At 46.1% G+C, this 113044-nt stretch overlaps 2 protein-coding genes across 5 annotated transcripts; one reads left to right on the forward strand and one right to left on the reverse strand.

The window, feature by feature from the left end:
• Window positions 1–7438: 7438 nt before the first annotated feature.
• Window positions 7439–111086, reverse strand: CYFIP2 (cytoplasmic FMR1 interacting protein 2). 4 transcript variants are annotated; one of them, XM_029942954.1, is made up of 31 exons: window positions 111009–111082; window positions 109180–109281; window positions 105317–105498; window positions 103451–103547; window positions 101997–102125; window positions 99482–99586; window positions 97280–97371; window positions 96892–96923; window positions 95718–95757; window positions 95363–95480; window positions 92927–93046; window positions 92255–92380; window positions 88335–88501; window positions 87543–87690; window positions 85307–85381; window positions 84249–84402; window positions 83126–83282; window positions 82503–82599; window positions 78871–78947; window positions 74991–75099; window positions 72013–72132; window positions 66051–66250; window positions 64125–64212; window positions 49149–49292; window positions 47597–47687; window positions 45880–46010; window positions 21987–22059; window positions 21431–21525; window positions 14941–15179; window positions 13327–13474; window positions 7439–10331 (listed from the first exon to the last, which is right to left on the reverse strand). In XM_029942954.1, exons 1-31 carry the CDS (start codon window positions 111078–111080, stop codon window positions 10164–10166), a joined length of 3696 nt encoding a protein of 1231 aa, XP_029798814.1. In that variant the 5' UTR covers window positions 111081–111082; the 3' UTR covers window positions 7439–10163. The 4 variants fall into 4 exon arrangements, with proteins under 4 accessions (XP_029798814.1, XP_029798817.1, XP_029798816.1 ...); XM_029942957.1 differs by lacking the exon at window positions 85307–85381; XM_029942956.1 differs by lacking the exons at window positions 95718–95757; window positions 96892–96923.
• FNDC9 (fibronectin type III domain containing 9) lies at window positions 59155–62492 on the forward strand. Its single transcript, XM_029942959.1, has 2 exons — window positions 59155–59403; window positions 61404–62492. The coding sequence occupies exon 2, from the start codon at window positions 61411–61413 to the stop codon at window positions 62122–62124; it is 714 nt and encodes a 237-aa protein (XP_029798819.1). The 5' UTR covers window positions 59155–59403; window positions 61404–61410; the 3' UTR covers window positions 62125–62492.
• Window positions 111087–113044: the final 1958 nt, after the last annotated feature.

A 113044-nucleotide genomic window follows, 5' to 3' on the forward strand; every position in this document is an offset into this window, starting at 1 on the left:
GCTTTAACCCTCCCTGAGGAGTCCTGAGTGGAAACACAGGTTGGAAAGAAGGAAACAGGGCCCTGGTTACAGGGGAAAAAAATGAATGACCCGGCTGGCTGAGCCCTCTTTTCTGAATCAGTGCCAGTTACTGAGCACTGACAATGTGCCAGGTGCTGTGCCAAGGCGATTTGTGCACATAGCGGTCCCCCACTAACTACGAGGGATATTCAAGACTCCCAGTGGACGCCTGAAACCAGCGATAGTACTGAACCCCATATCTATCTATATATATGCACTATGTCCTCTCCTAGTACATACCTACGATAATGTTTAATTTATAAATTAAACAGTAAGACATTAACAATAATTAAATGTAAAATTATAATAATACACTATAGTAAATGTGAATGTAATCTCTCTCTCAAAATTCTTCTTGTATTATATGGATCCTTCTTGTGATGATGTGAGATGATATAATGCCTACGTGATGAAACGGAAATGAAGGGGGTGAATGACATGGTCACTGTGGTGTAGTGTTTGGCTACTATTGACTTTCTGAGGATCATTTGCTTCCAGACACAGTTGACCACAGGTAACTGAAACCATGGAAAACAAAATGGAAGATAAGAGGGAAATACTGTAATATTATTCTATCCTTGCCAACAACCACAGAAGTAGGTATTACCATTGTTACTATTCTTAATCCATAGGGAACCTAATATTCAGAGAAATTGAGAATTTGCTAGTTCCTAGTAGAGCGGGGCTTTCAACAACCAAGTTTCTTTTAAATGTTTGTTTAATTTTTGAGAGAGAGAGAGAGAGAGTGAATGTGGAAGGGGCAGAGAGAGAAAGGGAGACAGAGAATCCCAAGCAGGCTCTGCTCTGTCAGCACAGAGCTTGATACAGGGCTCAAACTCACGAACTGTGAGATCATGACGTGAGCCAAAATCAAAAGTCAGACACTTAACTGATAGAGCCGCGAAGGCACCCCTCAACAACCAAAATTTAACCATTAGTCTCTTTCATCCTCATTCTTGACTGAGAAGGGTCCCAAGAGGGAGCAAGTTACCATCAGCAGTTTCTGCCTGAAGGCTCTCCCCTACATGTCATGCCTTTCCACTTCTCTGGTTCTTTCTTGTGTTGGTCCCAGTCCCTCCTACTTCTAGGCCACCTCCACAGTCCTCACGACAACCCTGTATAGGAACTAGAATGCTTACCGCCCACACCGGACAATTAGTCCTTTATTCTCTTCTGTTTTGCTACAGCTGCTGTCTTAAGGTGGGCTAACTTGTTGACACCAATTACATGACAAGCTTTTTTGAGGAGGCAGAGGAATTGAGTCATTCAGCAGACAACGATGGAACACTTTCGATGTGTCTGTCACCTGCTGTGAAAAGCACAGGCACTGTGACGATGAGCAAGACAGACGCAATCCCCATACTCACGAACCGTATTCATTAAATGGTCACACAGTTCCCATTGAGTCACAATTTTGATAAATGGCAAGAAGGTCAAGCACAGAACGCACAGAGAATATTTAACAGGAAGGGCATTTGAAGCAAGACTTGAAGGATGACAGAAAGCCGTAATCTGTGAAGACAGGGAGGTGGGTGGGGAGGGGGCAGTGTGAGCATCTGGGGGGACAAGGCAGAGCCCGGGTCCAGGAGGACTTGAAAACGGCCAGAGGTGTGGTTGTTTAATTCCTACTGTTTTCCGAATCTAGGTCCTCAGGTATAAAATGGGAATGCTGATTAAATGAGGGTATGTGGTAGCCATGGGTGGGCGCACTCTAGGCTGTCCTGCTGAGAGTCAGCCTCTTGCGCATGGCAGCCACCACGGAGTCCAGTAAGCTTTCTCCAGCTCAGGGCCTGGCTCCTTGCCAGAAAGTGTTTAAGTAAAGCCCCGATGAGGAGGCTCTTTGATTTCCCCTTTTCCTGTTGGTCTGAAACTCCAGAAGGCAGAAAACCCTGGGTTTTATTCTGACTAATGAAGTGGAGCTTACGGCCTGCATATTTTTAGCTCTGATAGCATCTCACAGCATATTTTCCCAGGGAAACCCTCCACTCTCCCCATTCTGCAGGGAGCTCTAGTGAGACAGTGCCGCATCTGGGAACGAGGGGGTGGGCTGACAGGGGAGTGGACCGAGGAAATCGGGGTAAATCAAACCAGATGGGGACGTGGGGACTGGCTTGGGGGGCTGGTTATTCTCCTTGCCTAGAGGGAAGCAAATGGATCTTTGTCCCTTCCCCCTCTGCCTTTATTCACATCAGGGGAACTGAAGGCAGAGTGAGAGCTGACCACCCCCTCCAAACATCTGCAGGGTCTGGGTCAAAAGCACGAAATATCATATGTCTCTAAATAATTAGAAGTTCTAAACCACACTATTGAACTGTTAGAAAATATGGTCTGTTTTCCTGACAATGAAATATACCTTTATAACACAAAAGAAAGTACATGCCAAGTCGTGGGTTTTATACAACTGGAAGCTGGGAAAAATATCAAAGATGACTGAATTAATTATCATTTGCATATTTCTGGGTGTTTTGTTGTTCGGCCAATGATAAGTGAACGGATAAAACAAATATGTAATTCATAAATCAATATGCATTTATGCTAGAAATTTTATCTTTCTTGCCTTCATTTTAGCAATATTATATGTATGATCAAGACCCCCACCTCTGGCTGTATTGAGATATAATTGACCAATAAAAGTTGTATGTATTTAAGGGGTACAATGTGATGTGTGGATACACGTGTACACTGTGAAATAATTATCACAACCAAGTTAATTAACTTCATTCATCACTTCACATATTACCTTCCCATTTTTGGTGTGGTGAGAACACTTTATGATCAAGAGTTTCAAATTAGAGCACCTTTCTTAAGTCACTGTAACTGTTTTTGTTAATTTCAATTTGAAGAAATTCTGCTCTGATAAGGGGTGGCACCTGAAACCATCAATAGGATTTTTTTTAGGGTGCGACTTCCTTTATGTTTTGAGTTTATTTATTTATTTTGAGAGATTGAGACAGAGACTGAGACAGAGAGAGAGAGCACACACACAGGGCAAGGGGCAGAGGGAGAGCAGGAATCCCAAGCAGGCTCCACACAGAGCAGAACCTGATGCAGTACTCAAACCCACAAACCAGGAGATCGTGACCTGAGCCAAGAGAAGTTGGACGCTTAACTGACTGAGCCACCTTGGCGCCCCCATCAATAGGATTTTTAAAGCAATGCTTAGATCAAAAAATGAAGCAGGTATTTTACATATTATACTCAACTACTGTAAATAGGGGTCACATATAATTATTGTGACAGAAAATATTACAAAACATTTTCATTTTATTATATAAACATTCCTTGTAATATTATTTTCACTGTCTCTTAGAGCAACATTTGGAGCAGATAGTATTTCTTGTTATTTCAAGTTTTTCAGTTCTGGGATATTGTAAGGAAACTACCCTAAACGTGGTACTTGGCTCAATCGGTCTGACCTTCCTCAGGACTACACACTGACCTATACGGGCCACAGACAGTTTGCAAACAAGCTAGTTTGGCATTATTTGCATGTGAATCTTCTTAATCATGCAAAATATTTTTTGTTTCATGGTTTTGATTTCTTTATATTTCATTGGAAGGGCATTTTTTGTTGCCATTCTTCATGGTTTGTTGCATGCTTCACATGCATTTTCATTTAGGAAAGCCGATTTCTCTAAAATTTGTAGAAATATTTTTTAGTCCCCTTGAAGCAAATTCAACAAACTTAGATGCCCTTGGTTTTTTGTAATGTTAATAATTGTAAGCAGTAGTTCAGACCAAATAGCTATAGATATGTAAATTCACAATGAATTTTATTTTCCCTTAAGAACACCATTCAAGTTCTTTGAGGAGTTTCCATGCCTTTATTTAAATGTTTAGTGCATTTTTACCTTGTCTAAGCTAAATCCAATTACTTTAACAGCATTTTGTCAGCAGTTCCATTGAGAGTCTGTAAGGAGTTAGAATGTGAAACCTGATATGTGTTTCGTCAAATATTCTACCTTTGAACAACAGCTCCATAAATAATTGTACATCATCTTTTTTGTTTAAAAAAAAAAAAGGTGACATCATTGGAGGCACAGTTGTAACCACGTGTCCAGTAATAAGTTCAAGCTGTGTGTGCCTATAGACGTGGCACAAAAATGCTCCTGGAGTTTAGGTTGAAATTGCCATTCTCACTGGCTTGCTCTCTTTCCTCACCTCGGAGACTCAAGCTTCCCCACTTTCCAACCAGGACTCCTCCCTGGTGACAGTGGCAGCACAACACACAAAGCTTCACTACACTTGCAGGCTTCTGCTCTCAAGAACATGGGCATGCAATGAGGGAAGCATTCTACTGGGGCCTGAAGAGCATTGGTCACAGGGTGGATGTTTAGGGTCATACGCTGAACCAGCATTGAGCGTCAGATTTCCAGTGACACAGATGCATGATACATGATGCTGCCTGATAAATGCATTATTTTGTAGGACCTTGACATTCAGGGCCTGGTCAAGTGTAGAGCTAAGGGCAGGAGCCTGTTTAACCTAATTTAAGTCATTAAGGGTCAGGGCCTTTTCTTGGTCAACGTTTGATGTTTGTAGATTCTTCCTCTTCAATCTCTTGGTGCATCTCCTTGCGTTCAGCTCCTCATTTTTCAAGTTTAGGCAGAAATGGAACCTCTTCCATGAAGTCATCCCTGATATTTCTCTTACGCTTTCCCTTTTCATCTTACCCCAGCTGAAAAAATACTCTCCTTCCTCTGATCTTGAGAAACATTTGGTGTGGCTGTCTCTTAGGATCCCTTAGGTTAGAAGTGCTGCAAAGTATACTGTTATATGCTTAGGGGTTAAGACCTTGAACTTGGATCCAGATTACTGGACTTTGAATTCTAGCTCCATCCCTTACCCTCTTTAAGATCTGTACCTCAGTATCTGTATCTATAAAATGGGGGGGAAATTACAGTGCCTACCTCCTATAAGTTGTTGTGATATTTAAGTGAACAAAAATTTTTTTGTTTTTTAAATGTTTGTGTATGTTGAGGAAGAGAGAGAGAGAGAAAGTTGAGAAGGGGCAGAGAAAGGGGCGGGGGGCGGGGAGAGAGACAGAGACAGAGACAGAGAGAGTCCCAAGCAGGCTCCACACTGCCAGCACAGATCCCAATGGGGACTTGAACCCATGAATCGCAAGATCATGAGCAGAACTAAAATATAGAGTCAGACACTTAACTGACTGAGCCATCCAGGCACCCTTAAGTGAACAAAGAGTTTAAAGCACTTTTTCTGATGCCTAGCATGAGGAAACTCAATAAATAAATAATCTGGTGATTATTAAAATCAACATACTCTCCTTCATGTTCTTGTTCACTATGTGCTTTTTTTTAATCCTTTGTACAATTCCAGGACTTCCTTTAGGTCTGTCGCCATGATCGATTATATAGTCTTGCAAATTGTGAGTATTCAAGATGTGTTTCTCAAAGCAATGGCATCCCAGCTTTCAAACAAGTTCAAGGCCCCCAGAGATAGTGGCTTTTTCAAATACAGCCTTCCTCTTCCCCAGTGTTATAAACCTAATTATGTCCCCCACTCCCAAATCCGTGTGTTAAAAAATCTTAAGACCTCAGAATGGGACTGTATTTGGCAATAGAGAGTTTAACAAGGTAGTTTAGGTAAAATGAGGTCATATGAATGCATCCTAATGTAATATGCCTAGCATCCTGCTAAAAAGAGGAAATCAGGACCCAGACACACTGGAGGAAAGACAAATGGAGAAGACAGCATCTAAAAGCCAAGGACAGAAGCTTGAAGAAACCAACCCTGCTCTGCACCGACGGTGCAGAAGCTGCTTGTGATTCTCTCTCCCTCTCTCTTCCCCTTCCCCCTTTAAAAAATTAAAAAAAAAAAAGAATAAACCAACTCTGATATCATCTTGCTCATGGATTTCTATCTTCCAGAAAGTAAACTTGTTGTTTAAGCCATGTGGTCTGTGGTGTTTTGTTGTGGCAGCCCTAGTGAATGAATACCTATTCCTCTACCCTATTCTCTCCTATTGTGAAAAGAGAATCCCAAGCAAGATCAGCAGCATCAGTGCACAGCCCAGTGCGGGGTTAGAACTCACAAAGTGTGAGATCATGACCTGAGACCAAGAGTCTGTCGCCTAACCCACTGAGTCACCCATGTGTCCCTCCTGTGGGAGTTTTTTGGTTGTTGTTGTTGTTTGCACCTAACAGAGACTTCCATGTTCTTAGCCCAGTATTTTTCAAGACATGTTCCATGAGAAGATCATTTGTGTTGCAGAGAAAGGGGTTTCCAAAGTCATGGTCATGGGTGATTGGGGCCATTCCAGGCTGATTAGGTGCTGCAGGACTCAGAGCATTGTGGATCTTCAAGAAGGGAAACAGCAAGATCCATTCCCCACATCTATGTGGTCACAGGACCCTCTTTCCACTGAGCTTCTCTCAGGACTAATACCAACTATGCCCCAACTACACTAGCTCAAATACACAACCTCTAATGGTGAGAATCCTTGCAAGTGGTGACCCATGGCTGAGAAAGCCTTCAAGAAGTCAGGCCCCTCAACTGGGACATTACCTTAAATCAGGATATTAGAGCTGGAAAGAAGCTCAGATTATTTTGTCCAAAGTGAAGACAAGGAAGCTGAGGCCCTGAGAGATTAGAGGGTTACCCAAGGCCATAGCCAAGGGGGAGCCACTAATGACCTAGACTCGTCTACATGAATGGGCTTTGGGTAAGTTGCTGCTGTGTCAACTGTGAGACTCCACACACTGGTGTCAGTTTCACACACAACCTTGTAGTGTTCTTCTGCTGTCATCCTTTCTGAGGAGCATGAGAAGTACCTTCAGCCTGGGAACTCCCCTGCTGCCATGCTGGGCCTCCTCCTAATCCCAGGCTCTGCTCAATTCCTCCCCCAAAGCCCTGCAAAGTCTAGTAGCCTGAAGTCTAGTTTTGGGCTCTAGACTGGTTGATCAGTTCATTAGCATGACAGCAAAAGTTCAGGCTTGGAAGCTGGGTTCAAATCACAGTGGTCACTTTGCAATGGTGTGAAAGTAAACACACTGCACAACCTGTCTGTCCAAGGTGGGATATAGCACATAAAGTGACTGTGGCTGATTCAAAGGAATGGAGAATAGGACTTAGCATGGTGCCTGCACACATTAGTTCCCACCCTTCCTCTTAAAATAGAGATCCCTCAGTGAGACTGTGGAATGCTGAAGAGCTGCAATGATTGCCAGTATCTTATCTACTGTAAATCAATGTATAAGAGTAATGCTGCCACTGAGAAGGCACATTGAGTCATTAGTTTACGGCACCCTGACCTGCTACACCTTTATCTCCTTCCACTCTCTTTCAGGCTGTTTCCTCAGTCACTGGTGTTCGTGTGGCCTTCCACAGATCAGGACCAGGAATCAAGACCAAGATGCTGGTTTGGAAGCAGTTTTAATGGAGATGTGGAGATGGAAATGTTTATCAACTCAGCACAGGTACCTCAAAATACAAAGCAAAATATCATCTTCAGCTGCATCGCAAATATGATTTAAGAATTTAACATCATGATTTGATCACAAGCGTAAATATAAGTCACCATAAATAATGTAAATTCATTGTACAAAAATCCCCAACAACTCTTAATACAAATATGGTACATTTGACAGTTTCTGAAACAGAATTTTTTTAAACTTTTTAAAACCTAAGATTTTTTTTCCTGGTTCTTAGACACACAAAAATATCAAACCAAAAGGAGGCAGTAATACCAGGGAGGAAAGAATATTAAAGCTGTTTGGTATTCATAAATAAATGCTGCTGGCGAGCCAGGGAAATGAAATGTCTTTCATTAAGGTGAAGACCTCAATTTACCAGGATCAAGTCTCTTGACGATAATAGGATTCTACCCAGGGGGTCAAATTCAGGGTTACTGATGCAGGATAGGAAGGACAGGTTGTTGAAACAGCAATCTCATCAAATGGATGACCCAAATCTCCACAAAGGCAATGATCATGGATTTGGAATAAACTCTAGGTCACCTAAGCTGAAAGAGCCACTGTTCCTGGGCAGGACTGAAGATTCAGAAGGCTCTGCAGCTTAGAGATTTTTTTGTGGGTTTTGAAGGCATGTTCCACCATGTAGCTCTACCACGTGGTGGTGTAGCCTCTCCCTTATGCCTTGGGGACATATCTATGGTCACCAAGAAGAAAAAATTTTAAAAATCAGAATAGGAAGTGGCATCTCCAGACAGGAGAACCTGCCAGTGTCCACCCTGAATCACTTACCTATCATACAAATATTTTTTTGTGGCTCAGAGGGAGCTCGAAGCCCAAGGTTAGTGGTGGAAAGACCCTCTATCACAGTAAAACACGAAGAACCTGTAGATCGTGCAGATTTCCCTACCTTACTCCCAGAGATGCAAACTTAATTGGTTTGAAATAGGGCCCAGGAATATGCATCCAATGGGCTAATTTCAGGAAGTGTAGATATAGACCTTTGGACCACATGCGATGAGCCCTATTTTCCTCCCTGGTGTGCAGAGTGTATCACACAAACCTCTTGCTATGGACTGTTTTGTTCTTTCCATGGGGTTAAAATGGGCCATCTGATTAATGGTAACCATTTCCAGTCTTCCACCCTGAGGGAGCAGATCATTATTGATCTGTTTTTCTCACTTTTCTTTCCCTCCCTGGGTGGAGGGAGAGAGATCAAATGTCTCATATTTTCTTGCAAGCTCAGGGTCCCAGGGCTCGTTTGAAGAGGTCCTCTGTAATGAGACATTCATTCCCAAAGCCTTCCGTCCTCCTAACAAGTCTCCTCATGCTCAGTGGGAGATTCTGCAGACTTTTGGTTGAGTCTGAGAAACGTACGTAGGTATGCCCCTGTGCAACATGGCCCATGCCTCAAAATGTAAGTTAAAGAGAACCAAGGATGTTGAGAGCAAACAATAAAATGTCTCAGGAATCTTTCAGCTTCTAGGACAATGGAAGTCCTGATTCAGTAGAACAGGACTACTTTTCTAAAAGCTCATTGACAAGCGTTATTTATATTCTTCACCTCCCTGACCCCAATATGTTTTGGGCTTCTGTTGAAATAACCCCTTAATATTTTCTTTCTCGTGGGAGTTTTCCTTGATGAGAGAGTCTGTGCAGAGAAGTTGTCCCTAATTTGGTCACTGGATAATGCAGTGCATGCCTGACTTGCTCTATGTTGCATGCACCCCGCCCCCCCCACCCACCTCCCCGGCATCCTTGCCCTGTGAGGCTTGGTGCTCACAGTATTTGCTTAATGGATAAAGGAAACACTTCCTCATGAAGCTGAGATGGTCTAATGGCTTTCTATTTGGGGCTATGGAATTCCTGGCTATGTTAATAAATACTGCTTCTGCACAGGAGGCCCGACCATCTTCCTAGCATAATTCCACTAAGTGAGATACAACTGTGAATGCGTTTCTGAGTTCTCTTTAGGAGCACCCTGAGAGGGGAGTGTGGTGTGGGGAGTCCAGGGCCGGCCAGGGCCACCACCACCTATCGTGGTGTCAGTACCAGGAACCTCGTCTTCTGTTTCCCATGGCTCTCAGTGTCTGTTCCATGACTGCTGTGGGTGCTAGAATCCTTGGCGTCCAGAGCAGGGGCAGATGCCACCTGGGAAAATGGAGGGGGGGAGCCAGAGGAAGTGAGGAAGCCGGAAAGTGAACATGCACCTGTCAGCTCAGGCTGGTAACTTGGGGTATGGCCACCCTCTTTTTTCCATCTCTGAGACTTCACTTCTGAGGTCACATGTGGGCACTGGGTAGGAGGTCACCATTTGGGAAAAGGTCTTGAGAAGCAACCATGGCCATGGGGTGGGGCTGTGAGATGGAGAGGGGGTGGAATTAGGGCCCTTAACACAGCTGAGGGAAAAAAGAAAAGAAAAAGCACATACTGCCCTGTTTCTTTTGATTTTTTTTTTCATTTACGCTATGGAAAAACCACCATGGAGATGTCATGGGAGAGCATGCACAGGCCCAGCCCTTGGGAAGTGTAGATGTGTTTGGGGAGGTTCTTGTTTGCTTCCAGGCTTATCCCATATGCTGTCCAGGTGGACCTTGCTGCAGGCTGGCCATGGCTTTCTCTCTCCTGCTTCTTCTTCACCTCCAGGCCGAGGTATGCAGGACCTTCCGCCTAGCAGGTAGTGGCCAAGGACTGGTGGATGGGTGGCTGGAAGCAACGCACGTGCTCTACGGTGGAGCTGTCCGTCTCCACGGACTTCATGTACTTGTTCAGGATGGCAAAAACCTCATTGTTCAAGATCTGGTACTTCCGGATTCTGTCTGCCATCTTCTTCAGGGGCTGCAGAAGGACAGGGATGTGCAGGTTAGGAGCAGGAGGAGGGGACAGAGGGGGAAAAAAGAAAGGGCCAGAGAAGAGTTCAGTGAGGTTGGGATCCAGGGTCTTGATGTTTCAATGATCATGTTACTCTCTTGCTTAAAGACCCTCTATGGGTTTCCAGAGCTTAGCAATCAAATTTTAACTTGGCCAAAAAACCCTTCATGAGTTTTAAAACTTACTACAAAGCTACAGTAATCAAAATAGCATGGCACTGGCATGAAGACAGACATACAGATCAATGGAATCGACAGTCAAGACATAAACTCCTCTATATATGGTCAAATGATTTTTAACAAGGGTACAAAAAATATTCAATGGAAACAGGATGGTGTTTTCAATAAATGGTGCTGGGAAAACCAGATATTCACATGTAAAAAATGAAGCTGGATCCTTACCTTACACAACAGAAAAACAAAAAACGAAAACAAACTTCAAAATTGTTTAAAGACCTAAACATAGGAGCTAAAACTATAGACCTCTTAGAAGAAGACATGGAGGAAAATCTTCCTGACACTGAGTTTGGCAATGACTTCTTTAAATTTTTTATTTTCTTTAAATTTTATACAGAGAGAGACAAAGCATGAGAGGGGGAGGGGCAGAGAGAGAAGGAGACACAGAACCAGAAACAGGCTCCAGGCTCTAAGCTAGCTGTCAGCACAGAGCCTTACGCGGGGCTCGAACCCACGAATGGGAGACCTGACCTGAGCCGAAGTCAGAGGTTTAACCAACTGAGCCACCCAGGCGCCCCTGGCCATGATTTCTTAAATGTGACACAAAAGCACAAGTAATAAAAGAAAACATAAACTTAACTACATCAAAATTAAAGGACTTGTCTTCATCAAAGGACACTATAAACAGACTGAAAGGGCAACCCATGGAATGGGAGAAAGTATCTGCAAGTCAGGATCTAATAAGGGAATAATATCCAGAATATATAAATATATCCAGAATAATATATATCCAGAATACATAAATATAAATGTATATATATATGCAACAAAAAATAATCCAATTAAAAAGTGAGCAAAGGGGTACCTGGGTGGCTCAGTTCATTGACCATCTGACCCTTGATTTTGGCTCAGGTTGTGATCCCAGGGTCGTGGGACTGAGTCACTGTGTCAGAGTCTATGCTGAGTGTGGAGCCTGCTTAAGAGTCTCTTTCCTTCTTTCTATCTCTCTCTCTCCCCCTCCCCCCTCTCTACCAATCTCTCCCACTTAGATGTGCACTCTCTCTCTAAAAATAAAATAAATCTTTTAAAAAAGTAAGCAAAGGATTTGAACAGACATTTCTCCAAAGAAGATAAAGAGCTGATAAGCACATGAGAAGATGGTCAACATTACTAGTCATTAGTGAAATGGGAATCACAGCCAGAATGAGATACCACTTCGTATCCATTATGATGTCTATTACCAAAAACCCCAGGGAACAACAAGGTTGTGGAAAAACCGGAACTTGTGCATTGCTGGTGGGAATGTAAAACGGGGCAACCACTACTGAAAATGGTATGGGAGTTCCTCCAACATGAAGAACAGACTGGTTGGCTCAGTCGGTCGAGCATCCAACTCTTGATTTTGGCGCAGGTCATGATCTCACACTTTGTGGGACTGAGCCCCACATTGGGCTCTGCGCTGATAGTGTGGAACCTGCTTGGGCTTCTCTCTTTCCCTCTCTCTCTGCCCCCCGCCCCCTACCAATGCTCTTTCTCTCTCAAAAAAAATAAACTTAAAATAAAAACAAATGGAATTAGCATCTGACCCAGAAATCCCACTTCCTAGATAAATACAAAAGAAATGAAGGCAGGGACTTGAACAAATATCTGTGCACTCACGATCACAGCAGCATATTCACAATAGCCAAAAAGTGGAAGCAACTCGAGTGTGCATCAGTGAATAAATGGATAAACAAAATGTGGTCTATGCATACGCTGGAATAGTATTCAGCCTTAAAAAGGAGGAAAATTCTGATACAAGCTTCAATGTGGTGAACCTGGAGCACACGAGGCTAAGTGAAATAACCAGTCACAGAAGGACAAATACTGTATGATTCCTCTTATGTGAGGTCGCTGGAGTCGTCAGATCCTAGACACAGAAGGTGGAAGGCTGGTTACCAGAGGCATGGGGAGGGGAGACTGGGGAGTTAGTGTTTAACGGGCACAGTGCTTCAGTGTGGGAAGCTGAAAAAGTTCTGGAGATGGATGGCGGTGACGGCTGCATGACAGTGTGAATGTACCTAATGCCACCGCACCACACACTTAAAGATGGTAAAGACACTAACTTGTATGTTTTATGTCTATTCGACCACAATGACCAAAACAAAACAAAACACCCTTTATGAGGTAGCTCCTGCTTCCCTCTCCTTTCAGCTGGTCCTAGAGCCCCACTCTGTTCCAGCCACACATCTTCATGTCTCTGTGCCTTTGCTATGGCTGTTCCCTCTGTCTAGAACATCATCCCCATGCTGTACCCACTTTTTCGCCTGGTTAGTGGCTGCTGGTCCTCCTAGACTCAGCCCAAGTGCTACCTCCATGGGACGCCTTCTCTGGCCACCTGTCCTGGCCTGTCCCCTCAGCCCAATTTTGACAGCCCTTGTCAATGCGCCCCAGCGGCCCCGCTTACTCCACTGCTGCGCTGCTCTCATCCCCGTGCCTGCACAACTTCCATGCTCTGTGAGTCTGTGTGGATGAGACACCGGGATCGGCAGTCTGACTGGCACAGGCAAGGGGTAATTCAGGTCTGGAGCCCGGCCCAGCCCTGCGGGGCACCCTGATTCATCCCAGCAGGTTATGAGCCAGTGACTCACGGCTTCCTACAAGAAGGTTCTCAGCCCCTGAACATCTCTGTACCTACCTGTGGTGTGAGGACTTGACCTCCACCGGCCGCTTGCCCTCCTTTTCAGATGAAAGCCTGCCTGTTGGGCCCGGCCCCACCTCCCCGGCCCCAGCCATGAGCTGCTTACCACATTCTTAATGACCTCATCCTTCCCGTCCTGCCTCTGTACTTTCAGCAGGTGGTAACAGAAGTCAAACAGGTCGAAGCGACGCTGCTGGCCCAGCAGGACGATGATGGAGCAGCCAGCCCAGTTCAGACCGTCACCAAAACACTGCCTGGAGTGGGGAGAAGAAGCGGCTAGAGTGAGGGGCAGGGGAGTGGGGCCAGGAGTACAGACAGTGAGCGAGCCCGTCCCTGGGTCAATCCTCTTAATCTGTAAGGTGGGCACAAGGGAAGATGTGAGCATACGTTCATTCGTTCCAGGGACTGTGGTTACATTAGAAGTCCTTCTAACCACAAAGAGGTGTCAGCCTATTAGCCACTGATGGAAAAATCACCTTCGCAGAAAACAAATTTGCAAGGGAAAAAAATTCAACCAGTCCTTGAGATTTATATGGCTGATTAGAATTCAGATGAGAATCTGTCTAGGCCTCTCTGTAAAGGAGCTAGAGGAATGCATGTGAAGCGAAGGACTATCTCAAACCAGGGGCCTGAGTGGCCCACGCAGGCTGGGAGGGCAGGGACAGGGCACGGTGTGTGGACAAGCAGGTGTGTGGGGGGGGGGCGCTGTGGGTCCTCCTGGTCTGATGAGGCTCAGCCTCCTGCATGCAGCAGCACCTTGGTGATTTCGGAAGCCGTGGGGTCGTCTCTCTGCTGTTTTCTTGTCCTCAAGCAGCAGCCGTGGCCCAGTGGGCAGGTTTTCCTGCTTCCCCATCACTGTAGCTAAAATGCAGGCCCAGCACTGGCTCTGAAAACAGCTTTCCAGGCCCAGTCCCAACACCACTGCCTCGGGGAAATTTCTCTGGCCCTCACTTGCTCATTCTCCAGAGCTCTTGGCTCTTTCTTGATGTGTAGCTGGATGAGGGAGGGAAGAACTGGAATTGGCTTCTGTCTTCTCTGGGGACAGGCTTGGGTGACTCTGGAAGGCTTCCTGGTTTTCAGGAGCAGAGACCTCACAAGCCAGGACCACGTGAGCAAGTTAGGGCATGACCTCTGCTGGTGAGGCCTTTCTCTAGGTTCTATGAATCCTGTAATTTTGCGAGGGGTGAGGTGGACACTGGGGTTCTCAGTGCCAAACCCTCAGCAGGGCTCCCTCCTGCCCACACGATAAGGGCAGCTTCAGATCTTGGAGAGACCAAGCCCTGAAGGGTCCTCGACCCCACTGCACTTGCTCACACACAGATTCCTCTGCCTCCGACCATTTGTTGCTTTTCCTGGAAGGTCCTCTCCTCCACTCTAAGGCTTGAATCCCAGGCAATGTTCAAGGCTCAGATCTACTGTGTGATTTACATTCCAAAACCTCACTCCACTCTCTTCTCTAGACCCCTGTCACCCTTCCTGCCCTTTCTGCCAAGCAAACTCATTCAATGTGCCTTATGTCTGTGCATCTTGTCTCTGGAAACCCCATGAGGCCAGGAACCATGTACTTTTGCGCAGTTGGTGTCTGTATTCAGCAAGCAGCTGTTGGACGACCTGCCCCTGCCCACTTTTTTGGGTGAGCCCTGGGGACCGGTGACTCTGGGTCAGGGGAGACACGCAGGTTGGGCGGTGACCCAGCCTTCCCGGGGGGGGGGGCACTCACTCGGCTGTGAACTCGTTGGTCCCCACAGGGATGCAGTAGACGAACTGCATGGCACTCCAGAGCCGGTGGAACTCCACACACTCGTCAACGTGCATGACGCCATTGGTGGGCGGCGGGCCCCGCCAGACCGGGTCCTGCAGGTAGCTCCGGACGCGTGTCAGGATGACCTCAAACATGGACAGGCCGCAGCACAGCCGCTCCTTGGTCAGCAGGTCGCCTTCCCGGGCGATGGCAATTTGCTGGGAATAGAGAAGTGCATGCGTCTTCTATCCTTACCTCAGACCCTGTCTTCCGCCTCGCATGAAGGATTCCCATGCCTGGGAGCTTGCTGCACCTGGGATTCATTCACCCATAGCATGGCACTAACTTTGCACACCTTATTGCAAACGTAGGAGGTCTTGTGGTAAGACTTACATATGGTCAGTAAAATCTAGGAGCCATCAAAGAGGAAGAGCCTAGTTAAAAAATCCAGGCCTACCACATCAGGAAATGCCACATATCCACTGCAAGGACTGAGATGAAACTACTAGCAGTTCACACTCACTGAGTGTGTGTGTAATACATCAGGCCTTGTTCTAAGCTATTTATACCTCACATCAACCCCACGAAAGAGAGAACAATCCCATGAAACACCGCCACTGTTACCCCCATTGTACAGATGAAGAAACTGAGGTTCAGAGAGATTTGAACCCTGGTAGTCTAGATTTATGGCTTAAATTGTTAAGGGAATACAGAGCAAGTTTCAAAAAAGGATGTATACTATTATCCTGTTAAACACATTAACAACATACAATTCCATAGACAAACAAACAAACAAACAACACTGTATGTGGTGTGTGTGTGTGTGTGTGTGTATGTGTGCGTGTGTGTGTGTGTAAAATAGTTTAGATGGAAATGTCAACTGTGGGAGCAGACAGGCTTAGAGAAACATGCAAGGTTCTTACTTTTTATTTTAAATACTTCTGTACAGATGAATGTTCTACAAGAAGCATATGTTACTCTTTAAAAATTTGCCACTGATTTTACAGGATCATCTCCTCCAATTAGAAATCCCCTGACCATTGTAAACTATCTTGATTAATAATTTAAACTGGCTTCACATGTGAGTCCTGGTTATTGCATCTCTAATAATCAGCTGGCTAGACAAGCACATCAAAACACACTACTGTCTGCATTATGAGTAAAAGTGTCTAGGGGTAGATGTCTCAAAACCATCTACAAATGGTAGACAGACATTAACATTTAAGGTCAAAGTAAGGTCTCCAAACCTAGGGACAAGGCTAACGAGGACCGGCCTCTGAGATGGAGAGGTCCACAGGGCACGCATGGGGTCAGCTCTCCAGAAGGAAGTCTTCCCAGAGAGCTCATTTGACAGGATGCCTGGAAGGGGCCTACCTGACTTTCCCCTTTGAGCTATTACCCTGGGGGCCCCAGAAGGAGAGCAATCTCTAAATTAATCCACAGAAGGAAATGAATCAGGAAACACAACGCTGGAGCCCATTAGGAAAATGGGCCACGAGCTTAGCTGTCATGACAACTATAAACTGAAAGAAGTCTAGCACCAAAAAAAATGTGAATTGGGGAAGACAAATTTGCATTTGAAACATGAAGGAGAGGGAACCCTGATTCACGGTGACTCATCCTGATTCCATAGACAGAGAAGAGACCATTCAAGTTGTCACAGTTGGCTAGAAATGTCTTCAAAAGAATATTGAACCTGATGTTTCATTCTGTTCTTACCAGGCAATGCTCTAGGCTGGTATTTGGACCCTGAAAGGGCTCTCCACCCAGCAAGAGAGTGCCTGGCCCTCTTACACTGTTGGTGGGAATGCAAACTGGTGCAGTCGCTCTGGAAAACACTGTGGAGGTTCCTCAAAAAATTAACAATAGAACTCCCCTATGACCCAGCAACAGCACTGAGGAATTTACCGAAGAGATACCGGAGTGTTGATGCACAAGGGCACATGTACCCCAGTGTTCATAGCAGTACTTTCAACAATAGCCAAATCATGGAAAGAGCCTAAATGTCCATAAACTGATGAATGGATCAAGAAGTTGGGGTTTATCTAAACAATGGAATACTACATGGCAATGAGAAAGAATGAAATCTGGCCATTTGTAGCAACGTGGATGGACCTGGAGGGTATTATGCTAAGTGAAATAAGTCAGGCAGAGAAGGACAGATACCATATGTTTTCACTCTTATGTGGAACTTGAGAAACCTAACAAAAGACTATGGGAGAAGGGAAGGGGAAAAAAACAGTTACAGAAAGGGAGGGAGGTGAACCAGAAGAGACTCTTAAATACAGAGAACAAACTGAAGACTGATGGGGGTGGGGGAGAGTGGAAATTGGGTGACAGGCATTGAGGAGGGTGCTTGTTGGGATGAGCACTGGGTGTTGTATAAAAACCAACTTGACAATAAGCTATATTTAAAAAATTAAGTCATAGTAAGAGCTTAAAAAGAAAAAGACAGAGAGTGCCTTGTACAGGGATGGCAGTCAGTAAATAAATAAAGGACCCATATTTGTTTTCAAGCCATGGATATTCTTCTTTATAAATTATTACAGAGATTTCTGGTTTACTAATTAATCTCCTGGGCATCTAGTTAGTCTGAATCAATCGCTAGGGCCTGACAATTGTGTTGGGGAAAAATTAGCAATGGGGTTTATAAATCTGCAGATTGACTTTGAACTCTGGTGACCTCCCCTCTATAGCCATCCAAAGGGCTCGTGACTGAAATGGCTTACGGGCTTTGTCCCTTGGCCTTGGAGAAGCATTTGCCCTTACAGTTTCTCCTGGGAGCTGTAAAAGTAACACACAGTCACTTGGATAAATATGGAAAAACATTTTCAAAAAGTTGTAAGAAAATACAAATCTCCCATGAACCCCATTACCTAGAAATGAGTTTCTTAAAATACGGATATACGATTTGTGTTTGTGTTTGTGAGTATGTGTGTGTCTATATTTAACAGAATTTGTTTATCTTGCTTTTTTTTCTCTTCAGATAGCAACACTCTAAAAAAACATTTCCTTCAATATTTCAGTAACGTAATTTTTAATGGATACATAAAATGGCCATTGATAAGTTATCATTTATCGAGTCATATATTCTTTTTTATTTTTATATATTTTTATGTTTATTTATTTGAGAGAGAGAGAGAGAGAGAGAGTGAGTGAGAGAAAGAGTGTGAACAGGAGAGGGGCAGAGAGAGATGGAGACACAGATTCCGAAGCAGGATCCAGGTTCTGAGCTGTCAACACAAAGCCCGATGCAGAACTCGAACTCATGAATGGTGAGATCATGACCAAGCCAAAGTCGGATGCTTAACTGATTGAGCCATCCAGGCACCCCTCGAGTCTTATACTCTTACTGGTTATTTTAAGGTGCTTACAAATTTTCATATTGCAGATAATTCTTAAGAAATTGTCCTCCTACGTAATACTTTTTAAGCTTATCTCTGATCATTTTCTCGGGACAAAATCCTAGAAGGAGGGGTATGACAATGCAGTTGAAGTGTGTACATATTTTAAAAGGCTTTTGCTACATAGCAGCACACTGGTTTGAAGACCAGCAAGAGCACGCTCTACCCTCTGGGTGAAGTCTGCGCCTTGTACCCTCACTAGCACTGTTATCAGGAAGCAAAGTTCTTTGCCAACTTGAGAGATGAAAAATTGTACCCTATTCTTTTAACTTCCATTTCAGTGATTACTGGAAAGGCTGAACACTTTCACTCTTTGCTGGCATTTATACTTTTTAGGGTGTGAGTTTTCTTTCATATCCCTTTCCCTTTTTGCTTTGAAAAACATGCATTAATGATGGTTTGCAGCAAAGGCCCTCAATTTGTGACTGGTGTTATATACTTATATATGATGTGTGTTCACCTACATTTCGTCCAGTTCTTCCCTAGTCTAACTCAGTGGGGGGATTTTTCTCTCTCTTCCTGCAGTTCTTTTCTGAATTAACAAGGGAACAGAAAAAGCATCTGTTGAAAATAAATGTGGAAATAAATTTCTTCATGGAACACTTTGATTGCATTTAGTGCCCTTTAAAGGAGAATGATATCTCAATAATCCTTGGTATCATCCTTTGTGTTTTTTGAGTCTATTATCTTATTTTTGTTCATCACAACAATCAGGAAAGTGAGCTCAACTATGGCAGCCGAGCACCCATTAGCCCATTTCACAGGTGGGGAAACAAAGAGGGAGATATTCAGTGTCTAGCAGTAGATTATGTATCAGTTCAAGTGTGAAGCTGTGACAAGGACCCCTGGCTAGTGTGCCTTTCATGATAGCACCGGAGATCAAATTAGGCCACCCGAGTATGTCCCAGAAATCAACGCCAGCAGCACGAGACCATCAAAACCTCTTGAGTTTAAATATAAGGCAGAATCTCCCCGTTGCTCACTTAGCTATTGTGTGAGTTCCCTGAATGCCAGCTAGCCTGGAAGGTGGTATTCTGTTAACTTTTCCTTGGTCTATGGGATGACTAAGCTCGGGACTATTCCTTGAGGGCCAGGAGACAGAAAACTGGCACTTCCTCTCCAGCAGAATATCTAGGCTTTTGTTGGTCAAACACGCAGCATTTGACAAATTGAGATTTCTATGAGTCCCAAGGAAATGGTGTTCACCGGAACAGGGAAGGAATTCATAGTGTTCTAAGTGGAAACACATGCCAAACTCTGGATGCGAGAGGCCAGATTCTTGTAGGATGACACCAACAGTGGAACAGACACATTTCTACTCCGCCGGCTTGGGGTATTTCTCCCTAAAAGGAAATCTTTAGAGGACTCCTCTGTTCAGTCTCTGAAGGCCAAAAAAAAAAAAGTATATGCACACCACAGGATCTGAATTCTCCCCGTGGTGACTCAAACGACCCAGATGCCACTGAACACTGAGTCACGGTTTTCAGTAGAAGGTGGGTGGCATGCAGGTGGTCTGGCAACAGTTGCTCAGGACCCTGACGCTGGAGCAGATCGGGTCCTGCGATGTTCTCCAAATACCCTGATTTTTGGGAGAAGAGGCTGCCTTCTGCCCCCTGCTGAGGAGGTGAGTCCTTTGGACTCATCAGCTTTTGTGATAAGAGCAGAGAGGACCTGGAATGCAAGTCCAAGTGCACACTGGAATCCTAAACCTTTTAAACAGTTGGCAAAGGTGAACAAAACAGACCCACCCTGGCTCATCTCACCACGATGCCCCATTTCTCTATCTCTGGAGTTCCTCCCCTGGCCTCCTGAAAATGTGCAGATTACTCAAGTCAACTTGAAAGGAGCAGCACGAGATCCTTGTTGGGTCCCTCCCCTTTTCTCTTCCTGACTCCTGCCTTTGTCTGAGTTCTCTGAGGCAGGGGTCCTGCCCCACTCATCCCCGTGCACAGAGCAACTAGCACTGGTTTGTAAAAATTAAGTTTAATTTCAAAATTTTATTTTCAAATCATCTCTACATCCAACATGGGGCTCGAACTCACAACCCAGAGATCAAGAGTCACATGCTCTATTGACTGAGATAGCCAGGCGCTCCTGTAAAAACTGATTTTAATCACAGAATCAACATATGAGCTTATTCACTTTTGAAAAGATTAGCTCATTGCAGATAAAGCTGAAGTGTCCCACGATCACTGCCCCGTCTCTGTCTCTTTCTCCTCTCTTTGGGGGCGCCACCATTATGAATTATGAGTAGATCACGTTTTAGGAAAAATTTCACCGATAGGGTTTTGTTGTACGCCTTCTTCACCTAACCACGTGCTTACAATCTGTGCACACTGCGGCACCTAGATCTCACTTTACCTTTTCACTATTATATAGAGAGTATTGAGCATTTCGATAATTTTACCACATTTTATTTAGTCAACCTTCTACTGGTTGTTTCTAGTGTTTGCTTTAACAAACAATGCTACAGTAAGCAGCTGTGTTCCTGTGTTTTTCTAGCAAAGATATCCAGAAATAAATTGCTGGTTCTCAGGGTGTGTGGAGGCTTAATTCTGAGAAGTAACTTAGCAGAATTCCTGATACTCATAGAAGCACAACAGGTACTTGTCTGACTTCCTTCTTTCTTGGTAGAACAGCTGATACAGGTGTAGAAGAAAGAATTCAGGCCTGAGATATAGAAAATCTCATTCCAGACCTGACCCTGCCACTAACAGGTTTTGTAGACATTCCTCTTCCTGGGCCTCAGTTTCCCTGCTGTAAAATGAGGGGGTTAGACTGAATGCTCTCCCTCTAAAGTTCCTTTTGGTTCTCAGAGTCCATGATACAAGTATTGTACCTGGAGCACCTGAGTGGCTCAGTTGGTTAAGCTTCTGACTCTTGATTTCAGCCCAGGTCATGATCTCACAGTTTGTGGGTTCGAGGCCTATGTCAGACTCTGCGTGATGGTGTAGAGTCTGCTTGGGATTCTGTATCCCTCTCTCTCTGTTCCTCCCCTGCTTGCTATCTATTTCTCTCAAAATAAATAAAATTAAATCATTAAAAAAAAAGAAGAAGAATTGTACCTGAGGGGTCCCTAGCCGCTCTATCAGAGGGACCAGGTGAAGTGGGGCATACTTGGCTTCCAGGCGTTTCATCCGGACCTCCAGACGTTCCCCTTCTGCAAAAGGAGCAGCAGAGCAGGAAATGAGACTCAGGGCACCCTGGGGGGACCGAGGAACAAAAATCTCTCAGAGGACTCGGGAAGTATCTATGTTCCAAAACCTGGACGGACTGTGTCAAACTTCTTCTTCGTTCTGGAAAGTGTGATCAGGACTCACTACAAGAAAACATTCTGTTACCTTGGTCCAACAGCAGAATGATCTGCCTTGTGGGGTGGTGAGTTTCCCGTCATTTGAGCGATTTAAATGAAGGCTAGACTGGAACACATTGGGGATGATCTAGAAGGACCAAGGACCAAGGCCTGGAGTGTCACTTCTAACTCTGTGATTCTATGAATACTGAATAGCTGCCCAAAGCTTTATTTAACCTTTCTGACTGCAGATCTGAGGTTATTGGGATTAAGTCGGCATGAAGTTCAAATGCAAGTTGGCTATTTAGCGGCTGTTAGTGATTTCTTACCTTTGATGTAGACTCTAGGCAAGATGTTTTGGAAGGGTGCAGCATGGAGCAAATCACAGACTTCCTCCTGAGACTGCAAACAGAGATGGGGGAAAGAAAAGGGAAAACAATGTTCATTTTAAACCATAAAGAATTTTCATTTCTAAAAACCTGAGCACCGCAGACATCCAAGGTTCAAATTCTGCCTCTTCTACTTACTAGCTGTGGCATCTTAGGCAGGTTGCTTAATTTCTTTGAGCCTATCTATTCACCTGTAAAATGAGGATCAGAATAGTACCTATTTAATGAGTTTTTGTAAGGACTGAGTGAGAGAAAACATAACCTTATAGGATAGTTCCTGACACATAATGAGTATGCAATGCATGTTTTATTATAGTCTTACAAGGAATTTGTTGAGGATTTCAAATGAGTGACAGAGGAATCAAACAGAGATGAGGGGCCCCAGAGCCTGTGTCTTTCTGGTTATGAGGCTTGTAAGCTCAAAGCAGGTGGCTTGGCTAATCTGCCCATCTGCTGTTGCACATGATTCTACGCAAAGGCTTGTGTGCGTTTGGTTTTCTCCACACAAACACAAAACAGTGAGAACAGAGAAACTAGAACCTAGGACACATCCGTTTTGATGGTGACTTGCGTATAAAAATGAGCTTTAAAAAGGCTTAAAAAGAGGGGAAAGTCTGAGAAGGACAGGCCTGGAGGGTCGGGTCTAATGGGCTTGCTGTCCTGGGACCAGTTTACACTGGCTGGATTTCAGAACAGAGGGTGAGGTAAGAGGACAGAAGGAAGCCACGCTCCAGGGCTCTTGGTTTCTCTTCTTTATTTTATTATTTTTTTTAAAGTAGTTTATTGTCAAATTAGTTTCCATACAACACCCAGTACTCTTCCCCACTAGTGCCCTCCTCCATCACCTCCACCTCTTTCCCCCCACCCCCTTCAGCCCTCAGTTCGTTTTCAGTATTCAACAGTCTCTCAGGTTTCGCATCCCTCTCTCTCCTCAACTCTCTTTCCCTCTTCCCCTCCCCCTGGTCCTCCATTAGGTTTCTCCTGGTCTCCTGTTAGACCTATGAGTACAAACATATGGTATCTGTCCTTCTCTGCCTGACTTATTTCGCTTAGCATGACACCCTCGAGGTCCATTCACTTTCCTACAAATGGCCAGATTTCATTCTTTCTCATTGCCATGTAGTACTCCATTGTGTATATATAGACCACATCTTCTTGAGCCACTCATCAGGTGATGGACATTTAGGCTCTTTCCATGATTTGGCTATTGTTGACAGTGCTGCTATGAACATTGGGGTGCTCCTATTCATCAGCACTCTTGTATCCCTTGGGTAAATCCCTTGGTTTTTCTTCTTTAAACTGTGGGGATTTGGACTGGGTAAGACCCAGGCTTCATTCAACTCCGGCACTCCTGGATCCTAAGCACCTGAGAAAATCAGGACTAGGAGTGCCCTTGGCTTTCCTTACCCAGGCATGGGTGGAATATGTTGTCCTGGAAATCTGGAAGCCTGGCTGCTCAAGAAGGGAACCCCCAAACTCCTTTTATACTATAAGTCAGTCCTTTAAGCGAGGCTAGCAGAGGAAAGACAAGTGAACCTTTCAAAAGAACCTGCTTGACCAACCCTTTTCCAAAAGGACACTGATCTCAGTGTCTTAGCCAGAGGGGAAAATTTTCCTCTTTCTTAATTAAGCTATTTTCTCCCATAACCAGTAGATCAAATAACCTGGCCTTGATTGCTATTTCTAAACTTAGGTCCTTGGTTTCATCATATCAGTCTAAAACTTGGCTTATTGGTCATTCAGCCAATAATTTATTAATATGGTGATTGATTTTTCAATAATGAACTAGCCTTGCATTCTGGGGATAACCTCACCTGGCGATGATGCATTATGTTTTTTTATGTACCGCTGGATATTATTTGCTAATATTTTATTGTGGATTTTTCCACTTTATTCATGAGGGGCATTGATTTGCTGTTTTCTTTTTTAAATGTCTTTCGTTTTGGTATTAGTATAATGCTGACCTTGTAAGATGATTTGGGAAGAGCTCCCCTCTTTTCTGTATTCTCGAAGCAACTGGGCAGAATTGGTATTATTTCTTCCTGAGATGCTTGGTAGAATTCACAAGTGAAACCATGTGTATGAGGAGTTTTCTTTGTTGAAAGTTTTTTTTAAAAATAGGAAATAACATTTCTTTAATAGACACAGGACTGACTATTCACGTTACCAATGTTTTCCTTGAGTGTGTTTTGGGGGTTTGTGTCAAGGACATGGCAGCTCCTTTCACCTCTCCCAAGCTCCCCCCTTGGATATCCAGCTCCTTCTACATCTCACCACTCAGACATTCCACACCTCAACATTCCTAAAGTGACTGTCCCCTACTTCCCCCGTTTGCTCACTGAATAGCACAATCATCTCCTCCTCTGTCCAAGCCTAAAACCTGGGGCTCATTTTCTTTCTCTTCACTTCCCATGACCATTAAGTCCTCATGGCTCTCTTGCTTTTTTAAAAAGGCTTATTTATTGAGAAAGAGAAAGAGCGAGAGAGCGAGAAAGAGAGCGAGCAAGCACACAAGCAAGAGAGGGGCAGAGAGAAGGAGAGAGAAAATCCTAGGCAGGCTTTGCACTGTCAGCACAGAGCTCAATGTGGGGCTGGATCTCATGAACCATGAGATCATGACTGGAGCCAAAATCAAGATTCAGATGCTTGACCACCTGAGCCATGCAGGGGTCCTGAGTCCTCATGTCTCTTGCTTCTTTCCACATTTCTCCCATTGGCCACAACACTCTGAGCACCTTAAGGGTGGGGGTGCGGCCTCTAGTTCTGCATCTTCTCCCCAGTGCCTAGGACTTAATGGTTTCTCAATAACTATTGATTGACAAAATGACGTTTGTTATCTCATATTTGTCTTAGACAAATAAATATATGTACTTATCTGCATGACTAACCTACAAGCATGAGAATACCATTACATCCATTCAGCCAACAAATATTGGTGGAGCGCCTGGCACAGTTTGAGGCTTTGCAGATATGATGTTGAACAAGTTAGACTAGATGTCTGCCCTCATGGAATTTATATCTTAGTTGATACAGATAAAAACAAACAAATCAGAAAATTTCAGATGGTGATAGAACAAAATAGGGTACCAGGCTAGAGAGTGACTGGGAGTGGAAAAGGGGCTACTTGAGGAAGGGTGGTTAAGGAAAACCTTTTTGAGGGCGAGACACTTGAATAGAAGCCGGAATGAAGTGAGGGAGCCAGTGTACAGATATGAGGTAAGAGCATTCCAGTGCAAAAGCTCTGGGGCAGAAAGTAAGCTGGAGCCTAGTGATGCCAAGCTGAGGCCCTAATAATAGGGAGGGAGGAGATCACGTGGGAGTTCACAGGCATGGTATAAAGTCTGATTTTATCTTAAGTGTGAGAAGGAACTAAGGAAGTATTCTAAGCAGAGGGTTGGTTACAATAGCCCCAATGCCAAGTTTTCCTATCTTTCTGTTTTCTTCCAAAAACTTCAGTTGCTCCTAGAAATGTCTTCTTACCAGAAAAGTTGACCATTGCATGAACCATTAGCTTTCTTCTATGTTATTAAATTTAGGTGGGTAAAATTGACCTGGGTGCCACCTTAGGGGAAAGAGGAAGAGGAAGAAGGTTCTGGGTCCTCTACAACAAAAGCAATGTGCTGCTTGGTCAATTTCATATGCTGAGCTTCCACTTCAGATTTCTCTGGGGGATGAGAGTGTTTCATCGCCCCTCTCTGTATATCCCCCTGTCCTCCAGTTGGGGTTCTCTGAAGCTAGGGGAGCCTCCTGCTGGCATGCTTCCTGCATATTTTCTACCTCCTCATGCAACCTGTTAATAAAGGTGAGGAAAGACAGAAGGATGTGGTTTCCTTACAGAGGTAGGAAAGCATTTGCCTGAAAAGTCCCAGAGGATGAGCTACGTGGCCATTTGCATGATGAGGCGGCCACATACCTTGCAACACCTTTCATAGAAGGCATGTGTTTGGCATTCCACAGCTGAGGCCACTGCAACGGACAAAAATGTCCAGTTTAGAGCCTACAAAGGCTTGTGTCAGGGAGCCAAACAAGCCTCCACTGTGGACGTCTATGCTCATGGTCAACCTCCTTCTTATCTAATCTCTATCTTAAAGGATCCACACTTGGCCTTCCACTCTGCCCAGGAGCCCTCCAGCCCCTGCCACGTGGAGTGCCTTGAGAGCAGGTTTCATCCCCACTTGCCCCCGCTCCTTCTGCTCCAGCCACAACAGTGTTTGCTGTTTGAACGCACCACCTGTGTACTCATCACTGAATTTTTGCCTTCTCTCTGAAACACCCTCTCTTGCCCGAAATCCCTTTGCTTAGTAAACTCTCACTCTTCTTTGGGATCTCATTTCAACCATCACTTATTTCTTCAGGGGAGACATTCTTGACCCCCTGAATGCCTCCCAGCCTCAGGCAGGTTCCTTTGTCATGTGCCCTCAAAGAATCAGTCTTCCTTTCAACATCTGAACTCAACCTGTTTTATGCTTTATACTTGCCTACCTACAACTGATTAATGTTTACCTCCCCCCACTGGAACGTAACTGTCATAAAGGTGGGGACAATGTCCATTTTTAATTGTATTTTATTCCCAAGAGAGCACAGTGTCCGATAGATAACAAATGCTCAGTAAGTATGAGCAAGAAAAGTTGAATGTCTGTGGCATAGAAGGGAATTGAGACTTGAGACAGAATCTCTCCTATTTTGGGTTTTTTTTATATGGGCCTGGATGCTTCCCCTTATTAACAAGGAAAGTATTTTCTCTTCAGTTTTACTGATTATTCTGTAATCAGTATGAAGCATTTTTCAGAAGTGCTCCATGTGAAGAGGTTTTCAGGTGTTTTAAATTTTTTATCCCTCTCTTTCTCCCTATTTTTTCCTACTTGTATGTACTTACTGAATTTTCTATATTGAACATATATTATAGTAAAAATTGATCTGAAACAAAACTCTGAAAGTAACTTTTTAACTTTAAAATAAGGAGTTTTGAGGAATTTGAGCTGGAATTAGAGGGAAGGAAATGAAATTCTAGCATGCCATTTGGTCTAGCAAGGAATAACATCTGTATAGATTTAACAATGTAACTACTATACGATTTTCTTTTGTTTTGCTTAGACTACACTTAAGGACACGTTGCAGATGCAAAAGAAAATAAAAGTGTTGCAAAAATACAGCTTTGACCATATAAAAGCAAAAGCATAGCTAACACAGGGTAGAAGGTAGAAGTGTTAGAAGTGCACGTTGGGGGTGTTAATTTCCTCATCTTTCACAGGAAGGAGCCAAGATATTAAATAATGTTATGAAAAGAAGCAATGGTGGTGTGAGTATATTATCTCTGATTACAAGGGAAGCAATAGAAGCCATAAGTAACATAATCAAATATTAAAGAGGAAGAAAGACGGGAGATGTAAATGAGCTAAAATCTCATCTTTCCAACTAGGGAGTCAGTAAGTGTTGTCTAAAGTTGCCAATTAAGAAACAGAAGCTATCCTCATATTATTAAGCATTAGGGAGATAACAATGAGAACAAGCAGGAATAGAAATGATTAAAACGAGTTGCCTTGGGGAGTGGGGTATAGGTGGGGTGAGGTGCAGCAGAGCCAAGAATGATGTTTTTCATCATAAGCTCGTCTGTATTTATCATGTGCAATTAAGAACAATTTAAATGGCACAAAATGAGGACGTTGGGTTAAATGGTCTCTAAGGGTCTTTCCCTAGAACTGAGAATCTATACCAATATAATGGCTTTGTTCTTCAGGGAAGGAGAGGTAATGAGCATTTACTAAACACTACGTGCCAGGTGCTCCATACCCATCATCTGCCTTGCACTTCAGCATATTCTATGAGGTGGCTCTTATGATCTCCATCCTACATGCCAGGACGCTGGGATTCTCAGGGAGGTGACGGCAATTGGGATAGCAGTAAGGCTGATTGGGTTAAGACCCAGGGCCAACTCACTTGGACACCCATTGTTTCTCCATGGCAGCCCATGTGCCCGAAGCCTGCTGAAGGGTGGAATATCCTCTCCCTCATGATACATAGGATGAAAAAAAATGTAAAATTATCAAACACAGAAACAGGAGAAGATTACTTAAAATCTTACCATGTGAGAAACTTTTTAGCCTCACTCATATCTGATAGGATCACATCATTTGTTGCTTTATTTACTGGGTTTTTAGTCATAGCTACTAACATTCCTTAAACCGAAAGAACTGTGACATATATAGGCAGCTTGCAGAATGAAAAGTCTAGAGCCATCTTCTAGCTGAAGAAACAGGAAATTACTAAAACTTCTCTTCTTCAAACCCCAGAGGTAACCTCTATCCTGGATTTGTGTAAATAATTTCTTTGCAGGTCACTAGCTTTTGAACATCTGCTTCTTTGATACTAAGGTAAATAACTGGACCACTCATTTGGTCAATTCACACCTATAAATTCCTTCTTTCCCCACCCCTCCAAGCCTCCACTCATCCTTATCCATCCCTCAGAGCCCCATTCAAGCTTCACCTCCTAGGAGTCTTCCAAGACTCTCCAGTCTACAGTGGTTCTTATTAAAAACTTATCAGAGTTCTTATTCATTTAGGACCCCCACCAAGCTGTCTGTGGGAGCTGTCTAACCTAGCCCCAGTCCAGGGCCCTAAAGTCTGTGATGGAGAATCAGAGCAGTGTTTCATATCCCATGCAAATGCTGACTGAGAGAGTCTTCATGGAAAGATCCACATTCGATCAGCCATGAGAGGCCAACAAGAATATAGAGAACATGGGTGTACCATTGTCTAGAGATCAAGCAAGGTCTGAACACTTTCATTCTGACTCAGATATAGCCTGAGCAGAAAAGAAGTCATTCATTCAGTCATTCAACAAATAAGAGGCATCTATTATACACAAGTCTCACTGCTAGGCGTTGGAGACACAATAGTAAGCAAGGCAGACCTGATGCATGGCGTTTCTCAAAGTGATGAGGGAAATAAGTAAATGGAAAGTTGTGGGAAGTGCTGCAGTGGGGTGTGCCTGGGGCTATGGTAATACCTAAGAGGGGCAACCAACCCAGACGTTTGGGGAAGATGACAGGAAAGGCTTTCTGGACAAGTGAATGCCAAGCTGAGACCTGAACCAGGGTAAGTGCTGGACGGATAAGGGAGAGCATCTCCTGCAAAGGCCCAAGACCAAGAGGGACCATTGCCAGTAAGGGGCCGACAGCTGACTAAGACTGAAGCTCTCAGTGCTGGGGAAGGATCTTGCAAGCCTTGCTCAGGCATCGGAATGCCACCTTGGTGGTTTCCCTCAGGGAAATCTGCAGTTTCTCTTTGTGGCTGCAAGAGAGAGAAGGACTTGGGGCAGTGGGGGACAAAAGAGGTGCTGGGATCAAGGGAGATTGGGGCCTGGAGACGGAGAGGAGGGAGCAGACATCTGAGACCTGACGACAGATGGGATACAGGAGCAGACAAGGAAATGACCCCCACCACCTGTTCACAGGGTCTGAGGACACAGGGGTTTGCAGGCGGCAGGGAAACTGAGATCAGATCTGGGAGTGGTGGAGCTCTGATGTCTGCAGATGTCCAAGAGACGATGCCTAACAGGCAATTAGAGGTAAGCAATGGTGCCCCAGAATCTGGGGAGTGGATCCGAACTTGGGGATCATCAGCATGAGGATGAAAATGGACTCCAGGAGAGGGAAAAACACCAGGGCAAGGGTAGGCATGGGTGGGAGTTTCTCAAAGTGACCAGACCCTTCCACATACTTCAGTTCCTCTGGCTCTGTGAGACCAAAGAAAGAGAAGGGACACAGTGGACCTGAGGTCAAGGAGGCACTGATAAATTCTGGGCACATCCTTGTCTACCAACACACCCCCTGAACAGAGATGACAGGCCATCTTGCAAAGCAGGTGTGGGGAAGACAGCTACCCTTATGCACTGAGTGCTACCCCTTCTTTCTTTCCTTCCTCCCTCCTTCTCTCCCTTCCTTCCTTCCCTTCACCAAACATCCACTGCCTGCTTGCTCTGTGATCTGACACACAACCTAAGGGCACAGGGTGAAGAGGGGCCTAGAGGCTGCAGAAAACATGGTGACAGGTGAGACCGGAAAAACTAGATTTAAGTGAAGCTTACAATATAGTGAGGAAGGACCGTCCAGGACACTTGCACCTGTGAAGTAAAACAAGAGGCTCTGAAGACAAGGAGGAGGGAGAAACGACACAAAGTTCCTTGCAGAGAACAGGCATTTAATAAGGTGCATGTGGACAGAACTGGGGGGAATGAGGCGGTGATGGCTTCGAGGTGGCTGGGAAGATGGGCCAGGGTTTGAACTGGCGGGAAAAGTGCAACTGCAGATAGAGGGGAGATGAGCTCAAGATTAAGTGTGAAGAGAGCAGGGGTGGGCTGATAGGGCTGGGGGCAGGCTGGGGCCAGGTTCTCAGCTGGGGGACTGAGGCTGAGGCAAAGCCTCTGGGAAGCTCTGGGAAGAGGAGAGAAGGGGCTCATGGTAGCGGAGGGCCTGCTTGTGAAGCTCTGGTGACTTTACAGTCCTCACCTCACTTAATACAAAGTCTGGGAAGTGGGACTAGGTTTCCCCCACTATCCGAACACAGAACATTCCTAATGAAACCTTTCTTAAGGCCAAATGGTATAAAGCAAAGAAACAATTACTGTGAATTTATATGGAAACCATTTTGAACATTCCCAAACCCCCAAAAAACAACCTCCCTTTGGCTTCTTTGACACCTTAGGATGCATCTTTCTAGGGGACGAGTAAAACGAGTTGAGATAAACCACAGATGCAGCAGAATCCACAGCTCTGGCAGCGTGCTGCCGAGATGCTGAGATGCTGAGTGCAGCCCCTGGGAAGGATGTGGCGGGGCCACTCCTGCTGCCTCTGTGGCCACTTGCTGCAAAACAAAGGCTGGATGCTATTTTTGTTGTAGAAAGCAAACTTGCAAAAAGCAAGGGATACTTACCCTCAGCCCCGGGAGGCTTTGGGTGTGGAAACTAAGGCTCAGAGGCTTTGAGTCACTTTCCTGGAGTCTCATAGCTATTAAGTACAAAGGCAAAACTTGAACCCAGGCTCTCTGATATGCCCTCTCCAGGAGAACGCCAGGGAGTAAGCACCGGCCACATCCTGCCTTTGTCCCTCTGCAGAAAGATTTCTGTCTCATTCAAGGCTGTGTAACTCAGCAGTGGAGCAGAATGGAAGAATGGGGCAAGGCTGGTTTAGGAGGGTGGCCCAGGGGCTATGCCCAGGTCAGCAGGAGAATTCTGAGAGGTCTCTGCTCCTTTGCTTACACTCTGTCTATATCCCGAAGGATACACAGCACTTTACAATTAAAGAGGCAGTGCCAGTAAGCGTGGAGACCATTGCACAGAATAAGATTGGAAATGTATCAAGGAGAGAGGAAAAGGCCTCTTGCTTCACAGGAGCGGCAAGTGCCTGTGCCAAGTCTCAAAATGGGAATTCTGGTTTTTAAACTGCAAGCGGCCCGTTAGAACCGACTGGGTGGTAAATGTCCTCACTATCTGAGTTTCCCTTACTCATCATGAGGTCCCGTGGACCCTCCCCCCAGAACACACCTCCTTCCCAACTGCTGGACTGCACACCCCAAACCCTGGGTGTTGGTAGGGCTGGCCTTGTAATGTGGCCAGTGCAACAGCAAAGGCCCTAGGGAAGGATGCTTATTGCAAATCACTAGAATAAGAAGTCAGCAAATTCATGGACTAGAAAAAAAATGGAATTAAGTCTGAATTTTAATTGGAACAAAGACCCACGGTCCTCCTTGAATCATGCTGCCCTGAAGCAGAAGCAGCTGACTGGTGAATGATACCCAGTTAGTGTCCTGTGCTTCGCCATGTTGCCTTGCTGTCCTGGACCATGCATCTGACCAAGGGGAAATGGGCATTTAGTTGCCTCCTAGATACCAAAGTAGGAAGATTCCAGTGCCTAGAGTGTCCAGACAAGAGTTTCCAGGGTCTCTAACCACTTTGCTTTCATTGGGAGATGATGCCATCTTGTCAGGGTTTGTATTTATTTTGGGGTTAATGATTTCCAGCAGAGATGACAAAAACGAATCCCCCAGGACTGCCACGAATGGTTTACGGAGACAGCATATTGTCCAAGAGCATTCATCCAAGGGGTGCCAAGCATACCACAGCATCGGAGATTGATTGTTTATGATCATCCTTTCCTAGCAGATGTATTTTGTTCTCTAAAACCCAACATATTATGATCATAGTTCAAAAGAAAGATGTGAAACATCTTGAGGAAGGCTACCTTTTCACGATTTGCCTGTGGGCCACATATGGGGGCCAGCAATGGCCCTGGGGTCACCGTCCAGGACCGAGGCAGCGGTTGCTTTCGGAGATGAATCTGACAACACATTTCAGCTCAGCAGGACCAACTGTTAATGTCTGCCTTGGGCTAGAAGAGGGGCGATGGCACTTAAGTTACAAATTTGTTATCCTTGATCTCTAAAAACCACCACCACCAACATTTTAGTTACCTTATATGTGCTAACTGACCTGACATTTGCCATTTTCTTCTGGAAATGCACCCAATACTCAATTCAGTTAAGGGCTGTCCTCTGAACAATTATTATTTGGCAGATTTTCCCCTCGGCTTTACTGGGATAGAACTGACCTATAACACTGGGTTGATTAAAGGTGTACAGTGTGAGGATTTGACACACAGCCGATGTGATGATTGTGAAATGATTACCACGATAAGGTTAGTGAACACATCTTTTACCTCACACGATTACCAGTTTTTGTGGTGATGGTGGTGGTAACGGTGCTGAGATCATTTAAGATCTGCTCTCGGTAGCTTTCATGTGGACAGCACAGCACTGTTCATTCCAGACACCATGCTGTGTGTCACATCACAGGAGGCAGGTTTTCACAGTTGCTACTCCAACCCCTTTATTTTTGCTGGCTAAGTATTTATGCTCATTTTTTTAAAAGATAAGAAAATGCAGATGCATTGTTTTTAAAGGGAAGGAATTTATAATCCCACCAGCTGGGGTCATCACAGATAATCTTGTGGGGGTTTATCCTGCCTGGTTCTTCAATACATATAACATTTAAGTATTTATTTTTAAATGATGGGGCATAAAATACCTACTCTTTTGTAATCGATTTGTATCACTTAGCATCCACTATCCTCATCTGACTATGTACAGGACAGAGCTTCTCTTTTCCTGTTTGCCTTTGTCTTTGTTTTGGCCTGGAGGAATCTTTTGGTTTCCCCACATCCTTTCCTGGGTGGCCATCTTATTTCTCAAAATGATTGGATAAATGATTACCTACTAACTACTGGCTCAATCTTTCCTCTAACCCATCTCAGCAGGCTTTGCATTTTACTGGGGCTTTAAATTACTTTGTAACATTCATTTATTTTTGAGAGACAGAGAGAGACAGAGCACAAGTGGGAGAGGGGCAGAGAGAGAAGGAGATACAGAATCTGAAGCAGGCTCCAGGCTCTGAGCTGTCAGTATGGAGCCCAAGATGGGGCGCAAACTCCTGAACCATGAAATCATGACTTGAGATGAAGTTAGACGTAACCAACTGAGCCACCCAGGTGCCCCAGGGACTTTTAAAGAACAGGTAACATTTCAAATGAACAAATTTGACATTCTCTAATAGGAGAATTTCAGACACTGATAGAAAGGGAAGAGATGCTTTTGTTTGGGTCAGGGAGAGCCCTCTTGGGCTTTAGGAGCTCCCTAAACTCTAACACCAAGGAGGTAAATGTCAACAGGTATTTGGGCAGAAGCCCAGGATCGTGGGATTAAGCCATATCCTGACCTTCAAAGTCTGCTGTGTGGCTGGACTGTGAACAGAGAGTGTAATTAGAGATGAATTCAAGTTAGAGGAGTGGACATGGCTGAATTTTTTGCGGCCCCGTGGGTCACAGCCAGGAGCTAGAATGCCAAGTACAATGAGAAGCCACCTGTCAGTTTTAAGCAGAGAAGTAACATGACCTGATTTATAACTGTATGAAGATCCTTTGCTGCTACATAGAAAATCAGCTCTGTCATTTAACCGCCCCCCATGCTTTATCTGCTAGTAAATTTCACCTTTAACAAGAATGGATGGGCGGTGACCCCCCAAAGAAGCTGGGTTTGAGACATTTCTCTTAAACTGCACACAGTGAAAAAGCATGATTGTTTTCTTTCCTCTAAAATACTCTCAAGCACAGGGAAAACCTCCCCACCATGGCCCACAGGAAGAGGGCAGCTGACGGAGGCATTCTGGGAGTTCTCTCAGAGCCCCTGGCAAATCCTGTGTGGTCTCTTTCTAGTCCGGACTGGACAGCTTTCCTGGCTTCATCTGCCTTTCCACGATTCTACACTGACATTTCCTGCTTCGAAATCAAATAGACGGGCAGCATGAGAGTTGTGGCTGTGTTCAGCACTAGCAGATCCCTCTATAAATTTTTAAAAACGAGGTCAGAAGTGACTCCTAAGCATATGTTACCAAAAATAAATCTCACCAAGTAGCAGAAGTAGCTGGAAGAAACAAAAACCCTCATAACTTTTCTTCCTCCCTCCACACTGTGACCTTGTCTGCTTAGTGACCCTTTTTCTTCTTAACTTTCTAGATTCCATAATGAAGTTTCCTTTTCCCTTCTTCAAACTTGTGTTTTGAAAAATACAGAACATATAAAATATTTGAAAGAACAATGCGCATCCTTATACTCCCTACATAGACTCACAATGACCCTTTCTTTTACCATTTCTGTTGTGACTCTATATGTTTTTACTAAGTCACTGAAAGCAAGTTGAAGTCATTGGATTACTCAGCCTTAAATACCTCAGCATGCAACTCCTAAAACCAAGATTATCCTCCTCTGTAACCTCAGTATTGTGAGCACCTATATTAAAAAACATTCTTGGGGCACCTGGGTGGCTCAGTTGCTTAACTGTTTGACTTGGGCTCAGGTCATGGTATCACAGTTTGTTGGTTCGAGCCCTGGGTCAGGCTCTGTGCTGACAGCTGGGAGCCTGGAGCCTGTTTGGATTCTGTGTCTCTCTCTCTCTCTGCCTCTTCCCCACTCATGCTCTGTCTCTGTCTCAAAAATAAAACATTACATAAAAATGAATACAAACAAAAAACGTTCTTTAAAAAATTTTTAAAAATGTTTATTCATTTTTGAGTGAGAGAGAGTCAGAGCATGAGCAGGAGAGGAGCAGAGAGAGAGGGAGACAGAGCATGAGCAGGAGAGGAGCAGAGAGAGAGGGAGCAGGAGAGGAGCAGAGAGAGAGGGAGAACCTGAGCTGTCAGCACAGAGCCGGCCACAAGGCTTGAACTCACGAACCATGAGATCATGACCTGAGCCAAAGTCTGGATGTCCAACCAACTGAGCCACCCAGGTGCCCCCAAAATCATTCTTAATTATCACCTAAGGTGCAGATGATACCAAAATGTCCTCAGTTGTCTCTAAAACATTTCCTTTATTGCCTTTTTTGGGAACCAGGCTTTAACCATAATGTGTTTTCTTTTTATTCTTTTTATTATTTTTCAATGTTTATTTTTGAGAGAGAGAAAGTCAGAGTGCAAGCAGGGGAGGGGCAGAAAGAGAGGGAGACACAGCATCTGAAGCAGGCTCCAGGCTCTGAACTGTCAGCACAGAGGTTAATGCAGGACTTGAACCCATGAACCGTGAAATCATGACCTGAGCCAAAGTCGGACGCTTTACTGACTGAGCCACCCCCCATACTTTTTCTGCAGTACGAAGAAGCAGCAATTGCTCTACCAAAGAGGCTTCAATGCCTCCCTGTTTGGGAACTGCGGAGTGCTCCCGCTTCTGCAGAGGGTTCTCTCTGAGAGGGGCTAGTGACCGTCAAGTGCTGTCACGTCACTTCTGCACTTACCAAGTACCGCGCTGCTGTATATTATTACTGCCGCTTAGGACAACTACTAATACCTTATGGGTATGAAAGCAGTAATCACTAGATGATTACTAAGGACCAAAAGCTACTATCACATTGTTCTTCATCAACAGAGCAAGTAAAAGTGAAGAGGTTTGGGAATCAGGATCCAAAAATATCTTATTATAAGGGACCTGCATAAAAATTCTTCAAGGGATGAGTATTTTAAATTTTGTACTAGTTTCAGTTTAAACATTTTCCTTTTCTATTTTACTTAACTTAAAACTCATGGGCCATGAGGGATTTCTTATTATTTTTTTTGAAATATTTTTAACTACTGATTTAAATTTTATTTTTTTAAATTTTTTTATTTTTTAAGTAAAGATGACATCCAACATGGGGTTCTAATTCACAATCCCGAGATCAAGAGTTGCGTGCTCCACTGACTGAGCTAGCCAGGCACCCCTGACCATGAGCGATTTCCATCAAATAACAAAATATAAGAATACAAAATACAAAACCTCATGTTCCCAACTCACTCAGCCTATGAGGCTAACTGATTTCTCTTATCTAAAGGATACCACACAGGAGTGCCTGGGTAGCTCAGTCAGTTAAGCATCCAACTTTGGCTGAGGTCATAATCTCACGGTTCATGGGTTCGAGACCTGCATAGGGCTCTGTGCTGTCAGCTCAGAGCCTGGAGGCTGCTTCTGATTCTGTTATTTCCCTCACTCTCTGTCCCTTCTCTACTTAGCTCTCTCTCTAAAAATAAATAAACACTGAAAAGAAATTTTTAAAATATAAAAAAAAAGAATACCATACAGATTCAGGATACATATTAAAAAAAAATAAGATCAATGTGATATACACATGTCAGATTCACATACAACAGCATTAGATGCTATGTTTAGGCATTTCTGGGTGAAAAACTATCTACCAGTTTTAGCTGATCTCCTAAAGGGAACCATTGAACCAATTTCAAAACAGTATTTTCTTAACATTCTAAGTTTTGAGGTGACCAAAAGACAGTAGCACTAACATTAATATTTTATGTTTTTGTCTTTGTCAAGTGAGCGTGGAGAAATGAGCTGGGCACCGGAGGCTGAAGACCCCCAGGAATCCCCGCTGGTGTCCTGGTGGGAGGGCATGGGGGGCGGTGGTTGCAGGCCCGAGCCAGAGAGTGCAGCATTCTAAACATTTCCTTATATGGACACATGGAGCCCATTAGTGAAGTGTTTCCTGCATACTGATGTTAAGCCCCAAAGATACAGGCCCAGGAGTAGGTTAGGCTTCCCACACCTAGCCTGGCACATGAAGTATGGGCGGCAGCCTTCCAGCCTCTCGTCTGGGATTCCAGTGAGCAGTGGCAAGTTCAACTGTGACACATTCCATCTGCTCCTGTGCCGTGGGGCCCTCACTTCCAGGAGCTCTTTGTAAGCCTGGCTAAATAAATCCGTAATCCTCTCTGATTCTGTGTGTCTGTGTGTCTGCACGTGTGTGTGGTCCTTCCCCACCAACCTGAGCCTCGCTGGAACAATGCTATATATCACCAGGTCTCACTTCGACTCCTTCCCCCACAATTCAGGGGGAAAATGATTATTACTCTGGATCAGAACTATGTCTGGTCAGCTGGGAAAGATCTATAGCCAAGAAACTAGCTTACAAAGTAGCTTTCCTTTTCCCTCAAGTGCACATCAATGTCATCCAAGGCTGGCATTTCCTAAAAGGTGGGAATTGAGGATGCAGGGAAATGATATTTAACAACAGTGGGTCATAGTGGGAACGTTATTTTCCTCTCATTCCCTAGCAATCTATCTGACTTTATAAGAAAGTCTCCCATTTGCATTCAGCATGTCTTGTCACCTCTCTAACATTTGCTATACTCCATTTTTAACAGAGAAGGCCCCAGGCTCAGAGGTCTGGGCAGACAGCAGCTGGAATTACATTCCTTTGTTGTATTTTGATTGAATTTATTATTCTGGTTGCTTATGTATTTATTTAGAAAGAGAGCATGTGCATGAGTGGGGCAGGGGCAGAGAGAGAGGGAGAGAATTCCAAGCTGTTAGCATAGAGCCTGGTGTGGGGCTTTAACTTATAGACTGTGAGATCATGACCTGGGCTGAAATCAAGAGTCTGATGCTCAACTAACTGAGTCACCCAGGCGTCCCTCTGGTTGCTTTCCAATGATGACAAGAGATAATGATATTGTTTAATAGAAGTGATATAAAGTTTCCTTTTAAAATAAAAAAAAACTTAATGTGTGTTTACTTTTGAGAGAGAAAAAGAGACAGAGCGTGATCAGGGGATAAACAGAGAGAGGGAGACACAGAATCCGAAGCAGGCTCCAGGCTCTGAGCTGTCAGCACAGAGCCCTACACAGGGCTCAAATCCACAAACCATGAGATCATGACTTAAGCCAAAGTTGTACACAACCAACTGAGCCACCCAGGCACCCCACTTTCAAAATAAATTTAAGTTAAAAAGTAAGTTAATTTAAATAAGAATACTGTGTAAACACTATGCTCAGTGGCCTGTAGATACAGCAGGAATTGTGACAACACAACAGTGACCAGCCTCTGGAAGAACTTGTGAAGAAGACGTCTTCTAGATCAGGGGCTCTCTACCCTGGCAGAGTCAGGTGTGGAGCTTTGGCCTGGCATTTTGGCCAGAGCCACCTTGGAGCCGGGTGAAGTACCAGCACAGGATGTTTAAGGAGTTTTCTGAGTGACTGCAATGAGCAGCTGTGGCTCTGACCACAACACCACCTCCTGGATGTTGGCAGGTGTCTGCCCTCTAGTAACACCCAGGAGAGCAAACTGCATTGTGACTCCCAAACCCTCAGCTTCTATGCCTTCCATCCCCTCGAATCTCCTCATAAGAAAAACCAAGGCGCTGATTTCTTGGTAACTGGCCCAGGCTCATAATACAAGTGCCCCACATTGCAAGGACTGAGGTGGCTTTGGATTAAGGTGACTGGCAGCCTCTTTCTCAAACAGAGTGGTGTTATCTTGGAAGATTTTAGGGAATAAACAGGTATGTTCTACTTCTCATGTAGAACTGAGCCAAAATGTCCCTCACCTCATCATACAGGCCATGTTGATGGGCCTGTGTTGATGTGCTGAGGATACAAAACTGGCCCTCAACCAGGAAATCTGTCCCATCATCCCCTCCTCCCTGCTCCCATTATCCTATAGCCCTGTTCACTCTGTTGCTGTGGAGCTCGGCTGGCGGTCTCTAAACGGTTTTGACCACAAGCTTCCATTTGTACAATTTTGAACAAACCTCTCCACTGACGTATTTACGTGCTCAACTCTGGAACAGTGTGTTAATAAACAGGTGGGCTTAGTTCCTTTCTTATTTTTTGAGTAAGTAAATAGTTAAAAGCTATGAGATCATTCTGCCTACCCCCTGAGGGCTAACCCTCCGTGCTGCAGACTGAGGGTATGACCGTCAACAGTGCCATCAGGGAAGGGGCCGTGTCCACTGATCTCTGAGCCCTGCAGTCCCACACACCGACCAGCTGGCCCACGGGGGCCTCTCAGGCAGGTCTGCAGACTCTACAGTCTCAGCGGTTGGAATGTATTTGCTCCGTACCTCATATGTTGATGAGGGTAGCAGGTTTGGTTTCCAGATTGGCACGTGTCTGAAAGGATGTAAAAATACTGAAAAACTAGAGAGCCCGTGGAGGAGAGGCACCACTGGGAGTCGAGGTGCCCTCTCTCCACAAAGCTTGACTCACTTTCAATCTGGAACACCAGCAGGTTCTGGATGCGGGAGGGAGGATGTGCTGCTTGCAGACGGGCCGAGGGGTGCTGCTCAGTGGTGCCTGGATGTAGGGATAGAATGTGCCTCCTGAGTAGCAGGAGGGGTCTTTCTAGTCAGGGTGATAAGAAAAACAATTCTGGATCAAGAACAGGGCAGGAGGGGCGCCTGAGTGGCTCATTCGATTAAGTGTATGACTTCAGCTCAGGTCATGATCCCACGGTTTGTGGGTTCGAGCCCCGTGTCGAGCTCTGTGCTGACAGCTCAGAGCCTGGAGCCTGCTTCGGATTCTGTGTCTCCCTCTCTCTCTGTCTCTCCCCCGCTCATGCTCTGTTTCTCTCTGTCTCAATAATAAATAAACATTAAAAAAATAAAATAAAAAAAGAACGAGGGGACATGGAGCCAAGGTCTAAGATGGACAGTGAAGGGCAGGCTTTTGCTTTTTTACTTCTTCTGCATCAGGATTGCGTACCTGTGTTAAGTGTATGAGTGCCTCCTCTTCAGAGGAAAAAAATAGCAAAAAATGTTCATTGCACTCCATTTGCACAATAATTTGGGATGTAAAGTAAAAAGGTGTAAGTTAGATGACCTGCTCCCATCACACTCCAGACTGCTCACCACTATTCTCAGCTTGTTGAACATGACTTTTAAAACTAAACAAAGTAAGGAAAAAACCTATGAAAAAGTTTAATATTGATATGGAGAAACATAAAACATCTGCAAGGATATCCTTCACAGTGTACCCAGTGGCTCTCTTCGTGTGGCAATGTGGTTTTTGTTTTTCTTCTTTCTGCTTCCCTGGGTTTTCTGGCAATGAATTTATTTCAGATATGCAAGAAGAAAAACAAAATTACAGAGAAAGGACTATAAAGTGAAAGCTGGAGATAGAGGGGTCATATGTGGAGCCGGAACTAAAGCCCAAACAAAAGCCAACCACGTCATCGGCGAGGCTCTGCAGAGCAGTCCTCTGCCCCTGAGCGTGCTAACCGTGAGGGTCCTGGGTTCTCACCCTAAGTCCGCACTAGCTGCAACCCTGGGAAAGTCATCTCCCTCTTGGGGCCTTGGCTTCCTATCTGCAGAATGTGGGATTGCACTAGATCAGTGCTTCTCAACAGGGGGAGGTTTTGCCCTCTCAAGGAATACGAGGCGGGATCTGGAGACCTTTTTGGTTGTCCCAGCTGGGAAGGGTGCTACTAGCACCTAGAGAGAGGGGAGAGCCCAGAGGTGCCACTCAACACCCTACAATGCACAGGACAGGCCCCTACAACAAAGGGCAATCTCAGTAGTGCTGAGATTGCAAAGCCCATCCTGGAGGACACTCAGTTCTGTGAGTTTGGGCCCGAGGTCTCCTATAGGGCTCTCATCCCTGCCCAGACTCTGACCGTGGCCCACTCTGACTACGAGGAGAGAAGAAATAAACAACAGGGCTCAAGGCCGGGGATACTCTTATGTCCCGGACAATGGGAGGTCCTGCCATAAAAGGCAGACAGGCAGACAGACAGGCTGTCTTCTTCCCAGGGACCGGGCTCTCAGGCGCTCACATGAATAAACAGGGCCCCCTTCTGGCGTGTGTCAGCACAATCAACAATGGGCTGATGGCTCAAAAACTATTCAAAATTTGAAAAAAAATTTGGCGACTGGAATATTTCCTTAGTGACCATTTTCTGATTTCTCAGGGTAGGAGATACTAGTTATTAGTAACAGAATTTCCTTTAAAAACATAAAAGGACTTATAATTAGATGGCTAACGAATGCTGATTTTCAGGGTAGACTCAACAAATATTTAAGAGCCTACCATGACTAGACCTTTTGTGGACATTTGATCAACGACAATGTGGCACTGCCATTGCAGAGTGGGGAGAAGAAATCTTTTCAATCACTGCTGCTGGGATAATCGGGAGGAAATGAAAATGGATTTCTACCTCCCGCTAAACACACACATCAATTCCAACTGACCAAGAGACTTAAAGGTCTGTGAAACCTCAAAAAGCTAAACTCTAAAACTTTTAGAAGACAATATATCTTCATGACTTTAGAGTAGGAAAGATTTTTTTAAGACAAGTCACAAAAGCACCAACCCTTATGGAGAAAGAAATGATAAATACACCAAGCCATAAGAACTTCTGTTTATCAAAAGACAAGCCAAAGAAATGTATTTGCAAGTTATGTATCCACAATATACAATAATACATACAAACAAATATGGAAAAGAGGACTTAATTTAAAAACAGGCAAAAATATTGAACACACTTTCACAAAAGAGGCTCTCTGCATGGGGCTGTACGTTTTGGAAAGAGGCCCGGCATCAATTGTCAGCAGGGAAATCAAAACCATAATGAGATACCATGATGGTATGCTATGATTGAACAGAGAGACAAATCCAATGTTCATGAGAACGTCAAGAAATTCAAACTCTCCTACATTGCTGAGTCAGTGAATAAATTTGCACAACTACTTTGTAAAACAGTTTGGCAGTATCTACTGAAACTACATGTTGACCTAGCCATTCTACTACGAGGTAAATTTACCTAATAAAAATGAGAGCATAGATTCAACAACAGAAATGTTCAAGAACATTCACGGCATCTTCATTCATCACAGCATCATGCCGCAAAAGCCCACCCCCAGTAACACGGATCAAGCTGTCTCTATGGGGAGAATTCTGCATATTCAAGATGTTACTCCATGGATATTAGACCTTAATTAAAAACACCAAGCAAGCAGCCTGCTCCACAGGTACAGAGGTTCCCCTACTAAAATTGCACCCTGAATTTGAAGAAATATTTATAAGCACCTAACTGAAAGAGAAAAGGCATACCTTTGTAATTACTCTTTTCAACTTATATTCCCTCTCCCTATACATTAATGATATATTAACAAACTGTTAAAAACACAAGCCACAGAACGAGAGGTATTTGCGTCATATATTCCAATATGGAACCCACGACCAGAAACTGCAAATCTATAGAAAAAGACAACGCGAGAATAGCAAGCAAAAGACTTCTTACTTTGTACTTTTCAGTATTCCTCCAGTTTTCCTGTCATTATTTATCTATAACTATTAGGTACTACTTCTATTTTTTAAATTTTTAGTTCAGTAATACTACTTGAAAATACTTTCCTTGTCAAACATTAGACATTCCAGATAAAATTAAAGTCCCTGTTGACCCCTAATCCTAGTTTACTCCCTGATACCTGGAGAAAATAGCTGAACTATTTGATGTGCTTTTTTTCCTAGATTTTTTTTCAGTGCAGTATATTTTGTGGGTTCTATTTTTTTATTTTAATTTTTTTAACCCAGTGCAGACCTTGAGCTTACAACCCTGAGATCAAGACCTGAGCTGAGGTCAAGAGGTGGATGCTTAACTGACTGAGCCACCCAGGCACCTCTCTCCCTTTATTATATATATATGGCATGCTAATACGGGGCTTGCACTGAAACTTGCTTTTTTTTTTGCTCAGTATTATGTCTTCCAGCATTTTCCACGTGGGTATACACAAAGTTACTTGAGCATCTTATTCTTTTTAACTACTTCAGAGTCTTCCACAAGAACAGAAGTTCCTCCATGGATGGCCATTAAGGGCCCTCCCTTCCACCCTCCCTCCCTTTCTTTCTTTTTTTTTTTTGCAATTAGTACCTCTCTTTAATTAGAACAATTGATATGTCATTTAAATACTTATTTCATTTCAATTTCATAAACACAGAGGCTCCAGAAAGCTCACGCCTCATTCCAATCTCAGAAAGCACCGTCCTGGCCTGGGGATTCGCCAGCTGTGTAAGCAGAAAGTGCAGTCCAGAGCTTTGCGGGGCCGTGACTCTTGCTTTGCTGCCTCCGCCAGGACTGGAGTCAGGGCTGGAAAACTGTGCTTCCCTTCTTCCACCTCTACTGCTGATGTGCCACGAGACCTCGGGAGACCAGCTCCCCTCTATGGTTCCCCATTTCCTCCCTCATGGATAGAGGGGTGGGGACATATACTGTTCAGGCCTCTCTCAGCTCTGAAGGTCTTTTATCCTGAGTATGCTCTTGTCTTCAGTGATATATGCAAGTGACCACCCTGGCACGGATGCCTGAGAAAAATTTTTCCCTTCCTAGTAGCCCCACGGACAGTCTGCTTCTTGGGGTGTATACAGGGGAAACTTAATTGGTGCTCTGGGGTCCCAGCTCCTCATGAAAGAAGGTGCTAACAGGAGACACCTGAAGCTCTGGGGGCCAGCCTCCCCCACCTCCACCCATTCTGGTGCCCCTGGAGCCTCTCCTCATCTTCCCAAAGCCTTGAACAGAGCTGCGTTTCCTACTCATCTCATCCCTGTGACTTCTGAAGGCTAAGTTGCCATGGCAACACAGGCCACTGAACCATGTTCAAAACCTCTTACCATAAAGAGGAACACTTAGCTGTCTCAAGAGTCTATTTAAAGGGGAACAGAGAGGCAATTACTCCTCATGGAGGGAGAGCAAACCCGTGTGCGTTTCTGAGCCTCTCTGCGGGGAAGGGTCTGAGAGAACAGATAGGACATGTCCTCCTCGTAGAGGTGGGGACCTCAGGCATGGAGGGACCAGCTCGCTCCGGGTCACACGGACAGGTAGAGGCAGGAATCAGCAGGGTTCTTATTCTGAGCTTACTTCTCATCTGGCTCTACCCGGGTTCTGTCTCCTCCCTAGTGCTTTCCTTCCCCTCCCCTGTCCATGTGCCTCCTGCCTCCAGGGCAAACCCTGGGCTGGGCACCTCCAAACAGTCTGTTTACGGCCAAAAGGGCCTTTCCCCAAAGTGAATCAGACCCTCTGCCTCCCTCTCCACCTCACAACACTCCAATGGATTCTTAGCCAGGACTGCAGCCACCTGCCCCTCCTTCCTCCGCTCCAATCTTGTCCCCTGTGCCTCTCCATCCCAGCCCATTCCAGGGTTCTTTCTCTCACACAAATACCAAACTCCAGCCTCTCAGAAATCAGCACATCCCTCCTGACAACCATCACTCTCTATCCCTTTTCCTTGTTATGCCCTCACAGCACATACCCCTCTCTGCATTCACAAGCTTTGGTTGTTTACTTCTCCACTCATCCCCCTCCCTGGAGTAAGAACGGCTCTCTTATCCAAGGCTATCCACCCACAACCTAGAACTGCGGTGGGAATTGAGCGGGCTCTCCATACCCTTTTGCTGAATGAGAGCGCAGATGACGAGATATCTTTCCACTGCCCACTGAGGATGACGCATCCTCAGAGCAACACCCCTCTCCCTTTCCTTCTACTGCTCCCTGAGTCTGTGGCCCTGTGGCTGGAGAGCTATGGGCCTCCCATCCCCACCCCCGCCCCCGCCCCCACCACACAAACACAGAGGCACTGGCAGCACAGAGCATTGGCAAGAATGGGAAGGAGGCAGGCAGCTTCCGTGACTAAGCCATGAGGGCTGGTGGGGACTGCTGAACAGTCAGGCAGCTAAAAGGTGCACTGGGTCTGTGTGGTCTTGGGAGGTGGGACACAAGCCTGTGCGCATCACACTATGACCGGTTATTTAGTTCTTACTGTGTGCACTTGGCATGTTGTGTCCTCTCTCAGCCTCTAAACTACCCTGTGGGTTAGAATGGCTGCCTCCCACCACACCAAGTGAAGAGAGCACTCCATGCTCTTCCCTCAGCCTGGACCACTGTCCCTGGTCCTTCAGCAGGACAACTCCTGACCATCGCCCAGTTTCGTCCTCAGGGAAGTCCTCCCTCTCTCTCCAGGACCATACCAGGTTCTGCTCCATATGCCCAGGAAACCCTGCGCTCCTCCCTCCCTCCGAGCACTGCTGTAATGTAAACACAGCATTTTTGCGTGAATACTCGTTCAGTGTGGGTCTCCCTGCCACTGTCCAGGACACAAGGCAGGGACTGGTGACGGCTCCATTCCCCAGTGCAGTGCCTGGCCTGTGGCGGCCAAGCAGTTACTATTCGTTTAATGAGTAGATGAAAAACTAAGCCTTGGATGAGTTGCCGTGATCCTGCAGCTCGTGAGAGTGGGCCTGGGACAGGAGCCCAGGTCTGTCTATCTCCAGGGCCTACATTCCTCCCAGGGTTCAAATGGTTGCAGCTGCCTAAGAGCAGGATGGATTTGTAGTGCGTGCCCCTCACTGGACCAGCACGAGTCTATGCTGCAGGGCCTGCCGGGCAGGATGCGGTAGGGGGGCCTCGAGTATCTGGCTGGGCTGGGGGTCCCTTCCAGCCTGGAGATGCTCCAATTCCTTTGGGCTCAGGACTCACCAGAGCTTGCTCTATGAGCAGGCAGAAGAGGATGGCATTGCCCACCTCCCTCAGGCTCTGGAACACGTCTGTTTTGAGCTCTGCGTACTCAATGATGTCCTTCAGCTGGTGGTGGAAGAACTCCAGGATCCCTGGGAGATGAAGGCGGATGGTTAGCAGGCAGCTGACCCTGCCCAGCATGATGGGAAGGGTCAACAGAGCAACAGCCCAGACCTGGTACTGTTGTGACTATTAAATGAGACATTGGGACATTAAGTGGGACAGCGGAAAACCAGACCCCTGTCTTTACATGTGGGCCAGGGGTGAGCCTTCTTTCAGGGCTCAGTCCTAAAGAAAACTCAGGAGGCTGGCTCAAATCTTTTTTGGAACAAAACATACACAGAAACAGCATCTCTGGGTCTCTCCCAGTCCCTCCAAAAAGTTGTCTGAATTCCTAATACTAGCAGGAATTAGCACTTATTTATAAGTGTGAGATATTGCGCTAAGCACTTTATCTACAATGTCTCATTTAATAGTCACAACAGTACCATGAAGGGCACTATTACTTTTGTTTATATTTATTATTTTTTAAATTTTTTATGTTTTTTTAAATTTATTTTTGAGAGACAGAGAGAGACAACCTGAACAGGGGACGGTCAGAGAGAGAAGGAGACACAGAATCTGAAGCAGGCTCCAGGCTTTGAGCTGTTGGCACAGAGCTCTACGCAGGGCTTGAACCCATGAACTGTGAGATCATGACCTGAGCCGAAGCCTGACGCTTAACTGACTGAGGCCCCCAGGTGCCCCTATCACTTTTGTTTTTAGATGATGCTTAGAGAGGGTAAGTGGCACTCCCAGAGTCACACAGTTAGTAAGTGGAGCTAGGACTGAAAACCAGAGCTTTCAAGGGCAAGCCCTTTTCTTTCTTTTTTAAATTTAAGTTTAATTTTTGAGAAAGAGAGGGAGGGGCAGGGCAGAGAGAGAGAGGAGAGAGGGAGTCCCAAGCAGGCTCCACACTGTCAGCACAGAGCCCAACACAGGACTTAAATTCATGGCCCATGAGATCAAGACCTGAGCCAAAATCAAGAATCAGACACTTAACTGACTGAGCCACCCAGATGCCGTCCAGGCCCTTTTCTATTCTGAATCACACACACTTAGCACCTGACAGCTTGGTTTTTAGAAAAAACACCAGGTGCCCAACTCACAGTCTCCATCTTTCCCACTCCCATTCCCCAGACTCAGTCCCTGTGCTATTCACTACTAGGGAAGGAAAGAATGACTTCTCTGCCCAGAGGCAGCGTGGCAAAAACTCCTGTTTCCTGGCTCACCTTAGAAATGTCACTTGTACCACCACCTGTGGCACCTGCCTCCTTATAGGGGGACAATGGAAGAAGGAATCCTGGAGGTGTGGAGTTCAAAAGGGCCTCTACGAGCAGAGCGTAAATGCTCTCACAGCTGCTGTCCCCCCAGCTCCCTGCAGTCCTGTGAGGCGGGCCCAGTAGGCACCCTTTACCTTCACTGGGGAAGACGATGCCATTGCCCAGAGAAATTCAAAATGGCTCAAGCCTATCTAGCTAATGGAGGGCATAAGATGCAAACCCAGTGCTGGGCCAGCTTGTTGGCATGTTAGAGAAGCAAACCCTTCCAGGTAGATGGCCGGGCCCCTCCCCACCACAGGGAGGGCCTGGATTACTCTCCTATCACCACCCCCTGCCCCTGGCTCCCCATCACCAACCTGGGGAGCCATACTCGTGCCGGGGCAAGCGGCATATCTTGGGCATCACCTCGATCAGTGTCTTCACGTACTGGAGGATGGTTCCTTGGAGCTGACGAGAGAGGGCAACATGAGTGAGTAATCCATGGCTGCCATCTACATGCATCTCTGCACCGAATGCTGGGCTCCTGGGGTGTACAGGGTCCTGTTGTGGCCTGTGGGTAAGGACTATGGACTGAATGTTGTGTCCCCTGAAGTTCATATATTGAAATCCAACCCCCAATGTGATGGTGTGTGGAGACAGGGCCTTTGGGAGGTGATGAAGTCCTGGGAGAGGAGCTTCATGATGGGATTAGTGCCCTTATAAGAAGACAAGAGACAGGTGAGCTTGCTCTCTGTCACATAGGCACACGGTGAGAAGGCAGGCATCTGAGCACTAGGAGGAGGGTCCTTGCTAGAACCCACCCATGCTGGTACCCTGACTTTAGACGTCCAGCCTCCAGAACTGTGAAAAACCAACATTTGATGCTTAAGCCACCCAGTCTGTGTTATTTTGTCATAGGAGCTGGAGCTGACTAAGCCATTGAGGCACTGCTCCCTGAGAGGAGAGAGTAGGTTCTCCTAAAGGTGGGGCACAGCCCTATTCTCCTTTATAACAAAAAAACAGATCTTTATGAGACAGAAAAAAGAAGCTATCTCATTAATCTCTGGGAAGCATAGTCTTCCAAGAGGGCAATTTCAAAGCACAGGTCTTTCCTGGGATTGAGGTGCTTAAATGAAATCCAGATTAAGAGCTAAAATGTTATGGACCAGGGAGCTGTAGAGACAGACACATTAGCTAATTTAAACACAGAAAATACATAGCACATTTATCCCTCCTATGTCCAAGGCAGACATCTTTAACCCATTACATTTTCCTGTTTAACTCTGGATTCAGCTTCACAATCTGTAATAACTCGTGGCTCTACACAGCTGTTTGCACAGGAGGGGTGAGCAGGCGAATCCTGTTTCCTATTTCTGACATGGCTACTCATTACTTCATCTACTTCTCGTCATCTCAGAATTTCAGGAAAATCTTGTTTAAATGTCTCAGCTTTACTTCAGTAGTGTCATGGGGAACTAAATGGAGGTTTGGTTGATCATACTTGGGGCGGATACAGAATTCTTTTGAGGCAGTGCAGCACTGCAACTGTTTAGCAAGAAATCCCAAGGGGTAAGAAGCAGAGTGATTGATTGGAGATGTCTGCTGTGAGCACAGGTGGGGAAAAGGGCAGCATGTGTGCCATGGATTTGTCATGCTCAAGTTCTAAAACACTGCATAGGCGGAGAGTGTGAGCAGTAATTAGTAGGCTCTAAAGGTCAAAATCAGGATTGCTGAGTTCATTTATCAAGTATAGTGAGTGGGCTCTGGGTCAGAAAGTGAGAGTCAAAGCCATGAGGGTCAGAAGGTACTCAGAAATGTTAGAGAGAATACATAAGAGGAACCCAGAAACAAGGGCATGGGATTCCCTGGGGTGATTCCTACAGACAGAGCTGAAGGCATGTCCCAGGCCTCACTGAGGCCCTTTCTTACCAAACTCTTGACGATCTTCAGCAGTTCTTCCATGACCACGGCAATGCCCTGGTAACCCAGGAGTCTACAAATGGTCTTGAAATGGGGGGGCCCAACGAAGTTCCTGTAGGAGCTGTAGATGTGGCTGTAGGCAATGTTGAGAGGCTGGAAAACAGAGGTTGTGGCAGAATAAGAGGCTGGGAAATAAAAGACGCCGGCATGAGTCCTGGAGTAGATATTTTGCTGCCAAAGAGATCTCTTATCTGTGCTCTCATTGGGGACCTCTGTGAATATGTCTGCAAGAAGATGGTCACAGAGAGACCACAGGATGGAGCGAAGGCCACTAGATCAGCAGCAGTTCCCCATTAGAAGAGGAGAGAGGGCTTCTGGGTGGGTACCCTTTTTTTTTTTTATAGATGCTCCTGCCACTCATAAACCAGGACTCTGACCACCTGAGCCAGGGGGTGGGGGTACAACAGATGGCTTTGGTTTTCTAGGGATGTCTCTGTCCTAGAAACTGGCTGGAAGAACTGTGTGGAAACTGAGTAGCGTCTCCCTGTTTTCTACTCTTCACTGTCTCCATTTATAACAGGGTGGAGTCTCAGGAACAGGCAATCCTGGGGGTCAGGACACCTGTGCTGAATGCCTGGGGGTCACCTACTCTTTTTGGAATCTCAGTTTCCTCATCTACGAAATTAGAGCATTGGGTTAAATGAGTGGTTTCATAACTTTTCAAGTGGCAGTCCAAACAAAAGGTGTCATGCAGGCTAGCATGTGAAGCAGACGAATGCAGTCACTCTGTTGGGCTGCTGGGTGAGGGGCCCAGAGTCCTGGCCACTGACTAGCCATCTCTACTCCCCTCTGGACTCCAAGAGACACCTTCACTGAATTAGCACACTTTGTTTAAGATCTCTTTCTGTCCAGGAATATGTGACCAAAATACAGGGCCCCCAACTGGTCTCACTTGGTTGGTGAGACTGTAGAGTTATTGTCGACTTTGTTTTTGAAATGCTGCTACCTGTGGTATGCCTCATGCCAGGCTTTGTGAAGCTCTCCAAGTGCAGTCTTGATTAACTCTCAAAACAAACACATGGTTCTTAGCCCCATTTCACAGATGAGGAAACTGAGGTTGAAGGGAGTAAGGAGCTTGCTCAAGGTCACGCGGTCCTGAGGTAACTAATCTGTTACCAAATCCAGACCCGAATCCAGATAAATCTGATTCCATAGCCCACGTCCTTCACCTCTCTATATAATGGTGGACTTTGGAGGCTAAGGACTATTAGAAACCATACCCAGTTTTTTTTAGATAAGGCATCATTCACAGCTTAGTTCTCAGAGTAGTCTCCTATGTGGAAGTGTAAAAATCTTATACCCATAGAACATGCAAATATGTAAAGACATCTTTATTTTATTACACACATCTGATATTTTATTAGTGGAAATTCTCTGTTAGTCAGCCAATTAGAAATTCTACATGGATTAAATAGGAACTGTAATGATGCTTTTGGAGGGCTGTGAGCTTCTCAGCTCCCTTTGGAGCCACTGTAGGAAGATTTAATTATGTTCAGTCCAGGCTCTGCAGTAAGTGTGTTCTACCATATTCTAAACTTCACACAACAAGCATCACAATTACAGTACTCTCTAATAACAAGGATACATGAAGAACACCGTTAGAGTACCCACTGATAATAAGAACTCATGAGGATGAGAACACCCCCGCATCCAGCAGGATGATGAATCTAATAGCTTGTTCCATAGGGTAATGCTTACATATGGCGAGGCTTGGAATCTGAGGAACAGCACTCTGCACTCAACACAGATGTGCTGTCACAGTAAATTCTACTGGAACCTGGGGGAGGGATATCTTTTATGTAGTTACTAGATATTTCTAAATGTTATGAGGCAGGAATGGTTTGTGTAGGGAGGGAAATAGAACTGATTGAAGAGCATGATGTTCACCAAAGTCAATGACCAATAAACACTGGAAGTATTTGTATGAATAGTTGACTTCGATTCGGCCAACCATGGAACCAGGCTGGGCCATAACATTTCCTGTGTTTTCTGAAAGTAAAAACCATTTTAGTGACTCTGTAATAGGTCACTCCGTCCAACAGGGCTGGGACAGGATGAGGTGAGGGAGGCACTCATTCTCCTGAGTAAGTGCATCGTAGCTCTGGCCCTATTATCCAAGCCCCATGCTGTATTCTCTTGTTTCCAGCTAGGGATGAGGAGTAAACAGCAAACAGCAAACAAACCATGGCTGACCTCTTGTGAGGAAGGAGACTGATGAGAAAGGGGCAGGAGAGAATCGTCTAGGTGATGAAAGTGCCCTCTGTGCCACGTGGGTTGCTGGCCACACCGATGTAGATGTTTGTCAAAACTCATGAGACAATATGTACACTTACGGCCTGTGGATGCTATGGACTGAATGGTCATATCCTTTCAAAATTCATATGCTGAAATCCTACCCCCTGTTGTGATGTGGGACCTTTGGGAGGTAATTAAAGTTATGAGGATGGAGTCCTTACGAATGCAATTAATGCTCTTGTAAGAAGACAAATGAGAAAATCTGCTCTTGCTTTTTTTCTTTCTCTTTCTCTCTCTCTCTCTCTCTCTCCTTCCTTCTTTCCTTCCTCCCTCCCTTCCTTCCTTCTCTTTCTGTTCTCCATCATGTGGGATACAGTGAGGAGAAATCTCTCTGCAAACAAGCAAGTGGGTCTGCGCCAGACACCTGATCTGCCAATACTATGGTCTCAGACTTCCCAGCCTCTAGGCAATAAATATATGTGTACACCACCCAGTCTGTAGCAGCCTGAACTGATTAGGATGGCATCTTAACGGTATATGGTTATAACTCAATATAAATGTGAATTAAAAAAACCCACTGGGCTGATTTCCTTTCCAACATTTGTTTTCAAAGGTTAAAAAACAAAACCATGATTTGAATTTTCTCCTGAAAAGGGCTGCAGCTCAAGTCTTCACAAGAACAAGGGAATGGTGACCTGGCTAGGCAAGAGGCATCTCACAGAGCTTACTGACTTCTAGAACCCCCTTCTCATCTCCCCACCCACACCATGCAGTCAGGACCTCTCCTCTGAACCCAGTAAAGCTCTGAGCATTTCTCCTGCATCCCTTTTTCAAATATCTTATGAAAGGAATTTCTGAGCAGCAGGGAGCTTTCAAATGGATATCCCTGACAGGTACAAAAGCAATCAACTACTATATTTTTTCCTGTCTGATTCTCTGACTTTTTCTTCCTGCTTTGTCTGATTCTAGAGGATGGACTCTGGGGCGGGTACCTGAGTTTAAATCCTAGGTCCACAAATTTACTTGCTAGATGATTCTGAGCAAATGACTTTCACTCTCTAGGCTGTGGTTTTCCCTAAGTAAAGATGGTAATGTGAACTCCACTAGGGTTGTTGGAAGTTTAAATGAGGCAACATATATAAGGAACTATGCACAGTGCCTGGCACGTTGGAAGCATCAACCATTGTATTACTTTGTTTGACAATTTGGTAAGGAAAGACTAAGAAAATACAACTCCTTGGCCAAATATCCCAAAGCATCTTTGGTTGCAATAATGGTTCTCTGAATGTGAGGAGGGGAGTGCACACAACGGGGTGTTATTTTACACGACACATTGTGTATCCCACACGAGGTCATAGCTAAGAGTAGCTGGTGGAGTACATCAAACATGCAGATTTTGCTCAATATTTACAACACTATAAAAATGGGAGCTGTCCAGCAACAGGCTGTGCTGGGTAGAGGCCCTCACGGCTCCAAGTGTCCTGGTGAGGCTGTGAAACACAGTGTGGCTAGAAGGGAGCCCTGCCTGAGCCCAGGGGTGACAGGTGTGCTCCTTCCGAGCTCCCAGCTGCAGAGCTGTCTTCCTGGGCATTCCTCCGCAGCATCCTCGACCCGCACTCCCAATTCCAGCACCAAGTGTCCTTAGCACTCATGGCAAATGCAAATAAAAACAGATTCAGGGAGATGTTCAGCAGCCTCTCCAGTTCTAGGCAGAGCGGAATTGTTTTTACCACACATAGGAGTGTAAAGAATTCCCCTACAGACCCGCTCAGTGCACACAAGAGGCCTCTTGTTGACCTTCCCACATCAATCTTGGATTCTGGTCTAGACCAGAAATTTAGGCCTCAGGTGACGGCCCAAATTTAGGAAGGATCAGCATGAAATGAGCATAATTCAAGTCTTCCTAAGTGAATAAGTGAATCAGTTCCCCTCACTTCCCTCACCCCCAAAACACACCACACCCATGCAGGAGGAAAGACACATACACGAGCACACACATGCTGCAAAGTGAATGCACACACGCACCCCCGGAGGGCACCCATCTGACCTGCTGGCTCAATAGGAGGCTGGGCCCTATTGAGAAAATGTGGGAATATGGGAGCCTGGCCATTTTCTGAGGTTTAGCAAAGAAAAACAGGAAGGCAACATGGCTTGAGACATTGGAAACTTGCCACATACCTCTTACACTGAACCAATCCTGCTGACTCAGGTAACAACCAGCCCACCTGCCTTGGAAACTAATTACGTATCCTATTTAGGATGCCTCACTGGTTTAAATCCATACTGCACAAAATAGCTAACTTATGAGACCTCAAGAAGTAAACAATCTTGATTCAGAAATTAGAACCATATTCTTAATACCTGACACAGATGTGCATTTTTTTTCTTAAAGGCAAGATGTATTTTAAGGAAAAGAGAAAATAAGGTGAGTTTGATTTGGCAGATGTTGGGCCCTGTACTATTATTAATATGGACTTCTTAAAAAACTGTAAAATGTATACACAACCTAAAAGCTACCATTTTCACCATTTGTAAGTGTTGTATAAGGCCTCTGCCTCTCACAGGCAATGAACAAAGCCAGGCACTCCAATCAATGAGGCCTATTTGTTTGGCAAACAGAATTTGCAAGCCATTTGCACCTCTGCTTTCTGGATTCACAATCACTGTTTTTGGAGATCCCAAGAGGAATTAAAACTGTTTCTAATTTTCCTGTTTTAGTTAGAATTTCTCTAATGTTCTTTGAGCAGTCTGAATCCCATCAGCCCAGGGACACAAACATGACTCCCAAATTCAGGTGGAGAGCTCAGCTCAGCTCTCTGAAGTCCCTGTAGGACGAGGACGACGGGAGAGATGAATAAAACAGCAACACCCTCCTTATTGGGAGAGCCACGGGCTAAGATGGGTTAAAGGACTGATAAATCCTGAGTTAAAGTTCAAGTCCATCTGTAGGAATGGCTGACATTTCTGTCTGTTTCTTCTTGATGTGTAGTGAGCCCCAGGTAGGCTGTGTCTCCAAAATCTGGCTTTTTCTTGGGCTTCTCAGTTCAGGGGTTGAAAAACCCAAGGTAGTTGCTGTAGAGGCCTCCAGAATCAGAGCTCCTCCCTTTTTTGTCTCATGAATAAAGACAAGAGGAAAAGGCAAGAGGGAGAACAGGAACAGAACTCCCTGTTTGGCGGTATCATACCAGTACTGTAATACTTAAGAGATGCTAACATTTTTGGGAGAAACCAATGTCCTTGCTTTTTAAATAACCTGTACCAATGTGATGATACCTAAGTGTATAATGTTCCTCAGCTTAAATTCCTTCTTATTTAAATATACCCAGGTATGTTAGTTTTCTTTGGCAGCTGTAACAAATTACCACAAACCTGGTAAAACAGCAGAAATACATTCTCTTACAGTTCTGCAAGCCATAATCCAAAATCAGAATGACAGAGCTAAGATCAAGGTGTTGGCAGGCCCACACCCCTTCCAGAGAATGGGGTAGGGCCCATCCCTCCCGTCTTCCAGCTTCTGGTGCCTTCCGGCATTCCTTGGGCTGTGGCCTACTGCCTCTAATCTCTTGAGGTGGGGGCTCCTCCTCGGTTTGTGTGTAAGCTCCCTCTGCCTCCCTCTTACAAGGACACTTGTGATAGCATTTGGGACCCATCCTGATATTCTAGGATAATCGCCCATCTCATGGTCCTTCACTTAGTCACATCTACAAAGCCCTTTTTTCAAATGCAGTGATATTTCCGGGTGCCAGGATTAGGACCTGATATCTTTGGGGGGCCATCATCAGCCTCCTACACCATGTAAGGCAGGTACAATCACCCCCATTTAGCAGAGGAGCAATCTAAGTGAAGTGAAATACAAGATATATTCCACTGTATGTACCAATTGCCAAAATAACAAAAAAATTCTTCTGGACTGGTTCACAAATAATATTGTGTAGCTAGAGGGCGGTGCCATGCAGCCAGGAGAACAGGGGCTGCCACAGCAAAGCCAGTGGCGCTGCTGGTGGGGTCGTCAGTGGGACTAATGCAGACTCTGCTGGGCAGACCACATGGGATGCTGACACCAAGGGGTGGATCCAGCTGAGATGTGATCAGCTGGATGCAGCAAAGCATGGGTCCTAGGTCTTAAGGACATGACCTAATGGGAAAAGCATTGCAAGAGAATGATGAACTTCCCTGAAGTCAAACCATGGCTCAGACAGGGGCGTCATTCAGCGAGTGACAACCACACCAAACACAAGGTCACACCAACAATTTCTAGAGACTGAAAAATTATTGGGAAATTATTTGTATAATTTAAGGGCTGATTTGTATGACAATCTGTGTCACTTGGGAGGCAGCTTTATGATAGACTCTACATAATTTACTTGACTTAGAGAATAGTATGTTTAAAATTTAGGCTCATATACTAATTTCAATTTTTGACCTGGTTATTAAACACCTTTTCCATTTAATATCAGCCCTCACCCTAAGTGACAGAGCTCTTGGTCAGGGGTATGTGGACTCTAGACTCTAGGGAAGAGGCCTCAGAAGAGTAAAAGCCCTTGCTGAGTGCATTTCTCCAGATGTATTTAATGGCTTCCCTGCTTCTGTGGCTATATTCAGGTGGCTGGATGTTCTCTCTGAGGTCTTTCAGTTCCTTGTCTGTTCCCTTCGTTCTGGAACTCACTGAACTGTGAAGTCCTGTCTCTACTTCTCAAGAGAAGCTAAGCAAAGGGAAGCGCTCCTGTTGACTACTGCTGACCGGAGCATAAGGTGGGCACAAGAGCGGTGCAACCTGGAGGCTGGCCAGGAGCTCTGGCTCTAGGGATCTCGACCAGGACACAGCCCGGCTCTGCCAAACCTCACTTCATGATGGTAGTCAAGTTAATTAACCCCTCTGACCTTCAGTTTCCCCCTTTGTACAACGGTGATAAGAGGCCTACCTCAAAGAGTTGTCACCTGGGTAAAGTGACAAAGCACATGCAAAATGCACCAAAATGTTCCCAGGGGTTATTTCTGAGTTGTATGCACTTGACTGATGTCTTTGAGCCTTTCTGTATTCTTTCTTTTATGTACAATGTGCATCTATCTATCGATTTAAAATATAAGTTTTAAGAAGGAGAAGGAAGGAAGGAAGGAAAGAAGGAAGGAAGGGAGGGAGGAAGGAAGAAAGGAAGGGAGGAAGGAAGGAAGAGAGGAAGGAAGGAAGGGAGGGAGGAAGGAAGGAAGGGAGGAAGGAAAGAAGAGAGGAAGGAAGGAAGGGAGGGAGGGAGGAAGGATGAATGGATCATGTAGGGCACAAACCTTGCCCATATCAGCCCCTGGAAGAAGAAGCAACAGTCAACTCAGGAACCCATTGACCTTTTCTTCTGAATAGTAACTGCTGTTTCTAAGCCGGGCACTTACAGAGATGGGTTCATCACAATGTTCCAACACTATAAGACAGGCATTCTTGATAGTTGCATCTTATAGAAAAGTTAACCAAGATATAGAAAAATGAGGGAACCTATCAAGGCCACATAGGCAGGATTCGAACCCAGCCTTGGAGTTTTAGAGCCTGCACCCTGAACGACTACCTTGTCCTGGGTGCCAGCCAGCTTTGGGACTGAGGAATGCCCTCATGTCACCCCTTTGGTGCCACCTTCAGGAGGGGCACAGGGACCCCACTCTGGGTGACTTCCCTTAGCAGTAATTTACTAATGGTGTAAACCAATTAGGGCCATCCTGGCTTCTCTGAAGGTGGAGAAAGAGCCAGTCGGTGTCCCCAGAAGATGTATCTCATGCACTGAGGGCCTTGTTGGCTCCTCCGGGTGCTGCTGGTGGATGGCGATGGCTAAAGGGACATCACACACCCAGGACTCAGAGTCGGGGCCCCGCTTTCCAGTGCTGGCTCTGCCTCTCATCAGTCCTATGGCCTCAGGAGTGCCATCCCTCAGGATCTATGAAACAGGAGGGCTTCCAGGCCTCACTCCCATTCTCTGAGCATCTCAACTTCTCAAATAAGAAGTTCAGTGTTAAAAATGGCATCCAGGAGCATTAAAAATAAATTCCCATTTTCTGTGGCAAAGGCTTAAGCTCTATCTCGTCACTCCACAGGCCTCCTAAGTCTGGTATTTTTATTTCCCTCAAAATAACCTTTTCAAAAGGTACCTGCAAACTACCAAGGTGGCCTTTCTGTGGAGAGGATGCTTTTATGTTCTGCAGGGAATCACCATTAGCACACATTACAGCAGGGTTTAGACAGGCCCCTGGGAAGACCTAATGCCACGGGAAAGCCACAGAGCAAGTGTCTAATCAAGGGACATCCCGGGACTCCGAGCCGCACAGAGACCCTTGGCCAGGGGAGGGTCTGTGACTCACCGGGAAACTCTTCACTACTTTTTGATTATCACTCATGTGGATCACAAGATTTCATGTGTTCTCTTGGATACTTTGGCCAAGAACCAAGAAGAGAAAAAAAACTGACTTTTAAAAGCACATAATGTGTGTAAAATAATTCAGGTCTAAATCTGCCTGAGCTGGAGCTGCTATCACAAATTTCCACAAACTTGGTGGCTTAGGATGACAGACCTTGATTCCCTTTATATAGCAGATGAGCTCTGTGCTCGCCCCCATACAGTGCTGGCAACAAATTCTTTGGAGGTTGAGGGAACCGGGAAGGGTGGAATCACAGAGGCAGACAGAGCTCTGTGGGAAATGGAAGCAGAGTCAGGGTTTGCAAAGAGAAGGAACTTTGGGGATCATCCAACCCAGGAATAGTAAACAGTTTCCATTTATGGTCTCAACTCCCACTGATGGATTGGGAAGCAGTTTCTTGGGATGCCTGTGTTTCTGAGTCCAACTGGAAGGAGTGTTGTATCAGTTTCCTAGAGCCATTGTGACAGATGATCACAAGCGTGGTGCTTCAACACTGTAATATCCTACAGCTCTGGAGGCCAGAAGCCTGACATCACGGTGCTGGTAGCACCATGCGCCCTCTGAAGATGCTAGGGAAGACTCCATTCTTGCATCTTCAAGCCCCTGGCAGTGCTGGAACTCTCTGGTTCTGGCGACATCACTGTAGCCTGTGCCTCTGTCTTCACATGGCTCCTCCCCTTGTGCCCTTCTGTGTACATCTCCCTCTCCTTTCTCTTATAGACACCAGTCATTGGATGCACGGTCCCCCTAAATCTAGGATGGTGTCATTTCAAGATCCTTAACTAATTTAAATCTACACAAATCCTATTTCCAAATAAGGTCACATCTTGAGATTCTGGGTAGACTCAAATCAACCCAGCACATGTACTGTGATGGTTTAGCAAGGCTGATGCGGGTTCGGGGCTGGGAAGAATTCCTGCTGTCTATATGTCATCCCCATCCAGCCCAAGCCTACGGCTTTACAGATGATGGAACTGAGGCCCAGAGAATAAGAGAGTCTTGACCAGTGTCATGTAACTAGACACTGCCACAGCAGACAAGAATAAAGAAAGATGATACAGAGGTGGGGTAGGGAGTGGAGTGGGGGTAGGAAGGCATGAGATAAAACTGCTATTTTAATTTTGGGATAACTGAGAAAGGCATCTTTGCATTTGACCATTGTCCAAAGAGGGTCTAGATGGGGCAAAACATGATCTCCAGCCCATGACAGAGAAAATCTGGCAGCCTAGGAAGAATCAGTACCATTCAGAGGATCAGTTTGCAGGAGGCTGTTTGCCTTTTTTTGGCCAAAGGAATGAGAGCTCCTCTCAGTGGGCAAAAGCCTTTCCAGACTGGTCCCTGAAAGCACCGTGCGTACAGATGCCTACTGGTTGCCATGGTGAATGATGCTGATCTGAAGAAATGAATAATGTGAGCGTTGGGGGCGACAGTGGGATTACTCAGACAGTGGCGAGAGAGACATCAAGGAGAGCCCAGAGCAGAGGAGGGGAGAAGGCTCCATTCCTTCAGCTTTGGACCACTCTGTCTCTGCCTCTGCAGGCTGCGTTCTAACCAGATCCACCGTGCGCATCAGGTAAGGGACATAAATGGCTCTTCTTGGAAATGGAAATGGTTTTTCCTTTCACACTCTGCTTGGAGGAGGGCCAGGCAATGGTAATATGAATCGCTAAAAATAGGGGGAATTTAGAAACAGAAGCAGAGAAAGAAAAACAAATAAGGGAGACTGGTTTGGTCCCCAAAGCTGAGGATGCTGCTATCGTGTCTTGCCAGAAAGCTCTTAAAAATGTCTGCTGGAGAGAACTCAGTCTGCAAAGACAGCCAGCAGCAGATGTGAGGCAAACAGGAGAGAAGAGTCATGACAAAAAAACCCCTCAATTCCTGATCACGCCTGATGGATGGGTTTTATAAAGGCCATAGCTTCTGTATTATAAGTAATGAATTAAGGTCTTTTCATTGTGGTCAGAAGTGTGTTTACAGGGATGCGTGGGGTGGAATGGATGGGGGAGCTTATGAGAAAGGAGTCTGATGAAGGGAGTGCAGACAGTCTCCTTGGCAATGACCTTCCCGGAGGGATCTGAGTACACCTGTCTTGTCCCTTTCATTGCCTGTGTTTCTGGGAAGAAATTTCCAACCAGACGGGAACTATTCTCTTTTCTGAGCATTTTAGTTCACTGTCTTCCTTAGAGAAGAAAAACAAGGAATGAAAAATCACTCAATGCTCTGCATCTCTCTGCAACCCACCTCCTCTAGGAAAGTGGGCATGAAAATAGGAGGTTGGAGGGAGGCAGGGAGAAGAGAAAGCTGCTTGCGACAGAAATCAGTTTGGCTTTATATCCAATTCAGGTTAAAATCTGGCTGACGGGTTTTTACTAGGTCATTAATATCTAAAACGAAGGCTTCTGTATTTCACATGCGACAGGAAGGGCAGAGAAGAGGGCTAGGTAAGACTTGTACATGAACACACACAGGTTGAGTGAATATGGCTGTCCCTGAATTTTAGATCAGGGGAAATTCAGGGGAGGGGAAACTCTCTCTCTCAGATAGATAGCATTTAAGAGAAACTTAAAAGCTTGAAGACGGTGTTCTCTTAGCAAAGCCGTAGGCTGGGAATCTGAAGAGGGCTCTTTTGATTTGTGGAAAAACAGCAACTGGGTCTGCGTACCAGCACCTCATTTTGCAATAACGTTCTGGAAACCCAGCAGTTACGTGGCTTTGAGTCTACTTATTAGCTGACTGACCTCAGATTGCTCATCTGTACAATGGGGACCAAGCTCAGAGGGTATGAAATTTATAATGGTATGTGAGCACGCAGCATGACACATACCAGATGTCACACAGCACTCACTCACTAACTGTTGGTGGTTAGTATCATTATCAACATTCGCAGCACCAGAGATGTTAAATAGTAGCAATTATGCTGGTAATAGGAGCTGATTGTGTTGACCTACACAACTAATTTCCTGGGTGCGTTTGCCTTTGAACAAACAAAGAAATAAAATAGGAGCAGAGCGTTTGGGGAGAAACCAGCTGCCAAGGAGTGATGACGCACATCTCCTCTCTCATGGGCAACAGAGCCGGGAGGCTAACAACGCAGTGGGCAGAATGTTCTAGATGACTGAGCTCACAGCACTTGCAGCAAAAGCAGAAGTTCCAGAAGGGATATTGTAGGTGATAAAACTGTCTGACTTGGAGGTCGCAGACGGGTGGTGACTAATGCAGGGACGTTAATCGGGTTATCTGATTTCTTTTATTGTTGTTCTTTTTTTAAAGGGTTGGAAACAATGTTGTATTTAAAAGATCGGAGCCAGGGCAGCATGAGTCTGGAGGATGTGGGTGTATCTTTTTCAGGCCTGAAGGCCTCAGGCTTTGACATGAGACAAACCTAATTTGAACTTTTTGCTCTGGCATTTCTTGGCTGTACCTTAGCTGAGTAACATAACCTCTTGTTCTCTATTTCTTTGTAAAATAGGGGCAATTATTATTATCCATCTTGCATGTGCAATATATGGTGGTATGCTGATCATAAATACTTAAGTAAGGGGATGTCACTTTTCCCTTTGATTCTGGTTCTAGAATCAGGATGAACATCGAGGTGGGGAACGTTTCTTATACAGGAGCCATCATTTCCTGGTCGTCCTCGGAGCCCTGCCTGGAGGACTATTACCATATTATGTATAGGCCCAACTGGAACAGCATCTTCTCTGGCTATCTTCGCTACAGCTTCCACCACGAGGAGAAAGTGCCTCGAACGATCAGTTCTGTGGTGCTGGAACACCTCGCCCCTTCCACTCTCTACTTCCTGTGCATCAGCTGCAAGAAGGCTGCCTTCCCTTATAGGCACTACTGCACCATGTTCCATACCCTGGATAAGAGTCCACTGGCTGCTGGGAGCTCCCTGGTGGACCCCCAAATCTCCCTTTGGGTGTTGATGGCCATTCTGCTGGCCTGCTTCACAGCTGTCTTAGCTTTCATCTGCCTCCAGTTCTGGTGCATCCGTTGCCATGAGCCTCGATGGTCTTACAGAGCCGGCCACATGGAGGAAGCCAATGGCTTGGTGAGATGGCCAGAGGAGGCCCCAGCTCTCGGTCAGAGAGAGGAAGACCTGCAGGGGCTCCCCCTGGTGGAAATGCCACGCAAGAATTCCGGAGCTGATGCAGAACCAGAAGCCGATGCTGAAGACAACCAGGATGCCACAGCTGACCAGGATGCCGCCAACGAGGATGCCCCCGATGAGGGTGCCTTACTGGGAGGGGGTGGTGATCATCCTGCCTTACTGCCTCGTTTTGGGGAGTGAGAGGTAGGGAGGAGGCTGCCCGCATCACGTAGCTTAAAGCCCTCCATACAGTAGTTGTTTTGTAAAAATGTGTCTCTAGACTACCCATTTGTCTCCCCTCAAATGCCAGTGCTCTCGTGGATCACCTGCGTTAGATGACTGCCCCATGACAACGCTTCTCAAGCAGGAAAGCATTCACCACCCCCCCACCTCCATGGAACGTCAAAGGAGAAACATGGTGTCTCTTAGGAGTGTCCATCTAGGGGAACCCAGTTAGGAATTTAAAATGTTATTGTAATATTAAAACAAACATGAATATATTATGTAGAGAAAGCAAAATCTGCATGGCTTAAATAAAACACAATGCTTTGAGGAAACTTTTGAGTTGACGGTGGGCTCTCTGGGTTTTGCTTGCAGGCAGCTGAGGCAGACGTCCGTGGCCACTGCTGTTGGGGGGATTATTTTGGAAAGGTGGAGGAGCTCTGCCCTGGAGTGTCTTCCAGCTTTCAGGCAATCACATACCACCTCGTGCCCCCTCTTCATTTTGTTTAAACCACAGCTGATCTTTACTATTTATTATTAACAATATTTTTCTTTTGATTCATTTTTTAAACTCAAACTTATTTTAAAAGATGGACTTCTATGACTCCATAAATGAAAAACCATGACCCTCCTGCTATAAACAGAAGATATACAAGGATAAACATAATGAAAACAACTTAATATTAAGTTTGACTTAGATCCTATTGCCTATTAAAGCCTCTGAGCTTAAGGTCTGCTCTTTGAGCTTTGATAAAAAGGGAGATCAGAGAGCAGAAGGTATTAAAGACGTATTAGCACCAACAGAAGTCTTTCTCCTTGTTATAATTACAAGGCTGGAAAGAGATTTGAAAAGGGAGGTGTTGTTCTTGCTTTGTAATTCAGTGTTTTTCAAGGACATATCGGTGAACTACCCAAAATGCTGGCTACTGCGTCCCTTGGTTTGGGGAAGTTGCTTTGACCAGACTGGCTGTCCTGAGGAGGACACCGGCACTGTCCTGGTATCATCCCAACACCCTCTAAGCCCACCTGCAGGTCCAAGTGGTGGGAGCTCATTGGTTCGGCACACTTTCCGATCTAGGGCTCCCCAACCTTAGAGGAGTACCCTTTCTCATATATATTCAGTCAGTTCTTCTGCGTTCATCTGTGCTTACTTTTTAAAAACTGGGGTCAAAGGTGGCCATTTCTATTCCATCACGAAGAACAATGTTGCCTTAGTTGTTGGTGGTTGGCACGTTTCACCCTGTCGGTGGCATCCTCCCCTTCAAACCCGCGGGGTGAGAAATGATCTCCTACATATATCACAGTGAACACCGCCCCCGTCCCTACCACGGGTGTGGAAATTTGAGAAGGGTAGAAATGACATCTTTTTAAATCTCTGATATTCCCGCAGCATGCAGAATCTAGCCCAGTGTCTGGCCTATAGTGGGTGCTTAATAAATGTCTATTAATCCCTGGCAAAGGACTGAAGGTCTAGAACAGGGCACGATTTGGGAAGTGTAGTTAGTGTCAGGATGTGCGGTGTGAACAGAGGAGGGAAGAGACGGGAGAAGACCTGTCTCTCAGCTCTAGCTCGAGCCACCTGGGACTTCCGTCAAACTCCACCTTCCCAACTGCTTCCTTTCTGCAAATCCTTTGTCTTTATGGAACACAAAATCCCAGAATCGCAGGACGATATGGCGATGAACTGACTGAGACACAGGAGGAGATGGGTGAAGACGAGAAGGCCCGATACCTACTTCCCTGCTCGCCTCAGTGAAGCGCTCCCCAAACGTTCCCGCCCAGGTTCTAGCCCTGCCAGGTCTGCACTCATCCCCATGCTCACTAGCTGTGCACAAATAGAGATGAATATACTCACATTTGTTTCTCACTGCTGCCTCTTTATCTCTACATCTTCTTACTTTTCTGATTCAGGAAACACTTTTCTGTTTGCTTTTACTCAACTAGCCCTCTTAGAAGTAGGATGCAGCAAGACTACTCACCTTGGATCCATACAGGTAATAAGGCTGGACGTTGGCGGGTTTATCTCTTTGCGGTTCTTGAGTAAAAGGAATGGCAGTTCGAACAAAACTAGTAGAAGAAAAGAGAGGGGGAGGGAGTTAACTGGGCCCTAAGAGCATTCTTCACAGGACACAGCCTCACCAGAGCCCTTCCTGACCAGGTGCAACCACACTGTTTCTTAGGGGGGGGGTTCCCTAAAAAGACGCTAACCTCTTCTGACATGTTCCCATTCATTCCCCATACCATCTCCTTTCTATAGATGGGAAAATCGTAGTCCAGATTCCCAGGCTAGACTTTGAACTTATGGCCACTCATAAGGACATAGGGAAGAAGTGACAATTGGCTGGGTGTGAAAACGGCCTCCTCTGGGACTCTGATCCTTCCCTGTACACCGAGTTTGGCTTCTTAAGACAGGGTTCCACCAACTCTGTGAAGGCCCAGATTGGAAATATTCTCAGCTTTGCAAGCCAGATGGTCTCTGTCACCATTACTCAACTCTGCTGCTGGTAGTGTGAAAGCACCCAAAAACAATTGTAGATGAATGAGCACGGCTGAGTTCCAGTAAAACTTTATGAATTTCAAATAATTTTCACTTGTCATCAAATTAGAATTCGTCTTTGGATTTTTTCCCCAACCATACAAAAGTGTCAATAGTATTCTTTGCTGGCAGGTTGAGCAGAAACAGTTGGCAACAAGATGCGGTTTGTGGGCGGTAGTTTGCAGATCTCTGCTCAAGGGGATTAAAGTCCCAAATCTTTACAGAACTGGAAGCCTGTCTTGCTAAGTGTGTGGATTCAGGCTCATCTGCGGTTTCCTCCCAGACCCCTCTATTCATTCAGCACATACTTATTTAATACTGGCGATGAGCCAGGCTCCGAGAGTACTGAGACCTGTAAACACATACATATTTGTGTATCCTCATGGACTTGTGTGTTTTTTTAAGAGCGAGAGTGTGTGCAGACGTGTCAGTGAGGGTGGGGCAAAGGGAGACGGGGGTGGGGGTGGGGGGAGAGCATCCCAAGCAGGCTCCAGGGCCAGTGTGGAGCCAGATGCAGGGCTTGATCTCCCCACTGTGAGATAAGGACGTGAGCCGAAATGAAGAGTCGGCCACTTAACTGACTGAGCCACCCAGGCACCCCTCACATACTTGTTTTGTGTGTGAATACATCTTACCTCTTCTGTCAGGTTTTGAACCTCTGTGGAGGTAAGGGATTAGGTCTTGTCCTCACCTCAGTGCCCGACCCAGGGCTGTGTGCACCTTGTGGGAGACACGTAGCACTTCGTCACACACATGCCTGTTTTGCATGAATGCGTTCATATATGTGGATCTCCTCATAAAGGTGCCATCTGATCATAAAGCACCGTGCGGGATCCAATCTTGGCCGACAGAGTGTGCACGGCCTGGTTCCTGCTTCCTCCTGGGTCCTGCATTACCTTTCAAGGCACCATTTCCCATCCCATCTGCTCCACCCTCACCAGGCTCTCTAGGCTCCTTAGAGACTCTGTCTGGAATATTCTTCTCCTATCTTTTTGTCTTATTTATTCCTACTCATCCTTCGCATCTCGGCTTAAGCATTACTTCCTCAGAGGAGGAAGCCCCTCTTGAGGTTCCTATCACTTCCGAGACTGGATTAGGTGGTGGTATTTTCTCTCTCATGACTGGGGGCTTTTTTTTTTTTCCATCTCCAAATTAATTGTCTCTAACAGTACATTTATCACGTGATTGTTTGGATCACCTGCATCCTCCTCTAGCCTGGAGGCTCTCAGAGGCAGGAAGGTGTCTGCTTGCTCGCTGTGGCATCCTCGCCTCCAGCACAGGAGGGACTCCGTGAGAGGCCTGTTGTGGGAAGAACAGTTTTCCCTGTGCTCAGCCCACCCCAGCCCTCTTGGCCTAGGGACTCCCTTACCGGTTGGTGGACCCATTGTAGCAGTAGTTGGGGAGGAAGTCGAAGTTGAGCTCCCAGAAGACGTGCAGGGTGATGCGGCCGTAGGGGGCAGACACGTTGTGATTGGCCTCCCGGAACATGGCATCGAAGCTGTCCAGGGTCATGTGCTTACACAGCAGCCGGTGCGTGAGCCGGTTGATCTCCAGCAGCCACTCCAGCTCCTGCCAGAGAGAGCCCATGGCTGCTGAGGATGCACACATACACTTGACATGCACACCATTTTATCTTACGGGTTCCTTGTATGGGGGGGAAGAGCCTCTCAGACAACGTCCCAGCTGCTGATGTGGAGACTGGGCTCACGCGGTGACATGTGACAACATGCGCTTCTTTGGACAGACTGCCAGACTGTGCTGAGGGAAGCTGCAGGCCTCTCTGGGAAGGGGACCACAGACCATGTTCAAATCCCCTGTCTGTACCCTGCTTGGTTGGAAAGCATGCTTGCTTGCATTCCAGTTCCCATACTGGTGTGGAAAAAGTTTGCTTCCCGGTGTTGCAAGTAAACAAAAGCAAAGGTGTGACTGGCTGTGACCAGAGGCTCTCTCTCTGCCCTGCAGAAAACAATCAGGAGTTACCACTTGCTACGTACTTACAGTTAGTTCAGACCATATGAAGCTACCGGTTTTTTATTAAATACTATTGAGTATTAGTTTCATATGGTTTAATTTAATATATGCCAAACAGTATCCTAAGCACTTTGTGTGTTAACTCATTTAATGCTCAAAAAACCCTGTATGGTCACCATTATGGTTTTCTTTATGCACAGAGAAGCTGAGGTTTTGAGAAGTTAAATAACTTGACCTCAAGTCCAGGAAGTTGGGCTCCAAAGTCCATATTCTTAACCACTACATACTATAGATATTTAAAAAATAGCTGGAGGCAGAATGTCCCCTCCTTTAGGTTTCTTCTGTGTCTCTGTCACAGGGTTGGTGACATGTTGGCGAAGGGACAGCTGAAAGCTGTGGACCAAGGACCCATGTGATTGCTTGGACCGCTATCATCAGGCAGAGAGTAGGAGCAAAGTGCACAATGTGCAGACACAATAGGTCACTGTATTTGTTGGCAAGTCAAAGGAGAGTGGAACCCTTTGGGCTCACTTTAGTCCCTTGTGCTGCTATCAAAGAGATCAAAGCACAATCTTATGCAGAAAGAAGGCATCCTTTGTCGTGCTCTAGGACACTCCCATACTGCTGTGGTGAAGCCCTGTTGTGAGATGCTCCTGTTTCACAGAGGGGACAAATGAGGCTCCAAGGGCGAAGTAATTTGCCCAACGTCAAACAGGGAATATGAACATGGTTTAGTATGTGATCCCAGGTCTTCTGACCTTAAGTCACATGGGTTCGGGCCCCTACGACTGCCTGGAATAAAGAAGCAATTTGCTAAGAAAGCCCTTTGAAAAGTAACGATGGTTAAAATAAAGATGGTTTTACAATATAAAAACTCAGTGAATGCTGGCAAGGGCAGTTTACCAGAGTGTGGCTAAGAGGTGGGACAGCCAGAGGGCCAGCTTTAATGGCTGGGTTGTGGCGCTTGGGTGTCTATGGTCACAGGCTGCAGCCCCACATCAGGGAATTAATTTTATTCTCATCAGCCAAAGGCCTCCCTAATGCTGGTTGGGGTCTGGAGTGTGGTCAGGTAGAGTCCCCAGACTACGCTTAGAATCTCAGAGATTTGCCTTTCTAAAACTCAGATTCTATAGCTCTAAATTGGGGGGCACAGAACTGCATCAAAGCTTGCAAACTTAAATGGCTGCAGAGACTGGACAGCTCAGGTAAGAAAGGCTGCACTGGGGATGCCTGGGGCTGGGCTCTCTGTGGCAAAGCGCCTGTCCAGAAAAGGGTGAAACTGCCACTCAACTCCAGACAGCTGCTACCTCTTCAGAATGGGCTCAGTGACGACAGATCCTACAATCTTTCAAAAGAAGGTCAAAATCTGGATTTTATCTCTGGAATGGCAGCTGGAAGAAAGTGTCCCATCATTGTGCACCATGAAGTAAACGAAGGGCAGAAATACAGAATCTCTTCTCTGCTTCTCTTAGGGCCTAGCCAGCTGGACTACTGTTCCCATTCACTTAGAATGGGTAAAATAAAACAAAATAGAATAGAATAGAATAGAATAGAATAATAAAATAAAAGGAGTAAATAAATGCTAATGATTTTATTTCCGAGCTCACCGGGTCCCCGGGCACGCTGAGGTACTATGTTACCAGGCAGACAACTGCAAATAAAAAACCAGTGAACAATTTCTGTTCTAACGCTCTGTGACTGAAACAGTCTCACAAATGTGTGTCAGTGTTTACAAGGGAGACCAATGGGGGTTGTTCTCAACTCTGCTGACGTGGGAGCTCCTAGAAACGTAGATCTACTTCTTCTGTCAGTGCAACAGTACCAAAGTTTTCATTACGTAGTCCAAACTGTTTCGGCATCAGCCATGTTCTTCCAGCCCTTAAATCATACGAGGGCACTTGCCTCCGGGATGCAGGACGCAGTGCATCACAGCACAAAAGGTTTACAAGGCCATGTGGGCGGTTCAGGGGCCTTCTGAGAGGGTCTGAGTTTTCTATGGTCAAGCTGGTTTACCGAGAGCAAGGCAGAGTAGCAGAACCTTAACAGAAGTTGCCACAGGGCAACTTCTGTTAAGGAGTGGAAAGAGCTCTTCGGTGGGAACCAGAAAGCCTGAGTGTCAGCCATATTGGACCGCTGACCAGCTCTGTGGCCCCGGGTAGGCGAGAAGACCAGGGGTCTCAAAGTCAGATGCAACGAGGCGTGGAAGGTCATACAGAGGAATGAAGCGCACCAGTAGGGCTGGCGGCAAGCGAAAGAGAACACAGCCCGCCTGATGGGATCCTCTAGTCATTTCCAGACAATTGCTGCCATCTGGAATGGCTGGTGTGATGTTGCCAGAGCTTCTGCAGTTTTATTCAAATTCTTCCAAATGTTAAATGTTAGCTCAAAATTTCAAATGTGCTCTGTAGCCTAAACAAAACACAGCCTGCAAGCTGCCAGCCCTCCAGGTCAGCATCCGAGCTCTCTGAGAATCTATTTGCTCAGCTGTGTAGGATGAGGATGACTGGCTTGAGAAATCCCTGCCACCCTCCCGGCTTGGCATCAAGCTGCCTTCTCATCTCAGAGCAAAGTTTCTAAGGTGGAGGGAAGGCCTGAAGGGAGCACATTCCTCAGTTTGTTTCTCAGAAGAGGCAAAAGCTTCTGAGCCAAGGCCAGTGGGGGCCCCCTGACCCCACAGGAGAGAGCATCCCTGGGGTCTCCTCTTCCTGGACTTCACAGGAAGTGGCTACTCTCCTGGGGGCTGCCCTCACCTGAAAAACACCGGCTTTCACTGCTTGTTTTGATTTTTTTCTCAGCTAAAAGAACATTCAGTGCCTTTCAAGGGGTGGGAAGAGGCCATGGACACTCACCCACACCCCAAACCAGTTTTTACATGAGATAGGCTCATTCATTACTGACGATACAGATAAACAACAAAGATGAAAACCAAAATCCCACTGCTAACATCTTGGCGTAAACAAAGAATAATCTCTTCCTTCCTTCCCTCTCTTCCTCCCTCTTTCTTTTCTTCTTTCTTTCTTTCTTCTTTCTAAAATAAAATCTATTTCTTAAAATAGCCCAGAAGAACATATGCTATATTATAGTCTCTTAAACCAACTGATCCAGGGCTTAGGTGATGCCCCTTAGGCATTTAAGGGGCAAGTCCTCTTACGAAATGCTACTGAAAATTCATCCTGAGAACATTTCATTGTAGCCCAATTTCTATGCTCCCCTCTCTCTCTCTCTCTCTCTCTCTCTTTTTTTTTTTTTTACAGAAGCTATAATTTATCAAGTGCAAAGCACTATGCAAAGCTCTTTCCAGGCTGTAAAGAGTCATCCTTATAAAAACGCTATACTGTGAATTCTAATATTCCTCCATTGTGTGGATGGGGAAAGGGGCTGGTAGAAGTGAAGTTACTTGCTTAGACTGTCTAGCAAGGATGTGGCAGGGCCAGGACTGGGATCCCAGACCTTTCTGACTCTAGAGCCCTCATTTCTAGTCACTTTTTTTTTTTTACCACGTTGTCCACTTAAGAAACAAAACTTTTTTATTTTGAAATAATTTTAGACTCTCAGAAAAGTTGTGAAAAAGCAGAGCTCCTGCATATCCTTGACCCAATTTCCTCAATGTGAACATCTTACCTAATCATAATATAATTACCAAAAGAAGGAAATTAACGCTGGTCCAATTCTATTAACTAAATGACACCTCTTACTCAGACTTCACCAGATTCTTCATGAAGGTCCTTTGTTCTGTTCTAGCACTCAATTCAGAATCTCGCATTGTAGCTGTCATGTCTCCTGTGTCTTTTTCAATCACTAACATTTCCTAGTCTTGGTCTTGTATGATCTGGATGCTTTTGAAAAGTATTGTTCAGTTTTTGAAAATAATGCTATTTGATTGGAATTTATCTGATATTTTCTCATGATTGGGTTGAGAACATGCATTTCAGCAAGATTACCATAGAAGAATACATAATGGGGTAGATCAATATATTTTAATACTGGTGATGTTAATTTTTGATGCTTGGGTAAGATGGTATCTGTTGAATTTCCCCATTGTACATTTATTACTCTACCCTTTGGAGTTAATAAATATCTTGAAGAAGATAATTTGACTGTGCAAGAATCCTGCTTCTTCATTTTTTTAAATTTCCAAGTAATTTAAAAAATTATAGTAAGATATATATAATATAAAACTTACCATCTTAAGCATTTTTTAAAAATGTTTATTTATTTATTTTGAGAGACAGAATGCAGGTGGAGGGGCAGAGGGAGAGAGAGAGAGAGAGAGAGAGAGAGAGAGACAATCCCAAGCAGGCTCCACACTGCCTGTGCAGAGTTTAACACAGGGCTTGAACTCACGAACCCGTGAGATTATGACCTGGACTGAGACCAAGAGTCAGATGCCAAACAGACTGAGCCACACAGGTGCCCTCATTTTAATCTTTTTTTAGTGTATAGTTTTGTGGCATTAAGTACATTCACATTACTTTGCAACCATCAGCGCCATCCGTCTCCAGAACTTAATTTTCTTCAACAGAAACTCTGTATCCATTAAACACCAATTCCCTAGTTCCCAGGAATCACCATCGCACTTTCTATCTCTATGAATTTTACTACTTTAGGGACCTCATAATAAGAGGAATCATAAAATATTCCTCTCAAAGGTCTGCCTACTAATTTTAACATCCTTTGCTGGATTTTGTTCACAACAAGTGTCACTGAAGTGTTCTATGGTGATTGTCTATTTCTCTCATTCCTTCTACTCATCTGCTTTTGAAAGCATTAAAGACTTTCTTTGATTCACTTCAGGACTCGTCAATCAAGTTTATTCTAATTGTTGGAGAGAAAGAGTCAGCAGAGAGTGGCTCAAATTACTGCTTAATAAAAGAAAGCAGGCCTGTCCCATGCTTGAGCCTCAGGACCAACTACAGAGTATGCAGGTCCCAGTGCAAAATGGATAGTGGGAGTCTTGTTAAAAAATTATTAAGAATTTCAAGATGCCGACAGCAGAGCATTAAACCAAGCCCAGAGCCCTTCTAGGCCCTACACTACTGCACACCTGTGACACCCACACTGTTGTGCAACCTCCCCTAGCTTTTCAGAACCACTCCTACTTTCTTGGTTCTATGGAAGCCCCAAGATCAAGCAGCTGTGCCCCAGTGTTGGCCATCGCAGAGACCTCACAGCAATCAGGGTCATAAGGTGACTCTCACTCATTTTAAGTCTTTTGAGGTTTGTTTTTTGCTTCATTCAGTTGGGAAAGAGACTCACTGCTTCTCTTTAACTAGCTCAGTACTAGGTTAACAACACTTCCAGCTAGGCTTCAAGTCTAAGAAATCCCAGGCCAGAACTCCCATGGGCCCCCTGTCCCTTACCACAATGGAAGTCAGGTCCTCACTCTCAAAGCGGCTGATGGCCTGGTCCAAGGACTTATACATGGCAGCAGAGATACGCTGAGTAATGAGTCTGTTCAAGTCAATTGATCTACCCAACAACTGCATGGAAGAGACAGAGAGAAAAGTTACTGAAGGTTCTCACAGGCACATGACTGCTAAATACAGTGCACTGATAGAAAATTGGATAGAAAGCATAAAGGACATTACAGACACAGATGGGGACTCTATGCAGAAAACAGTACTGTTAAATTTCCCGAGTATGATCATTCTATTTTGGTTGTGAGACAATGTCCTCATTCTTTGAAGATACAACCTGAGGTAGTCACGAGTGAAGTGTCATCACATCTGCAACTCACTCTCAAATGGCTAAGAAGAGTATGTACATTTAAAGGAGGTCAGAGAAAACCTCTCTAATGCAGTTTTGCTGGATGGTCATGTATATTTAAACATATATATTTTTAATGTTGTTTATATATAGGCACCCTCCTACACTGTTGGTGGGAATGTAAACTGCTGCAGCCCCTCTGGAAAACAGTGTAGAGGCTCCTCAAAAAACTATCGATAGAACTCCCCTATGACCCAGCAATAGCACTGCTAGGGATTTACCCAAGGGATACAGAAGTGCTGATGCATAGGAGCACATGTACCTTAATGTTCATAGTGGCACTTTCTACAATAGCCATATCATGGAAAGAGCCTAAATGTCCATCCATTGATGAATGGATCAAGAAGATGTGGTATATATATACAATGGAGTATTACATGGCAATGAGGAAGAATGAAATCTGGCCATTTGTAGCAAAGTGGATGGACCTTGAGGGTGTCATGCTAAGCGAAGTAAGTCAGGCAGAGAAGGATAGATACCATATGTTTGCACTCATAGGTCTAACAGGAGAGACCTGGTAGGGGACCATGGGGAGAGGAAGGGGGAAGAGAGCTGGGGAGAGTGAGGGACACAGATCATGGGAGACTACTGAATACTGAAAATGAACCATGGACTGAAGGGGGATGGGGAGGGAGGGAGGGGGTGATGGTTATGGTGGGGGGCACTTGTGGGGGGAAGCACTGGGTGTTATATGGAAACCAATTTGATAATAAACTATTAAAAATGTTTATATATAAATATGTATTTTTATAAATTATATATACTATATATAGTACATATATTCGTTCACTATTTATGTACTTACTTATGTATTTTACTTACTATTTACATACTATTTATATACTACTTACTATATATGCTATATTTATAGATACATATCATATACTACTTACATATTTATATACTATTTATCGGTACTTTCTATATCTATATGTGTGTATATACATACACTTTATATATACACACACACATATAGATGCATATATACACGCACACATACATATATTCATATACTTCACTTTGCTAGGTGCCCAAGGATTATTCTTAATTATTTTATTTTTTTATGTATTTGTGAGAGGGAAAGAATAAGTATATAAAAGAAAGTGAAGCAAATGTGATAAAACATTAATAATCATGGATCTGCCTACAGAGTGAATATATATATATACATATATATATACATGTTCATAGTGTTATTCTTTCAACATTCCTATAAATTTGAAACACAGAAAGTGGAGGAAAAATATGATTCAATGAGACTGTGGGAAAAGGCTCAGGACAGGCTCTGGCATCTCACGCAATGCTGGCACCCCACATTTCGCCCTGAGGTTCTTCAGGCATCTGTCCTGTGCCTCATTTCATCACCAGACAGGGCGAGCTCCCTCAGCAAGGGCCTACCTACGTGTGCCCTCATGGGGATGAGTGTAGAAGCAGGAGAATGAAGGGCTGATTACAGGACGGAAAACAGAATTTAGGGTAATTTCCATTGGGGCACACACACGTGGGGATTATTGCAGATGCTTTGCAAACAGCAAAAAACAATTATTGAGTGCTTGCTGCATGCACTGCACTTTACTAGGTGCCCAAGGATTATTATTAACTGTTTTTTATTTAATTCTTAACTATTTTATTTATTTCAATTTCCCTTCTGGGAGATTTTCTACCAACTAAGACCCCTTATAGCCATCATATGCACATAGAAAGCCCTGTGTATTTCATGCCCTGTGGCTAATTCTGACTGCAGCAGTAACTGATAGCTGTAATTTCCTGAGAGGCTGAAGGAAAAGCACTGAGCACCTGCTGTTGACAGAAGTGAAGATGGTTCTTTTTTCGCTCATATTTCTGTTTCACTTTGATTTCTCAGAGCAGTGAAAATGTCCAGGATTTCCAGGGTTACCCTTTCCTCCTTACCAGGGGCACTTCTCAGCCATGGCCCTTCACCTCAGTCTACTCCATAAACATCGGGGCCCACATACCAAGCACACAAAGATATGGCTTAGAGGCCATTTCACGCTGCCTGGCTGACAGCAGGGCTTAGAGCTGGGTGGCTGGAGCATCCTGTGTTTTGCCTGCCGGGCTCATGTTAACATTTTAAAGCAGGGATATGTTTCTGAGCTCCTGGCAGCATTCCCTCTATATTTGCGGTCAAATGTTCACAGAAACCAACCTCACAAGAACTAACTGTAATTTCTAGCATGGGTTTGGCTGACACGCTCTATTTCAAAGCATGAAGCAGCCTGCCTTTCCGAGGCCAGCAACTGCCTGTTTCTGGGCGGCAGTCCTGATGGAAGGAAGTGAGCCACAGCCTATGACAAGAAGTCTAAGACTCTGGTGGCTCCTACACCACAGAGCTGTGCTACGGGCGGAATAAGAAGCCTTGACCTTGAACCACAGGATGCCAACGCCTCTTTGTTATTTGTAAGAGTCTGAGGCTGTGCTATGCCCATGAGCAGAAGCCCACGCGGGCAGTATGCAGGACGGAGACTGCACAGTCCTGATCTCTGATCTCCTCACTGACTTCACCGCTGCTCTCTATCCTGTCCCACCTCGGTTCTGGCTTTCTACACCATACCTGGACATGTCTCTGTTTCAGCAGCGTTTCATAGCGGTTGGATGGCGGGTATGGAATGATGACTCCATAATTCTTGCACTCGGCCCTAAAACGTTTATCCAACAGGACACTGAAGGGATAAAAATTGAATAAGGCCAGTAAACATGACAGTGAATGATTCTTCGATCACTCAGCCACATCTGTTTCAGATGGTAGGATCTGCTCATGAAGTGCTATTTTATGTACTTCAAATAGAACTCTTTTCTGCTTGAGAGCAAAGTTCAGATTTCTTTTTAGCCACAAAAGCTCAACATGAAGCAAGACTTCCAAGTTAAAGACAAGCCACACAGAAGTTGAGCCGCTTCCCTCTTATTCATTTACCAAGAGAGCAATTGAGTGCATGCTTGCCAAATCCCAGGGAACATTCTGGTACTGGGGATACAAAGTTCTGTCCTCACGAAGCTTACTTCTGGTAAAGAGACTGATAACTACATAAATAAACAGAGAAATAATTTCAGGCAAGAGAAAATACCGCATAGTATTTACTACTTATCAGGCACCCACACGCTTGTACACAGGCATTTTAAATTGCATGACAGCCTTCTGAGTTAGATGTACTATCATTATTATCTTTCACAGAATGCAGAGTAACAGTGCTCTGAAAATAACAAAACAGGATCATTTGGTATGTGGAGGTCAGAGAAAGCCTCTCTAAAGCAGTTTTGCTGGATGGACACCTAAATGCTAAAAATGGAAAGATCTGGGGATGAGTGTTTCTGGCAGAGGAAAAAAAAAAAAAAAGCTGGTCCGTAGGGATAAAGGGTGGGGCACACTGGAGACCAACGAGCAAAAATGAATTTACAAGGTTAATCTAGGGGCCAGATCACGTGGGACTACATCAGCTACAGCAAAGACGCTAGGTCTAATTTTCTAGATGTCAGTGGCAGCCTTTGAAAGGCTTTAGGTAGGAAAGTGACATACTCTAAATGTACACTGTCCAGCATAGATAGCAGCCGCCAGCTACAGGAGCCCACAGAGGACCTGCACTGTGGTGAGATGTGCTGGAAGTATAAAATACACACTAGATTTTGAAGGCTTAGGAAAAAAACAATGAAAACTATCTCTTGAATAATTTTTATATCAGGATGCCTCGGTGGCTCAGTTGGTTAAGTGTCTGACTTCGGCTCAGGTCATGGGATCTCGGTTCCTGAGTTTGAGCCCTGCATCAGGCTCTCTGCTGTTAGCACAGAGCCCGGTTCAAATTCTCTATTTCCCCCAATACCCTCCCCCCACGCTCGTGCACTTGTTATCTTTCTCTCTCGAACATATATAAAAAATATTTAGGGGCGCCTGGGTTGCTCAATCGGTTGAGCCTCTGACTTCGGCTCAGGTCAGATCTCACGTTCATGGGTTCGAGCCCCGTGTCAGGCTCTGTGCTGACAGCTAGCTCAGAGCCTGGAGTCTGCTTCCGGTTCTGTGTCTCCTTCTCTCTCTGCCCCTCCCCCTCTCATGCTCTGTCTCTCTCTGTATCAAAAATAAATAAAACATTAAAAAATTTTTTTTAAATATTTAAAAAAGTTTTTATATTGATTTTATGTTAAAATTGTATTTTAGATATACTGGATAATATAAAATATATTATTAAAATTAGGGGTGGCTGAGTGGCTCGGCTGGTTAAGTTTCCAACTTCAGCTCAGGTCATGATCTTGTGGTTTGCAGGTTCAAGCCCTACATCAGGCTCTATGCTGACCGCTGGAGCCTGGAGCCTGCTTCGGATTCTGTGTCTGCCTCTCTGCTTGTGCTCTGTCTCTCTCTGTCTCTCAAAAATAAACAGGAGCACCTAGGTTGCTCAGTCAGTTGGGTGTCCAACTTCGGCTCAGGTCATGGTCTCGCTGTTCATGAGTTTGAGTCCCGAGTCGGTCTGTGTGCTGACAGTTTATAGCCTGGAGCCTGCTTTGGATTCTGTGTCTCCCTCTCTCTCTGCACCTCCCCCACTCACACTCTCTCTCTCTCAAAAATAAATACACATTAAAAAAATTTTTTTAAATAAACATTGAAAACATTTTTTTAAATGAATTTCACTTGTTTATTTTTCCTTTTTAAAATATGGCTACTAAAAATTTAAAATTACACATGTGGCTCACATTTGTGGTTGCACCGTATTTCTAATGGACAGCACTGACTTAGATCAATCTTTCCTCCCTGTGGTTTCTTGGACTCTCCCAACTTCTCTCTATCTCCCCCAAACACCCATATTTTTAGAAGCCATTCATCTCACAGGGAATAGTATAGCTTAAGGGCAATAGTTTAGATAAGAATGTCCTAAATATACAGAAGACTCAGGGTTTGACAAGTCTGGGTTTGTGTATGCAGCATATTTGAAATGAGAATTAATTTAGAGACACGGGAAGCCCTGCTCACTGTTCTAACTGCTTCTTATTCACCCCATTCCCTTACGAAGCCTTTTGTGAAAGGCTATGTGCTTTGTGTGCTTTCCCAGAAAGTCATGCTTTGTGTATTTTCCATCAAGAGCCGCTCACTTCATTAAACGTGCATTCTGTGTTAACAGAAACTTGTGGGTTCCGTACATGAGCTCCTGTTTGAAATATACCAGAGCAACTCTGGCTGTCAAAAGCAAAATGATAGGGGTGCCTGGGTGGCTCAGTAGGGTAAGCAGCCAACTTTGGCTCAGGTCATGATGCCGTGGTCTGTGGGTTCGAGCCCCACATCAGGCTCTGTGCTGACAGTTCAGAGCCTGGAGCCTGCTTCTGATTCTGTGTCTCCCTCTCCCTTTGCCCCTCCCCTCCTCATGCTCTGTGTCTCTGTCTCTCAAAAATAAGTAAATGTTAAAAAAATTTTTTTAAAGCAAAATGACGCACATTCTTTGCATAGAAAGAAAAATAATTTATGTTGGTTAAGTAACTATTCTTGATATTATTGGTTTGTAGACTTGGGTTTCCAATAAGAAGGGAGACCTATTTTGAGGTTTTTCTTGACCAGTTCTGTTATGGATTCCTGAAAGCCAGGAATTCACGGGAGTCTAAGTCAACACATACCACCAATCAATACCAACAAGCCTCTAATACTTGACATGTATGTTACCACAACTTCCCACTGGGCTCCTATCTGGCCTATATTTATATCCCCATCCTTGCTCGCCACCAATCCATTGTCCACATTTTTATGTTTTAATAGGGCACATTCTTAAAAGTAAAAACTGAGTCAAGCCTCTGTCATACTTTTGAAACCATCTCCTGATATTCTATCCCTCCTAGGTAAACGCCTACAAGCCCCATCACCTGAGCCCTGCCTGCCTCTTCAGTTCCATCATGCAACTTGCCTCCTCTGTGGTCTGTGAATGAGGCATTTCCATGTACTAAATCACATTAGGAATTCGGCCTCAACTGTCCCATGGAGCAAGCATGTTGTCAATATGATATTTCTGCCACAGGGACATTGCACAAATAGTTCCTTTGCTTGAAATTTCCTATCCCAACCTTCACTTACTTTTACTTAATGTCTACCAACTTCAGATAAGAACTCAAATGTTACTGTCTCAGGATGGCCTTTCCAGTTCCTCACCCCAAAGACTAGTTCAGGTTTAATGGTCACAGATTCCCACGAACTTTTCCTTCACAGGGAGCATGTAACCTCCCTTGTCACTGGGCTTTCACCAGTTTTCTTTAATGTCTGTTATTCCCACTAGACTGTACGCTCTATGAGGTGGAGCACCATCTGCCTATTTTCCTTTCTCCTGTATTTTAGCACCCAGTCCAGGCCCACAGAATTGCTCCGATTTCCTTAGGTGCTAAAGAAGAAGAGAGATTCTACAACAGGAAACTCTGTCTTGTAGGTGGCAGTTTAAGAAAGCTTGCTGCTCACAGCCCTGGGACTCTCGTACCTGCCAGCCATGGCTTTGTAGTAAGCAAAGATCTGGTCCGCCAGCTTGTAGACAAACTGATCAAAGCACAGGTTCACCTGGTGAAGGGAAGCGGGAAACGTCAATGGTGTCTGTCCAGCTTTATCACAGAAGCTCCGGCGACTGAAAGGGGCAGTTGGGTGGTATTGTCTGTTGTGGGGCAAGAGGCTTTGAATGGCAATAAAAGAAGATTTTGTGGTAAAGAAGTGTGGCCCTTCCTCTCAAGGCCCTTAGTTAGACACAGAGAAGGCAAAGCCCAAAAAGCCCCGGTGGAACCGTCCCCCGCTCTGTTGCGAGGTGGCCCACCCAGGGGGAAACAAGGCAGATCTTCATATCCTGCAACTACTTCTATCAGCCAACCCATCCTCTTTCCTGCTAGACTTTCTTGTCTTTTCCTTCAATTTGACTTTCCTTGACAAATGAAGAAGTTGATGGTCACTGGAAACTAAAAAATCTTTTTTTCTTTCAAACTTTGCCTAAAAACCTTTGGCTCTTAATGAATATGGGGTCATGAGCATTTCAGGGTCTCATCACATCGGTGGTAGACTGTGATGCTCAGGTGAGAAGACGTTCATGTCAGACATGGGATCAAAACCGGACCCTCCAACAATGGCCAGAAACAGCCAAGGGTGGGACTTTAATGAGACGGGGCTGTGGTGGGCGCAGGGTGGCATGTGGCTTCAGAGGGAACAAAGCGTATTTAGGTGACACCTTCCATTCTGCCCTCCCCAAATTCTCAGCTCCCTGTGGTTAATTCTTTATCCGAAGAGCTTCCATGTCTTCTCTTACAGCCCAGATGTTAATCTGAACAAGAACCACAGAGCTGGGGGCAGCTCCGTCCTCATGTGCAGGTAACCAAGGCCTCGCCCCGGACCCTGCACTTCAAAGGTCCCCACAGGGCCTTCCTCCAGTTGAAGAACCTGTGGGGTCAAGGCGCCCCCCACCCATACCCCATGCGCCCCTTCTAGAACCAGCCTTGAGTATCTTTGCCCCCAAAGCCCAAGACCCTTTCAGGCTGTTTGGTGTTTTCCCTGGTATCACCCCTAAGGGCGGACTGCACCTTGGATGTGTGCACCCCTGGGGCCGTGGGTTAGCCACCAGGGCCGCTGTTTGAGGGCGACGGTGGCAGACAAAGCCTGGATATCTGAACACATGCACACGAGGCTCTTCCCAGGGCAGGGCAGAGCCTGGGGATGGGAACAGAAAGGTGGTAGGCTACAAGCTGGGGTCCCAATTTGTACTTCGGCCCTGGGCCCTCAAATGTTACCCAGGGCCTGGCTGTTTCTTTGCATGTATTTAAAAAAATCTCTGGGGTCCCTGGGTGGCTCAGTCAATTAAGCGTCCAACTCTTGATTTCCTCTCAGGTCACGACCTCATGGTTCATGGGATTGAATCCCACATCCGGCTCTGCGCTGACCATGTAGAGCCTGCTTCAGATTCCCTCTCTCCCTCTCTCTCTGCCCCTACCCTGCTCGTGTATGCACACACTCTCTCTCAAAATAAATAAGTAATATTTTTTAAAGTCTCACTTGGCCACAAGTCTCACTAGGCTAACCTGTTGGAGAACACAACTCTGTAAGATCTAGTCAGAAAATGGAGTTGTCAAAGCTAAAATGCAACCAATTAACTTGTCTCCGGGAATCTCTCTTCCCAAGTTCATGCTCAGGCGAACAGATCTGTGTTGGGGCCCACAGGGTTTTCAACTCCCACGGACATCAGGGGGTTGAGAAAACAAGGAGCATCTCTACTAGATTTTGTTTGAGATACATAAACCTTCAAACTAAGTTAGTGGTGATGCTAATCCTAAAAACATTCATGTCTTCCTTTTATAAAGAAGGTCTTATATTTTGATGACATTTTTACATAATAGACCCATTCTGAGTTTATACAGCACCATGCAGTTAAGCAGGGCCCAGACTATCATTCCCGTTTCCACAAGACAAAACTACATTCCAGTAGCCATCACTGCCGTTGCCCTCATCCTCCTGGTCCTTGCATATGGGGCAGGGCTGGACTTCCTCGCTCCTCTTTGAAAAGGAGGTGCAGTCATGTGACTTGTACTGACTGATGACATGTGTCACTTCTAGGTAGAAGCTTTGCGTACCAGTAACACCCCCCTTGGCATGGCAATGAGTGAATGTTCCACGTGGGTCCCAACTTGAAGACGATATGGACCAGAGCCCCCAGGCAATCCATAATGGAGAAATAAACCTTTGCTTTCAAGGTACTAAGAATTTGTGATTATTTGTTACTGGAGCATCACCTGGTTTATCCTGACCACTACAGAAATAAAGCTATTGAATGACTCTCTAACAGATAGCTTTAATGATTGAGAGGATGGTTACTTCAGTCCTAGCAGTACTAGGAAGGGACTCTGCAAGCTGTGTGACCTTGGCATAATACCTGACCAGTGTAAGTCTAAGATTTCTTGTTTGTAAAGTAGATAGTAGCACACACTTCTTTAAATGGCTACAAAGTTTATTTAAAAAGTCTCTCTCTACAGTGCTTAGCCTTGCCCCTGGCAGATGGCAAATATATAATAATTAATAGGTGGCACTGCTATTGTCATTATTATTAGCCAAATAATCCAACCATACCAGACCCAATGGAAAATTAATTTTACCCATGCCTTTCCATCATCTGCCAGTCCTTAATATATTTGAAATTAAGACCATCATCCTGGTCTGAGTCCTTTCTAATGATCATGATGTTTGCAAAGATCACTCTGCACACAGTGAATGAGATTATAACAGTGTTGCATGGTAACAGACGGTAGCTACCCTTGGGGTAAGCATAGCATGATATGCAAAGTTGGAGAATCACTATGCTGAACATCTGAAACTAATGTCACATTGGGTGTCAACTATCCTGCAATTAAGAAAAAAGTCATAAAAAGAGATTGCTCCCCAGAACAAGTCATTGCCCCCTTACAGCTATGGTCTGAATGCTTATGTTCCCCCCGAATTCTTAGGTTGAGATCCTAATCCCCAAGGTGATGGTACCAGGAATGGCCTCACTTTGGGAGGTGCGGTCATGGGATCATGGGGTGGAGCCCTCAGGAATGGGATTAGTGCTCTTATAAAAGAGACCCCAGAGAGCTCCCTCACTTTTTCCACCAGGAAGGACACCATGAGAAGTCTGTGACCCAGGAGGGCGCCCCCACCCGATGGTGCCGGATCCCTGATCTGGACTTCCTGCCTCCGCAACAGTGAGAAATACACGTCTGTTGTTTATAAGCCACGGAGTCTGTGCTATTTTGGTACAGAAGCCTGAACAGACGAAGACAGCTCACTTTGTGCCAACAGCTCCGGATTTTAAAAGTCCAGACTCTTGGAACAAGATTATAGGAACAAAAGGTGGAGCACCTGGGTGGCTTAGTCAGTTGAGCATCTGACTTCGGCTCAGGTCATGATTTCATGGATTGTGGGTTCGAGTGCCACATCGGGCTCTGTGCTGACAGCTGGGAGCCTGAAGCCTGCTTCAGAGTCTATGTCTCCCTCTCTCTCTGCCTCTCCCCCACTTGTGCTGTCTCTTTCAAAAATAAATAAATGTAAAAAAATTTTTTTAATTAAAAACAAAGATTATAGGAACAAAAGAGGAAACAGGTCACTTGCCTCAGCTTCAATTTCATCATACAGGAACTGCTTTTTAAACTTGGTCAGAGCGTAGTAGGCGCTGTCATTGTACAGGTCCAAAGGGTAGAGGACATACCTGAGGGAGGAAAACAGAGGCCAGCAGCTTACTAATCTCTCCCCAGGCAGGCTGACTGATGCGGCTTGGGACATACGAATGGTTGGGTGAGAAGATGAACAAGCTCAGGGTTAGGAGAAGAGAGCCTTCCGGCATTCTGACGTTTCCAGCCTGCTTTAGAAACGACTTACTTTACAGTCTTGCCACAGAAATCAAACTCCATGATGTAAATACTTCCAAAGCCTGAAAAACTTAGTCTGGGACCAAGAGAAATCAGATGGCAGCTAAGGATATTGGCTTCCTAATCCCCAGAGATGACTATCTTCCAAGCACTGCTGTTCTGACACTGAGCCCAGGAAGGGCAGCTGGACTAGTAGAATCCCGAACCTCTCTTCAAGGCCGAGTGAAATCTGGTGTGACTTGATCCTTGGCATGAGCGTTCTCCCCGGTGGGGCACACTGCCTAATCTGGAAAGTTCTGGAACGAACAGAGCTCACTACCATCTGAACCCGGGGACCCTCCTTGCTGACCCATTCCTGCCTCTTACTCCATCATGGAAGGTTCTTTGGTTTCCAGGATATGGTCTGTTAGAATCCAGGGCATGGACATCTCAATAGGAAACTGGATCCGCCGGCCCATGGTTAACTCCAGGAAGAATTCTCGGAACCAGAGCTGAGAGAGATCACAACACTGCTGCAGGGCTTCTGAAAGCACAGAGGAGACAGTTGTGGGTTCTACACAGGAAGCACCAAGAGATCTTTCTTCTTATTGTTTTTATTGACTTAGTTCCTATTGCTTCTATTGTTATTCTTACCACTGTACTAGTATGCTGCAGGTACTCATAAAATATGATTCGATCAATAGATCCTGCTCTCTGGTACCCAAAGGTCAATCTAACCTCTATTTAGAAAACACCATTGGTTAAGCTTCTCCGTAAGGACAGCAGTGATGTTTTAGAGCTTTGGATGACCCCAAAAATTCCATCATCCCCTACAGAGCCATTCTGAAAAGCCACACTCCGGGTGTAAAAAGTGTACTTGATACAATGTCAAGCTAGGTCCCCAGGTGCCTGCTTTTAATCTCTCCTTGTGTGCTTACACATGGTAATTCTGACTTCCATACACCTAGAAGCCTGGAAGGCTCCTAGGCTGTGCTCTAACGGAGAGGCTTGGATGGCTGGTTACGATCACTCTTCTCAGCACCAACAGATGCATTACCACTCCTGGCCCTGGACGTGCTCTCCTTCCGCCCCACCCTGTCCCACCTCACAGGCATCCTGCGACCAGGAGAACAGGGATGGGGGACACAGGGTTGGGGTACAGCCTGGATGGCACCTTTGCTAGGAGCGGCAAGACTATCAGCTCAGAGCTGCTGCTTAGAAGCTGGCCGGGTACCTGGCCACATGCAGGCGTGTTGCGGGTTTTAATCCCTTCTGCTAAGGACTTCACGACAAGTAAACCACAAATGTCTACCAGACAAATTTAGCTGGGCCAGAATAGCTGGACTGGGCCTGGCCTTTCCAAGCTCACCAGAAAGTGTGCATTTTTTTTAACCTTGGTGGCAAAATGTGTCAATTTGGGTCAATGATCACGTTTCTTTGCAACTTTTGGTCCCAAGGCCTTAGCCGGTCTGGGACCAGGGACTCCCATCCTCTCCCCACGGCGACTCACCGCTGATGTTAAGCAGGTGCGTGAAGAAGAAGGACTGTTTATGGAAGTCCTCTATGGCGAGGACGATGGGTCCATCCAGGCTGCTTCTCAGGGTCTTCTTGGAGCCACTCTTGTCTGCAATGAGTGATTCAAGCATGGTCCGCACCATGTACAGCTTGAAAGAGAAAGAAAGATGAGAAGGTCAAGGGCTGGCTCGCCACACTGGGGTACAGGTTTCTTTGTGCTGTGTTTATATTTTTGTTTTTTTTCTGCAGATGTCTGCTCTTAAAAAGCACTTAAGGAAGGACCAGTTTAGGGTTGGAGAAGTGAATTTGGAACATGTAAACCTTCAAGAGGGAGGCTGGCCGCCCCAGGGAGCAAGGCCTGCCTGGGGCCTGCGGCATCCCTGGGGAGGTGGACCTGGTAATACCAAGTCACGCAAGGCCCAGGTTTTAGCCTAGGGCATGGGCATCAGAGGAGAACTTCAGTTCACATCACTCTGGGGTCATTCTCTACTTTCCTGGTTGGCTATGGTGGTGCCAAGGGTGGCACCACGGACTTGGGTCTAAGGCCAGGCACTGCTATTGTCTTGCTGTGTGACCTTGGGCAGCAAAGTCCCACTCTGGGCCTCAGTTTTCTTATCTGTTCACATGAAGGGGTTGCATCAGATGCTTTCTCAAATCAGTCCCTTTCAGCTCTAACATTTTGAGGAACTGCGAAATAGAATATGATCAGAAGAAGCCCCCCACCCAACCACCTCAAGCTTCTGACACTTAGCTCTCTGAGTCCATGACTGAGTGACGGCGCCCTCTGGTGGTGCCAGCCGCATTGCACAGCCTACCAAAATCCTGGGCGGAAAGCGGGTGAAGATCGGTACTTACACAGGAGGTCTACTAGACAATCAACTCCCGCTTACAGAGGGCCTTAAGTGCAAAGGGTGCAAGTGCTAATCTAGATCTTTCCACATCATATGCCTTTGAATGTTAGGGCTGGAAGGGGCCTTGAGGAGCCAGGCTAGTCCATTCCTGCTGCCTCCTGGAGAAGTGTACCCCAACCAACCCAGCCAGGCGGTGTAATACCAGGGATCGGCAGCCTCTTCGGCCCTGTGTGCCACCAGTGGGGTGAAACAAAGCCCGCGGGGACCACTGGCAGGCCTAAGACATAGATAGGAGAAAGGAGGAGGGGTGGGAGGGCAGGAGAGACAGGGAAGAGGGAGAGAGAGAAGAGAGAGAGAGAGAGAGAGAAAAGCAAGAGGTATTGTATACGGTGGGAAAGCTGCCGCGACTGCTATAGGGGCCACTTGCCGACCACCTCTCAGAAGCTCCAACCTCCCTCTGCCACCATGTCCGTCCTGGCTGCCTCTGGACTCCTCTAGGACCGTACCCACCATGGCCCTGGCACTGGGCCGGGCACACAGCCTCGGTGAGGAGGGGCACCGCCCCTACCACAGCACTTCCCTTGGTGGTGAAAGAGCTACCGTGGTGGCCAGTTTGCTGAACAGTCCACCCTCTGCAACCCCATCGCTGGGCTGGCCTGATCATCCCTAGGGACTGAGAAGCACTATTCTAATGATGGCCTTTGGAGTCATCAAGGAAAGGATTCATCAAGGACCATCCATGTGGAATTGACTGATCTGTATCCAATTCCACTTAAAAATCCATTTCATCGATACAAGAGGAGGAACTTCTTTCCCACCTGCTTCTGTTTAACTCATCAGATCAGTCAGCAGCCCAGCTCTGCTAGATTGCTAGATGCCCGTCTCCTGTGCTCTGATGGCCCTAACAGAGCCCTGGGGCGGGAGTCAGGAGACCTGGGTTCTTGTCCCACCTCCGCCTGTGACTCACCTTGTGACTTAGACAAGTCACTTCCCCTCTCTGGACCTCAGTTTCCCCATCTGTAAAATAGGGAGGGCACTGGGACTAGCTTGTCTCTAAGGGCTCTTCCAGCTCTGGCTTTGGGAGTCTACTAAAATGCATCTATGCCGCCTCACGTGATTTGGTGGTGCTGGGGGTTAACTCGTGGTCACACTCCCCTCTCAGACCACCTACCTAAGTACTCCTCCTCTTCTGTCCCTCCCTGCCACCCTGTGCGGCTTTCCTCCTCCTTTCCAGTTTCTCTTTTGCCTTGTCTGGGTCTCCCTCACTCATGCCTTGGGCTTATGGAAACACCCATAAGGTGTATCCTAGGCTGGAAAGGTCTGTGGTCCTTGACACTACATAGAAGTGTTTGTAGAAGCTTCTCTGGGATTTTCACAACCAGCAAGATGAGTGCAAAGTGCCCGTGGGCTATGAAGCCAAGGAAGTTACGGTGACATGGCTGAGACCCCATCTTGGCCCACCCCTCCTCCCCGGCCCCTACCCAGACACAGACACACACACAGAAGGGGAGGCGGTGGGCCTCACACGGCTCATCTCAGATGATTCAGATTCAGGGTTTCAGAGCTGAGAGAGGCTGAAAGGTCATGTGAAGTGGGAGTTCCTGGAAGACCCTTCAAAGTTCAAAGGACCTTTATGCTTTTTGCTAATTCCTCAAAAAGCCTGCCAGGAATGGCTTATCCCTATGTAAGTGGCAAGGATTTGACCAAGATGCCCAGATTCTTTACTTTTTAAAAATAATTTTATGACTACTTTGGATAAACCCAAAAGGCGACCTCTTTCTCAGAAGCTTTGGTAGGCAACTCTGAGTATCTCTGATATCTAGACTCTCTCTAAGGGGTCAAGGGCTTGTGATACTAGTGATTTGAGGGGATAATAATTAATAGTAACTTGTCAGCAACATGATCTCATTCAAAATTTTCATTGAATAGAGAAGATAATCAGAGTACAGAGAGGTCAAAGTGCTTGCCTGAGATCACACAGCAAGTCAGAGGCAGAACTTGTAAATTCCCAAGCTCGGGCGTCACTGCAGGTGAGAGAGCCGGGGTTCACCACAGAGGGACAGAATAGATGTACAGAGATTCTACTTTAAACTCCTCCTACACTTTGGAACCTAAACTTCACAGGGCTAAAAGATAGCCAGTCCTGGTATTACCTCCATTTGCCAGATTAGACAACTGAGGCACAAAGAGACTGTGTAACATGCCTGAGGTCACACAGGTATCTGGGACTAGAATCCAGGTCTCCTGAATCTTACGCTGGGAGTCCTCCCTCCGATATTAAAACATGATGGCAGAATAAGACTAGAACAGCTGCTGGACGCTGCCCCTCTTGCCTGAGGACCCCGAGCCCCACCGGCCCACAGTCCAGCCAGGATGACCTACCACGGCCTGGCCGACCACTGAGTCAAGAGAGTTAGTCTGTGCCCGGAGCCACTTACCTGTGTGCTGGAGGGCCCCACAGCACGCCGGGGCACCTTGATGTCAAATCCACCTTTGGGGTCCTTCTCCCCTCTCAAGCACGGGTCATTAGGGGGCTCTCGGCCCCCTTCCCAGTCACAGATGGTTTTTCGAATTGCCTGGAGGACACTGGGAAGGAAGAACCAATATTCAGACTAGGTTTCACTGTTGGGAGGGAGCCCTGCAAGCCTGTTTCTAGAGTCTTGGCCCAGGACCGCTTGTCTTCGGATCCCTGGGCCTCCCCACTCCAGGTGCTGGCCTCTGAGGCTCAAGCCGCGCCAGAAGTCCACGCTTCCTCAGCGCCCAGGTGACTCTGATGCCCACTGCCTAGTTTTCTTTCTCGTTACAGGGGCACTTCATTAGTCCAGGTACATCTCTGTATGTTCACTATTGTAATGATAGCTTATAATTGTTGCATGCTTACTCCATGCTGCTGTGTGCTTAGGTCTACACACTGATTATTTTGCTCTATCAACAGCCAACGAAGTAAGTTATTGTCCACATTTTACAAACGAGGAAAACTTGAGGTTCAGAGAGAATGAGCGCACACAGATCATGGACGATATGGGCTCCAAACCCAGAGACTGAGGCTTCATTTCAAATGTCCAACTCTAAAGAAGACCTCCTAGAATTTTCTGGAACTTGCTAGAAGGCTCTGGGTGTGTTCAGAGGCTGCGCTGGAAGCTGACTGAACTGGGAACTTCCTCTGTGGTCTACACCTAGCACCCCCTGATTTTAGATGTGCTCCTGAAAAGGGCCATACGAAGACTCACCTGATAAGGACGTTCTTCTTCTTCCGCACTGCCTGCCTCAGGGGCTCGCGCAGGGTCACCTGGGCAAAGTCCTGCAGGGCCGCATAGATGGTGTTCCTGATGGCCTGGTTGAAGACGCTCTCCATCCTGCCCATGAGTACCTGCAGGCCTTTGATCATGGCGATCACCTGGCCAGGCACAGATCAAGGTCAGACTCCCTGTGCTTCAGCTCACCTATCTGTCCGGTACCCTTCACCACCTTGCAGGGAGGGTCCGGAAGCAAGAGGCTAGTGCTACTCAAAGCGCCAGTTCACGGCTAGGTAAGAAACGTGTGCTGGACGGGAAATCAGCTCTCTTGCTTTCTTCATCAACAAAGTCCTGCTACAAAGCAAAGACGTCAGCTACATGGAACAGCGTGCGTCATGACAGCTGATTTTCCTTCTGGTCCCAGGTCCTGATCTTACTGCTGACTGCTGACAAACGGCAGCTCATATTCATGGGCCACATTTGTGGGCCACTCTAACTTCTAGAGGCCTTTCTACATACCATGCACCCATAGACCATATCAAACAGAAGTTGTTTGACCATAAAATTTTCTATAGAACTTTTACAAACTTTGCTTTTGAAAGGACTTTGCCAATTGCCATGGGAGTCCATAGAACATCCTTCTAGGACACAAAATCTCTGTAGAAGTCTCAGGTGAGGGAAGCCTCTGACCTTCTATTTGCTTCCTCCCTGGACCCTTAACTCACTTATCTAGCTGCAGGGGGGTGGGGAGGGTCAGGTTATGTGATAAGTGTTTCCTGGCCTGCCTTGGAGCTCTCTTTTTAAAAAAATTTGTTTCTGTTTTTTATTTATTTTTGAGAGACAGAGAGAGACAGCACGAGCAGGGGAGGATCAGAGAGAGGGAGACACAGAATCAGAAGACAGGTTCCAGGCTCTGAGCTGTTAGCACAGAGTCTGATGCGGGGCTTGAACCCACGAACCATAAAATCATCACCTGAGTCGAAGGTGGACGCTTTACCAACGGAGCCACCCAGGCGCCCCGGGAGCTCTCTTTTTAGATCTGTCTGCTTGAGTTCCTGTCTCCTCCTTGCAATAACCATTCCCTCTCCATCCCGAGGAAGAGGTGCATGTATTTCTACAGCTGAGCTGTCTGTTTCCCAGTGGGTAAGTTAAATGGCATGTGTTGGTTGGAAGTCACATCCCTAATCCAGCTTCCCCAGCAACAAACCTGATCTCTTGGCCCCTATCAGCCAAAAGTGCTAATGTCTAGATGGATTCAGAATTTGGAGGGGAAAGCACATGCCAAATCAGCCTCCTGACAACCGCTGCACTTATCATACCCATGAGAAGTCTAACGCTGAGGAGGTGTTGGACTTCCTCCCTCTGCACCAGGCTGTAAGTGCTGCAGGAGCAGGGCCCAGCGGTGCTGTGCACACCCTGGGCCCACTGCCTGGGCCTGAAGAGGGCTGTCAGCAAAGTTGTGTTGAAAAGGAATGAATAAAGTAATGAGCTTAGAAGCTAAGATTTTTTTCCCCTCTAAACCTTAAAGGAATAAATAGAACATCTGAGGTTAGGGGAAATGGTGAGAATAAAGTTCAGGAGGCAAGGATTTTCATTAGAACCAATAAGTATAATGGTTTTGCTGGAAAGACGCTTTGGTGTAGAGAAACAACGGGACCAAAGCCTTAAAGGAATATCACGTCATAAAAGAACCTGGGTTCCTGGCTAGAGATGTAATTAGGAAATAATGAGACAAAGGAAGAAGTAGATAGTGAAGGTATTTCAGAATAACTCCAAACACAGCAGAGTGTGCAGATCAGTTAGACTTAAGAGAAAATCAGGGTGCCTAGGGGGCTCAGTTGGTTGAGTGACCGACTTCTGCTCAGGTCATGATCTCACTGCTCATGGGCTGTGCTGACAGCTCAGAGCCTGGAGCCTGCTTCAGATTCTGTGTCTCCCTCTCTCTCTCTGCCCCTTTTCCACTCATGCTCTGTCTCTCTGTCTCTCAAAAATGAATAAACATTAAAAAAAAATTTTTTAAGAGAAAATCTTTGCAACTTTCGGTTAGGCAGAGATTTCTTAGCTAGAACACAAAAATCACAAAACATAACATAATTGACAAGTTGGACTTTATGAAAGTATAAAAGAGGGGCTCTTCAAAAGGTATCCCCTAAAAATTAAAGAGGCAAAGTCACAGATTAGAAAAAACATTTACAACATATATAAGACTAGGGACTTATAGTCCAGAATATATAAAGAATTCTCACAATTCGAGAAGAAGACTGAAACCTAATTTAAAAAATGGGCAAGAAATTTCAGAAGACAACATTTCACAAAGGAAGACGTATGAGCGGCCAATAAGCACATGAAAAGATGCTCAGTATCATCAGTCTTCAGGGAAATACAAATTAAAACCTCAATGAGATTTCACTAACCAGCCATTAGAATGACTAAAATTAATTAAATTGACAATGTCAAGGACTGTGAATTGTGGAGCAACAGAACTCTCATAGACAGTTGGTGGCAATACAAAATGGTATATCCACTTTGGAAAACCATTTGGCAATTCCCTTAAAAAGTTAAGTACAAACCTACAGCATGACAATTCCAAGTGAAATAAACACCCATATCCACACAATGTATATTCAGATCTTTAAAGCAACTTTTTTCATATTGGCCAATGGCTGGAAATGGCCCCATATTTATCAACAGTTGAATGGGCAAACAAATCACAGAATACCCATACATTGGAATAATACTCAATGACAAAAAGGAACAGACTACTGATACTCAAATCAATGTAGATAAAACTCAAAATTATGAGGGTGAGTAACAGACCCAAACACAAAAAATTACAAGCTATGCAAAATGATAGGAAAAACAAACAAGTCTGTGGTGACAAAACGAGAGTGACTAGGGACTAGGATGGCAGGAGGACTGACTGCCAATGGCACCGAGTCTTTAAGGGGAGAGTCTGTGTGTCGTGCTTGCACAGGAGCCCATGCTAACCTTCTCTGTACTGTTCCGATCCGAGTGCGTGTGCTGTCGAAGCCAGGACAGAAATGTTCTGTGTCTTATCTTTGTGCTTTCAGAGTTGTGTATACAACTGTGAAAAGTCTTTGAGTTATGCCCTTTAAATAGATACAACTTACTGCATATAAATTACGCCTCAGTAAAGATGATAAAAACAACCTAAACTGTCCTCATGAAGGTGCTGCATACTTTGACCCAAGAGCAAGGACATTCATAAAAGGAACGTTCGGAGAACACGTGAACTTTTGGATGTAAAAAATGTAATACGCATGATAAAAAATACACAGGAGAAAGTTGATCTTAAGGAAATATTCCATAAAGCAGAACAAAAATAAATGATGTGCAGTAAAGACAAGAAAATCAGACACTAAATCCTGGGGGTCCAATGTCTAACACCTCATCTCTGTTTCTACCTGTAGTTCTTCAATCACTCATCAGTCTGGGCATTTTTCTTATCTCTTTTGGCCATTTGTCCCTGTTTCTTCTGTTGGTTTCCTTTAGCCCATTTTTCTAGTGGAGTGAATGCCTGCCTTTGAATTCTTAGGAACAGAAGGGAGTTCCTTCTTTTTTTTCTTTTTTTTACTTGAGAGAGGGAAAAAGGGAGAGACAGAGAGAGAATCTCAAGCATGGAGACTGAGGCAGGGCTCCGTCTCCTGAACCTGAGATCATGACCTGAGCAGAAATCAAGAGTCAGATGCTCCACCAACTGAGCCACCCAGGTTCCCTGCGAATCAATTTCTAATATGCCAGAGGCAGATTCGGGCAGGAGGAGGGGTCCGGGAAGCATATGCACGCCAGGATGCCCACGGCTGCCGTCCTGCCCAGAAGCCCTCCCGGAACCACCAGGTCGACACCAAGCAGCAGCCTTCGGGGTAGGGGATGCGCACGGAGTCAGCACCCACCTCGACAAAGGCAAACTTCTCCTCGCTGGTGTAGTTGTAGCGCGTGGCTCTCTCGTACTCCTCCGCCGTGCCCGGGCAGTCCTTGTTGCAGAACTTGTCCGTGGGGTGAACCAGCTTCCAAGAGTACTACGGCGGGGGAAAAGGCCAAGCGTCCATCAGCAGGCGAATGGAAAAGCCAAGCGCGGTGTGAGCATGCAGGGGAATGTAATTCAGTCCTACGAGGGAATGACGTTCTGATTCATGCTAGAACATGGATGGATCGTGGTCCTCAAAGATGGGAAGTGAGAGAAGCCACACACAAATAACCACATAGTATAGGATTCTACTTATGGGAAACGTCCAGAATATTGAAATCTACAGAGACCGAAGACAGATTGCTTGGGGCTGTGTGGATAGGGAATGGGGGAAGGATTGCACAGGATTTCTTTTGGAACTGATAAAAATGTTCTAAAAATGACTGTGATAAAATACTAAATATACTGCAAATATACTAAATACCAATGAATTTTACATTTTAAATGAGTGAATGGTATGGCATGCAAATTCCATTTGAGTAAGGCTGTTAAAAAGAGAGTGCACGGGCAGAGACGGGCAGACCGGAGTCCATGCAAACAGAGGTCAGTCTGCAGGGGCCGGGGGAGGCGCAGGCCCTCCGCCCTCGGGGACACCTACCACCTCCATGACGTGGGCGCTCCACTTGGATAAAAGCTGCAGGCCCCGCAGGGCCAGGTCGAAGAGCTCACGGTACTCCTCGTCTGACTTCTGGCTGTCCAGCCCGGAGCCTGTCACCACCTGGGGGACATGAACCGTCACCTCACCACGGACATGCTGGTACTTCTGTATGTGATTGCACTGGTTCCCCCAAGAATACTATGAGGGAGGTGCTGTTATTATACCCCCCAAGGGTCAGACAAGTTATTTGCTGAAGGCCACGAGGCTTGGGAATGGTGGAAGGTTTAACCTCAGGTGGCGTGATGCCATTTATGGTGGGACGTGCCCCCCGCATCGTGACTCAGACACACACACCTTCAGAGGGGTCTTAGCTACATACATGAACCAACACTTTGCATGAAGCAACTTTCCTCTCAACACATGAGAATTTCTCTGGTTTCCTATCCTATTTCACACAAAAATGCTAATCAGAAACCACTAAACTGATCCCACAACTCATTAATTAGACATGACTCGCCAACTGAAAAGCACTGAAGACAAACATCTATTTGAATGTGACATAGTCCATAATGAGACACTGATATATGCACATGCACATGCAAATACATGTGTCCATAGGTATGTACGTACACGTACGTATATGCACACAGAGTCGGTCCTCATTATTTGTGGATTCGGTATTTGTGGATTTGCCTACTCACTAAAATTTATTTGTAATCTCCACATGGATACTTGCAGTATCTGGAGTGGTCATCTGCCGCTATGTGCATAATGGTGAAAAATCAGAGTCATGTTCCCAGCTGAGGCCGAACAAGGCGAGTCTCTACTCCTTGTTTCAGTAATCATACTGAATGTAAGTGTCCTTCTCATGGCTTACTGAATGCCATGTTTTCCACATTTTTGTACTTTTTGCTGGTGATTTCACTATTAAAAATGTACCCAGATTTAGTGCTAACGTTCTGTCTAGTGACTCTAACTGTAAAAAGGCTACAATGTGCCTTCTTACACACAGAAAAATAGCTACTTTAGATAAGCTTTGTCTGGACATGAGTTATAGTGCTGATGGATGTGAGTTACTGTTGATGAGTCAACAATGTATGTTACATAAGGGGTCTTTAAATAGAAACATATCAAAAACAAGGTGATACGTTGATCAGCCTATGAAATGTTGTGACCAGAGGTTCACAGGAACTTAACTCTGTACTTTGTCAAGGAGCAATGCTTTTAGACAATGCTTCTAGTATTTAGTATTTGCCTATCCAGTGTTTGTGCCCACTTTACAGAATATAACTACTGAGTAATGAGAATGGTCTGTATATACACATGTATAAAATATAACTTAAAAAATAACTTGAAGCCAGATTCACTCTTAGATCACACCAAAACTTGACAAGAAAGGAGGCCCCAGCACTGCAATTATTCCCATAGCTTAAGTTCAGATGATTGGCACATGTGGTTAAGAAAGCCAAAGATTTGGGTTTGTCCTTGGCCCATGTCTTCCAGGAGCCCTCATAAGAATATGGGCCACCTGTCCAATGATCACACCATGTGCGCTTGTCTGACTGTCCTCGTTTCAAATACATTGCCCTTTGATCAAAGACACGTTCAGAATTTGGGTTTGGAAAGCAGGTGCACTATGGCTGCCAACCACAAGGTGGAACCAGTGAGCAAATGTGGGATAGTGCAGAGTCATCCAGGTTCACATCAAGACCTGCGTTTCTCAAAGCAACATATAAACGCATTAGAAGGGCATACTCAGGAAGAGTCCAGCAGAACATATAAATCCAAATATTACTCATAGTTGGTTCTGGTTGGAAGAATTTTATGTGATTGATTTTCTCTCCTTTGCATATTTGTATTTTTCTGAGGTTTGTGCATTGACTATATTTCTGTATTAAAAAAAAATTAACACCAGTAAAAATATAATTGTGGGAGTATAAGAGATTTTTATGGTCTTCTTCTGTCCCTAATTGCATTTTCTGGTGTTACAATGATTATTATTGTGTAGAGTAAAAATATTTATGGTAGTGCTTTAACCATGAGTGTTCAGAACTCTGCTTCTTTGCCATCCACGGATCATGTGCAGATGAACCATTACGAGGCCACTGTTATCTGCTGGGCATGATGCGTTTTCCACGCAACATACTGTTTAATCCTCTCAATGAACCTTTCCAGAGACTATAGCCCCCATTTTACAGATGAGGAAACTGAGGCAGAGAGATTGTGAATAACTTGCTAAAATGAGTAGCATCACCAGAATCAAATCCAGTTCTACCCGGCTTTAAAAAAAATCCATGTTCTTGGCCACTGTGCCCTTCTGCCTCCGAGATGTATCCCCTCACTCCTGCTCTCCATCATTTCCTTCCTGGCTGGTCCTTACTCCGTCGCACCCTGAGCCCCCACCAGCCTCCATCCCGGCAGCCAGAGTGAGCTCACCTCACTGTTGCTGTAGCGAGCGAGTTCAGAGATGAAGCGGATGTGGTCATCCCGGATCTGAACCATCTGCTCGCAGATGTTGTACTGGGGGCTGATGCTGCTCTGGGTACATGTCCACCTGGGCAGAAAATCACAGGGTTGGAGCGGGTTCTGGCCTTAGGTGCCTCAGTGGGACAGGCTCCTTCCACTCACTGGTTACTCCCGGTGCTCAGCCAAATGTGTCTGGCTCCCCTGGGTGGACTCAGGCATCCCAGCCACCAGCTAGAGAGCCTGCCACAGGCTGATGAGGAGTCTTCTTCCTCCTCTGAGACCCAATCCCAGGCCTTTCCAGACAGCTGGTGTCCACAGTACTTACCAGTTGTAGGAGTGAGGAGCCTCTCTAGGGCTACACAGAACTGGAAACCGAGCAAAGAAAAGGCAAGGTGGGGGATCTCCCAAAGCTGCCTACTGACTCTCCGCCCTGACATCTTGTCCAGGGCTGGGTGGAGGGGCCCTGGGGGACGGGGCTGGGGAGCCTAATGGGATTGCACTTCCTTTTCCGCAGTGACCCGGCAACATGGAAGGACTCCACGAAAGGGACAACATGGTCAGTCTGAGAGGCACTGCTGGCGAGCTCTCCCTCTCCCCCTCGCTCCCGTCTCTTTCTCTCCCCGCCTCCTTCTTGTTCTCCTGGCCTCTCTTCTTTCTCCTCAACCCTTTGGAAAGGTATCGTTGGAAAAACCATCCTACAATGGAGAGGACATCAAGGAATGAAAGTCTTCACTCTCCTTCCCCAAGAGAAAAAAGACAGCCCCTTCACCTCTTCTGCCATCCGGTGCCGGTGACCCAGGACACAGAGTAAGCATGGGCACCAAACGAGGCAGACAAACACTTGGGGTGAAATGGAGCATCTCAGAAGGATCTCTGAAGTGGCCCTGATGAGAACACTGGGACTGGTGACAGATTTCCTCACACTTCTACTTCGATATGACTTACATTTTGGGGACACGACCTCTCGAGCCTCTGACACCCCGCTGTGGCCACGTCACCACTCCCAACCAACTTCAGGTGGTCGAGAATCCATGCAGGGAGCATGAGGAAGTGAGTTCAGGCTTCTCAACCCCTTGCACGTCCTAGAAAGCCTCCTGACATACTAGCAGCCAGCAGGTGATGAAGAGACTACCAGGCCTCCTTGAGGAGACTCCTTCACAGTGGCTCACGGCTGGTGGGGTTCAAGGATGCTCCACTTATGTCTTTTTCACAAATATATACACAAGCCCTCACTTTGACTAAAGGACAGTCAGGCCCTGTCTATATCGAAGGGTCATATTCATTCAGCTTGGGGGAAAGATGCAGACAGAAGAAACCTTCCTGACAGCCCCAGGGTGGCCAAGGCTGGAGCTGGATGTCCCCCACCTTCCAGAAGTCATGGACACCCAGATCCCAGCACAGGTTACCCAGAATGATGGTTTATAAAACAATCTAGGGTGAGGCAGTCAACCCACTTCATGGGGGAACCGTCCAAACCATACACCCAATGACATACTTACTGCATGGACACAGATCTGAGGAGAGGACCAATCTGAAAAAGAATGCCACCTTGCTCCACCCGACCACTGAGGGCCAGCCAGTCCTCCCCCATCTCAAGGGAAGGAAGGCTCCTGCTCTCCCACTCTGAGTGGCACAAGCCACGGCTGGGACGGAGAAGGGGCGTGGCTGTGCTCTGAGCACTTTTGAACCCTGGCAGCAAAGGGCAGATACAAAAGGGCTCAGAGCAGCCTCCGCTGTTCCCTTCCGGCCGGCCGGGTGCCAGTGTTCCGACGGCATCCACCTGCCCAGGGCTCTGGGGAGGGAGGAGGGGCTGAAGTGGCCCCTCGGCCCCCTGCCCGGGCTGGGCATCCTCACGGGGAGCCGAGAGACATTACGGCAGGCACTCACTTGGACTTGTTCTCTTCATAGTGAGCACTGGTCTTAATGTATCTGGCCAGCTCTATCTGCATGTCGCCGAAAAGGGGCACCACCTGCAGCTGCTGCAAAGGAAGCAAACACAAGGCGTGAGATGCAGGGAGGAGCCGGGTGGCCGCCCTGCACTGGGGAAGCAGGCCTCTGGTTCCTCTGGGCTGACCCCTCATTTCTGCTTCTGCTAATGCCACTGCGTAACCTCGGAACCAAAGAGTCCCAGACAGCGTTCAGGTCCTCCCCTGCCTCCAACCAACCCGTGTTCCAGCAACTGTGCCCAGAGAGGCAGTCTGTCCAAGGTCGCACAGCAGGAAGAGTGGATGAAGGATGCGGACCAGAAGGCCTGCTTCCCAGGGCAGGGTTCTTTCTGCTCCGATTTCCCTGGGATTCGTGGGTTCTTGCTGCTGTAAACTCTGGGCTAAGAGGGGATACCGGAGGCTGCTGGCTAGGGGTGGCCTTCCTGGGAACTCTACACTGTGAAGCAGCTGAAACCATACCACCGAACACTAAGGGGCAGATAGGTCCTAACTGAAGACCAGGACAAATGGAGAGGCCGGGATTTACTGTCAGCTTCTTCGCAGTCAAGCACTGCAAAACCAGAAGATCTTCAGGACAGTGGTGGGTACGTGTCATTCTGCATTTGTCAAAACACACAGAACGTACAACCCCAAGAGGGACTGCTACTGTAAACCACGGACTTTGGGGGAGAATGACGTGTCACTACATTCATTGACTATAAAAGTCTGCATCTCTGGTGGGGATGGTGATAGTGAGGGGGGCTATGCATGGCGGGCATGGGGGCAGGGGGTAAAGGGGAAAACTCTGCACTTTCTGCTCCATCTTGCTGTGAGCCTCAATTGCCCTAAAATATACTCTATTAAACAAAACCAAAAAACGGTATCTCAATCCATACAAATACTTTGTGAAGTCAGTATTATCAGTCCCATTTCACAGATGACATAACTGAGGTTTAGACAGCTTAAGTGATTTTCACAAAGTTAAACCAACCAGAAGTCGAGGAGCCAGATTTATAAATAACCCAGGGCTCTGACTCACCTATGTAATCTCCACCCAATCCCCAAGGGGGCCCTAGGAAGTAGATACCCTTGGCATTCAGATTTTTCAGGCTGGGGGAACTCCATGTCAGAAAGGCTTAGTGACTTTCTCAGAATCATCCAGCTGTCAAGTGGCAGGGCCAGTCTAAAACCCAGTCTAAAACCCTACGGCAAAGCTGCATGCCTCAACTCCACCCTTATCTCATTTGTGCTGATTTAGGGCAGAGGTGGATTTTGCATAGTCTCCATGATGAGCCCTGCTTTCATTTGGGGCAGCTCCAGGCCAAACTCAAAGTTCCAGCCTTGAAAAGAAGCAAAGATCCAGGAAGCCCTTGGGGGGATTCGTTTCTCCCTTAACCTGTAACAGTCCGTGGGATCTGGGCCCAGCCTTGTGTCCCGCACGCCACACTTCTGAAGGGTTCCACTTTCAGTGTAAACCCAGGATTTTCCATGTCTGACCTTGGAGGCTCCACTCCATGCCTCAAATGCTAGAATGAGCCAACACTGTGAAATTCAATCCCAAAGCAGGAAATCCCTTCATAAAAACCTCAAAGGCTTAATTTATTTTTAAAAATTTGGGGCCAGAAGATCAAACCCGTGAGGCATTGCAAAGGTCTGAGTGTATAATGGATGATGAAGACGATGATGATGAGGCACTGTGCCCAGAGGCAGAGGCTTCCCCAGGGGCCAGGAGAGGCTGTGATTTTGCAAATGTGGATCAATTTAGAATCTAGTTTTTAACCCTCCTGCTTCTGTAAGCTCGAATTTATACAGAAAATAAAAGCAGGCACTGTTTCCTGGGATGCACCTCTGTGTTTAGATAGCAAGGGACTTCAGGAGAGAGAAAAGGCAATATGCAGAAAGAACTGTAAGCCTTTTCCCCCACCCCAGGCGGAACCCAGCCAAACCCTGACACTCAGAGCACGTCTGACTTTAGCCAGGCAGGCGTCCACAGTGAGTGCCTTCTCGAGAGGGCAGCTGGAGGCCTGGTCGCTCTGTCCTCCTCCTCCTCTTGGGGTCTGTAAGGCCTGCAGCTCAATCAACAAGCCCCGCTGCTAGCGGTTCCATTTCATTCTTTTCCCCAGAGAGCTCACCCTTCAGCCCAGCGCCAGTGTCAGGTGCTGACCTTAAAGAACTTATCGATTTTGCTGAGATTGATCCTCTTCTTGGCATCCAGTTTGTAAATGTTGCTGACATTTCCATCCATCAGATAGAGACCAAAACCCATTACCTAGAGCGAGGGAGCAGAGCACAGAAGCCCATCACAACCACTGGAAAAGTTAAAAAGAACAAAAAAAACAACAACGAAAAAAGGAGGTCTGTGCGAGCACACATGCACATTGTGTAGTTCTATCTCAAAACCCTCGTGTCTTCAAATAAAGGAGACATAAATCTAATTTCAACCCAAAATTTGATTTCTGTGAAGCAATTCAGACCACCCTTGAGTATGTTATTACGGTAGCCACTAGTTGAGTCCTTACTGTGGGCCAGGATCTGTGCATAGGCCTTCACCAGGCACCTTCCTTAATTCTCACAACAATCACTTTTCCTTAATTCTCCCAGCAATTCAAGTCTGCACAATAACCTTATTCTACAGATGAGGCACTGGAGACACAGAGAGGTGAGCCAGCCTGCTGAGGTCACATAGCTAGTGAGTCGCAGAGACAGGGTCTGAACCCAGATCTGACCACATTTACACAGTCAGATCCTTCCTGAAGGAAAGGGCTGAGCCGAGCCTGTTGCTGCAGCCCTTGGGGACAGGCACCTGTGATACCTGCTCAGTGGTGAATGAACATGATGTTATTCACTCCTCTCCCCAAGGAAGCCATGGCAGTGCACAGACCCAGGGGCCACTGGTGACTTCCTTAAAGAACACACCTCTGCCTGACAGTGCTCTATGAGCAGGTCAACAAGTTGACCCTGGACATGCCAGTCCATCAAACAGCTCTTCTAATGCTGACGTGTTCTGCTCCTTTTGTCAAATGCACAGCGAGGCTGAAGGGGCCTGAGCAACAAGGCTGACTGCAGCTTCCGTGGGGAAGTCACATCTGACATGTAAGGGACCGGACTGGAGGACTGTTAAGGTGGCATCCCCCTCAGTCCTAGCCTGTCCCCCTGCTCTGCGGGGTGTGCGCCAGACTTTTCCATCTCAGGGGAGAGGCACCCCAGTTGCATCTGAGTTCACTACCACAAACTGCAGAGCCAGGAAATGGGCAGAGAGCAGAGGGCAAAAAGGCTGGGAAGAAGTGTGGAGGGACTAAAACGGATCAGAAGTCCATGATGGGGGCTCCTGGGTGGCTCAGTTCATTACGAGTCTGGCTCTTGATTTCAGCTTAAGTCATGATCTCACGATTCGTGAGTTCAAGCCCCTCATCAGGCTCTGTGCTGATAGTATGGAGCTGGCTTGGGATTCTCTCTCTTTCTCTCCCTCTCAAAATAAAACAAACAAACAAAAGCCAGTGAGCGAAAACAAGGGCCCGAGCATCTGACGGCAGCATCTAGGAGGGCTCGGGGGGCTCGGATTTAGTGCCTCAGCGTGTGGCAGCAGCTGGTTAGGGCAGAGCTACGGGGGTGAAGGACCACTAGGCTCTGGGTGACTTGCTGGACTTCTGATTGTGCAGAGGAAGCCCAAGTGAACAAGTCACTGAGCCACACTGTCCTGCAAATCTCATCGCGGTGCTATGGGGATGGACAGAAGGGAACCCCCACAGCACTGGGATTCTTAGAATAGCAAGGGTGGCCTGGAAGAGAGGAAGAAAAAGAAAGCCAGCAGGAGAACGCTGGAGGGCAGGCTCTGGGGAAGAAAGCACCAAAAGGGCCATGCAGCATGTATGAGGACCACAGAGAAGGTGGCTCATCTCAGGCCTGTCGCTGCTAAGAGAGACCATACCAAGCAACCCAAGCAGCCAGAGGTGGATCAATGGCTCAAGAAATCCAAGCACATCCGGAGCACATTATTTAGCGGCTGCACAACCTTCCAAATACATTTAATGAAATGGGATGCAAATTACACATGCACATAATTTATGCATATTGCAGATGGGGGAGAATGTGGTAAGCATAGAAAAAACTAGAAGGAAGTACATCAAGATGCAAAAAGTAGTACTCTGGATGGAAAGGCTGTGAGAGATTAACATCTTTTGTGCCTTTCCATACATTCCAGATTTTCTACAGTAAATAGTACTTGATAATTTAAAGACAAGACTTACAACCTGACAGAACGAATGTGACCATTTTGGCGAAATACAGCAAAAGCTTGAAGATTTTGCTTTCCCTTTGAGTCGGCAATTTCTCCTCCAGGACGTTTGACTTGGCAAGAGTATGTACACAAAAGCTGTGCTCTAAGGATGTTCCGTGCAGTTTAGCAAGCACATATCCAATGACAGTGGGTTTGTTTAATAACAATGTCCACCTACTGTGGGCAGCCATTAAAAATTACACTGCAGAAATAACCACATCTAGAAAGATGTATGTGACATACTAAAGGAAATACAACAGGTTACAAAAAATTATGAGCAGTAAGATCTGTATCAGTGTTTAAATAAGAAAAAAAAAAATTTAAAAAGATGATTTTAAGGAAGAAGAAAGTGAAGGGCAAGCCCGGGCCCCGGGTGGGGGGGGTGGGGTGCCGGCAGCTGTACCTTGAGGAGCATGTGCTTCTCACTGGGGGTCAGGTACATCTTGTTCTCGTAGTAATCCACGCAGATGTTGACAATGTCCGCCAGCAGCTCCTCGTAGCCTGGGATCACTTCCAGTTGCTGATGGAGACACTGAACAGCAGCGCCCCCCTCTGGTCAGTCCCTCTCCTGCTTCCCCCCACTGCCCCTCTGACCATCCCCGGTAGAGGGAGCCTGCAACTTCTCCTGGAAATCCTCCTCATCCCCCATCCCCCCCCCCCAACCCTCCCTCAACCCCCTAGTGGTTGGTCAGAGTTCCCATGCAAATCACCCATGGCAAGGAACTCGCCCCTGCTCTGGGTCCTCCATTTTATGCCCTGGCAGTTCTGACAGTTAGAAAGTGCTTTTTTGAGCTGAGCTGAAAAGCAGTTCGACTTTCCAGCAACAGGCCTGTGGTAGGCTTAGTTTTCACGGTGTAGACTTAGCCATGACAGCTCAGATGATGACAGAAAGACCCAGCCCAGGGCAGGAGAGAGAGACCAGCAGGCCTGCCCCTCCTGGCAGGACTCAGCACCACAGGAGCATTTCCCAGAAGAGAGGAGTCTGAGGTCTCTGTTTCAGGGCTTTTCTCTCCAGAGAGGCAACCTGGGCCCCTGTGGGGATGCCGTAGACAGCACGCTGCTGCCCCTCACAGACAGCCTGGGCCTGAGGCGTGGGGCTGAGTCTCAGGAAAGAAACATGCAGCCTCAACCCTGCCAGCCTTCTCAGTCGGCCAAGAGCAGCAAGGGTCTGGTGAGGCCAGTGGTGTCCCTAAGACAGGTGTGAGCCTGAAAACGCTTCCAGAGTGGACGGCCCCTCTCAGCCAGGGTCCTGCTCACATTCTTGCTGGTGCCTGTAGAGGCTGACCTGACAGGTGAGCAAGACGGGTTACATTAAGTCAGGCGGCACTCAAGAGTCGCAGTTGAGGGCAGTGTTTGGCAAAGCGGTGGCAGTAACCACCCCTACAGCACCTCACGCTCCAACCATGTGTCAGGCTCTGCATATTCAGGGCTTTTAACATGGGGTCTCGTGTATGGCTCACAAATCTTATGAGATGGATTCTCATATTCTCAAATAATAGCCCCCATTTTACCGATGAGGGAACTGAAGCTCAGACCTTGCTCAAGGTCTCACAATGGGTCAGTGGAGGATCCAGGATTAGAAATCAAGGCCGTCAAAGCCTCGAATCCATGCTCTCAATCCTCACTCACGTGGGGGCAGAACACGGGCTGAGAAGGCTTTCAGGGACCAAAATCTGCAGAGGGTAAAAGGGTCATCCGTGGTTGGGAGAGGAGACTTAAGTCTGCTAATTCATGAATGGGAGAGTGGAGATGTTCGATCTGGATTGAGCTCCCCTGCTTATAAGGTCCACCCACGCTTCGGGCCCCTGCCTGTGTCCTGGGAGACTAGGCCAAGATGAGCAAGGCATGTGCTACCACCTGAGTGATCCTGTTGTGGTTGGCCAGGAACATGGAAAGGTTCTGCGACTCCTGGATGGACTGGGGGTCCGCCATCTTCCTCAGGAACTGTGCCGCCCTGTACACGGTGTTGCAGAGAGGAACGCTCAGGTATAACCCGCTGAAACCGGGCCTCCTCCTCCTGCTCCTACCCAGCCCAGAATTGCACTGCCCCCTGAGGTTGAGGAGTTCTGACTATCACAGGGGACTCAAACACCAAAGGAGGGTGTGTTCTGCAGTCATTTCATCCGGGGCCATGGACACCCTTGTGATAAGGGTACCTAAAATGAAGAGGCAAGATTACACTGAAAAGCAAAGTCAGCAAGTTTAAGGACAACTGGCATCCTATCAACCAGCCCGAGGTGGCAAGGCAGGGTGAAAGGAGCATCCTCACACTCTGTTGTGACCCCCGTGAAGCTGCACAGCGGTCACGGAGAAGAACCCCAGGCAGGGTGCACTGAGTGGCTTTGAGTGGATTGTTATTTATAGAAAACCTCCAAGTTTCTAAAGCAAAGCACTCCACAGAGCACAGAAGTCTGTTTCGCCTAACAGGATCACAGGGGAAGGGATGCTGCGAGCAGGGAATACACACAGGACTCGGAGGGGGAAGAGCACGGCACCCTGGGCTTTTCCAGCCTGACCTGGTGTTGGTGTGTGGCCTGTGTTATGGCAGCCTGTGAGGGCACAGACAGGACACCCGCCTAGCTCGCCACCCTAGCTGCTTTGCAGACCATGTCACTTGTGACCAAAACCAGGGAGAAAGGGGTTGGGGAGGGGGGGATGTGGGAGGCGTTATACTATGAGTTGTCTATGAATTTGTGAAAGCTGCCATATCGGAGCCAGGCTAGAGACGGGGCTCTGCCTGCGGGCACCCCCAGGTTTCACAGATCGCTCAGGAGGATAAAATCGTGAGAAGCCATCTAGTGTCTGCATTCTCCGGTTGCCCTGGAGCCCCGGGAGGATGTGGCTCTCTTCACCAGTGACACAGAAAAGCCTTCCCCAGGTGTCAACACTGCAGAGCTCATCTGAGCCTCCACAACATACAGGAAAGATGCCTGTTGCTTCTGGGTGGCTGGATCCTAATTTCTGGGGAGGGACGACCTCTTATCTGCTCTCGGTCTTTCTTTCTGGTAAGCTGACACTGGCCCCCAAATGACTCTGAGGACGAGCCCCTGTCCGGCTGGAGCCCCCACTCCCACCACACACTACCCAAACCGGGGCAATGACCATCCTCCATGGGACTTTTGGAAACGTATTTGAAAGAGTCAGCCCTTCTCTCCTTTGAAACTGGGGTGGCTACGCTGGTCCGGGGGAAGCTTACAGCTGCTGGTGGCCACCACCTGGCACAGGCCTGCCTGAGCAAGGAGCTGCTATCAGGGAACGTGGAGCCCAAGAGAGAGGCAGAGGGTTCCAGACCACCATCATCTGAGCATGTGGATTTAGATACAGTGAAACTTTCCCGTTCTGGGAGCCAATCCAGTTCCTTCTTTTACACAAGCGTTTGAACTGGCTGTCTGAACCTTGCAAGAAATGACTGATGTGACCATTTTCTGATTATTGTCCTGGTCCCACACAGCTTGGGACCACAGAAACCGCGACGGCTCCACAGGTAGGAGATAAGGAGGATTTGATGCCATCTGGAGACAGAAAGCGGACACAGAGCCAGGTCTCCAAGGACTCGGCTCTGCATCCTACTCCTCCAACTGCAAAAACAGATCCAGCCCACCCCTGCCGTGCTGGAAAATGGCTAGTTTGGTTCTGGAGAAGGAGCCTAGCAGAAGATCTCTAGTCTCTGCCTCCCCTAGGCTGGCTACCCAGGCCGAGGGGAGTGGGGGAGGGTGCCCTGACCTTTTGTAGGCAGAGTGGTCGTTCTTGACGCTGCACTTCATATTCTTTAGCTCATCCAAGACAGCGAACATGTTGATGAATTTGCCCAGGGTCAGGAGGTAGGCCTCGGAGACAAAGTCCTTCCTGCGCTCGGCATGGCAAAGGCGCTTCACCTCACTGCAGAACCGCTCGATGGCCTTGCGCTGCAGGCAGAGGGGCAGCAGGTGAGGACACACAGCCCAGAGGGGTGGCTCACTGTGCGCTCGGGGCAGAGCAGGGCCTGACTTGCTTCCTGGGGACTCTAGTCAGTGCCTGGACATTTAGAAAAGCCAAATCTGCCAGGAGGTCTTTCTCAGAGGGGTCCCTAAATCCAGAGCTCATTTCTAGAGGGCCAGCCTGCAACTTGTGGCCAAGTGAGTCAAACCAATTAATTCATTCGCCATTCCTTCACTGAGGAGCATGAGGTCTTACTCACTTTTGTATCTAGCACCTAGGACAGGGTCAGGCACCAGATGATAGTAGGTTAGGGACCAAGGGTGAGAGAGACATTGAGAGAGAGATGCTAAGGTATCCAACGGAACATCTACTATGTGCCAGGAACCATTCTGGGTGCTGGAGTAAAGTAGGGAACAACACAGAAAGAAAAGGTTTCTACCCTAAGGAGCTTATACTTCCTATTAGAATGTGATATGCACTACAGAGAAAAATAAAGGGGGACAGAGAGAGCAGAACCCTTTAGTAGGAAGGTCAGAGAAGAAGTCATCAAGATGTGACTTCTAGAAAAAGAGTTTGGGAGAAGAGAAGGAGAAAGACAGGGATAACTGAGGGAAGTGCATTCTGGATGGCCCGTGCAAAAGCCCTGAGGCGGGTGTGTGCCTGGCGTGTTTGAAGACTGAGAAAGAAGCCTGTGGTTGATGTGGAGTGGGCAGAGGGAAGAAACCGGAGATGGAGAGGGACTGGAGCCACTGGCTCCAGCGGGCCTTTCGAGGGCCAGGGTTTCCACACTGAAGGAGTCACGGAGAAAGTGGTGGGCTCTGAAACAGGATGACCTGGTCTGAACTGTATTTTATTTTATTTTTTATTTTTTTAATGTTTTATTTATTTTTGAGAGAGAGAGAGAGAGAGAGAGACAGAGAGAGACAGCATGAGCATGAGCAGGGGAGGGTCAGAGAGAGAGAGGGAGATACAGAATCCAAAGATAGGCTCCAGGCTCTGAGCTGTCAGCACAGAGCCTGACACGGGGCTCAAACCCATGAACTGCGTGAGATCATGACCTGAGCCGAAGCCGGATGCTTAACCAACTGAGCCATCCAGGCGCCCCTGAATTGTATTCTAAAACAGTAGCAGTTGAGGTGAGAATCCACTGCAGGGGGCAAAGGTAGAAGCAGGGAGAGTAGTTAAGAGAAAGGAAAATATGTCCACCCAAAAATGTATGCATGGATATTCATTGCAGCACTGTTTGCAACAGCCCCAAACTGGACCTAACTTAAATGTCCATTAACTAATAAACACATAAATAAAATGTGGTGGTTTCATACAAAAACACAGTATTGGATCATATATTTTGATATGTGCTATAACGATGTGCTTGAAAACAATGTGCTAAGTGAAAAGAAGTCTGTCACTAAAGGCCACATGTTGTGTGATTCCATTTCTCTGCGATGTCCAGAACAGGCAATCCACAGACACACAGATTAGTGGTTGCCTAGAGCTGGAGGTTGGGGGACGTGGAGGATATTATGGGCGGTAGTGAAAGGACACAGGGTTTCTTTTTCAGGTGAGAATGTTCTGAAGTTGATTGTGGTGGTGTATACACAACACAAAACTGTTGAATTGTCCAATTTAGGTGGATAAATTGTATGGCTATAAATTATATCTTTAAAAAATCTGTTACCAAAAAAAGCAGCTGATCAATAACAAAAAAAAAACAGCTAAAGCAGCAATTCAGAGAGAGACAGAGACAGAGAGAGGAGGAGGTGGAGGAAGAAGAAGAGGAGGGGGCGGGGGGACTTACTGCTGGCAGATGAGCATTACGCCACAGACATGGGACACCCTACCAGCCCGGACCAAGCCATACCCACTCCTCCCAGAGCCTAAGTCCAATAAAACTTTTTATAATGATGGAAATGTTCCATATCTGGACTGTCCAACATGGGAGCCACTCATCACGTGCTACTGAGCATAGAAATGGCTGGTGCAATGGGGGAACTGAATTTTAAATTTTCCTTAGTTTTAATGTGGATAGTCCCATAGGCTAATGGCTACTGTGTTGAACAGCATAGTTCTAAATTATTAGAGATCCTCCCTTCTCTAAATATCTCATCAGAAGACCCTTAGTTTTAGCACTTAATCAGTCTCTGGGTAGTTTTTTCTCCCTTGGACCTGCCTTCTCAAAGAGATTAGCTCCTAAGGGCAGGTCCAGGATGCCAGTAACAGCAGCAGCCATTTGATAAACTGACTATGTAACCAGAGATCTGCTTGGCTCTTTACAAACAGACCTCATTTATCCTCACCACAAACCTGAGATTCGGCATGATTTCCAAGGCAAGCGGACTGAAGGGGCCAGATGTTAAGTAACTCACAGGCACACAAGGACAGTAGAGCAGAACCGTGGGTTTCTCTGCCTGGGAAGCTGGCCTTCCCTCCCTGGACGGCTCGCACCCGCACCTTCCCCAGATGTTCCCGCCTCCCGCCCTGGGCTGGGCAGAGCTGGGTGCAGGGTGGACATTCGGCCAGTGCTTGCAAGTCTCTTTATGAAGCGCAGCTCTCCGGTGGAGCATGTGTGTGCATGGAGTTGTGGCGTGACTCCCGCCCCAGGGTGCAGACCGGTCTTGAAGTGTCAGCCTGCATTCCTGACACAACCATAACAATCAGCCAGTCTCCCTGCTGTCACTCTTCTCTCCCTCCAGCCCCACCCACCTCCCTTCCATTTTCCACACAGAGGCCAGAACACTGCTGTAAAACCTTAAATCAGGACATGTCACAAGAAACCCCCAGTGGGGGGCGCGGGGCTGGCTCAGTCAGTTAGGTGTCCGGCTTCCACTTCCGCTCAGGTCATGATCTCCCGGTTCCTGGGTTTGAGTCCTACACATCAGGCTCTGTGCTGATAGCTAGCTCAGAGCCTGGAGCCTGTCTTCGGATTCTGTGTCTCCCTCTCTCTCTGACCCTCCCCTGCTCACACTGTCTCTCTCTCTCTCTCAAAAATAAATAAACACACACACACACACACACACACACACAAACACAAACCCAGTGGCTCCTATGGTGCTCGAGTCAAGTCCACACACTCTTTTTATGTCCTACTTCCTGGCCTACAGTGCCCTATAAGGGCCTATCTTCCCCTATCACCTCTGTCACCTGTCCCTTCTCACTCTGCAGCCTCCCTGGCTTCGTTCTATTTGTTAAACATGCTGTGCTCCTACAGGCCCCAGGACCTTTACCTCTGCTGTTCCTTCCACGTGAAACCCTCTTCCTCCATCATCACATGCCAGCTTTTTTCTCATCATATACATGTGTTCAAATGCCAGTCCTGACAGGCTATCCCTAAAGCTGCACTACGTCACAGACACCCGACACCCCAGGGTTATTATTTTTAAATTTTATTTTACTCACAGCACTTACTACACCCTGAAAAGAACTGAAAAGGACTGTGTGTTGTTTACTGTCAGTCTCTCCTACCTGAAACACACTCATGTGCTCACAGGGACGTAAATCACAGGGAGAGACAGAGGCCTGTCTGTCTTGCTCACCAAGGGGCATGTCAAGGGCGCTCAAAATATATTTGCTCAAGGAATAAATAACATGGCTCAAAAATCCAAACCCCAGCATCTGGCAGAATGGGACCCTCTCAGGTCCCCTGACTCAGATCCACCCTTACCCCTCACCTGAAAGTACATGAACTTCATGAGCTTGGTGACCTCTGGCTCCAGCACCTCCACTGTCTTCTCATAGATCTCCACCCGGTTGGGCTGCTCATTGCATTTCACCTGTGGGGAGAGGGGAGATCACACGTCCTGCTTTGCCCAGGCAGTTCTGGTTCACGTCTGTTGTCTTATTAAGAGGGTCTGCTTGCACTCTCAAAGGCACCTTGTTTAGGATGATAAATGCAGTGGTCACCCTAGTGAGCAGAGGCTGGGGTAGCCCTGACTGTCAGGTAGAACCGCCAGCCAGACACGGGCTGCAAGAGACCAGCTGGGCCCAAGAACAAAACCCTCCCTCCCTTCAATCCATTCAGGGTCAGGGTCAAGGGCTCTGACCCTGAGCATACACACGCCTCCATTGATCTGCATGGTCTCCCTCCTTCAAAGCCTTTCCCAACTCCTACCCCGGTGGGGCCCCACCAGGTTCAAAGCAAAGAAAAATGTTCCAGCCACTGCTCCAGATGCACCCAGGGCGAGGGCCCCTGGCCAAACTTGGCTCCATGAAGAAGCCCCTTTTCTCTGCCCAAGGGTTCTCGACCCCTCAGAATCACAGGGCAGATGCTTTCCAGCACGCACACCCAAGACTGCTAACTGGCCAACTGAAACAAGAGTGAGCAAAAGATAAGCACGGGGACATTCTTCACATTGTTGCTTAGAAATTCTTCAAATGGTAGCAGTAAGTTAAATATCCACCAGTCGATGGTCAAATGGATAAAATATGATGCATTCCTACAGTATCATCATAAAGCTGCTAGAAGGAATGAGTTAGATCTAGTGAACTGACATGGAAAGATTGCTACCATAAACCGACAGGTGAAAAAACTTGCAAGACATGAAGTGTAATATAATCCCATTTTCTATCAAACAAAACACAGAACAAAACAGTGTGTTTGTGTGTCCATATATAATATAGGCATAGGAAATCTGAAAGAGTTCAAAGCAAACTGTTAATAAGTAGTTACCTCTGGGGGCTAGAATTAAGGGGAAGAGAGAGGAATAGTTTCTGTTTACTTTACACACGTGTGGTTTGTTAATCGTGTTATAATAATGGGACCCATGAATTATAGGATGATGATAATTATAGTACATGTAATATCTGTATGAGTCAACATGAAAAAGTATGTAATAAAGAATTAGACGGAAAAAAGCAAGTGGCAGAACAATATAAATACAAAACACACTTTTATAAATGATAATTTACAAAATAACATTCAGAGGGATATTTAAGATATTCTAGGGAAAAGATCCAGAGGAATATGCGGCAAGGTATCCATGTATTTACTACGTATCCATGGTGATGATGCTTTGCTGGGAGGTGGGTCTGGGTGGTGGGGGTCAGGAGGTGGGGGTGTCTTGCTTTTTACTTTGTATCTTTCTGCAGTGGTCTGGGTGTCATACAGGTGGCACATACTGCTTCTGACATAATGTACAATTTTTTTAAGTTCATTTATTTGAGAGATAGAGCGAGAAGGGGAGAAGCAGAGAGAGAGGGAGAGATAATAAGTGCTGTGCTGTCAGCATGGAGCCCGACGTGAGGCTCTGTCTCATGACCACAAGATCATGACCTGAGCCAAAGTCAGATGCTTAACCGATGGAGCCCCCCAGGCGCCCCGAACAAGTATGTTTTTAAGTTGTATTCAGCCTCACGGCACACTCTCCAAATGTCTTGAGCAAGTGCCCTTGGATAAGAGGCCCCTGGCCCCCTGGAGACACTCAGCTCTCTAGGAGGAATGGGTGGAGGGTCGTAGCAGCCCCTGGAGGGCCAGGAGGGTGCCCAGCGAGGACGGTCTCACCTGTGGGATGGCCCGGGAACAGCTGCGCCAGGTGTAGAGCATGACCGCATACTCGTGTCCCTCCTCCAGCATCTCGTTCTGAAAAGCAAAACACACTCAGTGCCGGAAGGCTCCTTCATGGCCCCCCAGATCCTCACAGCTCACAGTGGTCTGCGGACTAGCATCGGCATGACCAGGGAAGTGCACTAGAAATGCAGGATCTTGGGCCCCTGGACGGGCCTATGGAATCGGAATCTGCATTTCTGTAAAACTCGCAGGGGACTCATCCAGGTACACAATGAAGTCTCAGAAGCCCTGCCCCAAATTACCCTCCTCAGACACCCAAGGGCTGTACCAGCCGGCCACATCTTTCAAAGCTGGACGGCCACCTTAGAAAGGAAAAGGCAGATGTATTTGTTCCAATAGCAAAACTTGTATCAGGCATACTGTTAGCAAGAAAATAAGCAAGTGGCCAAACGGTATGGACGGCAGATAGGTTTGAAATCCAAACAAAGAGTAATAATTATGAAAGTATATTGTTGTGTACTGAAAAACATTTTGGTGCATTATGCCCCAAGCTAGGAATAGCAAGCTATCTGTGGGGCTGGATCAATAGGGGCTTTCACTTTTCATATTGTAGGGTACTCTTTGCCCATTTATAAGAATGCTTGCTACTATTTCAGAAGAAAATGCTTCAGATCAACTTTTTAAAATAGTGTACAGCAGATGGCAAAACCAGTAACAGCATGGAAAATGAACCTGAAAACTACAGTGATGATTCACCTCACCTAGCAAGTGCTAAGAGTCCTAAACTCAGGGTCCAAGTATCTGGCCTCAAATCTCAGCTTCACCATTGTTAGCCCTTCCCTTTGATCTTCAAGAAATCACTTAACCTAAAATTCTTCATTTAGTATCTGTTTAATGACAATAACAATAATGACCTCCGAGAACTTTATGAGAAGTCAATGGAATACACACACACACACTCTCTCTCACACACACATACACATACTCTCTCTAGGTGATCTGTAAAGGGAGATGAGAGTATTATTAGGAAAAAGATAGTCTGGCAGTTTCTCAAAGAGGTAAATACAAGGTTACAACAACACTGAGCAATTCCACTCGTAGGTATATACCATCAAGACAAATGAAAACATAGGTCCACACAGAAGCTTTTTATTTTTTAGAATTTATTTATTTTGTGTGTGTGAGAGAGAGAACGTGCCAACAGGGGAAGGGTGCAGAGAGAGGAAGAGAGAGAATCCCAACTAGGCTCCTCACTATCAGTGAAAAGCCTGACATGACGCTTGATCCCATGACCATGAGATCATGACCTGAGCAGAAATCAAGAGTTGGACACTCAACAGATGGAGCCACCCAGGTGCCCCCACGTCCACACAGAAACTTGCCCACTTGTTCACAGCAGCATTGTCCTAACAGTCAAAAAGTAGAACAGCCCAAATGTCCATTCACTGAAGCCTGAATAAATAAAATGTGGGCCAGCCACACAAGGGAACAGTGTTTGTCTATCACAAGAGTGAAGAGCTGCTACGTGCCACAGCATGGACCGACTCGGAAAACATCACGCCGGCCATGGAAGGCCACGTGTTTCACAACACGTTTAGATGAAATGCTCAGAAGAGACAAATCCATAGAAACAGGAAGTAGATTGGAATTTGCTAAGGGCTGGGGAGAGATAGGAATTGGGAGCAACTGCTCATGGGCCTGGGGTTTCTTTTAGTGCTGACAGAAATTAAATGGTGAGGAGGGTTACATGACCTTGTGAATTTTATGCTATATGACATTTACAAAAACAAGTAAAAAGTATTACTAGACCATCTCTCTTGTAAATGTTTGTATTGATATAAAAACAAATTTTATATCAATTTTTCAATAAATGTTTTGATGAAAATGATATAAATATAAATTTTTACTGATTTTTTATTCCATGTATCACATTTATTTCATAATATTTCCCTAGTGCATGATCAGATTTAACTTGCAACTTATTACTTCCTATAGTTTTGTTTTCAACAGTCACTGACGAGTCATATTTT

The sequence above is a fragment of the Suricata suricatta genome, chromosome 6 (assembly GCF_006229205.1).
Source record: "Suricata suricatta isolate VVHF042 chromosome 6, meerkat_22Aug2017_6uvM2_HiC, whole genome shotgun sequence".
NCBI classification, from domain to species: domain Eukaryota; kingdom Metazoa; phylum Chordata; class Mammalia; order Carnivora; family Herpestidae; genus Suricata; species Suricata suricatta.

Bases quoted from the DNA above. Each gene is read 5' to 3' on its own strand.
- FNDC9 (XM_029942959.1), top strand. From the start codon at position 61,411: ATGAACATCGAGGTGGGGAACGTTTCTTATACAGGAGCCATCATTTCC.
- CYFIP2 (XM_029942954.1), bottom strand. From the start codon at position 111,080: ATGCTGGAGGAGGGACACGAGTATGCGGTCATGCTCTACACCTGGCGC. The intron at 109,282-111,008 runs GTGAGACCGTCC...CTCTCCCCACAG, and splicing joins GTTCCCGGGCCATCCCACAG to GTGAAATGCAATGAGCAGCC. The intron at 92,381-92,926 runs GTAGGTGTCCCC...CCCCCGCCGTAG, and splicing joins GCGCCCACGTCATGGAGGTG to TACTCTTGGAAGCTGGTTCA.